Source organism: Lissotriton helveticus, chromosome 8 (assembly GCF_964261635.1).
Source record: "Lissotriton helveticus chromosome 8, aLisHel1.1, whole genome shotgun sequence".
Taxonomy (NCBI): Eukaryota; Metazoa; Chordata; class Amphibia; order Caudata; family Salamandridae; genus Lissotriton; species Lissotriton helveticus.
Genome location: NC_136069.1, coordinates 1,610,279,403 through 1,610,423,581, shown reverse-complemented (window position 1 = coordinate 1,610,423,581; position 144,179 = coordinate 1,610,279,403). Strand labels below are relative to the sequence as shown.

Genomic DNA, 144,179 nt, shown 5'->3' with positions numbered 1-144,179 from the left:
TCTCGGAGAGGCTGGATGATCTTGCCCCGGTGAGGCCTCCTCGCAATATTGGAAAACGGGCGTACGCCCCCTGGTTTACCGAAGCACTGGCGGTTTCACGACGGCAGTGTAAGGTGGCAGAAAGAGCCAGGCGTGCGCAATATGAACCGGTGGCTAAACTCGCCTACAGAGCCTCTGTTAAAGCATACCATCGCGACATTCTCTCTGAGAAGAGAGGCTATTTTTCTAGAAAAATTGAGACTGCCTCCAATTCATGCAAGGAGTTATTTGCCATTGTGAGGGAATTTATGGCCCCTCGTGATTCCTCGACCCAGGCACCTCCCACGGAGGCATGGGTGAGTGCCCTTGCCAACTTCTTCACCTCCAAGATCAAGCAGATTCCGGATTCCTTTCCCTTGAAGGGGCCTGATGTTTTTCACTCTTCGGAGGGTGGCCCTGTTTCCGCTACTAGTGTAGACTCGATTCTGGCAGACTTTCCATCACTCTCAGCCTCCTCATCCTTGGACCGGATGGCCTGCCTTAAATCGGGCTCACCTCGTGACGCATGCCCTGCCAAATTTTTGGCTAAAATGGTCGAAGTCATTAATCCCATTGTGAACCCCCTTTTGAACTGCTCCCTTAGTGGGGGTGTAGTCCCCCAGATCTGGAAGCAGGCGATGATTATACCTCTGCTCAAAAAGCCCGGTCTGGACTTGGAGGTACTGGCTAATTATAGGCCTATTTCGCTTCTGCCCGCCTTTGCCAAAATCCTCGAGAAGCATGTGCACAAGGTGCTCTCCGATTATCTGGAATCACATGATCTACTGCACCCCACTCAATCCGGCTTCCGCACCAATTTAAGCACCGAAACAGCGCTTTTGGAAGTTTCGGAGGCTATTAAGGAGGTGCTGGACTGAGGTGGCAAACCGATGCTGGTGATGCTCGATCTGTCGGCGGCCTTTGACACCGTCCCCCACGAGGGTCTCCTCGCCAGACTTTATGAGATCGGTCTGAGGGGGATGGTGCTCAGCTGGTTTCGATCTTTCCTGGCGGGCCGTCGACAAACGGTCTGGGCCTCCTCCAGTTCCCCCGAGATGCCGTCATTGGGTGTCGGAGTCCCTCAGGGCTCTGTGCTGAGCCCGACTCTTTTTAACATCTTTATGACCCCTCTGGCGGCACTGGCGGAATCTTTCGGGCCAAGATCATTTCCTACACCGATGACACCCAGCTCCTCTTCATGTGAGGGAAAGGTGCGGATTTTGATGGAGAGAGTATCCGGGGTTGCCTTGGGGCCGTTTTTAATTGGTTCCAACTTAACGGCCTCAAGTGCAACTCGGATAAATCGGAGGTACTCTTCTTCGGGTGCAGTTCGGATCCAGAGTGGCAGGAATGGTGGCCGGAGAATATGTTTCCACCTGTAGGTTCGTCCCAGGTGACCAAGAACCTGGGGATTAAGATCGATAATTGCTTGACACTGCGATCCCAGATAATCGGTCTCACTGGCACCTGTTTCGGTTTGCTCCGGATGCTACGCAAGTTTCTTCTCATACTATCGGAAGATCACAGGAAGATAACGGTGCAGGCTATAATCGGATCAAGAATGGATTATTCTAACATTCTGTATCTCGGCCTGCTGGAGTATCTGTTACAACGACTGCAAGTGGTCCAGAATTCGGCAGCACGGGCCATTTTCGGATTATCAGGCCGTGCTAGAACCTCGGGTCTCCTGGACTCACTTCACTGGCTCCCCATCCGGAAGCGGATACTTTTCAAAGCCCTGACTTTGTCTCATAAAGCTCTTCATGCTTCAGGAGCAAAATATTTACAAAAAAGGGTAGTTTTCTACCACCCCACAAGATCCTTGAGGTCCGGGTCTTTGTTCCTTGCCACAGTCCCTCGTATTAAAAGGGCGCGCATAGGAGGCCGATCTTTCAGACTGTTGGCTCCGCAGCTCTGGAACACTCTGCCAGTGACTTTGCGCAGTACTCCAAATTTACTGACGTTCAGGAAGGGCCTTAAAACCTGGCTTTTTACCTCTTAGATATAAGTTTTCTTGGTTAGTCTGGATTTCCCTCCTCTTTTTTGCTTTTTCTTTCCGTTATGTTGTGATACAGGTGTGCATCAAAGCGCCGGGACACTCTTTGAGTAGCCGTGCGCTATACAAGACAAATATAACATAACATACCATAACATAGAGTTGGTCTGGCACGGCGCGCACCCGCCCCCCCGTCGGACATCCTGGCTTATCTACCTGATTTCCCTCTGAAGGAAAGAATTTTGAAGGAAGCCCGGCTGAAACAACCCCTTCACTTCCAGGGCCACCCGGTGGCCCTGTACCAAGATCTCTCTGCGACCACCCAGTTCAGTTTGGTGTGTTCTGGGTGGTTTCAGGGGATGGAGGGGGGAGGGGGGGGGGTGGTAGCAGGGGTTCGATCCTTGAGGGTACACAGCTAGTGGAGGGGTTCCCACACACTAAATGATGCCGCTAACTCTAGGCACATGGAATGTTAAGGGATTGAACTCCCCCCAGAAGCGTCAAAAGGTCTAAAAATATATTATGGACCACCAGCTCGATGTCGTGGGCCTTCAGGAGACCCATTTGACTAAAACGGATGACTCCCGCCTTAAGCGCAACCAATTCCCACTTATTTATAGGTCGTCCGCCTCCAAGAAGCAGAGGGGAGTGGCCCTTATGTTCCGCTCGACCTTACATTTCCAACCCACGGGAGTACAAAGCGATAGAGAAGGGCGCTGGGTCATGGTGAAGGGCCTCCTGCGGGGTAGACTATGCACCTTAGTCGTACTATATGCACCCAACTCTGGTCAGAACGGCTTCCTCCTCACTCTATTGGGTAGGGTCTTGGATTTTGCTGAAGGGCCTCTGCTTATTATGGGGGACTTCAACCTGGTCCGGCAGAGGGACATGGATAGTACTCACGCTCACAGATCCGACACGGGCTCCTTTTCTCCGGAGTCGCAGCAGAAGATCTTGGATATGGGCCTTTTTGACGCATGGCGGTTCCTATACCCCCATTCTAGAGACTACACTTTCTTTTCACACGTTCACCGCTCGTACTCCCGACTGGACCACTGTTTCCTGAGTCAATCACTTTGGGGCGATCTTCGCGAGGCTCAGATCTTCCCTTTATCGGTGTCCGATCATAGTTTGCTTGCGGTGGGCATCCAGTGGGTAGTGAAGAGTAAGACTGGCACTAGGTGGTACTTCCCGGCATCCTTGGTTCGGGACAAAACCTCCTGTAACACCTTGAGGGGAGCTATATCGGAGTTCATTACCCACAATGACACGGGGGATACCTCAGTCTTTACCACATGGGACGCTCTTAAAGCTTGTATCCGGGGGCAATGCATGGCCCTGAATGCTGCGCTTAACAAGCAGCGAGCACCTGAAAGGGAGCAACTGGAGGAGGAACTCTCCACTTTGGAGAACGCACAAAAGGAGAACCCTTCTAGGCGTGCAATACGGCAACTTACGGCTGTCAGGGGGAAGCTGCGGGCGCACTATGATAATAGAACAGAGTACACTCTACAAAAACTACGGCGTCTGTCCTACACCCAGGGCAACAAGGTGGGAAAGCATCTAGCCAGGCAACTTCGGGACAAGAGAGAACGGGAATACATCGGGGGGATTTGGGATGCGCGGGGAGACCTGACACATCAAGACGAAACTAAAGCCGAGCTTTTCGGCTCCTTCTACCGAACTCTCTACTCAGGGGGCTCACTAGATACTGCTGCGCAGAGAGACTACTTGCAAAAACTACCCTTACCCCAGGTCTCAGCGGAGTGGAATGAGGCGCTCTCTGCTCCCATCACTCGTGACGACGTGATGGCAGCTATCAAGGCCTTGAAACCCCATAAGGCCCCGGGGACGGATGGATACACTGCCATTTTTTATAAAACCTTTTCCTCGGAACTCTGCCCGTATCTAGTCCGCGGACGAAGGCGAGACATCGGGTACGATGGCTGAAGCCCTGATTTCGGTCATACCCAAACCCGGGAAGGACCCCAGTGCATGTGCCTCCTATAGGCCGATTGCTCTCCTAAACCTGGACGCAAAACTTTACTCCTCCATCATTGCCCAGCGGCTCAATGACCTGATGACGGCACTCATACACCTGGACCAATCCGGATTCATCAAGGGACGGGTGATACACCTGATCGAAAAGGCCAATAAGTTCAAAATCCCGGCAGTACTGGTGGGGCTTGACGCTGAGAAGGCGTTTGACAGGGTTGACTGGGGGTTTCTCTTTCAAACGCAGGCCGCCTTCGGCTTCTCCTCAAAATTCTTGACGATGATTCGGGTGAACTACCCCTCCCCCAGAACCAGAATATCGGTGAATGGCCACGCGTCCTTCTTCTTCACACACTCACGGGGCACTAGACAGGGCTGTCCTCTATCGCCTCTACTCTTTGCTCTAAGCATAGAACCGCTGGCACTGGCGGTGAGGGCCAACCTCGATATCCACGGCCTACCCTTCACTGGGGAAGCGCACAAGATCACTCTCTTCGGGGACGATGTCCTTCTCTCCCTTTCTGACCCGGCCCGATTTCTCCCCCATGTGCAAACGGAACTGGAGCGTTTTGAAGCATTGTCGGGATTCAAGGTCAACTATGTTAAATCCTACGTCCTTAACCTCACACTTCCCCAGTCGAAGGTCCACCATCTCGCGACACTAATACACCTTTCGTGGGCCAGTTCCTCCATTCTTTATCTGGGAGTCCACCTGACGCCCATGCTGGGGAAACTCTATTCTGCCAACTTCCCCCCTTGTTAGCCAAGATTCAGGCCGACTTGAACCCCTGGAAGCCATTGTTCATATCTTGGCTAGGAAGGATTCATGCGATCAAGATGTCCCTTCTCCCCAGGCTCCTATACTTGTTCCAGGCCCTGCCCATTGAACTCGACGGATAATTTTTCCGGAGGGTGAAATCCATGATGCTACGCTTCATCTGGCAGGGGGGGTCGAGCGCGCTTCTCCTTCGCCATACTACGCAGACTGAAGACAGATGGGGGTGGGGCTACCCGATATTCATCTATACTATAAAGCGGCACAGCTTTGAGTGCTAGTAGAATGGTCGCAGCAAGAGTCAGAAAAACAGTTTCTACATATGGATCGGAGCGTTGCGGGGAGGACTATCTGGGACCTAGTGTAGAGGCCCAAGAGTGACAGGCCCAAAAATGCTTACATCATTACCCCCACCCGCACCACCTTGAAGGTTTGGGACTCCGTCTCCAGGGACGATAGATGGACTACATTTCCCTCTCCCTTTACACCTCTACACTTTAATCCTGCTTTTCGCCCGGCAGCATCTGAGGGGCCCTTTGACGCCTGGAGGGAGGGGGGTTATCTGGCACTCACACTCCTATTCCACAGCTTTGACCCACTCACCTTCGATAACTGTAAGAGGGACTACGGGATTCAGGAAAAGGAACGCTACCACCATGCTCAGCTACTACATTGGGCAATGTCTCCCCCAGTGAGAGATGCAGCCACACTCCCCCTCACAAAGTTTAAAGCCTTTCTGACTAAAAGCTCCTCCATGAAAGGTGCTATCACTTTTATTTATGGTTTCCTGCTTGCCACTGCGATCTCACCTAGACCCCGATACATGTCTATGTGGGAGGGAGTCCTTCAGCGGGACATTACTGAAGCTGAGTGGTCACACTTATGGTCCGACATACCCAAGTTTAACCACTCCATGGAACTCAGGGAAGCACACATGAAAACCATGATGGATTGGTATCTTCATCCAGTCATACTGCGACAGATATTTCCTAACACTTCTAATAAATGCTGGAGGGGGTGCGGGCTGTTAGGAGATTTTCAGCACATCTGGTGGGACTGCCCTATCATTCGACCATACTGGGAAGAAATTCTCGCCCAATAAAGGAGATTCTGGGGTACCCCATTCCTACCTCGATAGCCACTACCCTTCTGGGTCTCCGTGATTCTAGTCTCGAACATCAGACTAGGGCGGACAAGAAGATTATGTGGCTTTGCATTGGGGCGGCCAAGCTCACCCTTGCTGTTGCGTGGAAACGGGGGGAGGCACCGGCCATCTCCCTCTGGCATTCACGGCTGTGGAGGCTATTGAGTTTGGCGAGAATGGCGGACATCTTCTTGGATGATTTCAAGAACTTTGAATTCCGTTGGGGCCCACTGGTTAGGTTTCTGTTCCAGGGCTTGCCATCTGCAGTATGCCCGGCTAGTGTTAAATCACTCCACCTATTTCAATTGTGAATTCCCATCTTCATGTACCTTGTTTCATGTCCTTCAAAGTAGCTACCACCACTGGGGAGGGGGGAGGGACCAGGGGGGGAGGGGGAGGGGATATGGGTTTTGTTGTTCTTTATATGCATCCCGCATGAGCTCTTCCCACGGCAGAGCCCCCCGGGGGTACTTGCATGCAGCAGGGCGCCGCCTGACCTAACGCAAGGTGGCGACTGAAGACCCCTGCCCAGGGCACATAACTCTCCACCCATCTACCCTAGATGCATTTGTCGAACTGTCGTTGACCCCCCGTTGACCACCTGGAGTCCCCACCCATGTCAGACACTGTGCCTGTTGAAGCGTTATTCTACTGGGGGCCTGGGTAAGAGTACTCTTGCTAGCGTCAGGGGTGCATGAAGGCGGACTCAACGCTATCCCCTGTGTGGGACAATGTGCGGGACTGTCGCATTTTCTTCTTGTGTTTAAAACTCAATAAACATACCTTTGACAAAAAAAAGTGAGGCGGCTAGCTATGTTATCATGTTGGCTCCTATTATTATAGCATGTGTCGCCAGAGTCTGGATTGAAAATGCCAGTCCTATTGTTAATGAGTTCTGGGTTTTACTCAGATGGACATATGAGAGGGAAGTTGCATTGGCTAAACCTAGAGGGCCGTGCTTTCGGTTTAAATTCAACCGGTCTCCAATGGGGGTAATGAGGCACTATCACTTTATAATATGCTCTACCATGGGCTCATGTCAGATGCCTCTTTATTACTTCTTGGTTGTTTCTTTTTGGGAAAAGGTTGTTGTTCCTTAAATTGTGACTTGGATTATTTTCTCAACACCTGATTTAATTGTTGCCTCCTTCTCTGGACTACTGTATAAGTAAAAAAAACGACAGTATTTATGTATTGTATGTCTTACTTTTGCTACACAAAAAAAAACATGAGTGGTTGAGTGGAATTGTCCATGTACGACCACGTAACACCCCTTTGATGCCAAGTAATGCAAACCAGCAACTTTTTCTTACAAATCAGTGCAGATAACAATTTGCATTGGTTTGTAAATCCCCAAAAAGATTTTACATCAGGTTTGTGCTAAAAAAGTAATGCAACCCCAATGCAAATCCTTGTTAAATCGTGGTCCTAGACTATTGTGTGCGGAAAAGTACATTTGAAACCCAGCAGAAGTTACTAATGTAAATGTGTTTGTATTTATATAGCGCCTTCTACCCTGAGGTCTCGTAGCGCTGTATTCATAACGCTGTGGAACCCTTCCTGGCTTTCCTATGAAATGTCCACTCCTGAGCACCCCCAAGGTGAAGCCAGGCATCCAAGCGCTGCTGGGGCCGTTGTGGAGATTAAGCAAGCTATTGCCCAGAGTCACAGAGTGGGACCCATGATTAGACAAGGCACCAAGGCGAGAATTATCAGGTCAAGGGAAATTGTGTCCAAGAGCCACCGAGGCGGGAATTGAACCCTGGTCAGACCTCTGCATCAGGGTCTGCCGCTCTAACCATTGAGCCACGCTTCTCCACTTCACCTAAATATACCCCATGCCATATTTCTTTTGTAAAACTAAGTCCTGGTCTATTTATGCATTCTGGGACTATTCTTTACTAGACATTCTTAAACATGGGAGAAATGTTTAGTCTTGGTGATAACACTATGTTGGTTTGCAGCTAGATAATGTGTAAGATTATTCACAGGTTCCTGGTGTGGAAGGCTAATAATGTGGTAATGTCACTTTTCATCACCATCTAGTAATACGATCCGACTGAGAGCTCTACCTCTCATTACCTTTTCTACTAAGAAGGCAGAGACATCTTTGCATCTTTTTTTTAGGTTTAACTTTGTTTTATCGACATTCTGCAGCCATAAAAGAACATACATCTCAAGGGTTAAACAGCACCTCATCACCGCTGCCCTGTTTGGGCCATACATATGGAAATCTGCAGATGGTTTATGGGTGTCATACGGTCCATGTCTGTCAACAGCTATGAGGTAATCTATAAAGTCTCTGTATGTTCCAGTATCATAAAAATCGTACTTATACAGCAATGCCGAAGGGAGAAAAAACAGAAACAGAAGAAAACACAAGAACATAATCCTAACCCACCCCTTCCCACCCACAAACTGGTGTGCTTGAGGCCTATTTGTAGTGGAGCAGAATATTGGGTGAGGTCAAGGGCACTGATCAAGAGGTTGGAGTTGGTGTATCCAGAGATGTGAGGCGGAGGAGCCGGAGGTACCTTGGGCATGTGATTTCAATCATTACAGTGGCTAGCAAAGAGATTATTGGCTGCCAAATTTCATTAAAGTTGGCTTTGGAGTTAGGGAAAGTAGCCTAGTTCCTTACACTCCCACGGCAGATGTACGAGTGTGCCCTCTTCCCCACAGCTCCTCTAGCAGGTTGGACTACGATCCTGGTTCCCCTTGTTAAGGCAAACTGGTGTCAGGCACCAGTATGTGGCTATTTTAATTGTGAACTCCCTGCTGGCTGTGTTACGCACCATATGATTGGCTCGGTCGTAGATATCCTTCCATTCTTTTCCATTGGGGTCCCTTCCTTAGTATTTCGCCTATCTTTTCTGACTAGTCTTGAGCGCCTAAAGTGTTTGGGGGCTTATCATATCATACAGTTCGGAGATCATTTTCTTATCGGTATTCTTTCTTAATAGCCACTGTTTGTCAACTTCCTGCTCACATTTGGCTGCACCTCCATTTGCAGAAGCCAGTGCCAGAACTGCAGATATTGGAATTGCTATGCTTTGGGAAGGCCATACTCTACTCTGAGGTCAGGGAATGAAAGAATCCCATTGAGGTCAAAGAAGTGCCCTGCCGACTTACATTCAGTTCCTCGGCACCCCAGAAATGCTCTTCTGTCCAGCCCCGGTGTAAAGTCTTTGTTCTCCAATAGAGGAGTCATGTGCGAGGGGAAAGAAGTCAGTCCTTTCTTAGTGGCTACACCATCCCAAACCCTGAGCTGGGTGAGTCTAATGGGTGATCCCCGTAACTTTAAGGGCCTATCTGCACTCTTGAAGAAAGGGACCTTCCAAAGGGAAAGTTTTGGTAACGTTCTGTCCTGGAACTGCCATCAATTTTCTGATTCTGACCTATTCCATTCGACAAAGTACCGGAATTGCGCTGCTCTAAAGTATTCCAGTATGCACGGTATCCCCAAGCCTCACTCATCGAGTCGAAGGTAACCAATCTCCCTTCGCATTCGAGGACAGCTCAGACAAACTGTAGTATCCCTTGTGGTAGTTTTTGGAGAGTACCCAGCAGGACCGTAGCAGAATTGTCTGGAAGAGATAAAGTGCCTTAGAAAGGATGGACATCTTTATCACTGCTACACTTCCCAGGAGTGATAGTGGACAGTGATTCCAATGCTGCAGCTCATTAGTGAAACACGCAAGATGATGGACGGAATGTTGCAAATTGGCAAAACATTCACCCCAGTCACAGATCTGGGTTTAATCCATCGTTATTTTGCTCACCACCTCAGTTCAGACATGGCCATATGCAAATCAGTCTTGGCCCTGTGGCTAATGGGAACAGTCCAGCCCGAACTGCCAAGCCCTGTCTTCCCTGGACCGGAATCATACATCCTAGGACTAGTTTCTGGCTATCAGCCATCATCGGCCAGGATATCTTGACTGAGTGGTTAACTTGGAATCATTTAATTTAACCATTATGAAACGGATGGGGTCCACTTTAATTCCAAGGGATGGGATATATGTCATAACTGGTATCCACGCATAGGTGTCCCTTACCAGCGTATTTGTTGTCCCCTGTTGGTGCAACCAAAGAACATTCGATTTCCCAACGTTGACTCGGAACCCAGATACCTGGCTAAAGGATTCCAGTTCCTGTAAAAATGCCAGGACCGAGCGCTGTGGTGATTTGAGGGATGCAATGATGTCATCCGTATAGAGACTGATCGCATGTCTCTCCCTGCCAAACGGAATGCCAAAAATGTTGGGATTATCCCTGATCCTCTAGGCCAAGGGCTTGATGTGCAACACGCAGAGGAGGGGCAATAGCGGGAATCCCTGCCGGGTTGATGGAGCGAGATAGAAAACAAAATTTTGTTTAAACTCGCAAAGTCACATTTCCATAACATGAATAAAATTATTAATGATTTGTGATATGTTGTGCTAATACAACCTAGATTAAACTTTACACGTGGAGGGACTAACATGTGTGCTCATAAACGTGCATAAATGTTGCATCTTTCTGTTTGTGCAAATTAATAAAATAAATTATTGTTTTCGTTTTTGTCATTACTAACTGCTGCAAACTTAAATAAGCATGTGCTTGTTTTGCTTTTCCTTGTCTGTGTAATGTCATTTCTACTATTCTAGGTGCATATGGGTCTCATTGAAAAACGGAGACTGGTAAATATAAACGCTGCTTTATTTGTTTGCAATGGCTAGGTAACATTTTGATTAATAGGGTGGGTTAATTAATTAGTAAACCATGGGGTGGATACAGAAAATACTTTATTTCTTACATTAATACTTTTCTTGTGTTTGTTTTATACTAGAAATCATAAGTTGCCTGCTTTTGAGGCCTAGCTATTTGAGCCGCAAAATAAAAGCTGATCTATAATTCTGCAGAAAGTCACGAGACGCCCATTCTGAATTAAAACGTTTATTGAAGCTGCATTCACAAAGCAAAAACTGATGAGCTGACATCATTCTGTCGGACATGGCCAAGGTCGAAAGTGAACTTTTTGTCAGTCCTTAACTTGGCATCCGCGGAAGTTGCACTGAAAGACTATGGAAGCTGCGAGGATGACTTAATACATAGTTGCAATCGCAGGAAGCTTCTGGCTTCACGTGGAAGAGACAATGGTCTTTGTAAGACATGATTTTGTGGAACTTTTTAAGAATCGGGTGACATGTCACTTGTCACTCTCAGCCAATGGGACGTCGAGGATTTCTGAAAACTTTCCTTTGCTAGTTTAGTTAGCGTAGAAAGGTATAAAAAGTCATGCCCTTAGGGTTGGGCTGGCTGCTGCTTTCTGACTTTCCGATGAGGGTGATGTGCTGCTGGACTTTGCGTGGAGCACGTAAGAATCCTCAAAGAACTTTACTTTAATTTCTGTCTATTTAGCTCAGTTAGGGAAATAGGTTTTAGAAATGCTAAACTTTATATAATTTCTTTAAATTTGATTCAATTGCTTAAATTGTGTTTTTCCATATTTCTTACCATCATGCTTGCTTTATTGCAAATAAATTTCATTTATAAAACTTACAACATATATACCATAATTTAGAAAATAAAATCTTACTTTTGACAAACAAGCTGGTCTTGGTTATTTAGAAGTATAGGTTACCATTAGCTAGATCACGTCACCTATGGTGGTCGTTTAAATGGTTGAGTTTTATTCTAATGACAATATTCTTTCTGCAAATGTATAAATATGTATATAGTGTGTGGATAATGTGTATATAGATTTATTCTGACCACCTGATTCAGTAGGCCCAAAATATATCAGGTTCATAAATGGGTCCATGTTTAGTATAGAATTTTGTTTATAGGTTATGAAGTTGGGTAGCGTAGTTTATGATATATTTTCTATAGCCCGCTGGATCAATTATCTGGTAGCAGAAATTGATGGTTGCTAAGGGGTAACCAAGGTAACATGTTGGTTGCTAAGGGTTGCGTCATGGTATGCAAATAGGATCGATGTTTTAACACATGTTAAGTTCGTTTTTCGTGCCTATCTGTAAGCTATACCGGTATAGATTGTGTGGCGAGAAATTAGTCACGCAAGCCATCTGTTCAGTTTGTAGTGATATCGCCGAGTATCACAAGAGGTATCGCCGTGTACCATAGTGTTGTCGCCGAGCAGCACAGTTTTAGGGCTAGGTCTGAATCTTGTATAGTGAGGGTTTTCTAAGAAATCAAAGCAGCATGAGAATAGGGACAAAGCGCCTTCCATAAAACTCACTGTGATGAGAGTATTAGTTATATTCGAGCTTGAGTGAAGGGTAAAATTAACGTCGGTGCATGATTATCTATAAACAGGTTAGAGTCCTGTACGGGTACATGTTTCATATCTATAAACAGGTGAGAGCCCTGTACGGATAACGTCGTTATTTTGCTAACGGTGCATGAATTCTATAAACAGGTGAGAGTCCTGTACGGATTTCATGTGTGTTTGAATTTAGGGAATTTTCCGTGTAAAAGTGCGAGTTTGAATTGTATTTTATGTTCAAGTGGAACTCTTAGAACTTTCACTTCGCGGTGGGTTCAGAGCAAAGCGAGTTCATAATTATACGTGTTAGAAGGGTGGGGTAAGGTTACTCTACTGACAATTGAATATTATCCTTAATGTGAATAGCGCCGTCTATTCCGAAGTGTGGATACTTGAATGTATGTAAACTATCCTAAATAGTGAAACGAACAGATGTTGTCTTTATAGTCATTGTTAAGAATTAATTAACACTGAAAAGTGTTCTTAAAATGGCGCTGTGAAAGGATTTTGTGAAGGAGGGGTAAGCGCCAGGAGTGAGAAGCGAGAAACCGCAGCTGCTGTGTACGTCACAGAGCCGCGCTGGGATTGGATGAACTACGTCACAAGCTGTATTCTAATTGGCTCTTGAGTCTCTGACGGCCAGTGAGCTGATTGGTAGTTCGGAAAAACTCTAAATTTATTGGTTGAGCAGAAAAGTGACGCAGCTCAACTGCCATTGGCTTGTTGGTGTGTTTCGCGCACGGATTGGTTGTTTTGCGGAACATCCCGGAAATATTTTACGAACGATTTTGTGAATTAAATTTAACTCTTAAAAATGAGTTATCATTTTAAATATGCTGAGAAAAAGACAACATTATTTCAGAAATTTAAGAATTTATTTTCACCTGATAAGAAAATCGAAACGCGAGGTGGTAAACTACTTCATAAGTATAAAACACCTGCAGCGTACATGGAAGGTGAATACGGATATCATACTGTCTTATGGTTCGACAGTTGGAAACGTTATACTAAAAACGATGGTGTTTTGGCTTGGCCTGATGATGGTTCATTTAATGTAAGAGTTTTAAGAAACTTACGAGAAAAAATGAATGCTCTTGTTCCAAAACCGAGACCAACTCAATTTGAAGCTTTAGTTGAGTGGGAAGATGAGATGTATCAGTTACAAAGAGAAGCTAGTGGAATTAAAAGACCTTCTAAAAATCCATCATGGAAAAGAGAAACTCATGAAGATAGATTACGAATGTGGAGACAGGGAAACATGAGTGAAGGATTGTATTTAATTCATGAAATGGTAATGGGTTCTCCTACAGGAAAATCTATGGAAAGTGAATCTGAGGATGCAGTTATGGAAGAAATATATACAACTGCTAGAAAGAAACAGCCTAATCAGCCTTTGAGACCTCCTAGATCATGGTCTACTCCGGTGGTTTCTACTGAAACTTCACCGAGTGCACCTCCAATTAGCGAAGCTCCTAAACTTTACCCAAATAATAGTGAAATCACTGAAACTCCTAGAAGATCAGAATTTGAGAATGCTCGAAATGAAGGTAGACATTTTTCAATGACTCCAAGAGCAAGGGAACCTCCAAAAGATTATGCAAGAGAGACAAGGAATGTTGATGATGTCGATTATAATGAATATTTAAGGTCTAAAGAAGAATTAATTAAAAGAATGACAAAAGGCATGGAAGCTGTTACAGTTCCAGTAACAATAGGTCCTGTTCAGCCTGTATTTGATCAAAGAGATACAAACAAAAATGGATTGACTATTCCTTTAAATACAGAAATTCAAAAGCCTGCTGAAAAATTTTATTCAGACATGACTGAATTAAACACTTCTAGATCGAGAATGCCTGATTTAACCTTTAATGAGGAATTATCTCCAAAAACACCAATGGGTGCTATGTCAGATGTAGGAAGTCCTGAAGTCAGGGTAACCACACCAAAACTTGATGTGGCCAAATTAAAAGCTAATATTGAAGAATTAATAATTGGAACAATTGGCCCAGATAGTTTAAATTACTATCGGGATGATGAACTACTATTCATTTGCAAAAGTATTCAGTGGAAAACGAAAAATAAATATGATCAATTAGAGGATCTAGCTGCAGAACTTGAAATCGATGTAAGTAAACAAAAGAATTTTGCAAAGCATTACAGATTAGATTTTTCAGAAAGTGACATTGAGAGTTTGAACTCAATGGGAAGAATAGTTCACATTAAAGATTTGATTGTCTATATCAAAAAGCTAGGAGAACTGAACAAATGGAGAGTGAAATGGACCAAAAGGAAGGAAGATGAAAGATTAGAAAAATTGTCAAAACAATTTCCAATGAGAGAAGTTGCAGGTGGAGGATATGTTCATGTCCCATGGTCAAGACAGGACATTCTGTTATTCACAAATGACTTTCCAAAATTAAGAGAGAAACCTGTTGAGTGGTACAGGCAAGTCGATAGATTTATCAAAGTGTCAAAAGTTCTGTGGATTGATTTAGATGGATTTTTTGACATTGTAGTTCCATCTGATCTTTGGACAGAATGTAAAATATCTATTAGTTGGCCAAAAGCAGAACCTGAAAGAATTAAAGAAACAGGTGCCCCAAATCCACTTGTAATGGATTTTTACGAGAAAGTAATTGTTTGGATGAAAAACAAAATTCCACCCAAAGAAGTTGATTGGGTTAAAATAGAAAGAACAGAACAGGAAACAAAAGAATCAGTTCATTCTTTTTATGAAAGACTATTGTTAATATTTAAACAATACAGTGGTTATGAAAAATTAGATGAAAAAGACATGAGTCATTTTATCTATAGATTTGTTTATGGACTAAAACCTGAAATTGGAGAAATGATCAGAACTAGTATTGTCGGATGGCAAGCACTATCTGTAGATGATATTCTAAGAAAAGCAAAATATTGTAGCGATGAATTAGAAGTAAAACAAAAGAAGCTGAAGGAGAAAGCCATGTGGGCTCAGGTAAAGGTGGCTGAGCAACAGATTGCCAGTATGGGAAATAAGAACACAAATTTTGTTCAAACTGGAAATACAAACCAGATACAAGGAAAGTTTAAAAGTAATAATTTCCCAAAGAAATTTAGCCCAAAGATAGAAGAGCTGAAACAAAGATTACCTTGTTTTAATTGTGGCGAAATTGGACATTGGAGGGACGAGTGTCCTCATCCTCCTAGAAACTCAAAGAATCCCTTATTGAATCCACAGATGCAGAATGGTGTTAACCTGCAGCAACAGCTACAGATGCAACAGGGGTTAAATGAATTTAATATTCAGCGACAGTTACAACAACAGCAACAACAACAGGTGAATAATCGTCAAGACCAATTGCCACAACCACCTTTTCCGAATTGTGGGGGAGTTCAAAAATATAATCCAAACGTGGGATTTCAGGGATGTGAACAGGTAATAAAACCACAAAAACGGCAAAAACAGCAAAAGGTTCAAATGCAAAATGCTTCACAACAATTTTTATTAACAGAAAGTCAAGACAGTGATTCTGATGATTATTGCTGACGGTGCCCGAGAGAGGAGGAAGAGTGTGTTGTTGGAGCCACTCTTGAGGTTGACCAGTCTGGTCCTTATGTAAACGGGAAAGTTAATGATGTAGACATCACTTTTCTAGTGGACACTGGTGCTACCCGTTCTACTGTTAGATCAGTGGAAATTGAAAACCTACCTCTCTCTGGGGATACCATCCAAGTTGTCGGAGTAAGTAATCAGCAAATTAAAACAGACTTAACTGATCCAGTACCAGTTGAAATTGGAAATTACAGAGATAAACACAGATTTGTGGTTTGTAACAGTAGTCCAGTAAATCTATTAGGCAGAGACATACTATGTAAAATGAATTGCAGAATATATTGTTCTCCTGAAGGAGTTGAATTACAAACAATGGAGGAAGATGGTTTGTACAGAATGACAATGATGATGATAGAAGCAGAAGAAACAAAATTGTTTCCTGCATTTGAAGAAAAGGATTTACCTGAAGAGCTAAAAGAAACAGTGAAATCTGAAATATGGGATTTTACTGGAAATGAGATGGGTCTAATGAAAAATGTAGATCCTGTAAAAATTGCATTGAAACAGGGAATAGAATTTCCAAATACTCCACAGTATAAAATGAAAACAGAAACAATTGAAGGTATTACACCTATAATTGAAAAGTTAATCAAGCAAGGTGTATTAAAAGAAATGAAGAGTAGCTCTTGTAATTCACCAATTATGGGAGTTAAAAAGGCTAACGGAACATTTAGGATCGTACAAGATTTGAGAAAGGTTAATCAAATTGTCATTCCATGTTGTCCTGTGGTTCCAAATCCAGCAGTAATTCTATTTCAGATTCCACATGATGCTGAATGGTACTCAGTCATTGACCTTTGCAATGCATTCTTTACTGTTCCCTTACACCCAGACAGTTATGAAATCTTTGCTTTCAGATTCCAAGGTAAGACCCTTGGATGGACAAGAATCCCTCAGGGCTACACAGAAAGTCCTTCAATCTTTAACGAACTGTTAAAAAGATCACTAGAAGATTTAGACTTACCAGGTAGGTCTACGATGGTGCAGTATATTGATGATTTGTTAATAGCTGCAAAGACAAGAGAAAATTGTGTAACAGACACAATAATTCTGTTGAATCGCCTTGCAGAAGAAGGACATAAAGTGTCCCCAGCAAAACTACAGTTTTGCAAACAAGAAGTAAAATATCTTGGTCACAGAATAGCAAAGGGAAAAAGACAAGTAACAATAGAGAGAATAAAAATGATTCAAGCAATGTTACCGCCAAGAACACAAAGACAGGTTAGAATGTTCTTGGGAATGGTAGGTTACTGTCGACAATGGATAAGTGGATTTTCAGTAATTGCAAAACCACTACAAAGACTGACCAAATCAGATGTAAAAGATCCAATCATTCTCAATGATGCTGAGATGGAATCTTTTGAGAACCTGAAAAAGAGCTTATGCCAAGCTCCTGCTTTGGGTATGCCAAATTATGAGAAAGATTTTGAACTGTATTGCAGTGAGAGAGAAGGATGTGCATTATCTGTATTAATACAGAGACATGGAAATTTAAAGAAACCTATTGCATACTTCTCTGCAGTTCTTGATCCAATCGCAAAAGCATTACCAGGTTGTTTGAAAGCAGTTGCAGCTACAAGTATAAGCCTTGAACAAAGTGAAGGAATCATTATGGGATTTCCTGTGAAAGTTTTTGTGCCTCATTCAGTTGAAATATTACTGACAAGAGGTAAGACTCAACATTTAACAAGTAGCAGATTGACAAAGTATGAGAAAATCATACTGGGAGCAGATAATGTTTCAATTTCAAGATGTCTGAATCTGAATCCTTCTACATTACTGCCTGATTCTGAAATTGTTGATGACATTGAGACAGAACATGAATGTTTAGATGTCATGGAATTCTGCACAAAACCAAGAAAAGACATCAAAGACAGACCTTTGCCTGAATCGGATTTTGTCTACTTTGTAGATGGCTCATGCTTAAGATCCGAAGGAGGTGTCTTGAAAGCTTCATACTCAGTTTGTACAGTCGAAGATGTTGAAGAAGCATCATGTCTTGAAGGAGTTCGTTCAGCACAAGTGGCTGAATTGATTGCTTTAATTCGTGCATGTGAAATATCAAAAGATATAAGAGTTACCATCATTACTGATAGTCAGTATGGGTACGGAGTTGTGCATGATTATGGACAACTCTGGTCACAGAGAGGATACATGACATCAACAGGATCACCAATTAAAAATGCAGTTTTCATTAGAAGATTAATTGAAGCAATACAATTGCCAAAAGAAATTGCCATAGTCAAGTGTGCAGCACACACTAGAGGAACTGATTATATTTCCAAAGGAAATGCCTTCGCAGACGAGACAGCAAAGTACTGCGCAAGAAAAAATTATTCTTACAATCGGAATAGAAGTACAGAAACTGATTCAAATTCATTAATGCTAACAACTGTTGTAGAAACATGGAATGAGATTAGAGATTTACAAAACGAAGCAGAAGATGATGAAAAAGACCTATGGTTAAGATCAGATTGTAGACCACGTGATGAAGATGGAGTGTGGGTTTACAAAGATGGCAGAGTAGTGTTACCAAATTGTTTGATTTCTGATATGGCCAGATTATATCATGGTCCTGCACATTTAGGAAGAGATTCTATGGTCAGACTTTTTAGAGAAACTTGGTTCAATACCAAATTTAGAACCATTGCAGAATCTTTTTGTCAAAGGTGTTTGTCATGCCAACAAATGAATCCAAACAGAAAATCAGTGGTGGGGACAGGAATAATTGGTCGAGAGGGTGGTCCCTTTACCAGGTTACAAATAGATTTCATTGAAATGCCCTTACACAACTGTTTGAAATATGTACTTGTAATTGTATGCTTATTCTCAAGGTGGGTAGAGGCTTTCCCTACACGACATTGTGATTCAATTACAGTAGCAAAACTAATGCTCAGAGAAATCATCCCAAGGTACGGTTTTCCAGTCACTATTGAGAGTGATGGAGGAAGCCATTTTGATAACAAACTGTTGAAATTAATTTGTGAAGCTATGAGCATTGAGCAGAAAATACACTGGAGAGCACTTCAAAATGTTCTGTTTTTAAAAGATGCTGTAAGATGACTCTGGTATGTCTGCTCATTTTAGTTCTGCTCTGGTTGGTACTAGCTGTGATTATACCTTTAGAAATGAATAGAGAATTACACAAAGTTAACATAACAAGCAAAGCTCTGGTTAGCCAAACTAAACATAGTACATCTGCAAAAGTAATTGATCATCAGCCTAACATTCATCAAGATAAATCAATAGGTGATTTTTCAAGCAATACATTCACAAAGCTTTTGAGTGAATATGTAAAGGTAATGGATGCAAAGGACTGTTATGTATGCGTTAAATTACCCGCTTCTGTTTCTGAGGGAGTAACATATAATATGCTTCCTCTCACTTATGCTGTTACATGTAGTGTATTAACTAGTTTATTTTATCAAATTGGTCGTTTAGAATATTACTATTCAAATTATGATGAGATTTTTGCTAATGTTAAAATTGATAATGCTTTAAATAAACATAAGAGAGCTAAACAAATGAGAGAATATTTCCTTGTTACTAACGAACTCACTTATGAGTATGCTTACAAAAATAATCTAACATGTAAATTAAGTGCTGAAGGAAAGAAATTTTTGAATATGGTTGAGGAGAGAAGAGCAATTTATAAGAGAAATGAATTAGTCAAGCAGACTAAGTCATCCTTCTGGCAAAAAGAGGATGAGAAATTAAATGGCAAAATGCTTGAAAATATTGCAATTCACATAGACAAACCTGTTAGTGGAAAGCTTTGCATTAGAAGAGATAATACACTTTTTGATAATTATTTTGTAGGTGCAAGCAACTGTGAAGATACTTATCAGATTATGGGAGGTTGGGGATTTAAAGGTGGAAAAGATCCTATCTTCCCTGGAATTTATTTTGTTTGTGGTGACAAAGCTTACTATAACCTTCCAGACCATTGGTATGGAACTTGTTATGTGGGAATTGTTTTTCCTAAAGTGTTTCATGTTGACAGAGATTCAGAAGGATTGTTTAAAATTCATAATTATGTAAATAGAGCTAAAAGAGAAACTTTTACTGAAGTTCTGGGAGATATTTTCCAAGCTGTAATACCTTTTGTTGGTATAACCCTAAATGCAGGGAGAATCAGAAAATTGTCCACTATAGTTGATAGATTATCAACTGACACTGCTGATGGATTTCAATTAGTGAATGTTGAAGTTATTGCAATTAGATCCATGGTAATTCAAGATCGTCTTGCTTTAGACATACTCCTAGCAAAAGAGGGAGGAGTCTGTGGCATTTTACATGTCCAACATTGCTGTACATATATACCTGATGAAAGTAAGAATATTGAAATGTATATTAAGAATATTACACAAATGCATTCAGAAATAATTCCTTTAGAAGAAGAAGATTTTACTGGGAAACTTTCAAAAAGGTTTCAAGCAATTAAAAACTGGTTTCATAATATCGGAAGTTCAATTCTTGGCAAGATTCTGGCACCTTTGATTATAATAATATTCATTTTTATTTTGACTAAAGTAGGTTGTTTGTTACATAAAAGAAAGAAACACTTAAAGGAAAAGAAGAGAATCTATAAACTCAGAAAAGAAGAGGAAAGGGAGATCGAGTTACAGGAGTTACATAGAGAGCGTCATGTTAATTGCAAAGATTATGCTGAAACAGACTTTTAGGTTTACTAATACAAATGAATTTGAATCGATTTCTTAAAAATTTAATTTACCAAAATTTTGAGTGCTGGTGTGGTGATTTGTTAATCACCAGATGAGGGAGTTGATGGAGCGAGATAGAAAACAAAATTTTGTTTAAACTCGCAAAGTCACATTTCCATAACATGAATAAAATTATTAATGATTTGTGATATGTTGTGCTAATACAACCTAGATTAAACTTTACACGTGGAGGGACTAACATGTGTGCTCATAAACGTGCATAAATGTTGCATCTTTCTGTTTGTGCAAATTAATAAAATAAATTATTGTTTTCGTTTTTGTCATTACTAACTGCTGCAAACTTAAATAAGCATGTGCTTGTTTTGCTTTTCCTTGTCTGTGTAATGTCATTTCTACTATTCTAGGTGCATATGGGTCTCATTGAAAAACGGAGACTGGTAAATATAAACGCTGCTTTATTTGTTTGCAATGGCTAGGTAACATTTTGATTAATAGGGTGGGTTAATTAATTAGTAAACCATGGGGTGGATACAGAAAATACTTTATTTCTTACATTAATACTTTTCTTGTGTTTGTTTTATACTAGAAATCATAAGTTGCCTGCTTTTGAGGCCTAGCTATTTGAGCCGCAAAATAAAAGCTGATCTATAATTCTGCAGAAAGTCACGAGACGCCCATTCTGAATTAAAACGTTTATTGAAGCTGCATTCACAAAGCAAAAACTGATGAGCTGACATCATTCTGTCGGACATGGCCAAGGTCGAAAGTGAACTTTTTGTCAGTCCTTAACTTGGCATCCGCGGAAGTTGCACTGAAAGACTATGGAAGCTGCGAGGATGACTTAATACATAGTTGCAATCGCAGGAAGCTTCTGGCTTCACGTGGAAGAGACAATGGTCTTTGTAAGACATGATTTTGTGGAACTTTTTAAGAATCGGGTGACATGTCACTTGTCACTCTCAGCCAATGGGACGTCGAGGATTTCTGAAAACTTTCCTTTGCTAGTTTAGTTAGCGTAGAAAGGTATAAAAAGTCATGCCCTTAGGGTTGGGCTGGCTGCTGCTTTCTGACTTTCCGATGAGGGTGATGTGCTGCTGGACTTTGCGTGGAGCACGTAAGAATCCTCAAAGAACTTTACTTTAATTTCTGTCTATTTAGCTCAGTTAGGGAAATAGGTTTTAGAAATGCTAAACTTTATATAATTTCTTTAAATTTGATTCAATTGCTTAAATTGTGTTTTTCCATATTTCTTACCATCATGCTTGCTTTATTGCAAATAAATTTCATTTATAAAACTTACAACATATATACCATAATTTAGAAAATAAAATCTTACTTTTGACAAACAAGCTGGTCTTGGTTATTTAGAAGTATAGGTTACCATTAGCTAGATCACGTCACCTATGGTGGTCGTTTAAATGGTTGAGTTTTATTCTAATGACAATATTCTTTCTGCAAATGTATAAATATGTATATAGTGTGTGGATAATGTGTATATAGATTTATTCTGACCACCTGATTCAGTAGGCCCAAAATATATCAGGTTCATAAATGGGTCCATGTTTAGTATAGAATTTTGTTTATAGGTTATGAAGTTGGGTAGCGTAGTTTATGATATATTTTCTATAGCCCGCTGGATCACCGGGTCCCTCTCTGGATCGCAAAGGGGCTGGATGAGACCCAATTGACTTTAATAGTCACAGTGGGTGCTGTGTAGCACCTTGACTCCCTGGCCCTGTACCTGTCTCCCAGACCACAGTGCACTGGCGTCTGGTCTAAAATGTCCCAGCCCACCCAATCAAATGCCTTCTCGGCATCTTCCAACAGGAGGCGAGCATTCATGTTTGTATGGTGGGCTTTGTTGACCCAGTGTAATATGCGTTTTGTATTGTCGCTGCTATGTCTGTTAGGGATGAGGCCGGACTGGTCCAGTTTGATGATACACGGCATGAGAGGGGCTAGACTCTCCATGTCTGCATGTGGCAGCTTCATCATCGGGAGCGATGTGGCTTGGTATGGGGTCCCAGGCACCGAGCGTTTTCTGGCTGATTGCCTAGCTTCGCTGTATTTCATGCCGCTTCTGCACCCTGCTCCACCTCATCTGCTGCGTGCACAGGTCCTGTGCTACTCTCTGGGCCCTTCCCACCACTTCCTCTCAGGCAGCTGCTCTGCTCCCTCCGCTGCAGATCTCTGTGTGGAGCTCCCCACCACTCTACTCACCGCGGTCAGTCGCCTTCAGTGGTTCTCTGCTCACCCCCTGGGGTGGTCGTCATCTCCTCGTCACTGCAGCCGTGTATTTCTGATGGCTGGTTCTCCCTCGTTTGGATCACCCCCCGGTTTTAAGTCCCAGGCGGTTCTCGAGGTGCGGAGCCTCAGGCAGTTTCCTCTTCGGGTAGGCTCTCGGCTCAGAGTGGGCCAGATTGTCCATCAGGCCCCTTGGCACCACTGCTTCGGTTGCACAGTCCCTTCTCTCCAGGGGTTGGCGTGCTCAACTGTACTTGGTGCCGACTCCTGTATTGACTGTCCGCTGCCCTCCGGCACCAGCCGATGAGCCTGGCTGATGCCCCTCTGTGCCATGTGGCTGCTCCATCTTCTGCTCTGTTGCTGCCCCTGCTACCTAGCTGCAGGCCTACGTGTACCTCACTAGGTCTTGCTGGGGTCCCGGGCCCCAGGTGCACTGCTCTATCGCCCCTGTGTAGGGCTGCAGGGAAGCCACAGCTCTGATGTTAGGCCTGCAAGGAAGCACCAGCGATAACTCTGGCTGATGCTTCGTGTCAGCAAGCCTGCACCTCCCAGTGGTTTCATAGTGACTCTCTGTGCAGACTCTTTACAGCCTGTTAGGCCGGTACCCGGCAGCTTCCGCTCTCCCTCCATCTTGGAGCCGTGCGTTTGGCGCTCCAACCGGCTTTTCACCGTGTTCCACAGCCTCCGGGGAGCCCTCGACTACCTCTCCGGCGGCTCTGAGGTCTCAGCTGCTACTCACCAGCCCCCGTTGGAGCAGATAGATCTGGCTGCCATTTTCAGGTCAGTTCCTCACGTTCTGATGCGTGGCGAGTGAGTCGACTCTCGAACCCCCACTCTTAGTCCTTGCTCTGTTGAGGCATCAGACAGACTGAGGGAGAATTTCCCTTGTAAAGTTTGACTTTTAAAGGGTGAAGAGCGTAACTTAGGGCTGAGTTGGGCACCCAGGAGTGGGGAGACGATGCAAGACACGTATTACCCACTCACCATCTTGGCCACACCCTTGCATCTGCTTTTTAGAGGCATTTGAGATCATTTCTATGGGGGTAAGTTGATTGCTTTACAATGTTGAATACCATTTTTGGTGGTTATTAGTTTATTTAGTCGCCCTTGTGAAATGAGTAGATTTAAATCAAAAATGTGTCTTTATATTTGTCTATTGCAATTTGCAATTACACCAGATATTTAGGGGAGAAATATTTATGTCTCACTCAGTCAGGTGTTTCACAGTTTTCCTCTGTGTTCAGTTTTTTGGGCAGATGATTTGGTGTTTTTTTGAACCTATAATATCTATGATCCCTAGCATTGACTTATATCTCTGGGATGTGGGCCACTGAAATTATAGTCTCATAATATGGTTTGAAGGTGTAAGGTACTCCTAGGCTAGTGACAGAGAGACAATATTCCTCAGACCTCTGTCCCACAGTTTGGGCCTTTTAGTTGTGTCTGTGACTACTATTTAAGTTAAATGAAATGAGCAGCAGATGAGAACATGATCAGTCCAATCCACTGAGACTGGAGTATTGGTATTGAGTAATCCTTGTTTCAGAGTGATAAGGTCAAAGTTTGAGGTTTTTGTGTTCATAGTAGCTATACATAAAATAATGAGTTTATTATTGAATCAGTACTTGCATGCCAAGGTATTGTTAATGTATGCATTACAAAACTGAAACAACTGAAATGTCTTCATCTATGCTCAGTAAAGCTGTCAATAAATGAAAATAAATAATTTGTTCGAGTGACTCCTTAAGCCTATCTTTTTTAAATCTCTTTATCAAAGATCTGAGACCAGGAGATCTGAGGAGACAACTATGTATATGAGCTTAGCTTACATTCATGTACTCATGGGAGCAGTGATTTAAATAGAAAAGTGGGCTTAATGTCAATGTAAGGCGTCCTTGGAAGTTCCTGAGTTACACTTCACAATCGACTCAAACAATGAGATTGTCCCTAGTCTTGGAATGCTAAGTCTGCTGACCCTCACAATAATCTAAAACATTAGAGAGTATCTGATGTGGTGCTTTTGTAAGATAGAGGATTGCTGTTTTATGTAAATTTTCTATTCCAGCCTTGAGAGGAATACATAATATACAGTGGCAGTTCCAAGCCTGCATATAAAGGACAGATAACAAGCTTGTGCTTAATCATGCTCTGTCGTGTGCATTAATATGAACTTGTTGCCATTACCAGGTCAAGTACAAGACTGCTTCTCCTTGAAGGATACCACAGGAAGATAGATTGGAGCTAGTGTCTGTGTGCTAAGAGCTCCAAATGAGGATTGGGAAAACACACTATGGCTCATATTCACAAACGTAAACTCGTACTCTTGTGTAAGTTTACGTTTGCTTTGGTATTCACAAAGACAGAGAAGAATAGAATGTTTATAATTGCAGAGACTCCGCAGGCAGTGTAGGGATAGGATATACCTATCTTTTTATGTGCGCTGATAGCAGCAGATGATGTACCCATGTTTTTCAAATGCCTGAAATTGTTGTCATATTGGTGCAAAGTGGGTAAGGCATTGAGTAGAATTTTCAAGTCTGAGATTGAGGTAAGCCTTACTCTAATCTTTTTCAGAACAGTAGAATTGGTCCCAGATGGGAGAGCGATAAATGTAGATGACATAAAACTGGTCTTGTATCTGGTGCTTTTAGCAAGAAGAGAGATTTATAAAATGTGGATAAGAGTTGAGCCGTGGCAAGGTGTTAAGTGATGGGGACTGACTTATGGTCACCATTTGAGAAATTTAGAATGAGCAGAATGAGTTGGTCCAGTGATTAGACCCTGGCGTATTTCTCCAATACAGGTTCAAAAGACTGTGTATGAATAAATTACCATGAAGAGACCGATAAAGTATAGGTCAGTGTGTACAATCGGTGGAAATAAAGGTTGTGTATATGAGGACAAAAAGCTATAATAAAACAATAAGTCTTACACCTAAACTGCAGCATTATTAAATCTTTTTCATTGTAGTAAGGGGGAGACTTAAAAACAGTACTAAAACATTAATAGGACAGGTACGCTTTCCATGACTGCACACAGTAAAATAAAGCACATGCAAATGACAATGTAAGTAATTTTAATTACCATCAAACAATAAGCAGATAATGCATTGTGACGCTGTCCGATGCACATACTCGTAAATGCAGTAACTGGTAGCTTTTTTATAAGCACAAAAATGAAAGATTTTTGCCAAGTTCCATCTGTATTTGTACAATGTAACATGTGGGAGATCCCAGAGTGTTACCAAAGGAACCATTACAAAAACACCCAATACAGGATAAGTCAGATGCTGGCACCACAGCAGCTCACTCAGACTGCTTTGCAAGAATGAGGGCCAGTTATTGAATCACAATTGAGTTTCCAAAATACATTTTTAGAGTAAAATATTCTGTGTAATTATGTATGGCATGCTTTCAAATTGACAATGATTACTAAATAGAACTCCAAAAATCTCTTCCTTTACAGCAACACCATTGCAATAGGGAGTAACATATAACCTTGTTACACTTGTAATATCCTGGGAGTAGGACCTTAAATTGTCTTTCCAGATATGTTAATATTAAAGCCTGAGTTTCAACTATTTCTTGAAAATATTGCCATTTTAGAGTGTTTTTCCCTCAAAGGTTTTGCCTACTCCCTTCATTTCTTTGCTAGGATTTGTTTGGTCAGTCTTAGGACGCTGTGCACTTTAATCTGCTAACCCATACTCATGTGCTTGCACTCATTCTCCTAAACATGGTTTGGTTGGCTTATACCTGGTTGGCATATTTAATATACAAATAAGTCCATTTTAGTATGAAATACCATATACCCAGGGCCTATAAGTGAAATGCTACTTTTAGGACTGCAAACAGACACAATAGGGGCTGGGCCCGATAACACACACAAACAGGGCTTCACCAATAGTTTAATACAAAAAGATGTGAGGGTGTTTGTCTCAAATTGATGTTATTTCAACAGAAACTACTATGGCAACTTAAGTGGTTTGGTGTTTTATTACACCTTCTTAGTTCAATTACTTTTCAGTATACACATATAACATTTATGACACATCAAGACCAAGAAAAACAACAAACAGTTGAGAAATTAACCATAACATGAATCACACTCATACATTTGACAGTAAACAGTTGCTCAAAAGGCACATAAGGTTGTAGAAAAATGACTACTCCTTCAGTTGGATATAAAGCAATGGCGGTACATAATATGTAAAATTCATCATATATCACCCTGCCAGCAAAAGCTAGTCAAATGTGATATAATACAGTTACAACAGGCAAAATGCCATGTTTGAACACCACATTTCTCAATAAATCAAACACAAATTACGGCTAGCTGAATATTCACATATTTTTGCATTAAACTTTTAGGACTTCAGCACTCATTTTGCCACCTAGTTCAGTACCACTTTAAACATTTCCCAGGCCTGTCATTGCAGTCCAAGTGCAGTTTTAAACTGCCAATTCGACTTGCTAATATAATTCCCTGCCAAGCCTTAAACTCCCCTTTTATTACATAAAGGTCATGCCTACGGTAGGCCCTAGGTAGCTCACAGGGCAGCGTGAATTGTAATTAAAATGTTGAAAGGTGTACTTTTAAGTTTTACACACTATACCTCTGTGTGTGAGTCTTGCCTATCCCACAGGTAACGTTGTTTTTTTTAATTCCTTCCACACAGTCACAAATAGAGGGATTAGGTGAGCCCGAATGGACCATTTGCTGGCAGGATGGGGGGGCAAAGCTGAGCACAGACCCTCTTGCAACTGAATAGGCTGTGCTCTGACTTCACACAAGGACTTATCACCTCCCCTTTGTCACTGCTGCCAGCTTGTAGTCAGGGAAAAACGACACAGGGTCGTTACTCTGAAACAGCAAGGCTGAGCCCAAACTATCTAAAGAACAACACAACTGCCAGTACTGGACGTCACTTAAATATATGTATGCCGACCTTTATGAAAAAAGCATAACGGTCTGTTTTTTACTTACATCACTTGTTTATTCATTCATTTTTTCACTAGTGGAACATTCTTTTCATAAACAAGTCAACAATTATATGTGCATGTACAAATATACAAAATTACATTACATCAAGGTTTCAATAAACAATACAATTTACAAATTTACAACACATCCAACTCACACACTGGCCAATACATTCACCCTTTTCCTAACATACCAAAAATATACACTTAGGTCTTAATGTCAATAGTGGATTCTCTGCCCATATAAATGGTTTTGCATCCAAGGATTTAATTCAGTACGATGAAAGCAGTTTAGAAATGTAATCCTGCTTAATGAACACTATTTACACTATATTTCCAGTTGACAAAAGGAACCAAAACAGCTCGACACGTTTCGAACCCCCAATTGCGGGGTTCTCCTCAGGACCAACAATCTATAAAAAACAAACAAACACTAATTTAAATATGATGTCCAAAAACCGAATATAATCACTAACAGTGGCACCAACTGTCAATACCAAGCGTCCCTACCTTATTAATGTGAAAAACACTTCTACAGAAGGTGGTGTTCAGATGAAGAGATACTCTGAATAGAAGAGACATAACAGACATCTTAGAGACCAACACAGTCACAGCCATTTTTACACTTAATCTACTACATACATCTGTGCATCATTTCAGGGCACTTACCCATAAGGTAGTGTGGAAGCTTTGTCTGGGGAAGAAAGGAGGAGGAATTATAAGCCTCGCTTCAAACGCCGTGCTGCTTCGTAATTTAAGAACGAGAAGAGCGAGCACCATTCAAGGTTGCTTACCGCGTGTGGATGCTTTGGTATTCCAACCTGTAATTGAATTTTCCAGGCACCGCGTATTTCTTTTGACTCGCGTCCTACAAGCAGAGACATACTGAAAATTAGATGGGGAAGCGCCGGCGAGTTACTAGAACTCGTATCTAAGGGAATGGATTTGCCTATTACCTTCGTGTCGGCTTCCTCGCACCTCTCACAGTATTCCGGAAATCTGATTCAAACTCCATTGAGTCTCGCGTTGTATTATTGGTCCAAGGAACAATCACATGATCTAATGACGCGTTGTGAAGAACAGCACTTAAAGCAACAGTGTTTCAATGCGTCATGTTTGCGAAGCTTTATTAAATACTCGCGATCATTAACAATAGAACTGTGGAAAGCGGGTCCCAATGGAATTGTACATAGAGCCTAATGCGAACATATACCGCTATCGTGCTGCTAAATATTCAAGCACCTACAGTGCACTAAATCCAGTTATTATTTTGGAGTTGTTACTACACCAAATCCTTATATTTGTGTGGTTCCATTTAACGATTCAATCTCCTCTCCATAATTTGCAGTCCAACATATATGTGCCTATAAGTTTAGTTATAGTTGGCTTGGTGCCTGCTAGGTACAACAACAGTCAGGGGTATGAGCCCAAAGCACTTTAGACTGTAGAATTATGAGTACATTTTTCTTTTTTTTTTTTTTTTTTTTTCTCTCCGAACAAACACTGCCCTCTCGGCCACCATCGCATCATCCATGTCGTTGCACCGTTCTCTCAGTTTGGGTACTACAGGTGATCCCCACAGTTTAGCCACATTACGCTTCGCTACCATCAGGCCCAACATCACCCAATCCCGCTGTCGATGTGTTAAGTCCGTAGCGTCCCATATGTGCAGTAAGCAGCATCGCGGGTCAGGCAGCAGCGAGGCATTCACAGTCTGAGAGATAGTTCGCATCACCGCTGTCCAGTACCCTGTCAACCTCCCGCAATCCCAAATGGTATGATAGAACGTCCCCCTCTCTCCGCACCCACGGAGACAGTAATCTTGTGCAGCCTTTCCTATCTTGTACAGGACCGTCCTGGTATAGTATGTGCGATGTAGTACTTTCAGCTGCACCAGTTTAAGCCTGGAGGGAATCGCAGACTCGCGCGGTGATGAGAGAGCCTCCTGCCACTCCGAGTCATCAAGGTCACCTATATCTGCCACCCAACTGGAGCGTAATTTGGACAACATGTCGGGGAGGTTGTTAACTAGTTTCCGGTATGTGTAGGAGGTGGCTTTTTGGGGCATGTGCTCCGTTAACAGTCTGTCTTCTAGAGGGGTAGATTCCTGCAAATTCGTGCCCACCGGAATGGCAGCTCTCAGTGCATGCCGTATCTGCATGAATCTGTACTGTTCTGACCCAGCCATACCATACTTGGTCTGTAGAAATCCAAAATCCACGACTTTGTGATTTTTCCAGAGGTCCCCCACCACCGAAATTCCTATGTCGTCCCATGCCTTGAACCCCTTAGTATTGCCCATGTAACCCAACCTGTGTGAGTCCCACAGGGGTGTCATCTGTGTAACTGTGTTCGCGCATTGAAGACGTCTGTGTGCTTTATACCAGATTTGGATCGTGTGACGGGTCGGGCCAAGTAGCTCAGACGGGACGGCGCGGCTATAGAGGTTCCTCAGCAGACCCCGGGATTCGACATTCTGCCTGTCCGCCATGTAGGCCGGTTCCGTTTGTGGGCGTGCAGCCAGTAGTTGATCTGTTTAAGGTGGGCAGCCCAATAATACAATTCAATATTAGGGAGCGCTATACCCCCATCGTACCAGTCTTTCACCAGCTTGTCCTGAGCAATACGGGCCGGTGTCCCAAAGCAGATTAGAAACTGCCGCTGCGATGGCTTTAAAATAGGAGGGGGGCACTGGAAACGGTGAGTTCTCAAGGAGGTACAAAAAACGGGGCAATGCCATCATTTTAAACAGGGCGGCTTTGCCCAACAGAGTGAGTGGAAGGGAGCGCCACACCCTGACATCTCTAATAAACCATTCCAGGGGGGGTTTCAGGTTCAAAACGTGAAATTCGTCCGGGCTAGGAGTGACGTAAACTCCCAAATATTTAAAGGGGGCAGTAGTGTAATTTAACGGACAGTCCCTCGGTGGGGGGGGGGGGCGACCAGCAAGAATGAATAGAACGGACTTTGACCAGTTAATGCTATAGCCTGACACCCTCCCAAACTTCTCGCAAACATTGAGTAGTTCCGGGACCGATTTCCTCGGAGAGGTGAGATAGAGCAGGACATCATCAGCGTATAGTGATATCCGATCCTCCCATGTCGGTGACCATCGGATACCCCTAATGGACGGCTCCCATCTGACCCAAATCGCCAGCGGCTCCAGGACCAAGGTAAACAGCAGAGGAGATAACGGGCATCCCTGCCGCGTCCCACGCCCAAGCGGAAAGTCCCTGGAGATGTGACCATTCGCCGCCACCTGAGCCAAGGGGCCGTTGTAAAGCAGTCGGACCCACGCACAAAATTGGGGTCCGAAGCCCATGTGGCGAAGCACAGCAAATAGATATGGCCACTCCACAGTGTCGAACGCCATAGTGGCGTCCAGGGAAAGCAATACCGCTGGCTCCTGTATACATTCTCGGCGAGCCAGCACCGATTGGAGACGTCGCAAATTATGCGAGGTATTACGATTCTGCATAAAGCCGGACTGATCCGGGTGTACCAGAGTGGCAAGGTGGGGGGCCAACCGCAGCGCCAATAACTTGGAGAGGATCTTTGGCTCCGCATTGAGCAGGGAAATAGGTCGGTAAGAGGTACATTCCTCTGTTGCCTTACCAGGCTTACGGATCGGGATGATCGTGGCCAGACGTTGATCATGCGGTAGCATACCCTCTGCTAGGCTGTCCCTGAGCATGTTAAGGAGATGGGGGGCTGTCATCTGGGCTGTTTGTTTGTACAGTTCCACCGGGAGACCGTTGGGTCCCAGTGCTTTCCCTGACGCCAGTGCCTCCGTCGCGTCCCTCACCTCCTCCACTGTAATATCGGCCTCTAATAATAGCGCAGTCTCAGGTGGGAGACAGGGAATCGCCAGATCCTTAATGTAGTCATATGCCTCCTCTGCCGAGAACCCCGCCCGGGGAGCGTAGATCGCTTCATAGTGATCAGCCAACAGGTCAACTATGACACCGGGGTCAGAGGTCGCGCTTCCGTCAGGCAACTTCAATTGTCCAATAACTCTACCCGCCCTTTCTTTTTTATCGAGCCAAGCCAGCATTTTTCCCGCTTTATCGCCCAGCTCGTAAACCCGATGTCGGGTGGCCTGAATCGAGGACCGAACCATTTATTTCTGATATGCCATCCATTCTATTCGGCACAACCGGACCGCCTGGGCGGCCCCCAGAGATAGATCTGAGTCCTGTCTGGAGATGGCCGTTGCAAGGGCCTCCTCCAGGGCGCTAAGTTCTTGCTGTTGCGTTCTCCTGTGGGCCGCTACCGACGCAATGGCCTGCCCCCGCAAGACTGTTTTAAACGCTTCCACAGGGTACTCAGGGAGTCTACTGAGCCCGCATTCTCCCGAAAAAAGTGCTCAGCAGTAGTGGTGAGGGATTTTTTCAATGGGGCGTGTTGCAGATAATTTGCATGAACCGGAAACATACGAGACCTATGAGAGCGATGGTTCGTGTATGTGAGTAGTAGCGGGGAGTGGTCGGAGATCCCTCTGGGGCAGATTACTACCTCCCCCACCCCACGAAGCCCCTCACCCGATATTAAAACGTGGTCAATCCGTGAGAGGCAATTATGTGTAGCTGAGTAGTAGGTGTAGTGTCTGTCATAGGGGTGTTTGTATCGCCAGCAGTCCGTCAGTCCCAAGGCGTCTAACAGACCGGAGAGTCGCCCGCCTCCCCGCGCCGTCCCAGCCTGCGGGTGTCTATCAAGTGTATGGTCCACAACGTCATTGAAGTCGCCCCCTAAAACCAGTGTCGCCGTCGGTAGGGCCAGGAGGAAGGAAGCTAGGTCAGTGTGAGCTGCGGCTTGCAGGCCAGGCGGGATGTAGACAGATACAAAGTTGAAGAGCTGGCCCTCCCACTGCACCGTTACTGCTGCGAAGCGGCCCTGAGTATCTATCTTAGTTTGTTGGCAGAGCAAAGGAAAGGTCTTCCGTATAAGGATCCCAGTTCCCCTGGAGCCGGATGAGAAGTCCGCATGAGAGATGAATTTATACCCCCATCTGTCCATTGCTTTAGATGCCGTGCCCACTAGATGGGTCTCTTGCAGCATGACTATCGCCGGTTTACAGCGTTTCAAATATTGCAACACTAGGCCTCGCTTCACTCTATCGCCCAATCCCCGAACATTCCATGTGAGTGCCGTAAGTGTTGGTGAGCGGGAAGGACGTGTCACGTGGCGCTCAGGTGTAGCCTTCGAGTGTGTCGCCATCGAGCAGGGTGTCGTATGTGTCCAGGAGGGACGATCCCAGTGGAGCCCCGTCACCAATTAATGTGTCACCCTCACGCAGTGCATTGTCACCTGTGCTATGCCATAAAATACAACAAGAGAACAAGAAAACTAGAACCAAAACAACCAGCAAAACCCCCCCACCCCCCTTCCTGCCTCCCTGCTGCACGGGTCTGAAACCGCCCGCCTCCCCCAACTTAGCAGAGCGCTTTGTCCCATCCCAAACCATTGTACTTGCTTGTCGGGGTTATGAAGCTCTGCAATCCGACGGCAGCTCCATGAGTCCTCAGCCGCCCGACTCAGAGCGGGGCCCCAGTGTCCAAAGTCAGTGTATGGCCCATGATCGCCGGCCCCTATTCCTCCGGATACTCTCTCTCCTCCAGACCCGGTTCTTCAAATAGATCTTGGCTATGTCCTTGCGATGGCACCTGGTCCGATTGATGTAGTGTTCCTCTATCGCGTTGACTTCTGCCTCCTCGCCTAGGTGCCTCCACACGTCGCCACCCGTCCAAGCCAGTCCCTCGCAGCTTCTGGCGTGTCGAAGAACCATGCCTTGTGATTGTCCACGACTCTCAGTCTTGCTGGAAACAACATGGAGTATGGTATGTCCTTGTCCCGCAGGCTTTTCTTGACGTCGATAAAAGTCTTACGTCGTCGGGCCACCTCAGCTGTGTAATCAGGGAAGAACGCTATCGTAGAGTTTAACACTTTGATGGGGGCGGAATTCCTGGCAGTCTGAAGTATGGCATCTCTATCTCTGAAATTAAAGAGTTTAGCCAGCACCGGTCGTGGCGCCGCCCCTGGCTTCGGTGTCCCCCCGGGGACCCTGTGCGCTCTTTCAACAGAAAAGAAACGGGAGAGACCCTTCGGCTGCAGCTTCGTCGTAATGAGCTCCTCCACGTATAAATCCATCGAACGTTTGCCCTCCGACTCCGGTATGCCCAGGATGCGGACGTTGTTTCTTCGTGACCTCCCTTCTTGATCGTCCAGTCGTTCTTGCAGCTTCTTGGCAACCGCTTCCAGTCGTTCAGTGGCTAACTGCAGCTCAGAGGTGTCCTCCACCAAGGATTTAGTTACCACTTCCACCTGGGCTACACGCTCCGTCATCTTGTGGAAGTCCGCCCTCAGCAGCCCAACATCAGTAGAGATTGCTCCCACCGTCGCCTGCACACTCGTGAGCATCTTCATCAGATCCTCCAATGTCACCCGTTTGGCGCCCTCACCTTCCGGACTCTTGCCCACGGAGGGGCGACCCTCTGAATGATTTGCGGCAGACTTGTCGAAGGCAAATTTTTCCAGCTTCGCCTGTGCTGCGGCGGCCCTGGGACCTCTGTTCGCCATAGTTCTAGGTAGCCAGCACGTGGGGGGGGCTGCTTCACAGTGCAGCCTCAGCAACAAGATGGCGCCGATCGCCAAAGTTCCACCACTTCACCAGGTGCGCAGGTCAGTAGCGCTGTAGGACCCCCAAAGCTGACGTCTCTGTGCAGCACTAGGTGACCCTCCTTCAGTCGTTATCGCCACTGCCCCTCGCTGTATGCTACGTGGCTCAGAGTTGCGAAGCAGCGGGCGCTGAGGCCTCAGACGTGTCTCTGGTTATGGGCGCCCACCGGCTCTCGTGGTTCAGCCGTCTGCGCACCCCCGCACCCAGGGGCCCCGGCACAATACTCGGGAAAGCAGCCACTGTCGGACTCAAGGGCCGGTGGCACTCCTCGCTCCTACCTCCCAGCCAGTCAAGCGCGTCCTTCAGGGCGCTCCACCCGGAGCCCAGCAGACTTTCACTCTTGTGCCCTGAAGAGCAATGTCACAGGTCAGCCCACCGTCTTTTATACAGGCATCAGTGCCAGGCAAAGTGAGCGCTCAACTCACACTCTCCCCCTCCCGGCTTCGTACCGACTGTGAAGCCGGTCACGGGTCACTCGCAAGGTATCCGCACCTCAGGGCTGCACGGGCGAGGATCGAGGCTGCACAGGGGGAGAACCCCCGTCTGGAACGGCGCGTCGCCTCTGGGGAACACAAACTACCCTCGGCGGACCTCCGTCACCAGCGGCTCTTTCCGGTCCGGCCGCCCGCCTCAAGGCTACTTCCGGTCGGGCTGTGGTGCTGCGGCAGGTCGGCGCTTACACAAGCGGCAGGGCCCCTTCTGGACCGTCGGAGTTCCACCGGTTCTCTCTGCTCGATTTTGGCCGGGGAAGCGTTAACCGGCGTCGCTTGGTCTCCTCTCCCAGAGCCCGCGTCTGATGGTACACTAGCTGCGGAGTAATAGTCGGATCAATGGAAATGGAGCCGCCTCGGTGTCAGAGCACCCGCGCTACACAGCCATCATGGTCGGCTCGTAGCCACGCCCCCCTATGAGTACATTTTTAACGATGTTAATTCATGTATTCATTTTCACGATCTCTGAAATTTCATTAAGCCCGGTAGTTGCTGTATTGAATTTCATTATCAATAGCGCCTCGCGCTGATTCAATTTGCCTTTAATGTCGCCTCCACGTGGATCCTTCTCGATCTTAGAAATAATGGTCCACCGTAAGTCTTCCTCTTTATGTTGGTTTGAAATCCAGTGTTGTACCAGAGGGGCATTCGGTGTATCTTTTCTTATTCTAGACTTATGTTGCGTGATCCGGTGTCGTGCCTCCTGAGTGGTCTTCCCTATATATAATTTCGGACACGTGATCCCATATACCACATTCTTGGTCAGACAGTTTGTAAAAGCGTCATGTTTCCAGTGTATTCCGTAGAATGTAAAGACTGACCCTTCATTTGTCTGTGCACAGCAGGAACAATTGCCGCATTTGTGGTGGCCTACTACTGGAGGGAGTCCCATCATGCCTCTGAGAGTTGTTTTGGGGGCTGATGGCAATGCTGCTCTGACAATATGTTGCGCCACGCTTTTTTGTTTTTTAAAAGCGAAGAGCGGCGGTTCATTGAAATCGCTGTGTAAGTCCTCTGGGACATGAACAGATACAAACAAGAAGTTAAACGCCAACTGAATGATCTGAGATGTTACAGGTTGATCAAGTTCCAAATGGACCTTAGCAGACTGTATGAAAAAGATGTGTATTTTATAATTGCCACCACCAGGCTTGGCAGGGGAACTGACTAAGTCATTCTTGGAAATTGAATATAACAAAAGTCCTAAGGTCGTAACTGCAAAATACAGGCAAAGAACAACTACTGAACATGTAATAAACTAATTAATCTAGTTTGCGTTTTGAGATTCCAGCAGGTACTGAAGTGAAAATTGGAAGAGGGTGATAGAACTGAAATGGTGGAGCCAATGAGTCCTAGGGCCAGATGTACAAAGTTTGTTTTAGTTCGCAAAGAGCCTGCTTCACAGAATAGGGCCTTTGCGGATGGAAAAATATTTTTTCTAATGTTAAAAGGCCCAATTTGCGACTCAGTAACCTATTACCAAATCGCAAATTGGTTTTGCAACTCGGTATTAGGAAGGGGCATGTTTAGGTTGTCCCTTCCTAATACCGAATCTCAGTGGTATGAGTGATGTTTTTTCACCTTCTTCAAGTAGGTGGTAACCCATTCGCAAATGGAAAGGGGTCCCCACTGTTTAAAAATGAATAGACATTTTTTATAATTTTTTAAATGCTCACATTATCATTTAAGGTTACAAAAAAACTTTACTTTTATTCAAAAGCAGTCACAGACATGGTGGGTTGCCTACCTCAGCAGATCACCATTCCTGTTATTTTTTACAATTCCTAAAAAGTTGCAAACTGAGACCTATCTCATGAATATTAATGAGGTAGGTATATTTGTGACTCACTGGGAATCACAAAATGTGTTAAACACAGACATTTTTACATAGGTATTCGCAATCACCAAATAGGGAATCAAAAAAATTAGCTTTTTGGTAATTGTAAAACCATTCCATATGTATACCCTACCCTTAGTGCCATGAAAATGGAGAGCTCATACACTACAAGAATATGGTGAAGCACTGAGATTGCCTAGTCTGGAGTCTGAAGAGCTGGAGTCTGTAGAGATCCTGCTTCCTCCTATTCATAAGTCTCAGAGGCAAGGTGAAAGATTCATACTGAAACACATCCAAGAGCTGGGGCAGGCTCAATAGCTGGAATCAGAATTAGTGCCTGATTTAGACCTCAGTGGACAGGTTACTCCATCACAATGGTGTCAGATATCTCACCAAGGCAAAATATAAATCCTCTAGGATATAATGAGATTTATATTTCAGGGGACAGGATATCCATCACCGTTGGACAGAATATCCGTGATGGAGTAACCTGATCGCCAAGATCTAAATCAGGCCCCAAGCCTCAAAAACAATGAAGGAGTTCTAGATCAGGTGTGGCTTTCAAACTTAGCTGCACCAGAGGTCCACAAGGACAGAATCATGACAATAAGTGATCATATGTTACACTGTGGCGTGGAATCAAATGTAGGTATGGTAAAGTGCATGGTAATTGGAGTAGGATGCAGTGCAATGTAGTGAATTAGTGTCCAAATGAAACAGCATACCGTGATGGGTAGGGTGTCTGTGGTCAGAGCAATGTGATGTATTTAAGAGTTAGTGTCCTCCTGAATATAATGCAATATAATGTGTTGCCATCTCTTGAGTATAGTTCAGTGTTGGAAGTTAGTCTTGCTTTGCAAGCAATGCAGTATGTTAATTTCCCCATGATGCAGGGCACAGTAGCATAGTAATTTAGGGGCCTGAAGTACAAAAGATTTAAGGGGCTGAATCACAAGTTTGGCTAGTTAAGAATGCAAAACAGTCTTTTCATATGTCCACAGGCCAAAATCTGCGATTTCTACCCCAATAGAAATCGCAAATTGTGAGCGCAATTTGGGAAACGCAAATAGGGATTACCTATTTGCAATTCCTAAAGCACATGTACAAGCATTTCCTAAATGCAAAATGGGCTTTTAGGAAATGCTATTACCATCGACCCCAAGTAGATGGTAACCATGTGCACAATTAAAAACTGCATATGTGAACTTACATGTGCATTACGATTTTTGGGGTGCCTCCAGGGGCCCTTAGCTTTTGATTTCCTAAATTGTGAATTCCTATTAGGAAATCACAGTTTAGGAAATGCAAACAATTTCCTATTTCACCCATAGGTGGGAATACAATAACAACTCCTATTGCAATATTCTAATACCAACATCTAATCTGTAGGAATCACTATTAGGAAATCTCTAATTTTGTACATACCATTTTGCATTTCCTAAATATACCTTCCTACGTAACTGCTATTTAGGGCATACAAAATAAGAATTTCGTACATCTAACCCTTAATGCCCCTATAATGAACTGCTGGGTCACATGTGAAAGGAAAGGAATCATTACAGTATGATGACTAGTTTTCTTAGGATGCACCACAATGTGGTGACAGCACCCTGGGTGCAAGCTGATGCATATTGCTTCTGGAATGCTGAGGTAAATTTGTTTAGGTAATTTTGTTCTAATAAGACTTAATGTAGCGTGATGATTTTATGCCTGATTTTGACTTTAGTGGGTGGCCGGCCCGAATACTGCCTACCATATTTTGATATCGCCAGAGGCCCTGCTGAGGTCTCTGAGCCTTCATACTAGCCACGGCCATGGAAGCTACTCTGACATTGGAATTTTCTTAGTGGCCACCATGTATCCTGGCAGTTCCAAGCTGAAAAAAGTACATTAGACCTTTCATTCTAAATAAGTTGGAGACTCAAATACACCTACACCATTAACTTCAAATGTGTCACTTGCAGAGCCAGATGGAGATCACTGTTGGAGAAATAATTGTCAACCCAAAACATAATGGAGCTGGTGGATTGTCATTGTGGCAGATAGGGCACTCACCAACATTTGTGTTTGAGACATACCCAGTTCAACAAACACAACATCAAGATCTAAGTTTTCTAAAGTTGGACTGCAGGTTGGATTGAGTGTGTTAAGTCACAAAGGACATAGCATTTTGAGGTGTGATGTGAAGCATTATGGTTAACCCCTTGGCTGCGGGCCGATTCCCCTGCTGTGCTGGGGGGAGGGGGGCGCGCACAGCGCCCCGGTGCTCATCACGAGCTCAGCTTGTCATGAGCCACGTTTCTCGTGTGCTCATGGCGAGCTGAGCTCGTCATGACTACTCCCATTCGTTAGAATGCCCAGCACAGCAGGGAAATTAGCCGAGCAGAGCGTTCTAATGGTCATGATGAGCTCAGCTCGTCATGAGCACACGAGAACCGTGGCTCATGATGAGCTCAGCTCGTCATGCGCGTCGGAGGGGTTAATCAGCACTGTAAGGCGCAGGTAATGCTCATAGAGTGAAGCTCAGCCTGCTGTTTTCTAACTTTATTATGCAGCACAGTGTTGTGCATTGATGTGCCTGGGACATAATAAAGAATGGTGAACTAGTGTCCCAAGAGCTCAAAATGCAGTATAAAGCACTTCCGTTTTGGGGGATTAGTGTACATTATTATGCTATGTGATAGAGTTTTTACTCAACTGCAACAATTCATTGTGGTAAATTTAAAGCTGAAAGAGCAAAGTGAAATATGGTTGGCTAGTGTTCCGAGAATACTTTCAGTGTGTGTACTTAGTTTTCCTCTGATGCTATGCTGGGTTAATGTCCTTATGATGTACATTTTTATCAGAATTCACAAGTTACATGAAGTTGCCATGTTTTAAAAATGAGCAACTTTGGACTCTAAGAAGAATGAAATAGTCTTGAGATTTGAAACATCAATGGTAAATATCTGTATATACCATGCATGATGCTCAGTACCTGCTAATGTCACAGGATCTGATTCGGTTGATAATGTTTTAGCCATGGACCTAGGATACCAAAGATCTAATCTCAGTGTTACAATTTGACACAAATATGCTGAAAATAAACTCTATATTTTAAAGCTGTATATGGCCTACAGCACAACTTCTTAGAAAGGCAACCCCACAAACTTGCCATCAAAGTCACTGCCACTAGTGAACTACATGAAAATGTGGAACTAGTAAATACAGTTTTAAATAACAGCTTCCAATTTGTCAAACTGTGGTTTTGCGCAGGCAGAAAATCATCACTTTTCTAACTTATTCCTTAGACACAATTATGAGCTTTTAGAATCGATATGATAACTGCAGTAAGTGTGTGGTTAAAAATGGCCAGGCTGTTCTTTGGGGGAGGAGAAAGCGCCTATTCTCATGGTATATTCACCAAAATGCAAAATGGTGGCAATGTGTAGCCTTTTCAGAAAGTAGCAGTGTTGCAGTCTTGTGTCTACTTCTTTAAGTAATTGTTTAAATTCTGGGAAATTGATGCTCTCCTTGTGCCTCTGTCCACTAATCTAACAATATGTGTACATATGTGGCAGAAGTGTTTGGAAGGTCTATAAAGAGGTATTGAGAGTCAAGACCAGTAGAGTTGTCTATGTGACTCCCAAAACGTTGTGCTGATATTCCATGTATGTATGAAATTCAGTGAGGTCTTTGTTAGCAAAGGGCTGTAATTAGTTCTTTATAAGTAATGACATAGGGTAGATGGTATGTATGAGGGTTCGCCTATTTAATTTTCAAAGTAGGATCTGCTACTGTATCAGTGACAAAGGATGATAAACTATAACCATTTGTGTTGTTAGAGATTGTGTGGTCACTGTACTACTGAATTGTTTTTGCTATACGTTTTTCCAGTATTGCATTACCTGGTAAGTCCCTTGTCTGACAGGGCCTGCTTTGAAATGTGACAGAGGGACCAACATTACCCCACTTTCAACAAATTCCAGGTTCTTCATGACCAAGGAAAGGAGTTCTCTGCAGAGTGCTTGAAAAGCTGTTGTGTGCTCAGGGCTGGTATTTGCATGACAGACAATCTCCCAGCGATGACAGCCATCAGTTGAAGTGTGCACTTCTTGCTGGGGGACCTGATGGAGTGCCTGCCACCTAGAAACTTGGCTACCTGTCTTCTCAGAGATAGAAGGAGATAGACTGTCCAGTTAGAGAAGCCTAGCATGAGAAAAAACAGAAGGGAACAGTCAGGAGGTAATCCATGTCATGAAGGGTCTCTGAGTTTCCCTCAGCAGTTCCCATACAGAACTGAGGCAAGACATTCAACTGAAGAGCAGCATCTTGTGGCATCAATGACATATGCTTAGAGACTGGTGCACCACTTCCAGATGCTGTGACTTTAGTAGAAGAGGAGCCATTGTCACCACCAATGCAAATGCCATGATCCATATAGAGGAGTCTCAACAGCTGAAGCTGTACACACACTGGAGATCCGGGCAGGGAGCTGCGACTCCTGAACTTAAGTTCAAAAGCCTTTACAAAGAGAAGGAAAGAGGCAGTTGGCAAAACAGGAACAGCTTGTTTAAATACATTTTCCGGCCAAGCGAACAGTTATAGGCACCAGGTCTGGGGACTCTCGTTATTTACAATCAGGATATTTCCTTATGTTATACAAAACATGATGGGTTACAAAAGCTTCCAACGTATCATATGTGGTGAGAAATGTTGGTTGCTGCCTTCAAAATTGTAAATCAATTGTCTAATGGTTACCACATGTGGCTCTCTACCTCATGTGGACACAATGTGACAGTGGATAACATGTGCAGGTGTCTGGCATGGGAAGCACGTGATCACTGCATATGCTACTTCCTCATTGGCTATGCGTTCCTAACTCATGTAGCATCTGACTTTTTATATCTTTTTAAAAACATTCATATCCATACCGGTCATGTGTGCTTTACCGGGGCAATCTCCCTTGACCCTTGTAATGTTGCTGCACCTATCCATGGGATGGATCAAGAGTTTCCTGCCCGAGCATTTGACTGACAGCTACACATCCTTCCTCCTGTCACCTATCAATTAACAATCCCGGGCCCTGGTCTCAGGGCCTACTTGACTACATATTTGTGAGTCACGGTTGATGTGGAGTTCACAATTGGCAAATATGTTAATTAGGACAAGATTTAATTTTCATCAATTAATGCATCGATTTCCATGTTAACAGAACCAAGCACCCGTCTGCTTCCCTTCTGGAAGGCTGCACATGTGGAAGATGAGCACTATCTACACAGGCCTGCCACTCTAATCCATGCACAGAAGTCCTTTGAATGCCCAATTTGTTTCTGAGTGTACAAAAATGGTACTAATGATCACAATAAAAGATACATCATTTAATGCAACTTTACCAGTTCTGGCCTTTGCTTTTACAAATTATTGTTCAAATGTTTTAGTCTAATTTGTTCAAGTGAAATGAACCAGAATGTATTATTTCAAAATGTAGAAAAAGCTCTAGTCTAATAACACTAATTATTTTGGTAATTCTGTATCTAGCCCTGGTACATAATCATAACATTTGTTAGTTGTAGCTGTCCCTTGAAGGCCACTGTCCCTGCAAGTACAACATATTGCATACAATTAAAAATTGACACCTGCCTAATGAATATCAATTAGGCGGCTGATCTTTAACCCGTTGTGATTCAGTATTTTGTGAACCTACCTAATATTACATAGCTCAGTTTGCAAAATTCTATCACATTCACAAAAAGTCTGTGTGCATTTTTTGAAAATGGAATATTTATACAGGGGGACTCCAATAATCAGATGGATGACAATTGTGTTCACTCCTTATTTGCATTTATGCTTGGTGATAAGTGCCAGTTGAAATCTGCAAAACATACAATAATATGAAATCTAATCTGCTTAGCCAGCAGGCAGGTAAATAATACCAATAAGGCAACTTTCATCAGTATTTCAATCAGATTATGTTCAGAATGATGGACGCTGAAGAAAGCCTCTGCATTAGAGTTGTGGAAAACCGGAAATAATCAATATGTGAAAGTGTACCATAAACATAGGAAGTGTAGTCCCTACTCCCTAAGATTTACCAGATGTCAGGGATCGATCAGTGTATAGCCGGCTAAAACATCTCCCTTTCTTTGTCTGTCCTTCATGTGTCTAAGGTCAGGCCTTCCAGTTCTGTCTAAGTTCATATCAATGATTGAATTCCAAAGTCCGCCTTTCAATAACCTTTGCTTTCCAAAAGAAGGTGATGAGAAAGTATGCTTTATCTAAAACCAGTGCATAGACAGAAGAGTTTTCTAGATAAAATGTTGCTTAACCAAAATGCTCCAATGTGTTAGACTAGATTTTAAGCATTCACTTGGATACAGATTTTTGGAGAAGTACCACAAAATTCCCTTTTCTTTGATTTTACCAAGACCTCTTGTTAAGATTGGTGGACTGAGACCAATACACACAAATCACCTTACCTGTCAGCCTTAGGGTGGTCTTCCCCGAAACATTTAGCACTCCTTCTTTTCTCTGAACTATATTTTATTGGATTTAGGACCCTGTGCACTTTGCTTCTGCTAACCAGTGTTAAGTGCTTGTGCTTAGCCCTAACACATGCTCAAACTGGCTTACACCTTATTGGCGTATTTAATTTATTTTTTAGTCCCTTTTAAAGTCCAATGCCTTATAAACATTAATTGCTACTTGTGAGCCTGCAACACTTATTGTGGCACCCACTTAAGTAGCCCTTCCAAACTTGTCTCAAGCCTGCCATTTGCAGCCTCTTGGACTTTTTAAACTGCCAATTTGACTTGCTAAAAAAAAATTATTCAAGCCTAAAACATCCTTTTTAATACATATATCATCATTACGATAGGCCCTAAACAAGTCATAAGGCAGGGTGCAGTATATTTAAAACATTGGATATATACTTTTAAGTTTTTACGGTCCTGGTATGAACAAAAACCACACATTTGTTTTTCTCTACTGGGAGGCCTACCTCTCCCATAAGATAACATTAGGGTTACCTTATTACATTTAAGTGAAATTATTTGTTTGGGAACAGGTAGAGATGTCATGTTTGGTGAGTTTGAATGTTCTGACTTATAAGTCACTTTAATTATGAAGTCAGGTTTTAAATCACAATTTTGAAAATGCCACTTTTAGAAAGCTATAATTGCAAACACAACAGTGATGGACAGAATGTGGATCAATGTCACACATTCACCCCAGTCCAAAGATCTGGGCCCAAATCCATTGTTTTTCCACTCCACACCACCCTGGGTTAGACAATGGCGATATGCAAATCAGCACTGACCCTGTGCCCCATGGGAACAGTCCAGTCCGAACTACAAAAGCCATGTCCTTCCCAGAACGGAATCAAGCATCCGAGGGCCGGCCCGGTTTCGAGGTAACACCTCTCATCAGCCCGGCTAGCTTGACTCCAGTGGTGTGGAGTGCCTGGGACTCACGTCTGAGCATCCCCAGTACACTTAGAGCGGTAATTGCAAGCACAACAGTGATGGACAGAATGTGGATCAATGTCACACATTCACCCCAGTCCAAAGATCTGGGCCCAAATCCATCGTTTTTCCACTCCACACCACCCTGGGTTAGACAATGGCGATATGCAAATCAGAACTGACCCTGTGCCCCATGGGAACAGTCCAGTCCGAACTACAAAAGCCATGTCCTTCCCAGAACGGAATCAAGCATCCGAGGACCGGCCCGGTTTCGAGGTAACACCTCTCATCAGCCCGGCTAGCTTGACTCCAGTGGTGTGGAGTTGTGTTTGCAATAACTTTTAGAAAGCTGGCATTTTCTTGTCCTAACCATTTGGTGCCGTCAGCCTGTTTCATGGGAACATGACTAGGTCTAGTTGACAGTTGACCTGTGTGTATTCCTGCGAGACAGCCACACGGTAGGGGGCAGGGTGTTGGCAGGGTGGGTCATTTCAGCACAATGGAGGGACTGAGACAGAGATAGCCCATCTTGCACTTCAAAAACAATGGCTCACAATGCATCTGCACGCACACATACAAAGAACTTCATACTAACTTTTGTGACACCAGATCCAGTGGCACTTGGGCAAGGATGCAGAAAATCCAAGTCACTTATGTGGGTGAAAAACTCCTGACGTTTCTACCACGTCAAAGCTGGCACCAGATATAAATATAGGACTCTCATACAGACTTATCAGTTGACTTCTTGACCTGCGGAGGAGTCTCCGAGGACTTCCCTGCTTCACGTGACCTACTGTGTATTTCAGAGGACTGCCTGGCTGCCATTTGTGCAGCTCCTGCCTTGTGCCCTCAGTCAGGGGAGTTTCAGAAAAGAACAAGGAGAACCCTGCTCTCATAGGAACCAGGGCATTAAATTATATCATAGAACAACGGCTCCTGTGGTATAGTACTATATAATAAATATTCAATGTATAGCTTAATAGCAGAATCTAAAGACACAAAAGGGCTAGCAGGGATGTCAAAAAGAAATACACCAACAATTTGGGAGAAATCTCAACACTGTTTATATACTTCAAAACATTAGTTGCATAATTATGCAAATTTATTCAGTTTGTCACATAGTCATGTAAACACAAAAACAGGGGGGTGCACAGTGTCCCAAGTGTACATGTGAAACCAAAAATTAACTATACAAACAACATAAAATAAATACAGGCACAATGGTTTCTCATAGAATGACAAAGAAGAAGGAAAATGACCAAGATATTGATAAATAATTGTTTTAGTGTCTATACATAATCCTAGGCACTAATTGTTGGTTCAATTCCTTGTGGCGTCAACGGCGTTTCGACCCTCAGGGATACGGGTCTCATCAGGACAAGGCATTGAGGGACATCTACAATTAAAAGGACGGAGTGGGAGTGAGTATGGTATGTGACATTTTAATATACTATGTATATGGACAAGAGACCAAGGTACCTGAATATTAACTTGTTCTCACCCATGTGTGGTAAAGAATTAAGATTGACTTACAGGTAGCCCAGCCGGGTACTGTTGTCATATGTAGAAAAATTGAAATATAAGTTGGGGAACAACAGATTGGCTCATTTTCACACTGGCACTTAGTGTACAAAAATAGGAAAATAGGAAATGGGCAGGTAAATTACTCACCACTGTAGTGGTCAGAGAATCAAGGTGTGATGCTCACATGTGATGGTGTTTTCAATGGATGTATGACGTTACAACGCATACTTTTACAACGCATGCCATTACAACGAATTTTTTACAACGCAAAAACTTTTACAACGCATGTATTTACAACGCATGTTTTTACAACACAGGTACCTTTACAACGCATACCATTACAACGTAAGTATTGGTAAGTATATATTAATTTTTTTAAATTTAAAATAATTGAAAATAATTTAATTTAATTTAATTTAATTTAATTTAATTTTATTTAATTGATTTCATTTAAATTTAATTTAATTTTATTTTTATCTTATACCCCTGTACCCCAAAAACCCAAAACTGACCCTGAACCCTAAAAATACCCATGTACCCCAAAAACCCAAAACTGACCCTGAACCCTAAAAATACCCCTGTACCCCAAAAACCCAAAACTTACCCTGAACCCTAAAAATAACCCTTTATCCAAAAACTCAAAACTGACCCTGAACCCTAAAAATACCCCTCTACCCCAAAAACCCAAAACTGACCCTGAACCCTAAAAATACCCCTGTACCCCAAAAACCCAAAACTGACCCTGAACCCTAAAAATAACCCTTTACCCAAAAACTCAAAACTGACCCTGAACCCTAAAAATACCCCTGTACCCCCAAAACCCAAAACTGACCCTGAACCCTAAAAATACCCCTTTACCCAAAAACTGAAAACTGACCCTGAACCCTAAAAATGCCCCTTTACCCAAAAACTAAAAACTGACCCTGAAACCTAAAAATACCCCTTTACCCAAAAACTGAAAACTGACCCTGAACCCTAAAAATACCCCTTTACCCAAAAACTGAAAACTGACCCTGAACCCTAAAAATGCCCCTTTACCCAAAAACTAAAAACTGACCCTCAACCCTAAAAATACCCCTTTACCCAAAAACTGAAAACTAACCCTGAACCCTAAAAATACCCCTTTACCCAAAAACTAAAAACTGACCCTCAACCCTAAAAATACCCCTTAAAAAACCCCAAACATATAAAATGTAAAATATAATTATATACTTACCAATACTTACGTTGTAATGGTATGCGTTGTAAAGGTACCTGCGTTGTAAAAACATGCGTTGTAAATACATGCGTTGCAATGGTTTTTGCGTTGTAAAAGTTTCGTTGTAATGGTAGTGCGTTGTAAAAGTTGCGTTGTAATGGTTGTTTCCCGTTTTCAATATATACAGGACGAAGCCTGTAGAGGACACAAATCAAGGGGATACGTCATTAGTAATTGCATCCACGTACATATGGTGTCCGGAGCTAATGTAATGATGAGGTTTACCTTCAACCATGGGAGTGGCGACTAATAGCGCATGATGCACCCATGTCGTAGTTTGACTTTAGAGGGATGAATTCGATATTATTTACAGGACGATGCCTGTGAAAGAAAAAGTAAGGAAAGCGCGTCGTTAATAATTTAACCACATGCGCGTTTCAAGCTATGTCTACCAATAGCTTTGATGTGGAAGTTTACCTGAAAAATGATATGCGTGCCGCTTGATAGCGTTCAGCAGTGACTCTCAGCCAATCTGTTTGGAGGAGTCTGGCTGCCCTTCCGGTTAAAACCATTGGCAGACCCGACGGGGAGAGTTACGAGAACTCGATCCTCGTAAGGACCACCAATGGATTGCCGAGTGAGTGAGCACAAGTTGCCGGCTCTACGTAAAGGAGTGAGGTAGTGCCAAACCACAAGGAAACAGATTAGAAACACATATTGATGTTCAAAAGACAATATGAAGTTACAGGAAAGTTACACAAATTTCGAATATCTTGAAAACTCGAAATTTACATTCTATTTACAATTTATGAAAAAACAATGGTAATACATAGTTATGCATTGAATTTGAATCAACCAGAAATACTTTCAAGCACATATATTAGATTGCCCCATTATCCTGTATATCTGTGGCAATTTATGAGTGTGTACCTCTATACTGATGTTTAGCAGCAGCACATTATTCCAGGACCCATGTCAGGGAGGCTAATTTGTAATGTTAGGCACATATCCTCTCCATTCATCAGCAGAATTTAGCCCATGGCTAATGGAATCAAGTCTATCGATCCAGTGGCATTCCCTACGTTGTAGAATCTGGGAGATGTCCCCTCCTCCATCAGGTATGGTTATGTTGTCAATAACCTGCCTTTTTATTTGGTCCGCAGTATGGTTGTGGTCTTAATAATGTGCCAGTAGTGGTGCTGTCAGGACTAGTTTTCTGATCCGGCTACGATGTTGGCCTATCCTCGCTTTAATGGACTGTTGCGTCTGACCAATGTAGGGCAGCCCGCAGGGACACCATATGCAATACACAACATTGCGTGTGTTGCAATTTGAAAATGCTCTCAGTGTATGTGTGATTTCCCCATGCTGGAACAAGGTAGTCTTAGACGTAAAGGGGCAGGCCACACAATTGCCACATGGGTGATGACCTACTACAGGTGGCAGGCCCCATATCGACTCCAATGTCCCTGTTGTATCTCTTGTCTTTTCATTCGAGGAATTCCCCAAATGGTCTTTCAGATTCTTGGCTTGTTTGTAAGGAAACAATGGGACCTCAAAAGATGAATCAATACTCCTAATGATGTGCCAGTTTCTGATTATTAGACTGCGGATCTTGTTTGTATGTGTGCCAAAAGTGGTAACACATACAATTTTCTGCATCTCTTTTTTCGGTCATGTCACTAAAAGTTCTTCTCGCGGACAATACCAAGCGCGTTTTAGTGATCACTTTACTAATTTATTAGGATAGCCTCTACTAAGTAGCTTTGATTTCAAAATTCCCGCTTCCCTCATATAGTCATCCCTTCGGGCACAGTTGCGACGAATGCGCAAAAACTGCCAGAAGGGAAGGCCATCTCTTAGAGCTCTTGGATGGTGTCTTTTATACGAAAGTAATGTATTTCTTTCTGTTTCCTTTCTGTGTAGCGAGGTGATCAACTTATCACCCTCATTCATGATGTTAAGATCCAGAAAGGCAATGGTGTCCTTTTGAATTGTGGATGTAAATGTAAGATGTTGTTGAATACCATTCAGATATAACACAAAAGCATTGAAATTTTCCTTAGTGCCGCTCCAAACAAAAAAAATATCATCGATGTACCGATACCAACATTTAATGTTGGCACGATACGGATTCGAATCATTAATGGCAAAGGTTCGTTCTATATGGTCCATATAAATATTCGCCAGGTTGGGAGCAAAAATTGCTCCCATACTTGTCCCGCAGCATTGTTGATAATATACACCATTATGCACAAAATAGTTCTTTTGGAGGGCAACACGTAGTAGAGAGATTATAAATGAGGTAGGAACAGTCATGGGCCTAACCCTAGTATCAAGGAGATATTCAATACTTTTGATACTATCATCTTGTGGGATGTTTGTATATAAAGCTGAAATATCTAGAGTAGCCAACCAGTCAGTATCCTCATTAAATAACACAATGTCAACCAAATTAATCATATGCATAGTGTCTCGAACATAACTAGGTTGACTTGGTACATATTCATGAATGAAAAAATCCACATATTTACCAATGGGCTCTAAAATTGAGCCACATCCCGATAAGATTGGTCTACCGGGAGGATGTGTAATGCTTTTGTGGATTTTCGGTAAGGTGTAAAGGACAGGAGTCCTGGGGTTTTCTGAATTCAAAAATGCAAATTCGTGTTTACTTAAGAAGCCACGATCTAAACCAACCTTGGTAATACCAAGGATTTCTTCTCTAATGTCACCAAGTGGATTGTGTGTCAGTTTTCTATAATGTTTCTGTTCAGAAATGTGCTTATTTATTGCTGTTTCATAGTCAGAGCGATTTTGAACAACAATACCCCCACCCTTATCAGCTGGTTTCAGTATTATTGAGGGATCACGTTTTAGATTGTTCAGGGCCTGACGCTTCAAGAGTGTGATGTTATAAGGAGTGTATTGTCTGTTAGTCTTCATCGTCTCTACATTTTGTAGAATTACTTTCTCAAAAGCGATAATTTCTGGGGGCATCATGCTGTTATTTGGGTAAAAGACAGAAGGGGGTCTGAGGCCTGTTACCGATTCCTTAGCGGAATATGCCCTGTCCTTAAAGAATATTCTTAGACAAATCTTTCTAAAGAACTGAAACAACTCAGACTTTAGATTAAAAAAATGTGTCCTCTCTGTAACCACAAATGATAGACCTTTACTTAGTACAGATATTTCAGAGGTAGACAATTTGTGGTCTGATAAATTAAAGATAGGTATGGTTTCAATATTTTGTGAGGCCAAAGATTGTTCTAGTATGGTTGTGGTCCCCACTGATAGTGCTTGTTGCGGGTCTGCTGCTCCCCGGCATATTGATACCATACTTTCCTCTTGGTCTTCCCTCCTCTCTCTAAAAAAGGTTGTCCTTGATGTGTATTGAAGTTACTAGGGCCTGCTGAATTATTTGAGTCACTCGAATCTCCGGATGATTCTGAGAACGTTACAGGCTGGTTTCGTTTAAAACGGCCCCAGGTTTGTTGTCTGTTCTGAGTTAGAAAATGTGTATAGTAGTCTTCCTTTAAATAGGGAAACGCTCTTAGGCGCCACTCCCATGGTTGAAGGTAAACCTCATCATTACATTAGCTCCAGATACCATATGTACGTGGATGCAATTACTAACAACGTATCCCCTTGATTTGTGTCCTCTACAGGCTTCGTCATGTATATATTGAAAACACCATCACGTGTGAGCATCACACCTTGATTCTCTGACCACTACAGTGGTGAGTAATTTACCTGCCCATTTCCTATTTTCCTATTTTTGTACACTAAGTGCCAGTGTGAAAATGAGCCAATCTGTTGTTCCCTAACTTATATTTCATTTTTTCTACATATAACAACAGTACCCGGCTGGGCTACCGGTAAGTCAATCCTAATTCTTTACCACACATGGGGGAGAACAAGTTAATATTCAGGTACCTTGGTCCCTTGTCCATATACATAGTATATTAAAATGTCACATACCATACTCACTCCCACTCCGTCCTTTTTAATTGTAGATGTCCCTCAATGCCTTGTCCTGATGAGACCCGTATCCCTGAGGGTCGAAACGCCGTCGACGCCACAAGGAATTGAACCAACAATTAGTGCCTAGGATTATGTATAGACACTAAAACAATTATTTATCCATATCTTGGTCATTTTCCTTCTTCTTTGTCATTCTATGAGAAACCATTGTGCCTGTATTTATTTTATGTCGTTTGTATAGTTAATTTTTGGTTTCAAATGTACACTTGGGACACTGTGCACCCCCCTGTTTTTGTGTTTACATGACTATGTGACAAACTGAATACATTTGCATAATTATGCAACTAATGTTTTGAAGTATATAAACAGTGTTGAGATTTCTCCCAAATTGTTGGTGTATTTCTTTTTGACATCCCCGCTAGCCCTTTTGTGTCTATAACCTCAGTCAGAGGAGTGTCCTGCAGCTTGAGAACTGCTTTTCTGCTTACAAGACTACCTGAGCAACACAAAGAGCTAATTGACTGCCCTCTTGTTTAGAGCCTCAGGGGTGTAAAAGGCTCCAACCATTTTGAACCCATACCTGGACCTAGCCTGAGTGAGTCTGGACCCTGAAAGTAGTGCCCCTCCAGTCCTTGGCCAAAATGTACTTTAAGAACTGAGAGGAGACCAGGACCTACCTTTTCGCCGATCCACCCAAGGTGCATCGCTGTCAGCCTTACTTCACGTAGAACCCACTCTGTTCTTGTTTGCAGCAGCAAATCAGTGGCTCCTCTCTGGAAGGGAATCTGGCCATGTACATACCACATTGGCTACAGCCTTTAGCCTCATCTCTCTAGAAATTTTCCGCTATCAAAATGGAGGCTACGTCTAAATGTGTAAATCTCCACTGTGAATCCGCTTTCTCCTTGGACACTGCAGGCTGCCTTGCCCAACTGAACTTTGCCTTCTTATATATTTTTCTCTGAAATTTCATTTAAGTCCAAAGATAATCCGAGACTGGGCCAACCCACTTTGGGTTACTGAACCTCATTCCATCATGGTCGGCCATAATGATTGACTTTGTCCCAGTCTCATGGGACTAAATGTTTGTGGTTGGCACTAACTTTCACTAGTACTGACTGGATCTTTGTCTTTTTTGTGTAATTTCTTGCATTGTCATTTATTTTTTCTAAATTAGTGTGTGATTTTTCTTTTGTGGTGTTTTCACTTTATTACTGTTTGAGTGCCGGCTAAATACTTTACACATAGCCTTGAATTTAAGTCTGACTGCTTTTGTGCCAAGCCACCAGAGGGATAAGCACAGGTTAATTTATTGACTGTTTGTAGTTCACCCTGACAAGGATTGTGGCATTTGCTTGAGAAGGGATCACACATCCCTCAAACAACAACCACATTTCTCAAAATAACTATATCAGAGTGTCTGGCACCTGGAAAAATGTGGACCTCCTTTTTAGGTCTTGCTCCTGGAGATGCAGCGCAAAGCGCTGTCGCCAGCGAGACTTATTGTCTGCGGCTTGCCTCTCAAGTGGTACCGACAGGGGCACGCGCAGGCGATTGGGGTCTGTGGACACGCACGTACAGGCACGCGCACATCTCCTGTCCCTCTTCCCAGGCAAACCAGCATGCAGTTTCACTTTCGCCCCTCACTTTCGCCCTATCGTTGGAGTGGCCTGCAATGGCGGGTCCGCTCAGAAAATAAACATTGATACTGTGCCTTAATCGGCACAAATTGAGAATCCCCCACTTACCCGGTCTGGGGGGGATACTCTTGAACGTTGGCTGGCTGTGGCCAGAGCACTCCAGCTCCTCTAGACTTCTGGCTGCATGACGCGTGGCTCTCTCCTTAGGCATGGGAGCCCCACACTGCTATGTGCCGGTCTTCCTCTCTGGCGCCGGGGCTCGCTCTTCACCACGGGAGCGCCGCCACTGGGCAGGAACCACAGGGCACGCAAAAGTTGCAGGTACCACGCATGTGCAGGCAGCCTTCGCCCTCCCAGGTCTCCTCCCCGGCCATATGTAAAGTTGCTTTCTGTTTTGCTTGTTTTTGTTCATTCACGCAATGGCATGGCAACAGCTTGTTCCAATTTGGCAACTTCGTGAGGCTTCATCTGTAGGTATTTAAGTGTCTCTGCATCATTGCGCTACACTGGACTGCTAATATCTCTCATTGTGGGATTATTTACCAATGTATGCTGCAGCATAAGAAGCACTACACTTTTATGCCATTAGTAAACGTTACTGCTTTACTATATTTAAACTTTTGATGATTTCACAGTTGTAGTGCTACACTGCACTGTAGCGCATTAGTGATTAACTGTGTGCTACCAGTCGTACTTCTCTGCGCTGCACAGCTAATATTTAACTCTTTCAGGAGGACACTGCTGCTGCACTGCACTGCAGTGGTTAACCGTGCACTACTAGTCGTGCTTCTCGGCGCTGAACTGATGATATTTAACCCTTTGGTTACACAGTTATACTGCTGCACTGCACTGCAGCGCTGCAGTGGTTAACCTTGTGTTGTCACGCTTCTCTGCGCTGTACTGCTATGTTGTTTACCTATTGATGGTTACAGAGTTATACTTCTGCACGGCAGCGCTGCTAACTGTGTCCTACCAGCCGTGCTTCCCTGCGCTGCACAACTGATGTTTAACTTTCAGGAAGACAGTTCTACTGCTGCACTGCAGCGGTTAACCTTGTGCTACTAGTTGTATTTCTCGGTGCTGCACTGCCTATATTTATCCCTTTGATAGTTACGCACCGCAGCACTATAACAGTTAACCTTGCGCTACCAGTCATGTTTATCGGCGCTGCACTGATGATATTTAAAATTAACCCTTTGATTGTTACACAGTTATACTGCTGCAGTGCAGCACTGCAGTAGGGCATCTCATGCACTGCTGTGATGTGATGTTTACTGTTTAATGGTTACACAGTTATACTACAGCACTACATTGCAGCAGTGCACTGATTAATCTTGCGCTACCAGTCGTGCTTCTCAGTGCTGCACTGATGTATTATTTACCCTTTGATGGTTACAGACTCATACAGCTGTGGTGCCCAGCAGCACTACAACAGTTAACCTTGTGCTACCTGTCCTGCTTCTCGGCGCTGCACTGCTGTGACGCGTACCTATTGTGAGTGTATTTCTTGCTCTGCTCTTTAAGGCACACCTCACTGGACAGAAACAAAGCGCTGTCCATGGCAGTAAGGGCCCGTAGGAACTTTACTCCTCCTTAAGCGCTTCTGGCAGCAGGAGTACCATTACCACCAGCATTACTGCAGAATGCAGCGGTGTTAAGCGAGTTACCGCTGGTGCATTCCATGCCTGGTGTTAATAAATATCATAGGTTACCAGTAGCGCGGCAAAGATGACCTGGGCCCTGCAAGGAAGGAAAGTGTCTCCTTTGACTGCTGAAGGGGTAGAAAAATTGCAGCATTAATCAGGGTTTCCAGTGCCCTGGTGGCACTGCACCTGCTGCATCAATGGTAGCTGCGCCCTTGGAGTTACCCTGAAGTGTCACTCTGGCAGTGTTTACCTGATCCCCAAGCCTCGTGCTCCCTGCTCTCTAGATCCAAATGCTTTCGGTTCAGTTCCCGGATCTCGTACCAATTTAATAAATATAAACACAAAAGATTGGATATACTTTCTAGGTTACGGAGATCCTATGATGCGAGGGCAGCAATCTGACGGACTCAGCACTATTTAAAGTATTGTTATAAGAAAGTAACATTAATGGTTGCACTTTCTCTCGTCTTCTCACACCAACATTTGTCAATTAGTCGCCAGGGAGGCCTAATAATCTATACCTACTGCCGATTACACAACCCTGGCCCAAGTCCCCTTCTCCAGCCCAGAAGCCGGCGCTGCTAATACCCAGGGGGTGATAAATGCATTCACCGAGGGCGGAAACCCACTTACATTAGCATTTCTTGTGAACTCCCCCTCTCCTTGTGTGTACACGTGTAATTAAGTGTTGAACGTGGAGGTGAAACTGAGGTATTATTTACACTTCTGTCTGATGTTACCGCATAAATGCAATGTTTGACGTTACCGCAGGAATGCAAACTGTGACTCAATCGTGCGTGACTGTTTTGAGGCATTTTCTTTTCCTCCTCATCCTCTATCCTTGTGCCTCAAGCTGCTCTTCTCCTCACTCTCCGTCCTTGAGCCTCACTCTGCTCTTTTCACACTCCTTCCTTGTTACCTTTGTATTTGGAGTAACTTGTAACAAATAGAGCAGAGGCTTGGGCCAGAGCAAAGAAAGCAACCAAAAGCGATGGCTGTGTTTTAATGCAAAGTGTATTTTTAATTTTTTTTCTTGCCAAATGGTTTTGTGTGTGTTTGGCCGAAAGTAGTCTGCCGGGCTCTACCTAACCTCTTAAAGTGACAGAACTACTGCTCTGCACTTTAACAGTTAGGGAGTTGTAGTGATTGGATCAGAATTACAGGATCCGTGTCTGAAGTACTAAACCCCAGGTGTTAAGCCGGTCCCAAGGTTGATTCCCAATCCCCCAATACTCCTTTACATGTCTTGGGCTCTCTCTCTCGGCTCCTCACTACCACCCTTTCCTCTTTCCCCTGTGCTTGCTTATTTAAATCACATTACCAGAACCCAAGCCTGCAAATGTTACTACACTACACCCACAGCGTTCCCCATACACCTCAGCAAGGACTGTAGCTTTATGTTATTAAGGCAACTTCCATGCTCACTGATGCCTCGGTGTTAGACTCAGGGACTAAAAAAACAAGCCTTTGCAGTGCAATAGGTCTCTCATTTGCAAACATTTGAGCGATTGGCATTGTTAATGACAGTGCCTTTTATTTATGTTTTGAAAAGTGCAAGCGGTGCCTGAACACGCACTTTGTACTATAAGTTGTAATTGTTGCTTATGAGAAGCAAGGCTGGCAGTAAAAGAAGCACAGTTACTGCCAGCCTTGCTTCTATTAAGCAATGTTTATAAGTACAAAGTGGGTGTTTAAGCACCGCTTTCAGGTTTCAAAACATAAATAAAAGGCACTGTCATTTACAATGCCAATCACTCCAACTGTCGCAAATGCGATACCTATTGCATTGCAAATGCTTGTTCATTATACAGTGTGTAAGGGCATTAACATTTAAGGGAAGAAAGGACAAATGGTTGGTGACTGCAAAGGATTTAATCAAATCCATACTACAAGCACTACACTGCCATATCAATAATCAGTATTATCAGATGCAGTGTGTTATCACCGAATCACCAACTGGTTGCAGCATTCAGTGTCAGGTAGCCCCAGAGGTTTCAGGCTATTCAAAACACCACAGACAAAGTAGTCTATACATCCAGTTAGACATCACCATTGATGCATGCAAGTGTTGTGCACATGTTGAAGGACTGTGCTAGATGTTCAGTTATCTTATTCAGTGTTTCATCCTGAAGTATGATAAACAGTGAGTGCCATTAAGTGAGAAATGATTGAAGCAAGACTCAGCATCAAGAAAAACAGTTCTATTTGATTTGTAAATAATGAAGTGCCTTTGGTTCTTTACTGTCCAAAATGTACATTCTGAATGTTGTCAAGTGATGGCTATGGTGCGGTGCTTTTTTATTGGGTTTATTGATTTTTCTAGTTGCTGTTTGTGAAAATGGACAGCATCAGGGCACCACATTCTGAATTACTAGCTATAGGCATCCATCAGGTATAGCTGTGACAAGAACAGACTATATATGTTCCTCCCCTATAACATATGAATGTGTGCCTCAACACACCCCTGGAAGAATGTCATCCACACTAACCCACATGCTGCACTGTGAATACTCAAGATATTCCCCAAAGAAGCTTTAAACAGAATGAAAATCAATGTACATTTTTAATAGGGGAGTGAGGGTTATGTATGCATGAACATGGCTTTTGATTTACTTTCTAAGCAAATAGTGATTTTATTTTTTAACTTTCATTACTTTGGAGCCTGTCTGGTACAGTGATTCATTTTCCACATCACATGGGTCTGAAAGCGGATGTGTTCTGAACAGTGGTGTCTGAGCAAATAATGTAGAAAGTATTGTTAATATTGAAGATAGACCTGTCACATGACTGAGGGAGGAAGGTAGGCTGCTAGGTTCTATATAAATATAGGAGCTCTGTATGAATACATTCACCTGAGACTGAGCTGAGTATTGCAGAAACAGGCTCAAACATCTCTTTCATCATGAAGCTATTTGTTGTCCTCATGGTTCTGACGCTTATCTCCTGCACTGGTAAGTTTATATTCAGTTACCTTTATACATGAGGTAGATTAATAAACATCTTTTCATAGGGTAGGAGAGGAAGTTTCAGTTCTTTTGTAGGAAAATGTCTGTATGATGCTTTTACAAAAATGTGTTCATTGCAAATGTATTTACAAATGAATGTGGGTTTAGTCGGTGTTCTAATTGTGTATATTTTCCTTGCATTTCTAAGTGTATTTACAACAACATTCTAAGAAAATTAAGCCATAACAGTAAGCTGTAAAGCAACAACCCTCCACATTAAAGCACATTAACTGCATTTCTAACCTACCCATTTCCTCAGGCTTTTAAGACTCAGAGCAGACAGATTTGTGGATTTTCTTTAGTTGGAGGTTATCACGATCATCTGTTATTTAAATTTTCCCTCCTCCTTGCGGAGCAATCAGGTGAAGGGCAGAAGATTGAGAGTGTTTTTTTCAGTGGTATCTTTCCTGCTTGGGTCTAATAGGGCCTGCGATGGGCCTTGGGCCAGAGACTTAACTAGAGTAAAAAGTATTTTATTAAAATACCAAGAGATCACTCTGTACAGCATCAGTAGGTTTGTAAATTTGCACTGGAAATATCATTACAATACAATATAACATAGCACAAGAAGAGATACCACACAACCTTGACATGAACGAAATTGTCATTAGTAAAATGATAACAACAAAAGAAATTGTAAAATATTTCCAAGATGAACTAAAATAGATTCTTTGCAGGCAGATGTCTTTTGTGTTGCTTACCATTTCTAATCTCTCCAGAATCCAATCTATTCATGGGTTTTTCTATATGAGGGCAACAATTGGTGGTTACATTTATTTGTGGAATGTATCTATAAACAAGCCGCCAGCATGTGGCAGGGAACCAGACTTTAGCTCTGAATGTCGCTTAATAGTAGTTAGGCATGAAGGATTACGAAGGTTGAGAGGACATACCTTTGAGATGGTGTGATTAATTCTGCTGATGATAGTGTTATCAATAAGGAATCCATATATTAATAACTGCAATATTGATTAACTTTCCTTTTTTCTGCTTCCTATTTTTTGTTTTGTAGAATCTTTCGAGGTACATCCAGAGGTAAAAAGATGTCATAAATATACGTTTTGCTTTGTGAAGTTCTTTAGAATGTGATTTCCAAAAGAGGTAGATTGGGTGAAGTAAATTTAATTTTAGAAGAGACAGAACCAGATACTTTTGCAGAAAGGCACCTGCCCCTATCTTTTATATGGAATTGTTTTATACATTTTATTTAGATTTCTTTGTATATAAAGGAAGACACATACTGGCACATGCATCAATATTGCATGTTGCGATTCCTTAATTGCGAAAAATAAGGAATCGTAACTAAGGAATTGCAAACTGCAATGCATCAAGAAATTGCTGAAAAAATAGCGATTTCTTAAAATTCCTTAATTGCGATTATCTAATTGAGAATCGCAATTAAGGAATACCTCCCCATCCATTCCTATGGGCCTAGAGGCCCATAGGAATAAATGGAAAGAGATTCTTAATTTGCAATTCACAATTAGAAATTCGCAAATCAAGAATGCAATTTCAAGGGTGCTGGGGTGTCCAAAAGACACCCTGTTGCACCCCTGAAATCTGCTTAGAAGTACATTTTGCACACTGTAAAATGGAACTTTGAAAAATGCACTTTAGTGCATTTTTCAAAGTTTTCGCAAATTACCATGAAGGTCAACTTTATGGTAATTTGCTCCTCTTATTTGCGAATTCGCAAATTTTTAAAGTTTGATGCATTGCATTTAAGGTATCTCAATTTGAGATTCCTTAAATGCAATCGCAATTTAAGAAATCCCAATTTTGCAATTTCTTAAATTTCGAAAATAACAAAAATGATAATGCATCTCAAAAACACTTTTTGTGAAGCTCCAGGGGTGCAGACTACAAAATCATATCTATGAAGCCACACAAAGCCCCTATGCTTAGCTGTGAATTACCTCATAGATATGAAGAAAGGCAAATCAGAGCAAATTACTGCATTGCCTTACTCTGGGCCCTGGAGGCATGTCATGGGCAGTGCTGTGGGTGTTCACATGCAACACCCATGGATTTTGATACTTCCCCAGATTTACAAGACCTTGCAAACCAGGGGAAGTGCCAAATCCTTATGCCTCCCAATGTGAAGAGTAATGAGGGGAAATTACTCTATTTCTCCTTGTTTTGTCCTCCTTTTATGTTTGCTGCATTATGCAGCACACATAGAAAGAGGATACTGCCTATTAGGATTGTTTCTCTGCATTAAAGGGCCACTTCCTGTGCAAAAACAATCCTGCCGACAACACAGGCCCGCTTGCACTAAGGTACACGGGTGCCTGCATAGGGTGCTAAGCTGCAGAAATTGCAACAGCACAGGTGGGAATTACATGGATACAACATATTGCATAAATATGGTGCAGTCTTGCCCTTTTACTTTGGTATGGGGCAGCACACCAAATCCACATAAATGAGGGCCTACATATATATTGTATTGTGTGTAGAGGTAAGTGAGTGGGTGTGAGTTACTATATTGCACAATCGCTACTAGTATAATCAGATGAAATACAAAATTGGCAATTTATGTGAAATACTGATCCTGGGGTCTCATGCACAAAAATGGCACAAATAAGCATTTCATACTAAAATAAATAATAGCATGCAAACCAGCATGATGGTTGGAACAGGTGCACATCGTTTTTGAACAGTAAGCTGTTCTCAGAATCCACCATGCTCTTTTGTAGCTGTCTTCTCTAATCAAACCATATTCATTCTATTCCTGTCCACTTCACATTTTTTAACTTTCTTTTCACTTTTTCGTCTCCTTAATGCACCCCTATGCTTCTATTTGTCATCCCTCCTTTGCATGGTACATGTGGCTCCTCAATAATAGCAACATTTCTCCTTATTGCACCAGGAAAAAAACTGGTTTACCCAGGTCTTAATTTTGGAGCTGCCCCAAAAAGTATGCCACCCTTGTAAATATGGGCAGCGTCAAAATAAATGGGTGTTGCGGTGGAACGTCCACCGCAACACCCATTGCCCTCCACTTTCACAATAAGTATAGCATGAAAGGGAGCCGTATTTAGAAGGCAGCGTTAGGCCACAATAAGTGGCTTAACACTCCTTGTAAATAAAGTGAAGCCCTTATCACTACCACAATGTCGCGGAAAATGATGTTTTGGGGGATATAGGGGCTTGTAAATATGCCCATGGGTGTTTCACCAAAACACAAGTAAAATGTGTAATTATTAATAACTTCAGGCATCCAAAACCCCAAAATGTCCATCGTACCTTAATTTCACTCAGTCCTGCCGGGAAGCATCCTTTACCCAACAGGAAAAATCACAAACTGCCTTTTCTCCCCAGTCACTACCCTGACTGCAATGTTATCACACATTCCTTTACCACAAAACTCTTTACAATGACTTGCTTTAGCTGTTCCATTGCTGAACTAGTGTTGGATTTTATGTACAACACCTTCCCTACTGATACACTGACTGGAGTTGAAATAGTAATTTATACTATTCAAAAGTCCAGTGCCCCCTAATGTAAGTTGTTGTAACAACTTTTGTGGTAAAGAAATGCGTGGTAACATCACAGTTAGAGTAGTGACTGTGGAGTAAAGGCATGTATGGGAAATACATGCAGGGTTCCATCATAAATCATCACTCTCCCTGTTCAAATCCTAGGCCAGCAGTAACAAATAAATGCAATACAAATTAAAAACTAGTGTTGGATGATACAGAGACAACTGCAGATGCAAACAAAGGGTGTGAAATGCTTTCCCTCCAGAACCTAAATCCAAAATGACCATGGGCTGTGAAAACACAAAGGAGAGTGTTAAGGACAGGAAGAGGAAGTTGCATTTATGTGTACAGTAGCCTCACATTTTTATGGAATTCCCTCGGTGTAAACACAGAAATAAAATAAAATGCATTTGACGCTCAAAATTTACCCACACGGTTCACTCTGGTAAAAATATTAACGCAAAATTGCTTTCACTGGCGCTTGAATTAAAGAAATATTGCTGGTGGTTGGATTGATTGTGCAGTGGCTATGTTCCTGGAATACTTTTTTTCCCACTGAGTGATAATATCATGCATGCAAAGGGGCATAATGGCATAACTTCCAGCATTATGTATTATTTTCCCCTGTGCAAAATTTATGAGATTATGTTAAATTACACTGGTGTAAAATAGTTACACTGAGGCCAAGTATTTAGAGGGGTAGAAGAAAACTAAGATTAGCATCTTTACATGGTAGAATACAGATCTTAATACTGGATGACACCCGTAACTATGTGAAAAAGTGAGGCTTCAGTCTATCTGGTGGAGCGTGTGGCAATACAGCCTACTTTGAAAGTACATTCCCAATTTCTGATCTCCGATAACTTGCGACGTATTTTGAAGTTCCTGAGCCATTATATATCCAATGAAACATCCAATGAAACATCCTTTCATGAAAGAGTCGTACACAAAGATTGCTGGTCTTAATGCATTATCAGATGCCAACTCTGGTTTCTGTCTTGTTGCTCCCTGGTTTCTGGTGCTGCTGCTCTGTGTGTGAGAGGTTCTGTGGCTCTGTATTACATGGATTTCCCTGTATACAGGGAGAAAATTGCCGCAGGCAGACTGCAACTGCCCTACTGGTCGAATGTATGCAGGGCCTCTTTGGTCAGAAGCTTTCTAGTACCACCACACCTTTCTCTGGTGTGTGTCCAGTGGCATTGCTAGAAAAGGTGTTCATGACACATATGGTGCCAAAGGAAAACTGGTGGTGTCACCAATAATAGGCAGTGGTAAAGAACATTGGCACATGCATGTGTGTATGTAACCAGAAGTATAATGTGAAAAATCAATCTACAGTCTACAAATTCAGGAATACATGATAAGCAATAGGCAGCATTATGACCAATTTTTTGTCAAGCCTCTAGCCTCCACCTCTCTCTTTGCTCATGTACTTTAAAGATGCTGGCTCCAGAGTATCTGTAGTAATCGACTCCAGACTGGTTGAGGTATTTCATGTAGATTTATTGTAAGTTGTTAAGTAGCCTGGAACAAGCCCCACCAGGAGCAGCCAGCAGGCAGCTCAGCTCCATCATAACTGTGGCTTATCTTCAACCAGCACCCAACATTCCAGGGTGCATCACAGTGCAGAGGCATTCCACTAGAAGGCATGAAGTGGGTAAAGGCATACATAGGAATATGCATTAAGTAGAATACAACATACCTCCCCTTCTTCCACAACAGAACTATGAAGATAGGAGCATAGAACATAAAAGAAAGCGAACACATACAGATAATTACCTTCTGATACACCCGCTGGCCAGACAGATGTGACAGGAGACACTGCACAGCATGAGAGATAGAAAATACAGAAAAGGACACAAGGCAATGCAAAGTGCATAAAGAAACAGTAAGACTTGAGGAGTAAAACAGAAAAGGTATGAACACAAAACTAGATACCTTACGTCCCTTCTCCATAAAACAACGAGAAAAAGAGAATAAACCTATAAACCCAAGAACTACACCAGACACACCAACCAACCGAACAGTATGAAAGCAGTCAGGCATTGAGTAAATTAAAATAGTAAACAGAGAAGCAGAGGAAAGGACAGGAGATTTTTCATACTACCCTGTAAACATAGCAATTAAAAATATAATGTAGACACTTTGAATATCAAGCAATACAATTCAGCAAGAATGTACTGAGTAATTGAGAGTGTAAAACTCCTATAGACACGACCTCATAAAAGGTCACACATTGAAAAATTGATGAGTGGAACCTCACAAAACAGTGAAGGTTATACAGAAAAAGCATTGAAAACATTGAAATTGATGAAAGGCAGTAACAACATTTTACAACCTCATGAAGGTCACACATTGAAAAACTTGAAGAATTGAACTATTGAGTGTGACCATTTGAATCTGTGAGTACAGTGACAAGTACAACACAATGTAATCCCAACAAGGGAATACTACTAGTATTCATGCAAATTGATACGCATCCCCTACAAAGAAATAATGCACGCATGCATGAGATAATTGTACATATGCATGTACATTGATAATGAACAAAAAGAGATACATGAGTAATTGAATTACGCAATCATTGCCAGGCAATCCTGCATAAATTGAAATTGAGTAATGTTGCTCAAATAGAAAATGTTGAGAAAATAGAGTAATAGAACTTTTGAAAATGTGCAACTTTGAAAATGTGCACCCTGGTCAATCTCGAGCAGAGGTCACATGAGGAATGTATAACTAATGTCAAATATGTACACCATTGAGAGAGACACTGAGTAAGTTGACTAAAGTAATTAGAGTAAGCCCTCAGATAGAGTTACCCCATGAAAGGAATAGAGTCCTGTGTAGGAGCCATGTGAAATTCAGCTAATCCACTGTGAAGAAAATTAAAAATGGGGACACTAGTATGAAATGTGGAAGCTGAACATTAAAAGAAGTAAAAGAAATTAGACATTCAATGCAAAACGTGAAGTTTAGACACTAGGTGGCAGCATAACACAGAAAAGAGATTGCATGTAAACTAGATTGTACAATTTTTACAATATTACACTCCACTCGAGCAAAGAATGTCACCTTAAAAAAAATGAGTCCCTGTTGATGATGGACGTAAAGTGTGGTAATAGAAATGTGACTCCAATGTCCAAATAACTTGCAGCACAGAACTGTAACCAATCTTCATCTTGACAAGATTGTGATAATGCAGAGTTGATTCCAGTCTATGTGCAATTATATTTAACTATAATGCACAGCAACACAAACCCGACGTGAGACTGAAAATGGCACTCCGGAGATAATTGTGGATGAAGTGAAGAAATGGTGGCACGCAGAGACGCCTGTGCAGAGTGGCTCACGGCAAAAGCGTGCACCCCAACATTGCACAGCAGGGAACTGTGGTGCGCCATAGAGAAGCACATTGCAGTGAGGACAGAACATGAAATTAGAAGAGTTCGAATGCAGCCAGACGAAGGCATAGCAGGTGAGGAGATACTGCAGACGTTGCATGAATGCTTGCGCTGGGTCTCGGGCAACGCTCGTGCAGTAATGTTCAAATGGCACCAGTCAAACTGCCATGTTGCAGTGCCAACCCCACAAGGCCTCCAAATAAAAATGTGAGTGCTCATCTGAAAGAGTAGTTTCCCAGTCACTCCCACATTAACACACACCATTTCATAAATGATGTTGTATAGACTCTTGTGTGGTGCAGCTTCCTCCAAATGAACTGTGTCAAGACGAAAAGTTAGTTGTCGTTTGATGACACCATAACTATTAGACATTAAACACCAGTTGTCGCGTGACATCATTCTCCCAGAAAATTCTCCCTAAGAGATGATGGTTAAGGGAAACATCCTTTACAACGAAAGGTTTACAACAGAGTGCTTTCCCAACGCAGGTTTTACAACGAAAACCATTACAACGCATTGCGCTGGGGGGGCGCTCTAGGATAGGGAATCGATTTAATTTACTATCCAACACCTTCCCTAGTGTCCACGGGGACTGGAGTTGGAATAGTAAATTAAACTATACACTATCCAGCACCCCAAAGCGCTATGCGTTGTAAAGGTTTGCGTTGTAAAAACTGCGTTGTAACAGCATGCGTGGTAAAAGCATGCGTTGTAATGTCATACATCCAATGGTTAATCTTGTTCTGATTGTCTTGGTAGCAGCTTGATAGCAGAGATTCTGTGAGGACACCAGAACCTAATATCTTGGGACACAGTAGAGACAACTGGAACTGACCTTTGGAGATACTGTAGGCACAGCAGGTAGTAACTTGAGGTGTGTAAGAAAACTTGAACTGGCAAACACATTAGAAAACACACTTCTTCACAAGACAGTGTGTAGGCATGTACATGGCAGGCTTCTTACACAAGACGCAGGCGTAGGCAGGCTAACCCTCACTTGAACTGTCACTACAGCATATAGAGGCTTAAGCTGCAGTAGAGGCAGAAAACGCTTGAGGTGCTGCATGCGTTGAAAGATTAGTCCTTTACACACACTGTAGGAACAGAAGGCAAAGACTTTGAGGTGCAAGGAGATTGTAACTGGCATGAGAAGACACCCTCCTTCAACAGACTGTGGCGCAGGCAGGAATAACTGGCCAATTTCGAATCTGTTTGAGGTTGAAATGCACAGAACTTGGACACTACACTACGCAGGCAGACACAATCAGACAAGCACCAGTTACCTTTCTTATTGAGATGCTGTAGTTGTAGTGAGTTCTTTTGAGGTTAAAGTAGATGATTTCCCTTGACATTTGATGATGTTGAAAACAAACTTGAATTGATGAGTGTAGAAAATAGATCTGGCATGTGGAGGTTAGGGGCGACCGGTGTAGAGGTCACTGGTGGGGCTTAGATGCCAGAGTCTTTCCTTGAAGATTGAAATTGATGAAGATTTTGATTATCTTGCCTTCTAGAAGCTTGACTTCTTGAGTTGAGCACATAGGTAAGATCAAATTGTCGCCATCAAAATGTAGTTATCGACTCCAGACTGGTTGAGGTATTTCATGTAGATTTATTGTAAGTTGTTAAGTAGCCTGGAACAAGCCCCACCAGGAGCAGCCAGCAGGCAGCTCAGCTCCATCATAACTGTGGCTTATCTTCAACCAGCACCCAACATTCCATGGTGCATCACAGTGCAGAGGCATTCCACTAGAAGGCATGAAGTGGGTAAAGGCATACATAGGAATATGCATTAAGTAGAATACAACAGTATCCCTGACAGGGAACATACTACTCTAGGTTATTGTGAGGAGACTAGAGTTTCTGGGTCCTTGATACCTTGGTATGAAAATACCAGACCTGGTAATGCCAGGCTCAGGAAGCACTGTACCCAGACTTAGATCTGGGGCAGGGGTAGAGTGATGGGAAAATAGGAATTATCTAACACAAAATGTGAGGGATTTACAAAAAAGTAAGGATAAGTTTAGGAAGAGACAGGCTTCTACAGTCAACCACCCACAAAAGACTAACCCCATTGCTCTTAACGAACTACACATCTAAGGTTACCATAACCCTAAAAGTGGCAAAACAGTAATAAATGTAGTCCAATCCAGCCCTAAGGTCATTAAAGAAATACACAAGGCAGCTCACAAGTACTAAAACAATCTCACAAAGAAAATAATGACATGAATTTTAAATAATACTTCATGATAAATAATTAAATATTCATATAGATATTCACAGAAAAGAAACAAAGGTTATAGGGAGTTTATAGTTATGTTAAAATATCAGTTAAAAATATACAGTTTTAAACAACCAAAACGACTGAGATTTCACAAGCATGGGCAGGGAAAAAAGATAGATTGTGCTGACCTAGGGTTGGAATCCACCAGCAAATTAAATTTGCATTGAGTCATAGGGGATGAGGTCTCTGGGGCGAATGGTTGGTTTGGAGAGAAGACTCTGTACATCCCCCTTACCCACTTAAATCTTATTTAAAAATGTGACAGCCTTCAGAATTCCAACCCACCCGAGGAAAATGTAAACAAAAACAGGGCTGACCTTTACTTTGGTGGTTCTGTGGGGTTCCTACAGGACTTCCATTGGACACCAAAATAGAAAAAGGATTTATTTTTATTTTAGTCCCCGGGTCCCTCTCGGAGCTCCCCACTAAGGCCAAGGGGTCGGGATATCCCTACCCAGCCCCTTTATGTTCTTTGTTAATCAAACATTTCAGGACAACAGGCTCCTGTAATGCCTGTTACAACATTTCTTTTCATGCATGTTGCAGCCAGTCAATCAGTGTGATCGCCCTGAAAAAACCCTCTCTGCCAATCAGAAGGCTTGAAGTTTTGAATTTCAGCCGAACGGTTCAGATATTTATACATTATGAACTTAAGTTTTCAAAAACTATTAAACAGAATCATACCAAATTACCAAAGCATCCTTTTTGGAAGAATATCTAACTTTCTGCCAAATTTGGTGCAATCCCATTCAGCTGTTTTGGTTGTGGTACTGTTAAAAAGCCCTTTGGAAATTGCATAGCTAAATTGCATTTTGGGACACAATTTGTTTCTCATTCCCCAAAATGTTATGCTTAGTAGCTGAACTTTCTTTTGCAAAGTTTCATCAAAAGGTGCCAAAGTTATTGGTGAAACAAAAAAAATGCATTTCCTATAATACTAGCTGCAAACTATAAGTGCATATTCACTGGAAAAAAGGTTAAAGGGATGTTATAAATAGGAAATAGAAATAAAAAACCTTAGAAATTCACTGAAAGAACCAAGGGTTGCAGGGAGGTTATAGTTAGGCTCAGATTTCATTCGTACAAAACCATAGAGATTCAGCGGCTATAGTTACCTGAGCTAACTATAGCTTGCGTTCCCATAATACACTTCATAATGACCACACATATTACATAACTCATAACATGGTCAGTGACATCATTGATTACATCTCAAATGACATCACTGATGACTTAACAGATGAAATCACTCTGTGAGTGCAAGTGTTTCATAAATGTTTTTGAGACTTAAGGATATACACAAAACTACAACATAAGTTAAAATACTATTCTTCTATACTAGTAATCAGCCATACTATTTCTATATCTCATCTGAGTGGCTGGTTGACTGTCTGTAAAAGAGTGTGAGTTGATGTCTGAGTTGCTGTATGGGTTTCTGAGTGGCTGTATGGATGTGTTAGTGGGTATGAGAATAGCTGTAAGGATGACTGAATAGCTGTATTGGAGAGTGAGTGGCTGTGGAAGAGACTGTATGGGTGAGTTAGAGGCTGTATGAGTGGCTGCAACGGTGTGTGAGTGGTCGTATAGGTATCTGAATGGCTGTGTAAGTGGTTATATGGGTGACAGAGTGGATGTGTGAGTGGTTGTATGGGCGAGTTAGTAGCCGTCAGTGGTTGTATGGATAAGTGAGTAGTTGTGTTAGTAGCTGTATTGATAAGTAAGCAGAAGTGTGAGTGCCTTTATGAGTGATTGAGTGACTGTATGATGAACTGTATGTGTGATTGAATTTTTGTTTGAGTGGCTGCAAGAGCATATGTATGGGTGTGTAAATGTCTGAATGTCTGGATATGTATGTAGCTGTATTGGTGAATGAATGGGTGCATTAGTGGCTGTAAGAGTATGTTAGTGGTTATATGAGGGGCAGTATGAGTGTGTGGTTATATGAGGGGCTCTAGGGTTGAGGTATTGGTTGTGTGAGTACTGGAATGGGTCTGTGAATTGGTATGTGAGCAGTTGTGAGATTGTGAGAGTAGGTTTATGAGAGGTTCCATGGGGCGTGAGTGGGTGTGAGAGAGGCTCTTTGGAAGATGTCATCAGTGATATAATTTGAGATGTCATCAGTGATTTCATCAATGATGTCACTGACCATGTCAGTAGGGAAGTAATATGTGAGGCCATTAGCAGTGCATTGTGGGGTGTAAGGTATAGTTAGCTGAGGTAAGCATAGCTGTTGAATTTTACTGGATTGAACTAATGAAATCTGAACCTTACTATAACATGCCTGTAATTCGTTCTTTTCAGTAAATTTCTATGGTGTGTTAAAAATGATATTTCCTAACCCTAACGTCCCTGTAACCTTTGTTTTTTCAGTACATTTCTAGTATTTAAAAAAATAAATTCTAAATGTAACCTGTAACATTTCAAAATGAATGTGTGAGTGAGTGAGTGTAAGAGTGTCTCAGTGGGTTTGTGACTAAGCGTGTGGGTGTCACAATAGGTATGTGATCATGGTCCACCATGCTTGTCTATGACACTGCCCAGGCAGGTGAAGGCCTCATTGTCGTCCAGTGTCCAGAGTGACTGCAGTTGGTGTTGGCTGTGTTAGCCTTTATGAACTTGGTGTTCCCCTGTGGATGTGGAGATCAAGTTGTGCTGATGTGGCTGCCACATTGTCGGTCTTCTCTTGCATCTGCAGATAGGTATGGGAGAGGAGGGGCATGTTGTCCACTAAGTCCAAGTCGTTGAGCTGCATCCAAGGTTTCCACTGGATTCTGTTTTTTCTCCTTGCTGTGAATGTCATCATGATCTAGCCTATGGCTATCAGGAAGAGAAAAGACAAGAAAAACAACACTGGCAGACTCCAATTCTCACTAGTAAGACGTCTGTGAGTTGTCCTCCATGAACTATCTTTAAGGTCATTCCATTATAAGAGGTGCTGGCGATTCTTATACGTTTATCTGGCAGACAATAGTGGTAGAGGATTTTCCAGAGGGTCAGTCCGCCCAAGCTGTCAAATGCATTCTTATAGTCAAAACAATTCACATGGGAGAGTGTTCCATTCCATCGACTGCTCAATGAGTAGGCACAATGTTGCAATCTGTTATTTATTTGCATGATCTATGTCTGTGGAAGCTGGCTTGCTGGTCTCACAACTGAGCATCAATTTGCTCCCTCATCTGTTTGCCTGGGATTTATAGAAAAGTTATCCTCTGTAGTTTGCGCAGTTACTCGGGTTACCTTTTTGGGGGATCTTGATGAGATGTTCCTCCTTCTAGTCGACTGGCACTTTTCCCTCTTACCAGATCCTTCCCAACATGGGGGTGAGCATGCCTGCTGATGTTTCAATGTCTGCCTTTAGTGCCTTGTAGTGATTGTTGTCAGGTCCAGCTGTCTTCCCATTTGTTCCTTGATTGGCCTGTTGCAGTCAATTTGCAAGTCCTTGTCAACTGGATGTATGTCTGGCAGAAAATGCAGTACAGCTGGTTCAGCAATTCTTCAAAGTGCTCCACCCATCTTTGTTGTTGGCCTTCCTCAGCCTCGATTGTCTTCACAGCTTTGTCTTTAACAGGCCTTTATGGCTTTCAGTAGCTGCTGGACAGTTTCCTTGTTATTTCCCCAACAAACTTGGTCTGGGTACCTAGTTTTCAAAAGTTAAAATAAGGAGGGAGGTGATTCAAGTGAAAGCAGCCCAGATTTGGAATAAACTCCCAAATTCTCCAAGACTAAACTCAAATGTGCTGAGTTTCATAAACAGCCTGAAAACATGGCTCTTCTCCAAAATTAGCATGATATAATACAGTCTTTCTACCAATAACCTTTGCTGCAAGTAAGACCTTCTGAGTAAAATGACATTGCTACCATCCCAAAATGTCAGTTGGGTGAATGTTACTCTCCCTAAATCTTAAATATAAATATATATATGTCATCAAGTTCTTTCATAATTCCATGGTTTGCTGCTTCCTAGGCTTCTGTGGCAAGACCCTAGATGAATCTTTGCTTGTCTGCTGTTAAGCTACTCTTTGCTTCCTTTATGGTTTTGATGTACTCGCCTTGAGTACTTATGGCTTATGTTCAGCTGGTGCAGATTTGTAGCTTTCTTTTCCTTTCACACTTCGATTTTGTGGAGAGTCTTAGTGGATATCCATTTGTTATGGTGGTATTTCTTGGGACGCAGTACCTCCTGGCAGGTAATCCTGACCAGTCACTGATTCTTTGATCTTCGATCTACTGGGTCTCTGTGGTCCGCTAGTTCTTGCAGGACCTGAAACTTGTTACTGAGGGTAACTGAGTATTAACTGGTGTTGTGTGCATCCTTTAGGATTCTCATGTTACATCACTGGTGTTGGCTTGCTGGTTCAAACCATCAATGCTTTCTTCAGCTTGAGCTTTAGCCTGGCCATTACATGGTGATGGTCTGATACCATATCTGCTCCTCTCAGTATTCTCACATCATACAGGAACCTCTGGAGCTTCTTGGCATTACACACATGGTCAATCTTATTCTCACTTAAATGGTCTGGTGACACTTACATTTCCTTGTGTATTCTCTTGTGTTGGAATACACTACCGCCTATCACCAGACTGTTCAGGGAACCTTGATCTGTGAGCCTTTCACCAATCTCCTTCATGTTGCCAAGTCTATGGTTGCTCATGACTTTTTTTACCCAACGTTGCTGCTTCCAATCTTCGCATTGAGGTCTCTCATCAGTATGGTGAAGTCTCTCTCAAGGCATTACTCCAGAATGGACTATAATTTCTTCTCCTTTGCTGTCATTTATGGCTGCATAGCAATAGTTTACATTCAGAGCTCTGTCTGATGCTGGTATCATCATCAGTGCTACTCCCTGAGTGTGCTGGGTCTTCTCTTGCGCATGTCCAGAATAAAGCAGCATTCTGCCTGGAGCCAGTCTTTTCTGTCTGGGCTGTGTCCACCTGGTCTCGCTGATGCCAAGTAGGACCAGTTTTAATTTTTTCATCTTCACTGCCACTTGGGCTGTCTTACATGTCTGGTACATAGTCCTCATATTCTATGTTCCCATGGTGATGCTCTTAGTCATCTTTGTGGCTTCTAAGGATGTCTGGCTTTCACCTCAAGGCATCATAGCTCTCTGTGAAGGACATTCCTCTTTCCCCAAGGCTGGGATGTCTTTTGGTTGACATTTCTGTAGCTAAAATTTTTTTTTACATGTTGGGGTAGCTAACCTCTCACATAACCCTCCTCCTTTTACACCTGGAATTTGGACCGGCCATGGCAGAGTTTCATCCCCAATAAAAGCATCAGTATATTGCAGGTCAAGCTGGCTAAGTGGCATCATTGTTACAGAAGGAACAACTTTTACACATGTGATTTCTTAACCGCTCCTGCCAAGAAGTATTAAAGGCATGATGCAGAGGAGAGCAGTTTTAGTCCTTCCTTCAACTATCTGACTAAAGGAGTGCACTGAAGTCCCACAAAGCAACCAACATGTAACATCAAGTTGATCTTGTTTTTGAATATGACAGGAATTCATACAAGAGAGAACATGTGCATGATGGAATTTGAAACTTAGCAATCAAAGTATTATAAGAATAAGTACAATTCTCCCTTCCAATGGGTAGACTCAAGGAAGGCATACAAGTATCATAATGCATTAGGAGTTAAATCAACAAGAGGGCAAAACAAAAATTCAGAGTCAAAAATTGATTGGACCTTGTTTCAGAATATGGCAAGAATTCAAGTTTGTGAATGCGCATTGAAATGCAGCACAGATTTCAAAGTAGTGTTCACAATGGAAGAATGTCTTTAAGTAGTACCACCTGATGGTAGCATCATGTTTGACATGTTAGTACTGTAACACCATAACTTCATTCATGTGTAACACAATTGGAAGGGTAAAAGTCAACTGACAGTTGTCCTATCTTCTGAAAAGTAAATAAGCTCCTTTTTTTTTTTATAATTCTTCCTGCTATGATCTGAGCAATCTACAAATGCATTAAATTAGCCCATCTATGAAAACCTTAGACTTATAATGTGAATTGGATGCCAGAATACCACACATAGTGACAACATGTTTCACCAAAGGTATTTCCTGACAACATTACATACGCACAGAGGAGCTCATTCCACTGATGCTGCAGGCCTACCTCTCTCTCCAGGAATATATCCCATTTAGGGAGTCATGGGTGGGAGTTGCAGCACCCTAGGGCATCCTACATTCACCACTGCCTACATAGCATCATGGGTACATATAGCATGTAAACTTGCAAGCTCTACCATCCCATCCATGTATGGCAGATCTTCATGGGGCAAATGGATGCAGGCCACCCTCACTGTCAGGGAAGCCTGATGGTGTGAAGAATGCAGCCTTGAGGGCAGAGGGCAGCCACACTCTTTGGCAGCACAACATGGATAGGGTGGGGAGAGACAGTATCCAGTGCAGCAGGTAAAGGCCCGCTATAGCAAGGTGAGGGCACGCATGATAACTGTTAGACAGAAGAAGTGCAGAAATCGAACATTTAGGAGGCTGTCTGCCCTCAGGAGCCTGAGAACACAGCTGATAGGGACCTAGGTGCCCGAGATATTCAGGGCGCTCGTAACTTAGATCATATGCAAGCTCCACTCCACTCCATATATTCTTCAAAAAACTCATAATTGCAAAAGTATAGAACTAATGTTTCAACTTTAAACTGAAGAATATTACAATACCATTGTAATAACATATTTTACAATAATTAAATTATGTAACACTTTTCTTCCATATATGAACAATTTAAATTCGAATTAAATGAAAATAACTACAATTTTCATTCTCATTACAAAATATATTTAATTAAATCAAGAAATACATGTATGTGGTTTAAACAGCACATACATAATTAACAACTAAATGCCTGATTAGGATGTTGGTCGGTAAGCATTCGACTGTTAGTCGGAGGCTTACCGACTGACATTCTTTGTTTAAAGTCCAACCGCCATTTTTCAATGACAGTGGTTGTAGTCCAAACTGGCCAGTCAATCCAAATGGCTTCCAATTGGATCAAGGAGTCCTTCGGCTAGCTGTACCCACCACATATTCCCTTACCGATGGTGTTTCCGCTGTGGAGATTATGAGGTCGAAACTGGAAAGTGGAGGGAGTTTGCAAAATCAAATCCAATATTACAACAATTTCTGTATTAGTATTGATAGGTCAACAGTTCACATAAATACGCCTCTAAACAAATGAAAATTGACGTTGGTTTTTCTTAATTGTGAAGCATATATTCATTTCAGTCAGCTTCCAGAAGACACATCACTTTTTTTCCATGTACAACCAAAATTAACAGATTAACAGTCAACGGGTTTCGTCCCCTTCCGGGACATCATCAGGGCGGTAAACAAGGAAAAAAAGAATGAATTTATAAAAAAATTATATATATAAAAATGTCATCACCATACATTCAAAAACATGGTAATTTTTCACAATCTCATAGTACAATTAAACATGACACAATTCCATTGTATAATCAGAACACTGCAAAGATACCATCCTACCTATCAAAATATTTGCCACCTGTCACAGTGATCTCAAATGTAAGCAGTAAGTCATTGTACCACTCTTACCCTCAAATCCGACATGGAGAACGATTATTACTCGCCAAAAATACCATCTATCCCCTGTGTATAATGTAGAGACATGAACATTCCGAACTTCACCCCAAGGGTCCATTGTACCTCTCTGTATTGGCGTGTTAGTCACTAGCTAAACTTAAGCTCACCTTGTAGATATGGCCGTCACTATCATCAAGATTAATTATCTTTGTGTCCAAACAAAAATAGAGAGAGCTCCACGCATTTGGTAATATCCCGGGTAGTTCAATACTACAAGAAATGTTGGAAGCAATTGTAAGACCTCTCACTATTTCAGGTAAAAAACCTATCCAAATTATCCAACTAACATGCCCCTTCATATTCTTACCAATTGATCCCTGCAAATTCCTATCAGTTTCTTCCGATATCTCTTTCAATGATTTCTTATTCAAACATCAAATGCCACTATAATAAAAAAGTGTATGATTCAAATACAGCGCAACACCTTTAATCAATACACCCCTTTATAAAACTGTCTGTAATGTCCTACCCATACTCATGTAGTGAGAATGATATCTTACCTGAACAAATCTTTCTTTCTGGCCCGAAACACTACGTTCCTCGACGTTCAGTGAAGTAAAGTAATGCGTGTGCTGATGCCAAGCTCAAAAAACGTTCTGATGCAGCATTTCCTGGTCCATCAAGTCGCCTGACGAATATGCCACTATACCAGATTATAACTAAAGGGAAAGAATAAATATATATATGTGTCCCGTAATTCTTCACATCCCTTGATCTCCATTATCACTATTGTCCCCCGCAAGCCTTGGGGATGCTACCTACCAATATTCCTAATGCCCGTCGTCTCAGCAGCAATCCTGGCTACCGACCTAATGAATCCGGAATGCACAGGTACCTCGAACAGCCCTCTTATTTCTACTCTAACCAAGCCAATCGAAATCTACGTTACAAAAAAGGCGCATGCCTATCTATCAAAGTTGCGGGCTGTTCCCAATCAGGTCCGCCAGATCAATTGTTTCCGGTAATTCCTTCGACACTTCCTGTATATACCTATTCAATTCCCCTAAGCACACAAGCCTCGATGGTCAAAAGTTCTTCTGTACTGTGGATCTAAGTGAATCATGCTTCTGTTTATTAGGCAAATCAAAATTCTACCTTTCATTTCGACCATCAGGCCTACTTAAACAATCCCATTCCAACATGATTTCACCTCTGCGATGACCCATGAATAGTTGGAACGTCCGCCTAACATTTAGGGTTCCTTGCAACATCCTTGATTCCATATGTCTGTCTGCACCAGCAGAACTTACCACTCAACGTCTTGACGCAATAAGCAAGTTCAACCCGATTCCGAGTGTAACCACAATCAACTTTCTGCCCCTTTTCCTTTTGATATCCTATGTCCATCTGTTTACCCAAGAAGCAAATTCGTCTGTCTCATAATCCTGCCAATATTGATACACTAAGAAAATTCATCCTTCAACAGTGTACATAAACTACCTGACAAAATCCCTATGTTCATAATTCCTCCCTATAGACTGAATATGTAACGAGCTTCAGCTAGAGCATGCTAAGCACAAAATCGTCTTTACATCTATTACATCACTATGTGTGCTAGAACCAAATTTGGTGGCAGCTGCCACTATTATCATTCAAAAGCTGAGCCGTTGTATTCGCTTAGATTCACCTGGGCAGGTGGCAAGGGCAGCCGCTAGCTCTTTGGTATTAACATGGATTTTTTACGGGCTGATTGGTATATACATATATTTAATGTGGCCGGTAGTGTTGGGAGGCAGTTCGCGATTGGTTGTTGCCCGGCCAATTGACATCATGGCAGCGATGGTGTTTTAAAAGGTGAATGTGGTATTTACTGACATTTAGCGCGGAATAGGAGAATAGGCATTGGTAACTGGATTGTCTTGGTGATCCATTAAACTAGATGATAATATCAGTGTGTGATTTAATACGGGACATTGGAATTGTATTCTTTCTTTTGCTTAGTAAGACGAGGTCGAATGAAGGAAGGCGGACCGGAAAGGGAACAGCACGTTATCAGGTGGTCTGAATAGCAGGCCAATAGAAAGACAGCTTTTGAAATAGAGGAGCAGTACAGAAGAACTTTTGACCGTCGAGGCTTGTGTGCTATGGGGAATTGAATAGGTATATACAGGAAGGGACGAAGGAATTACCGGAAACAATTGAACTGGCAGACCTGATTGGGAACAACCCGCAACTTTGATAGATGCGCCTGTTTTGTAACATAGATTTTGATTGGCGTGGTTAGAGTAGAAAAAGGAGGGCTGTATTAGGTATCCGTGCATTCTGGATTTATCGGGCCGGGAGCCAGGATTGCTGCTGAGACGACGGGCATTAGGAATATTGGTAGGTAGCATCACCAAGGCTTGCGGGGGACAATAGTGATAATGGCACAAGGGATGTGTAGAATTACGGGACACATATATATATTTATTCTTTCCCTTTAGTTATAATCTGGTACAGTGGCATATTCGTCAAGCGACTTGATGGACCAGGAAATGCTGCCTCAGAACGTTTTTTCGAGCTTGGCATCAGCACACGCATTACTTTACTTCACTGAAGGTCGGGGAACATAGTGTTTCGGGCCAGAAAGAAAAATGTGTTTAGGTAAGATATCATTCTCATTACATGAGTATGGGTAGGACGTTACAGGCAGTTTTATACAGGGGTGTATTGATTAAAGGTGTTGCGCTGTATTTGAATCATACGCTTTTTTATTATAGTGGCATTTGATGTTTGAATAAGAAATCATTGAAAGAGATATCGGAAGAAACTGATTGGAATTCGCAGGGATGAATTGGTAAGAATATGAAGGGGCATGTTAGGTGGATAATTTGGAAATGTTTTTGACCCTAAATAGTGAGAGGTCTTACAATTGCTTCCAACATTTCTTGCAGTATTGAACTACCGGGATATTACCAAATGCGCGGAGCTCTCTCTATTTTTGTTTGGACACAAAGATAATTAATCTTGATGATAGTGACGGCTGTATCTAGCAAGGTGAGCTTAAGTTTAGCTAGTGACTAACACACCAATACAGAGGGGTACAGTGGACCCTTGGGGTGGATTTCGGAATGTTCATGTCTCTACATTATACACAGGGGATAGATGCTATTTTTGGCGAGTAATAATAGTTCTCCATGTCGGATTTGAGGGTAAGAGTGGTACACTGACTTACTGCTTACATTTGAGATCACCGTGACAGGTGGCAAATATTTTGATGAACAGATAGTTCAATAGGTAGAATGGTATCTTTGCAGTGTTCTGATTATACAATGGAATTGTGTCATGTTTAATTGTACTATGAGATTGTGACAAATTACCATGTTTTTGAATGTATGGTGACGACATTTTTATATATATAATTTTTTGACATATTTATTCATATTTTCCTTGTTTACAGCCCTGATGACGTCCCGGATTGGTACGAAACGCATTGGCTGTTAAGCTGGTAATTTTGGTTGTACATTTAAAAAAAGTGATGTGTCTTCTGGAAGCTGACTGAAATGAATATATGCTTCAGAATAAAGAAAAAACAACGTCAATTTTCACTTGTTTGGAGGCGTATTTATGTGAACTTTTGACCTAGCAATACTAATACAGAAATTGTTGTAATATTGGATTTGATTTTGCATACTCCCTCCACTTTCCAGTTTTTACCCAGTATTTTTGAGGTTAGGATGGTGTACCTTGGGGAGGTTGAGAGTGTGCATAGATTCTGATTAGTGATTCATATTACTTTTGTGGGAATTACCCCTTGGGTGCACATTAGGAGACCCTACACCATTGTCTATAGATTATGAGATCTGTTTCCCATAGGCTTTCCATGGCAGGTTTTCTGACATGGAAAACTTGTCTGGAATATTCTGACATGGAAGGCTGGTTGGAAAGTGACTTTGCGGGGCCCCTAGCAGGGCCCCCCTCCTTCCGCGGCCTCCAGTTTTGGGCAGGGGGCACCTATTGTGCCCCCTGTAAATCCCTGCACTGTGTGGCAGGCACCATCAGGGTAAGGATTACAGTAACTCCCATTTCTCTATGGTAGCCTGTGCTGCACAAACTCTATTGAGAAAAGTGCAGTGTCATGGAGATGGGCTTTGCCTTTACACTGTGTTAAGTTAGCATGAGCTTATTAGAAGTTTAAACGCCATTTTTCCTTTCTGCTGCTTTGCACACGGCACATATTATTATAAATGTTTAGAGTCAAGCAGAATATTTTCCTTCACACGAGAATAATATGTTTTTCCTACTGTATCGGCTTTGAAGCTATGTCTGAACAGTGAGTGCCGAGGCCTTCAAGGTTATTTCAACACAGTGGTTGTTGTTCGGTCTGCTCAACGCACGTCCGAGACATAACACATATGCAGCAGTGGGCAACTCTGGTTTTGGCGCGTTTAATAATGCACTGCGCAGAGCATGCAAACGCACTTTGGAGAACATTTGCATGCAGAGAGCTGGTGTAGAAAATGATGTGCTCCCTTTCTATTAGAACCAGAGGTATGGGGCCACCATTCTAAGCCCAAAGAGACCTTCTGTAGATATAATACAATATACTAGCAAGGGAGGGTAAGACTGAGGTTCCATTTAGCCGTCTTCCCTTTAGCATTTTTAACATGCTTTCTCCCTTTGTATTTTATGGAATAGTAACTATGCTGATAACCTTGTTGCTTATAATATGTTTGCTTGTATTAGCTAAGATACTGCGCTTGAGAACACAGCATTAGGAATAAATATTTCAAACTTGCACGTGTCTTAATTTGCTCCTAGTTTTGGAATGGAATGATAGTATAACGAAAGAGTGTTCATGTGTTCCACGTTACCTGAGGTGTTTTAAGTCCATGTTCTTGGTTGTCTAATCATTGGCGTATGGAAGAACCAATGAGACACTGATTGCTAGTCTGATCGGGGATTTTGGATACTAAGGTGAGTTTTGGTACATCCTAATTTACTGAGGTTCCAAGTCTCCATGCACAGTTCTGTGTAGGAGAAGAATCCCTGCGACAGCAATGGCATAGTAATTGCAGTTTCGGACCACCCACCGAAGGGCAGTTTGTTCTGAAACCGCAGAGACGTTGGTTGGAGCCAACTGCGACTAAAATCATAGACAGGCCCTAAATAAAAAAACATAATTTATTTTATTTTATTTATAAATTCTGATATAGCGTGTACGTGACCCACGAGGGTATCAGAGCACTTTACAATAGAAGGATAACAGTCAAAGAGGTAGTCAACACAAACAAAATGTCAATTTGTCATAATAGAGATATAAATGAAAAGTATATACATAGAAAAGGTAAAGGACCAGCAATAGCATCTGCAGAACAATGTAAATTAGACATTATGATGTCAGCCAATCAAATTCCTAGATCGATTAAAGGTAGATATATAAAAGTGAAAGAGCTAAAACAGCTCTCCATCCATCGAAAACATTAATCAGCAACAATTGCGGGGGATGTGATTAAAAGACATCAAATAAAACCAATACTTAAATGTAGGATATGAAATTGTTCATTAGTAGACTTTTTACTACCTTTTTGAATACAGTAAGGGAGGTGATTCCACACACTAAGGGTGGTAGAGAGTTCCAAATCTTTGGAGCAATCCCTGAGAAAGCTCTACAGCCTGTTCTCTTCTTCCGGAATGATTGGGGTTTCAGAAGTAGAGTGCTCGCACTTCATAGTTGTCTACAGTCTCCAGATTTTTCCAACTTTAGTGCCAAGTAGCTGGGTGTGTTGTGAATTGCTTTGTGCTTCATTCACACCACTTTAAGGTGTATTCTTGCTTCATACGGCAACCAGTTCAGTGCTTTCAAGGTTGGTGAGATGTGGCTGTTTCTTTTGGTTCCTGATACCAGTCTGACAGCAGCATTCAGAGCTGATTTCAGGGGTGCAAGCCTGTATTTAGGGAGACCAGAGTGGGTGGTGCTTCCGTAGTCTAATCTAGGTAGTACAAGAGCTTGTACAGCAACTTTTATGTCAGCCTGAGGGAGGAAGGGTTTAAGTTTCCTTAGTATACTCATTTTGTGATTAGCTCCCTTGGTGGCCGTAGAGATGTGCAACTGCATATTCAAATGTTTGTCAATGGTGACACCTAGGGATTTCGCCAAGTCTATGATGAGGGGGACACAGTCAAAGGAGGATAGGTGTTTTAACTAGAGGTCTATCTTTGGAGTGTAGTTTGGTGGTGAGATGAGAATGATTTCTGTTTTTTTTGGTGTTCAACATCAGATGGTTGTTGGTGAGCGAGCTTTGCGTGTTCAGAAGCGTAGTATTAAGAGCAATGAGGTCATCTGGCGAGGTGATTTTAAGGTATTGCTGGGTGTCATCCTCATATAGGTGATATAGAATGTTCGCAGACTTCAGGGCATTCGCCAGGGGCTTCATTAACAAATTGAAGAGAATGGGTGAGAGGGCAGATCTCTAGGGCACACCAAGAGTGACCATGGAGGGTTGCAAGAGTGAGTTCTTCATTTTGAATCATTGAGATCTGTTATTCAGGAAGGAGGAGAACCACTGTAGCATAATGCCCGAGAGGCCCATCCTTCTTTCCAATTGGGCTAGGAACTTGTCGTACTTGACCATATCGAAGGCGGATGTCAGATCGAGAAGTATCAAAAGGCATGACTCATTTCGATCAAGCATGATTAGTATTTCATCCATAATATGCATGAGTGCAGAATCTGTGCTGTGTCCACTTCGGAAGCCCATTTGGTGACTGTTTAAGAGGTTGAAGTTCTCAATGTGATTACATAATTGTATTTGAACACATTTCTCCAATAGTTTAGCCAAGGTGGGGATATTGGTTATAGGACGGCAGTTGTTAGGATCAGATGGAGAAGGATGTATGACATTACAACGCATGCTTTTACATCGCATGCTTTTACAACGCGGTTTATACAATGCATACCATTACAACGCATAGTGCTTTGGGGCACTGGATAGTGAACAGTTTAATTTACTATTCCAACTCCAGTCCCCGTGGATAGTAGGGAAGGTGTTGGACAGTAAATTAAACCTGTTCCCTATCCTAGAGCGCCCCCCAGCGCAATGCGTTGTAATGGTTTGCGTTGTAAAAGTTGCATCGTAAAGGCACTGCGTGGTAAAAGTTGTGTTGTAAAGGATGTTTCCCGATGGAGAAGCGTCAGCCTTCTTTAGAATAGGAGTGACCTGTCCTATTTTAAGACAGTCTGGAATGACACCTTGAGCCAGGGAGGCGTTTACAATTTTAGACCATAATGGTAGTATAGAAGTATTTAAGATCGTGAAAAGGGCAGGTGGCAAGGGATCCGAGAAATGATTGGAAGGGTTGATTACCTGGAGAGTGTTGTAGATAGTTTGTTGAGAGATTGGCGTGAAGGTGTGCCAGGAGGCGTTGTTTTTTGCAACTTCCCTTGGGTTGATAAAATTAGAATAAGCTTCGGATAAACTGTCCAGTTTGGGGTCTAGTGCCATAGGTTGGCGGGGGGTCAACTTTGATTGGATGTCTAGCTCAATAGCTCTAGTCTTTTCATGAACAAATTGGCAAGCTCGTCACCTGAAAAGTGGCCAGGTCATTTAATTCACTGTAGTTAGTTGTATTGCAAGATTGTTGCTTGATAATTTCAAAGAGTTTTTTGGGTCGGTTCCTTGCTAGGTTCAACTGAGTTCGGATAAAGTCTGCCTTCGCCTTAAGGATCTTCCTATTGTACGAATTCCTTAATTTTCTGAGATGTTTCAGGTTGAGAGAGGTAGGAGCCGATTTCCAAAGACTTTCAGCAGCTCTAAGCTGTCTACATTCCAAGTTCAGATCTTCATTGAACAAAGGCTTGGAAATCTTAGTGGATTTTTTTTTTCCTGCAGCGGCGCTGTGGAGTCCAGAGTTTCAAGTATCTTGTCATTGTAGAGGTTGTAAGCTCATGTACATCAGTTTTGTCCGTCGTGAGGGTCAGAGCGGAGTTGCACTCTCCTAAGAGAACATAGAAAGATGAATCTCTATTATTTCTACACCATGGGACTCTCTCTTTTCCTTGGCAGATACAATGTGGGCAAGTTAATATCATGTTATAAACTTGGGAGATAAAGGCTTTAAGCAGGACTGACAGAGAGAAAGAGGCACTGCGTTTTTTTGTTTAGGATTTAGACAGATAGCACAGTTCAGATGACCTGAACATTTAGGGATAATTTTACTAAGAAATCAAGCAATGCAGATCAGCAACCAACCTTGCTGCACTGCATTGCATAAAAAGGTAGATAGTGGGATATTGATCTATCTCCTAAGGTATTGCACTTTTGCTCTTTCCGTTTTGCTGGCACATGTTAGGTCCTGTATCTATGCTCTTACACAATGTGTGATATTTACCATAGTTTTTGTCCTGAAAGTGCACCCTTCACACAAAGTTATTTTTGTGACACTGCACCTGTGCAAAGTGTAGCTAAATCTGGCCCCAAGCATGTGATTGTTGTGATGCTTTTGGCTGAACACACATGTGAATCTAACAAGTGATATGAGTAGTATTCCACCAGAATATCGACTACATAATATCATGAGCCTAAATCTCAAGCCCTAAATTCTAAGTACCAAATATAATGAAGGTACGTACTGACGTAAAAATAGTTTATTCTGCCTAACTTTATATATATACATATATGTACCTTAACCATTATTAATATCTGTGTGTTGTGGGTGCGTGCATGTGTATATAGATACAAAACGAATTTCAAAACATGTTATTAGAGGAAAACACACACATACAATAGAGGAGCAAAGGATATGTATTCTTCATTACCCATGACGTGTTCACATGACGACAATAGTGAAGTACAGATTTTAAATAAAACCAAATTCAACAACACAGAAAGCAGACCCACGTAGATGCTACAGCCAGTGCCATCTTATGAGAGGCAAAGTTCTAAGTGTTGCACAAAGTGAAATCAAAACTAGTAAAGCAATAACTACATAAAGTGCAAGAGAAAAACAATGCAATCTACACAATATTAAACAAACCTCCCAAATGAAGTGGAGGATAAAGACAATTCAATCTACAACATATTAAATCAATGAAATCTTAATAAAATAATGTTCAGAGTCTCCTTTCCCAAACAAAAGTCTGCTTTTGTCATTCTGGACTTAACCATGTAAAAATTGTTTAACAAATATAGTTAGTGGGAAATTGATATCTATCCAATAATCTTTGTTGTGTTCATCAAAAATCAGATACCATCCTCTCCATTCTGTACATAGGGGTCGATTAGGATGGCGGACGGAAACGGGATCCGTCCGCCACTGACGCGGCCAAGATACTCCCGACCGCGCCGCGGAGAAACCGCCATTGCGATTAGGATAAAAATGCCATTAAACTCCGTCCGCGGCGGACGGAGTACATCAAACCCCGTCCGCGGCGGACGGAGTACACCTGAGACCGCCGCAAGCAGACGGAACCTAAGAAACACCGTCCGCCGCGGACGAACATGACCGCGGGAACAGGCACAGCCACCGCAATACCTGCGGATGCTTCGTTCCCGCGATAAGGATAACGCCGCCAGTCCCACGGAACTCACCTCCATCCACGACCGCTGCGGAAACAATGCAACGTGAAACCCAGCATCCCAGCGAAAGGACAACACGGACACCATCCCTACCGTCAAACCAATTCACAAATGGCTGACGGAAGTAAATACAAAACACACTTCACAGGACACCCACCCACCTGAAACACCCACACCAATCACAACCCCCCAAGCACCTACTAATCCACTGATGTCAACACATCCACCTAGCACCTGACTGCCATCAACCATTGGGACACAACCACGACACAGACTATAAAATTACTCCCACCCACTACCACAATCCTTTGCATCACAGCATAGCTGCTAGCAAGAGGCCCGAGACGACGAACAGCAGAGACAAATTGCACACATACAACCACCACCCAAACACACCCACCATACAAACACTCACCACACCATTCCTACACACCACACACCTGCACCTCCCAAAACAATCAACCCACACCTTGAGGACCACACACCATGGCACCCAAAAAAAAAAAAATTCACGGAGACAGAGTTGAAGGTCATGGTGGATGAAATAATCCATGTTGAACCCCACTTATTCGGGACACTAGTCCAGCAGACCACCATGGCCCAGAAAAATCACATGTGGGACAGGATAGTAACTCGGGTGAATGCGTCAGGGACCGTGCCAAGGATAAAGCACGAGATCCAGAGGCGGTGGCATGACCTAAAAACCAGGGTCAGAGGCATCCGTGCGAAAAAGCATCTGCGAGCACATCACACTGGCGGAGGCACACCCCCGGAGCCCATACCCTATACCGATTGGGAGGAAAAGGTGCTGGGCATACTGCACCCAGAGAGCCTGGAGGAATTGAGGAAGGAGAAGAGGCTGGTAAGTAAAAACCAAGCACCACAAGCACATAGACATGGCCTGCCTCACACAACTGAGATGAAAAAGCTCCCAGGCCCTAACCTATGCATGTGGGCTACATACTCACCAAAATGTAAACGACTCCCAACAGGCCCCCATGTCCACAGGGAGGGTGTTGGTGGGTCGGGTGTGTGTGAGAGGTGGGTGGGGTGTGTGTTAGACCAGCACTACAACTCCCAACAGGCCCCCATGTCCACAGGGAGGGTGGTGGAGGGCGGGGTGTGTGAGAGAGGTCACAACTACAACTCCCAACAGGCCCCCATGTCCACAGGGAGGGTGGTGGAGGGTGGGGTGTGTGAGAGAGGTCACAACTACAACTCCCAACAGGCCCCCATGTCCACAGGGAGGGTGGTGGAGGGTGGGGAGTGTGAGAGAGGTCACAACTACAACTCCCAACAGGCCCCCATGTCCACCGGGAGGGTGTTGGTGGGTCGGGTGTGTGTGAGAGGTGGGTGGGGTGTGTGTTAGACCAGCACTACAACTCCCACAGGCCCCCATGTCCACAGGGAGGGTGGTGGGTTGCGGGGTATGTGAGAGAGGTCACAACTACAACTCCCAACAGGCCCCCATTTCCACAGGGAGGGTGGGGTGTGTGAGAGAGGACACTGAAAAGTAATGTATGGCAATCAAAACATGTCATGTCCAATGTATTGATCATCAAAATCTTTTCCCACAGGTGATCACAATTTGACTGGTGGAACCAGCAACCCGCCGCAACATTCTCCTCACTCACATCCAGGACTCTCTGGGGACGATGCCACAGCCAGCTCCGGTGCGGAGGAGGAAGCGGGCCAATGCACCCTGCCAGGGCCATCTGGCACACTGGAAATCCCTGCCTCAACAACCATGGCCTGTGTCACTCCTGCAACACCTGCCACAGTGAGCTGTAGACCACCACCACCACCATTACCACCACTCCAGCCTGTGCCACCCTGCCTGACCCACCGCTAGACGCAGGGACATCAACATCCCAGGCAAGCAGGGAGTGGACGGGAAAGGAGAGAGCCGAGGCAACATCCGTCAAGCAGGAGTACCTCACACCCCGCGAGCTGGGGAAGGACACCCACCCCATCCTTGCGCTGAGGCACTGGAAGCCCTAGGCAGAGTCCAGGCTTCCTATGATCGTGGGCAGGGACATGCTGATCGTGCACACCAGGACTCAGTTAACAACACCAACGTGTTGCGGTCCATTGACAGCCGCATTGGCCAAATAGTGGACCTCCTGGCCCAGCACACATCATTGTGGAGGGTATGGTTAGAACGCAACACCCCCCCCCCTGAACCAAGTGTCCAGCCGCCACGGTCAGCAACACCACCGCCACCGCCACCGCCACCTGTGCCCCTGGAGACGGATGTGGCCCCTGAGCAACCTGCCCCACAAGCTGACTCCGCACCGCCTCCAAGACGGAGGGGCCGTCCGAGGCTGGATGGAGGGGAGAGCAGTGGGGATGCTCCATCTACACGTTCAAAGAGGGGCCGACAATGACTGTTACCCTGCCTGAGGCTCCCATCCACCCGCAAACTATCCTGTCCCACCACGCCAAGTATTGGCACAGGTCTGCTGGACTAGCCGGACATCACGCAATGTGGTGTCAGCACGGACATTTCATCTACCATGACCTTCAACTCACACTCCCCCACCCAACACTTACTTGTATATATATCCACCAGCACCAATGCACAACCTGTAAATAAATTTCACTTACACACTCAATGATGTGTTGACTCCATGTTTATTCACATGATTGTCTCAGAAACAGACCTGACCTGGTGCAGGGAACCATGTCGTACAGAATCCTGCCGCTGGTGGGAGTGACCTAGGGAAAATCAGAGACAGCAAACACACGTCAGGTAAGTGAATCACAACCATCACAACACACAGCAGTGTAAAATTCCACAAATCACACCCATCACAAAATCAGTGGATGAGAGGACACACATCATGGAGACTTGCATGTCCAGAGAAATAAATACACACACATGCAAACATAACATACCAGAACAGGCAGCTGATGAACACCACATCCACACACCACCAGCAAACATACATAACGCATTGTCAACCGGCACAAGAGGTAGTCACTCACATTCAAGGGAAATAGCGATCAATGAGCTGACGCCTCTGGTCCACACCTTCCTCCTCACCACTATCCTCATCAGTCGACATGGGTGGGATGGGGGGCCGAGGAACTTCTTGGTCTTCAGGGTCCAAGATCAGTTCAATGTTATTGCGCACTGCCAGGTTGTGGAGCATGCAGCAGGCAATCACGATCCTTCATACTTTGCCTGGTGAGTAAGGCGGGCCCCTCCGGTCTTATCCAGGCACCGAAACCTGGACTTTAGCAGTCCAAAAGTACGTTCCACCACTCTACGTGTCCTTCCATGGGCATCACTGTAGCGCATTTCACCCGCTGTAGTAGGATTACGTATGGGACTCAGGAGCCAGGGCCGGTTTGGGTACGCCGAGTCGCCTATGTAGGTGGATGACAGACACAAATATCACAACCAGAATAGGTGGGTACCCCATGCCACACAGAAATCACAAATGTCCCCACAGCATACTCACCAACAAGCCACGTGTGTCCTGGACGCAGATTAGCCATCAGTTGGGGGACAATGCTGCTCCGCATGATGTGGGAGTCATGTGCGGAGCCTGGGAATCTTGCACACACATGGGAGATGATGTTGTCGGCCAGGCACACCACCTGCACGTTGAGCGAATGAAAGTGCTTCCTATTCCTATATACCGGCTCACGTGCCCGAGGTGGAATGAGATCGATATGTGTGCCATCAATGGAACCCACTACGTGTGGTATCTGGCCCAGTGCATAGAAGTCTGCTTTGACTGCTGCCAACTCTGCTGGCCGTGGGAAATGTATGTAGTCATCCTTGTACAGCATCATGGCTTTTAGAACATCCCGAAGTACCATGCTGAACATGGACTGTGACATCCCCCCGGCATGTCCAACTGTGTACTGAATGGTGCCAGTAGCAAAAAAGTGTAGTGCCGCCATCACCTTAGCTGTGGGTGTAATGGAACCAGGATACATCCTTCGTGGCTGCAGATGAGGAGACAATTGGTCTACAAGCTCCATCAATCTACGTCGATCTAGCCGGAATTTCCTGATCACCTCCTCGTCAACCATATCCTCCAGCACAGTGTATGGGCGATGGACATTTGGAGCCCTCCTGTGTGGGAGTAGACGTGATATAAGTCAACTTACAAACAACGCATGGCTGTGCAACTCCATCACATGTAAGCCAACACTAGCAAGAAGATAAATGTTGTGGACAATAGTCATATGTGTGACATATCAGAAAGTTATGACAATACGGAGTGCCCTATGAACAATGTGCTGCCACTAGCAACATGAAGTGCGTCAACATGTACAATACAACTTAGTCTCATGTCAACATTACTGCCAACAAGACATGTGTTAGGACCCAATTTTCACAGTCACACATGCACGTGCAAACACAAAAGAATAATGCTACACACACTCCATGTCATCATGCACCAATGACAAGACTGACAATGGTGAGCATCCGCTCATTACATGCATGGTCAAACAGGCAACACACATACGCATACACAGAATGCATGTGGACCCCCACCATTGTTATTAGTACACATTAACTACACACTGACAACAGATTCAGAATGTGGCGAGACAGGCCTGATGTACTGTGTAGATGTGAAGTATTTGAAACGTATGTAGGGAAATACAAGACGTCAACACGTCGACATGCACATGTGTAGCACATTGTGTGCACATCAATGGGCATAGTATGAACACACATGATACAGTGCATGACAGATGCAGTTTCGGCAGCACGGTCACAACCCTCATAACGCAAGAGCGGACTATACAGCACGGTGCAGCGGTCCAAATATTAACAACATTGGCGCCGCCATGGCGGTGCACTGCTTCCGCGATTTCCAAATGGGCATACGCGCCCCGCGTTCCCTCATCCCATTGGCTGCATGTCCACGGACCGTCACGGTCACACATCATCAACCGCATGTGCAAGCTTCCGGGACGGATGCTTCTCTTGCAACAATGTTCAATCAGTGGCGCCACCATGGCGGTGGACGCATTCCGCGGGGGCGGTGCCGGCCTACACATCCTTCTGATGATGTCAATGGAGATGGCAGTTCATGACCCCCCTTACAGTCACGTTGCATCATCCACCGTACACCGTCCGTGCCAGGCCCGGTCACCCACCGCCGGGCCAGGCCGGTCACCCACCGCAGTGCCTGGCCGTTCACACACCGCCGGGCCGGCCCGGTGTTGTAAATAGCGTTATCCATTTAGTCTGTTTCATCTGTTTCTTATGTGGAACTTTAGTGTGTTCCTAAAGTCATGATTCTACTTAAGAATTGTTATGCTGGCAGTTGGTGCCTGGCCAGATGTTGATCTGCTTGTTTATTTCTGTGCTGCGAATAAACCTAATATTTACAAGTTCCACCTGCGTGCTTCATCTATAGAAGCTAACTACACCCGGTCACCCACCGCCGTGCCAGGCCGGTCACCCACCGCCGTGCCAGGCCGGTCGCCCACCGCCGTGCCAGGCCGGTCACTCACCGCCGTGCCAGGCTGGTCACCCACCGCCGTGCCAGGCCGGTCACCCACCGCCGTGCCAGGCCAGTCACCCACCGCCGGGCCAGGCCGGTCACCCACCGCCGGGCCAGGCCCGGTGCATAACCGCCGTGCCAGGCCGGTCACCCACTGCCGTGCCAGGCCGGTCACCCACCAGTGTCCGGCCCGGCGGTGGGTGACCGGCCTGGCACGGCGGTGGGTGACCGGCCTGGCCCGGTGGTGGGTGACCGGCCTGGCACGGCGGTGGGTGACCGGCCTGGCACGGCAGTGGGTGACCGGCCTGGCCCAGTGGTGGGTGACCGGCCTGGCACGGCGGTTGTGCACCGGGCCGGGCAGGGACTGTATACGGTGGATGATGCAAATTGACATCATCAGAAGGATGTTTAGGCCTGCACCTCCCCCGCGGAATGCGTGCACCGCCATGGTGGCGCCACTGATTGAACATTGTTGCAAAAGATGCAACCGTCGCGGAAGTGCGCACTTGCGGTTGCCGATGTGTGTCCGTGACGGCACGTGCACAGGCAGCCAATGGGAAGGGGTCACGCGGGGCGCGTATGCGCCATCGAAAATGGCGGAAACAGTGCACCGCCACACCAGGGCCTGTCATTGGGCCTTTTCGAATGAGGCTTCCAGGGGGAACCAATAGCTGGCCACGTGTGCCACTGACATGGGCTCTGGTCCCTATATATGTGTGACTTTCACAAGCACACATTCACTGCTTTGATCCAGTGCTGCCTGTGGCCATCACCTCGACCTGCTGCTGCTGAGCTCACCAACGGCTGCTGCCTGTGACCATCACTTCGACCTGCTGCTGCTGAGCTGACGACCTGCTGCTGCTGAGCTGACCAACGGCTGCTGCCTGTGACCATCACCTCGACCTGCTGCTGCTGAGCTGACCACCGGCTGCTGCCTGTGACCATCACCTCGACCTGCTGCTGCTGAGCTGACCAACGGCTGCTGCCTGTGACCATCACCTCGACCTGCTGCTGCTGAGCTGACCAACGGCTGCTGCTGTTGTGCCACAGTCCAGGACCTTGCCATGGAGGGAGTGCGAGAGAGCCGGTCGCGTCCCTTCACCGCAGCGGAGCTGGATGTCCTTGTGGACGGTGTGCTCAGCCACTACCAACGGCTCTACGGTGCACCCAGACAGGTGGTAAATACAGTGGTGTACATGTTGTTGGTCATGAGGTGTTCAGTGTCTCCTGTCTTCTGCAGGCCTGCCGGTGTGCTGTGGGATCTTTACATGTGTAGTGCTGAGCATGGCTGCATGTTGAATCGTGTTCCTGCGATGTTTGTGCATATCATACTGTCCACTTACTTTACCCTCTTGTCTCCCATCAAGGCAGGTAAAGCTGCACGTTCGCAAGGCCGTGTGGAGGACGATAGCACGTGATGTACGGGCAGTGGAGGGGTTCAATAGACGACACACACACTGCCACAAGCGCTGGGACGACATCTCCAGGCTTAGCAAGATTGTGGCGGAGATGACACTGGGGATGATTCCAAGATCTACACGTCTGGCCCACCGCACCATGACCCCTCTTATGCACCGTATCATTGCTGTGACGCATCCTGACCTGTCCGCCCAGCTGAGTGGGGAACCACAGCAAAGTAGCGGTAAGCAGATTGTATGTGTATGTTACTTGGGCCTGCAATGCATGTATTGCTGCTCGGACACAGTAGTGGCTTCCGTGGTGCGTATGTTTATGTGAAATACCATGCTGGTGCCATTAGCGGAGTAGGCGTTGGCATCCATGTCCGCCAGGTGGACAGCCCACTTGCTTGGTAGTGGAGGGTTCCAGGGCATGCCGTTGAGGTCTGTGGTCCTATGGCATGACATGTTTGCAGATAGTAGGGCTGGGACGTGTGCAGGATGTGTGCTACATGTACAATGTATGTAATTGAATCCTAGATCCGTTGTCCTTCAGTACGTGTGTGCGGCACTTACTCACACCGCGTTTCTCTCTATTTCAGCTTTGGCAGAGGGCACTAACCCGCAGACGACGGCGATGAGTGGTGGCAATGCTTCCGAATCAGAGGTCACACACACGCAGACTGACACTGAAGAGGGCAGCCCCGGAGAGGGGGACAGGACCGTCCCTGAGGACTCGCATATGGAAACACCATCGCCTTCCTCCTCAGAAAATGTTGGTGAGTCCCCACTGTTGGCACAGACAGGGAGTGGGCAATCGACACCTTCAGTCGGGACACAGCACACAGGGCCCACACTGCCACCCACAGCAACATGTACTGCTCGTGCTCGCCAGAGGAGGGGAGCAGAGTTGCCTTCGGTGCAGGAACCGCCGCCCCTGCCCCAGTGACACAAAGTGCACTTTGTGCAGAGGCTGTTGATCTGCTGCGACAGCTGTGTGTAGGGCAGACCAACATGATCAATGCATTCCAAGACCACGATAGGAAGTTGGGGCAGGTGGTGGCATTCATGGAGGGGATGCATGGCGATATTGCTGGTCTCCACACAACAGTTCAGTCATTGGCAAACACTGTGTCCTCAGCCATTGTACAGTCGCATAGACAGGGTGCTACTTCTGTACAACCATCCACACCACTTCATGTTACAGGGGAGAGTGAGTCTTCAGACCAGGCCTCTTATTCTGGTTATTACACTAGGAGCAGCCACAGGCAGCAAGGCAGGGCACGGAGGGCACAGACACCATCCCCTAAGCCTGTGATCTATTTATCCGAAGACGGCGTGTCCAACACTGGAGTTGACAGACATGATCATGGAGGGTTGTGTATGGAAATGGATTCACATGCTACACAGCCATCCCCCACCAACGTGACTCCCAAGCCAAGGCCACCTCCCAAGAGCAGGGACACTCAAAAGAGCAGGGACACTCCCAAGGACAAGGACAGTACCAAGGAAAGGGCACCTCCCAAGAGCAGGGACACTCCCAAGGACAAGGACAGTACCAAGGAAAGGCCACCTCCCAAGAGCAGGGACACTCCCAAGGACAGTACCAAGGAAAGGCCACCTCCCAAGAGCAGGGACACTCCCAGGGACAAGGACAGTACCAAGGAAAGGCCACCTCCCAAGAGCAGGGACACTCCCAAGGACAAGGACAGTACCAAGGCGAGGGCACCTCCCAAGATCAGGGTAGCTTCAAAGGAGAGGGACACTACAATGGACATGTCTGCACCCAGGGACAGGGCACCGGGAAGGGATCAGGGCCATTCCAGGGACAGGACACCTCCGACGTCCAAGGCACATCCCATGGCCAGGGGTTCTCCCATGGACACGAGCACCATCAAGGACAGGCATATTTCACCCCTGGCTGCACTGAGGATGATGTTTAAGGAACGTACAACACATGTATCAGCGGTGGAGTCCCCCCATACCTCTACTCCCATCCACGGCCCACTGAAGCAGAGGAAGGAGTACACTGTTGTTGCTTCACCCATTACACATGATGCAGAGGGCAGAAGGCAGGCACACAGCAAACGGCAGGCAGGGTTCAGCACGTCCCCAGAGAGCAGACCACCACAAGCACATGATACACCTTTGATGTCTGGTGATGCCACTCCACTTACCAGTCCAGGCATGTCCGGGGTACCCCTACGTTTCACAAAGAAATAGAGACACACACCAGTGAGACCTGAACACCCCAATGTCGCTACAGTACAGCTGTCCCCAGCTCCCAGAGCCACCCTGCCTCCTGGCCCATACAGCCCTGTGGCTCACCATTTCAGTGGTCCTAGTGGCTCAGCTGCTGTTCACTCACATGTGTCAGGTGCAGGCGTGGTATTTGTTGGTTAGTGTACAGGGACATGTCCGGCAAGTGTGTCTGGGTCTAGGGCTCATGTGTCAGTCACTACAGCTGTGACTGTGTCTCACACTCCTGGTGCTGGTGCTGGCGCTGTGTCTGGGTCTATGGCACATGTGTCAGTGAGTAGATCGGTGGCTGTGTCTCACACTCCTGTTTCTGGTGCTGGCGGTGTGTCTGGGTCTATGGCACATGTGTCAGTGAGTAGATCAGTGGCTGTGTCTCACACTCCTGTTTCTGGTGCTGGCGGTGTGTCTGGGTCTATGGCACATGTGTCAGTGAGTAGATCGGTGGCTGTGTCTCACACTCCTGTTTCTGGTGCTGGCGGTGTGTCTGGGTCTATGGCACATGTGTCAGTCACCACAGCTGTGGCTGTGTCTCACACTCCTGTTTCTAGTGCTGGCGGCGTGTCTGGGTCTATGGCTCATGTGTCAGTCAGTAGATCGGTGGCTGTGTCTCACATTCCTGTTGCTGGTGCTGGCGGTGTGTCTGGGTCTATGGCTCATGTGTCAGTCAGTAGATCGGCGGCTGTGTCTCACCTTCCTGTTGCTGGTGCTGGCGGTGTGTCCGAGGCGAGTTGTTCAAGCAGTCCACCAGATTCTGTGGTGTGAGGTCTAGTTGCCATCAGTCACATGTCATTTAAGTTTGTGTGTAGATTGTCGAATGTAACCACCTATGTTTTGTTAATCTCCTTGTGAGGGGTCGCTTGAAACATGTTCTTGGCTAGCCAATAATGTACCTGCTCTGTTGTCCACACTGCCCTGTTGCTGTTCTGATACTGCATTCTGCCCTCTCACGTGATGCCAATGATGTACCTGCTCTGTTGTCCAAAATGCCCTGTTGCTGTTCTGATACTGCATTCTGCCCTCTCGTTTACTGCCTCTGATGTACCTGCTCTGTTGGGCACACTGCCCTGATGCTGTTCTGATACTGCATTCTGCCCTCTCACGTGCTGCCAATGATGTACCTGCTCTGTTGGGCACACTGCCCTGTTGCTGTTCTGATACTGCATTCTGCCCTCTCACGTGATGCCAATCATTTACCTGCTGTGTTGGGCACACTGCCCTGTTGCTGTTCTGATACTGCATTCTGCCCTCTCGTTTACTGCCTCTGATGTACCTGCTGTGTTGGGCACACTGCCCTGTTGCTGTTCTGATACTGCATTCTGCCCTCTCGCTTACTGCCTCTGATGTACCTGCTCTGTTGGGCACACTGCACTGTTGCTGTTCTGATACTGCATTCTGCCCTCTCATGTGCTTCCTCTGATGGACCTGTCCAGTGCAATGGACTGTTGATGCACTTAGCCCCTTTCACGTCCTGCCTCTAATGGACCTGTCCAGTGCAATGGACTGTTGATGCACTTAGCCCCTCTCACGTGCTGCCTCTGATGGACCTGTCCAGTGCAATGGACTGTTGATGCACTTTGCCCTTCTCACGTGTTGCCTCTGATGGACCTGTCCAGTGCAATAGACTGTTGATGCACTTAGCCCCTCTCACGTGCTGCCTCTGATGGACCTGTCCAGTGCAATGGACTGTTGATGCACTTAGCCCCTCTCACGTGCTGCCTCTAATGGACCTGTCCAGTGCAATGGACTGTTGATGCACTTAGCCCCTCTCTCGTGCTGCCTCTGATATACCTGCTCTGTTGGGCACAATGCCCTGTTGCTATTCTGATACTGCATTCTGCCCTCTCACGTGCTGCCAATGATGTACCTGCTCTGTTGTCCAAAATGCCCTGTTGCTGTTCTGATAGTGCATTCTGCCCTCTCACGTGCTGCCAATGATGTACCTGCTGTGTTGGGCACACTGCCCTGTTGCTGTTCTGATACTGCATTCTGCCCTCTCACGTGCTGCCAATGATGTACCTGCTGTGTTGGGCACACTGCCCTGTTGCTGTTCTGATACTGAATTATGCCCTCTCACGTGCTGCCAATGATATACCTGCTCTGTTGGGCACAATGCCCATGCTCTTGGATTTTCTGATATTATGCACCTATTATGTTGAATAAAGCTAATGAATCATGTTTTAAGGTTTGTCGCTGTCATTCCTGGTTGTGTACTTCCATTGTGTATATTTTGGTGCGTTCGTCAATGTATTTCCTGTGACATGACACTCCCCCTCCCAACGTCACGGCCCTGCCAGGTTATCCCCTTCCGGAAGTAAATGGTGTGTAGCGTACCTGCGTCGTCGTCGATGATGGTCCATGACTTGCTGGTGGAGGATCGCGAAGAGTATCGGAAAAGCGTGTAGCGCTGGGTCCATGTGGGCGAGCTGCTTGTGGTGGGTATCTTCGCAATGTGTGGTTTGTTAGCTGTGGGGAATCCGCCGTGTTCAGGCAGGTTGTTTTTCCGCAGCGGTTTTATGTGTGTTTTCCGCCATCGTGATTTGGGGCACGGTTGGAGACGTCATTCCGTACAGCGGTGTCTCTGGATTGGTTACGTCTGCCGCGGGGTTGGGTATAATTCCGCGGCGGTGCGTTCTCGTCCACCGCGTACGGAGTTTTGACAGTTTTTCCCATCCTAATATGGCGGTCGGACTGTCCGCGGCAGGCCGACGGAAATAAGGCTTTTTCTGCCTACTCCAGGACAGCGGTCGTCCTTCCCTCCGCCATCCTAATGAGCCCCTTAGTGTATATCACATGTGATAGCCCAGTAAATAAGCCCAAAATTGGCAACTCCGTGAGATAACATAGCATAACTTTGCAATTGACGAGGCCGCGCCCCACTAACGAAAACTGCGGCTGATCGTCGGACGAGCCGCCAGGCAGGTGTGGCATGTGTGAGGAGGGCGGAGGCTGACGGTGGCTGTGGCAGGATTGCAGGATTGCAGCGAGCTGTGCGGGCCTGGCCGGGAAGCCGCGCAGGGTCCCGTGAGCTTCGGTTCGGGCCAAGTCGGGTTTCCGGTGAGAGCGGTGGTGTGCCGGTAAGTCGGCTAATCCGTGTGGGAGGGAGTGAGGGTGCGGTGAGGTGCCCCACCACTGTCAGGCTGCCGGTTGTTGTCGGATTGTCGGCTGTGGCGGGGTAGGGCGGGCCAGCAAGAACTGCTCGACAAAAACGCAGTGTAAGTCCTCCCCCCTCTCCCCTGAAATGCACGCAGTCGCGTAGAGCCGCTACCTGCCCGCGGAGAGACCCCCTACCTCGGAGAATCGCTGGGTGTCTCCCAGGTATCCTTTGTGTTGCTCCTGCCTGCCTAGAAGGCTGCCTGGTGTGCTCTGCCCTGCATCCCTGCATCGCCTTGCCTTGCATCAGCACTCTTGCGCAATTCACCCGCCAGCCTGGCTGGTCGGGCGTGTGAGGTATCCAGCCATTCTTTTTAGCTCTGGGGCTGCTCCCCCTGCCCCCCCTCCCCAGAGTCTGCCCTGTGACAGCCGGCCTAACCGCGCTCAGCAAGTTCAGGACATCAACTGGTTGAGTCGGCCAGACCTGGTTACACACACTAACCCCTTACCTGTGTGGCCCTACCCAAGGCTTAGACTCTCCCTGAGACCTGTCTTGGGGGGTGCGGTGTGTGCCAGCAGTCGAGGGTTAGGCGGAAGGGGCTGGGAAACAAAGGAGCAGGGGGGTGCTACACCCTAAGGTACCGTCAAGCACCTTAGGGCGCCGTCAAGCACAGACAGCGCACAGGTGCACGCCATAGCGTCACTTAAATAATCACCCATTATCCAACTGGGCTGCCTCCGACGACAGGGTCAGTCAAACTATAGCGGACCCGATCGGGGTGATCCAACCAGCTGCAGTGCCCTCGGAGGGAATATACTGACCTGATCCATCAGTGCTTCAAGACTACAGAATTTCTTCCAACCCCTCAACAGCAGAGCCATTGCATAGCTATCGGAGACCTAAGGCTATAGCAACCCTCTCCTTTGGACTACTTTCGGGTTCCTAATAGCCTTTGTAGCTCACCTTAGCCCCACCGAATTGAGGCAATGAGATCGGGGAAGGTACGAAAGATCACAGCGGCGCCCAAATGGAGGAATACAAAGCAGCGGGCAGCCAAAAGGGAATCCCGCCTGGGTAGCCATTCATCCCTCCCGGGTCCCGAGGAAACAGCGACCGCAGCAAAATCATCTCCAACCTGCTACACCCACCCAAGTCAGAAAGACAAGAGCTCAGATATGCCAAAAACCATGAAGCATTCAAACTTATTGGCCTATTTTAAAAAAACACCAACTCTGATTGATACTCATCCACAGCCCCAGTCTCAGGAGGCAGTAAGGCCCGGAGCCCTGGACCAACTGGCCGAAATAAGCGCGCCCCCTCCACACCTACTATCCCCATTACAGCGGTCAATGAAATCCAAAAAGTCTGCTCAACCCCCGGGAATGTATATTTTCGGATCAACTTTCAACAACTCGATCTCGGCTTGGCCCGGGGATGCAAGCCCCAAGCAAAACCTCCCAGTTATTTTTCAACCACAGCTCCAATCAGGTCAGCAACTTTTAACCGGAGGTGCGGACAAGCAAGGAGTATGCCTGCTCCAATCCTCTCCGGTGGACCTGCAATCCACCCGAAGTTCTTTCTCAGATCAAAAACAGAGACCTGACTCCCTTGTACTTACCCCCCAACAAGAGCATGCTACTCCAAAGGAACGTACAATGGGTCTCCAGTGACAACCAACTTTTGCACAAATACACGTGCAAAATTCCGAAGTGTGCGATATCACTGCCCAAATGCCCCATTCACCGCAAGCCATAAACACATTTAATCAGTGTCTGGTCACGTCAAATCTCCAGTCCATCGACAAAGTCGTGTCAAGTCCTAAGTACAACATACTTTCACCACCAGCATCAAAAATAACACCCCCTCAAAAAACAACTAAGAAAACCGATCCGAATGACCAGTTTTTAGCGGATCTTTCATTTTTCTTCAAAAACACCGAAAATTCCATCAATCATAGGCCAGACATTAATTCTAAAAAAGAAGACTCAACAGCAACTGGAGTTTGGTCACAACTCCTTCTAACGTTTCAACAAACAGTCAATGCATTAAATTATCACTCGGATAAACTGGACGTGCAGGTTGACCTCCTGAACACCCTGGCCCTATTCACGGCAGGGATAGATAACAAACTTGACAAACTGAACAACCTAATACTAGGAGCACAAGCTTCGACTAAGCTCGTACAATCGGTCTGCTGTTGCTCCCCAATCATTAACTCACTTTCTTCGCTCCCAGTCTTTCTATCCAGTGTTATAAAGGAAGTCAAGTCGCTGAAGGGGGGTAACTTATCCACAAATCTCGCTCTGCAACAGCAAAAACCATCAAAAACGGACCAAGATTCTGCTGACCCGTGGCCCATTATAAAAAAAGGCACAAAGTCAAGTGGAGGAACAGAACCATGTACAAACCAGCTAAACGATCAGCCAAAAAGCGGCCACTTTCAACCAGCAACAAGGGGCTCTGACCCGACCGAAGTGACGACTGAAAACGTCGGGGTCCCCTCCAGACACACAATCTGCATGGATAACCTAGCGACCAGGCCAATGGCCAGCCCAGTGACCCTGGTACCCTCCAAACTGGAAGCGTCGACAGCCCCTCCGCTACCATGCATCAAGAGAGACCGCAAACGTCAGCGCAAACGCAGAAACAAAATAAGCACAAAAGCGAATGCCGCACACCAGGAATTCTTTCCCCTCTTTGTGAAGGCAGTTGATAAGAAAGCCTCAAGTGAGACGGACACACCAACAACTTCAGCAACTCCAAGCGCCTGCAAATCAAAAGGGGATTTACCAACAAGTGTCACCCAGCCATCTTCTGGGGGTCCCCAAGACCCAACCGAGCCAGTTATGGGAGCAGCAATTGAAGAATCAAGCACAGCTACGGAAAATCCAACGACCAAACTCATCGAGTGAAACCCAATAGGGCCCACAGTTACATTAATAAAATCTAACCTAGTGTCGGCCACAACTCCTCTCTGTGTGGATACCGCAAAAACAAGATTGAATCTCACAAAAACAATCCACAACCAAAAAATAACCGTTCCAAAAACCGGTCATCTCCCATTGAAGGTGTCCAACTATTCAACGCAACAGGAGCAGAAACCAGATACAAGCCTGTTCAGCAATAAAATTAACAAGTCGCCGCAAAGCGCTCCCAAAAAAGAGAATAAAAATGATTCCTTACTCTTCCACATCATACTGGCACCAGAATACAAATCAAAGGGTCGACAAGATATTCTCAATAGATCTAACATAATAAAATTAGTGGAAGGCATTCCGGGGCTTGCAGGCCTGGCATCGGAGGATATAGAATCCATCGAATTCCTCCCACCAAGAGGTACTCAACCGTCTGAGGTAACGCTGGTATCATTTAAATCGGCAAGCTGGGCAGGGGCCTTTTTGAACCACAAGACCACTCTGCGGGATTGGGGCATTAGTGTGTATTCATACTCCACTCCAGGCTACCCCATCTCCCTATTAACCCAGCCAACACCCCCGCGAAACACTGGCATTACCTGTCCAGTGCTTCATTCAAGACCATATTCGATTCTAAAAAACGGGGAGGACCCGAGGAACTGTACAAAACTCCTCCAACAGTGGCCTCCAATGTTGAAACAAGTCAAGGCTGGGAATGGCTCCCAGCAATTTTGTCAACCACAAGCACAGATTGACCTTCTGAAGTAGAGCCCTCTTCCCATAATTACAAACTCCAAGCAGTGCCAACTCTTCTAGTAGTGGAATCTACAACCGCTCCCACTCCAGAAGCCGATTCCACCTTTTTTATGTGTTCATGGAATATTAGCGGCCTTCAACAGAAAATCACGCACCCTGATACTTTATCTTTCCTATGCGAACATGCTGTAATAGCCCTACAGGAAACCTGGGCTACAGATGGATTTCCCGTCATCGGCTATATTGAATTATGGAAACCTGCTCTCAGGGATAGCCGCTACGGCCATGCCAAAGGCGGCCTTTCACTATACATATCAAACAATTTAAAAGGCCCAATCTCACGGCTAAGCTTTGAGGAAGACTGGCTACTCGGGGTCAAAATTACCTCATGGCGAAAACAGCGCCCACTTTTCCTTTTAAATGTATACATCAATCCAAATACACGTACAAAAAAAGGACACCTGGCACGCCTAACGGAAATAATGTGCGACATAGCTGCGGAACATCCCAACTCAGATTGCATTGCCACGGGGGATTTTAATACCAACCTATTTCAGGGGGAACTAGCAGACATCAACGGGCCCTTCTTATTCCCCATCACTGAGGCCGTGACACAAACCAAACCAACTAACCTAGCCCACTGTGGTCTGGGTGAGATCTGTGTGACGAAACTTTACAGCGCCGGCTACCTGGTACTGAATGGCAGGTCGGCGGGGGATACTCCCCCGAACTGGTCCTGGACAAATGGTAGCAAACACTCCTATCTGGACTACACCATTTGCAACGCTGATCTGCTTCACTGTTTGTCCGACTTTCGTATTCATCCACGTCCTGAAAGCGACCACAGGTCTCAGGTGATATCTCTTAACACAAACCCAGTGAAGCACAAACCCGCACCTCCAACGTGTCGGGGAACATATACGGAAAATCTTAAGCGCCTCAAGTGGAGCGAAGACATCAGCCCGTCCATCTTACAGGTATGCATGGAACGTATAAAAAGCGGAAACGAACATGATGCCTCCCCCATTGTAACATGGACGACGCTGTGCACCTACCTGACTAGTTGTTTTCCAGTAAAACAGCAGGCCCAAAGGACAAACCAGTGCTACAAATTTAAACTCTCATTACAGTCAAAGGTACTTAAGAAAGCCAGGAATAATGCCCTGCGGTCACTTGCAAAACACCCTGGGAACAGTGAATGTTTAAATCTCTATCATGCTGCCCAAAAGTCATTCAGGCTGGCGATCATCAAAGACAAACAAAAACACGAAAATCAATTTTGGTGCAAATTGGTGTGGGAGAGTAAGAGCAAAAACCCCAAAAAATTCTGGGCCCTGGTTAACCGCACGAACCCGAGTACCTCAAGCTTTGGATCAGCAAATATACAAGGGTCTGAATGGGCATCATACCTCACAGAACATTTCAGGTCCTCAGAACATCTAGATCCCACAGGAGGTGGCCCGCCAGGAGAGACTGATACCGAGGCCAGCAGTAAGTGGAGTGCACCCACTGAGCTGCCAAGTCCTCTTAATATGGGCTTTCAGGTGTCCCAGGACAGAGTAGCGTCGACTATGACTAAAGCAAGATCAGACGGAGCACCAGGCCCAAATGGCCTACCACAGAACCTCTTTAAATATGATATTCCTTTTTGGTCAGGAACCCTAACAAACCTATTCAACTATGCCCTGAGAACCGCAACTATCCCAGAATCATGGCGGGGTGCAATAATACACCCAATTTATAATTCAGGAACCCGCGCAGCCCCTAACAACTACAGACTCATTGCTCTTTTGGACATTGAGGCTAAGCACTATGCAGGCCTCCTTCTGGAGGACTTAAAGCTATGGGCAAAGGAACACAACCGGATTCCGATGAATCAAACGGGGTTTGTTGCCAATTCAGGGACCATGACAAATCTTCTAGCAGTGTCAACCATTGTCGATAAAGCTCTCTTAACATCTAGGACAGTGCTATGCTGCTTTGTCGATTTCAAAGCAGCATTTGACAGGGTCCCCAGGGCGGCTTTATGGGAAAAACTTAGGAATTGGGGGATCCCTGACAAACTATTGGAGGCAATTATCCAACTTCACTCTCGTACCTGGGTCCGAGTGAAGCTAGGGTCCGGCACGCATCTCTCGCGCAAATTTATGACAACGAGAGGTGTCAAGCAGGGATGCGTCTGGCCCCCCAGCTCTTTAATCTGTTCATAGCAGACTTGTCGTCGACCCTGGATGAAACCAATAGTCATCCTCCAAAGGTGGGAGGCACGGCACTTAGCAATCTGTTATACGCCGATGACCTTGTTCTCTTCAGTCTTACCAGGGTCGGGCTGCAAAGGCTTCTTGACACACTGCTTCGTTATACATTGGTGAACCAATTAGAAGTCAATTTAAAGAAAACTCAAGTAGTTCCCTTTGGGAAGAAACGATATGTTGGAGGTGGGTGGTCCTTTAACAACATAAGCCTCGTGATAGGTCAATCGTATAAATATCTTGGCGTCCACCTGGATTCAAGGGGCAACCTTATAAAACAGCGCCATGAGATAGCAGTTAAAGCCACGACTCTTGCAGTATCTCTAACTAAGCTTTCGAAAAATCTCTCAGGTCCAACTTTTTTGCCCCTCTTGGAAGTCCTGAGAGCGAAAATCGGCCCCACCCTATCATACGGGATAGAGACATTCAAGGGTAAACTGAATACGGCCCTAAACCAACATACCACCAAAATCTATAAAAAGGTCCTCCAGTTGCCAACCTCTGCATCTGCCGCACAGATAAGATTGGAGATGGGGCTACCAAACTATGAGGTTTCCCATATTGGTGTATACCTTAACCTGTGTCACAGGCTGAGGCAGGCTGACCCAGACTCACTAGAATCCTTAGTCTGGCTAGAAATCTCCCAGAAAAACCCAGGAGGAACGTTTGGTCGCCTCTTCAAGGACTATATCCAACAAATGTCAGCAGGAGACCTATGGGCTCTTAACCCTAGTCAGACAGCGTTTAAAACTGCTATCAAAAATGTGTAAGAATGAGATCACTTATTACAGACAAAGGACTCTTTTCAAAACGGAGCCATTCTTGGGCCCTTGTAAACTCCTATAGCCGGCTAGTTCCTGCCGCTTATCTCTCCTGCACATACCCACTGTTTCTAAAACGTAGCTTTATAGCCATTAGAATGGGTGACTGGCGGTTCCTGCAAGACTTACCACCCTGGAGACGCACGGCGGAAGATCTAACATGCAGAGGGTGCGGTACAACAGCCGAAACACTGTTACACGTGGTTTGCCTTTGCCCAGCCTTCAACTCCCAACGCAGGTGCAAACTAAAAGCAGAATGGAACAGGCTGGGCGCTCGAACCAGCAGGCAAGCCATTATTGTGGCCTTGAACCCTGAAAACACTGACTTAAACATAAGACTAACAAAGTTCATTCGGCAAGCATATTGCAATTTTAAGTTAAAGAGGTCCTGTTAAATCCTCCCTCTTATTTTCTCTCTCTTTTATCACTTAACGATCGTTATGATACACGCCAAATTTCTAGAGGGATGAACTGAAAAGAATACGAGCAGTACCCCTAGGAAACTTGGGTCGTCTTTTAAATGTATGATATACAAATCAGTTAGAGTAAAGAAAAAGGAGTGAAGTTCCTTGTATACCAGGTTTTAACTTTTGTATTATATTATTATTATTTTTTTTTCTCCTCTCTTTTTTCTTGGTTTTTATCTTTCTTTTATTACTCTTACTACGGCTGGCTTACCGACTGTTTTGTTGTCTTCATTTTTAACAAGTTGCATATGAAGTTAATTATGTAACCCTCTTTTAAAGATATCTATGTTATATCTAAATAAAGAATTTTTCTACTTTCTACTACATAGCACTGACATTTAGTGAAATGCGACCCAACTATGCGGACACTCATGACCAGGACATCACTGATTACATATAGGGAGGCTTGCGTGAGGAGAGATCAACTTGTATAGAGTGACATCTCAAAGGAAAGGGAGTCAGGGGAAAACCAAAAGCAGCTTTTACTAAATGCAAAAAATGTGAGTCAATATGAAAACATAATGAGTTTTATTCACCTTGTAGGAAAAACATCAATGTTAAAAGGAGCATTGCATATAGGAGTGAATAAGTGCCAAATGTATAAATTGGCGGTATATGCAATCCATCACAATGATGACAGGTTAAATGTATCACCAATACGAAGGTCCGCCTGCCCCATTCAAATAACAGCAGACCTTCAGCTTGGCCACAGTGGTGAGTACGGTCTCCACTGTGGCCAAACGTTTCTGACAGCCCATACTTCGCAGGGCCATCAGAGAAATAGCTACATGTCCTCCTGACCTATTTAGGCAGACATGTAGCAAGTTTTTTACTGTAAATCCTGGTAGTAAAGAACATTAAAAGTATTGTGCTCCCTCTGCCCTGGGAGAAGACTCACATGATGAGGGAAGCATTATATCTCTTCTTTTCAGAAAGAAAATCCTGTCTTGGAATTTTCGTTTTGAAAAGAATGCTGTTTGCTACAAGTCTGCACCCTTCCGATGCAGCCCTGAAGCAAACAGTAAAATGATTTGGCAAGAACCACTGCAGCTGCAGTTCCTTTAAATACCTTTATAAATGACTAGCAGCCCGTCCCGACGTTGTCCGGGTATGAATTGCTGCCGGCCAGTAGTATATTGTTTTGTAGGATTTCGATTTGATAGCATTTCCTATCTGTGACAGGCCTGTGAAACGCTCCGATTCACAGTGCTCTGCTGATGCACTTAAGAGTGCGCGTTCAGTAGTGTATGAACTCGAGTTTCCCTACTTTATTACTTTATTTTTCCTTGCAATATTATATAGCACGAACTCGACAACATGGCATGAGCACACTTTACATTACAGAAGAACACATTCATTTGTGGTAGGCACGGGGAGACAAAGCGATTTGCCTGGAATCACAGGATGTTGAGCTGATACCGAGATTCGCACGTAGCTCCCCAGCTCTAAAGTTCGCAAATTGTAGGACTTGTGGTGGGAGGTGTGTCTAAAAGTGTATGTCGGTGCTGGCCATCAATGAGAGAGACCTGTGCATTTTTCAAATCGGTGGTGAAAAAATATGAGTATGTTGCTGGAGATGTGGGCCGCCGTGCCACCAATGTACTTACCGGGGGAGGGTAAACACCCATTATTCCGCAACTTTCTTTCCGCATACCATCATTCCGCATACTTTAATTACGAAGGTACCATAACTCCGCAATGCCATTATAGCGCATGGCATTACATTTTATATGCTTTTACCACGCATACATTTACAACGAAGTTCGTTGTAAATGCATGAATGGTAAAAACATGTTTTTTTTTAAATGTTTGGATAAGGTAAGTATGGGTATAAGGGTATATGTTTTGGGGTACTGAGGTATATGTTTTGGGGTGTTTGGGTATTTTAAGGGTTCAGATATAGTTTTGGGTTATGGGGTACAGGGGTAGTTTTAGGGTTTAGGGATAGATATGGGTTTTGGGGTACAGGGGTATTTTCAGGGTTCAGGGCTAGGTTTGGGTTTTGGGGTATAGGGGTATTTTTAGGGTTCAGGGGTAGGTTTGGGTTTTGGGGTACAGGGGTATTTTAACCCCTTCCATGCTCATGACGAGCTCAGCTCATCATGAGGCACACTGGAGCTGTGCTTATGACGAGCTGACCTTGTCATGAACAATGGGATTATCAATCAATCAGCACAGGAGGGGAAAAGTCATAGCAGCCAAGGTGTTAAGGGTTCAGGGCTAGGGTTGTGTTTTGGGGTACAGGGGTATTTTTAGGGTTCAGGGCTAGGTTTGGGTTTTGGGGTACAGGGGTATTTTAGGGTTCAGGGGTAGGTTTGCGTTTTGGGGTACAGGGGTATTTTTAGGGTTCAGGGGTAGGTTTGGGTTTTGAGGTACAGGGGTATTTATAGGGTTCAGGGCTAGGTTTGGGTTTTGGGGTACAGGGGTATTTTTAGGGTTTAGTGATAGGTTTGGGTTTTGGGGTACAGGGTATATTTATAGGGTTAAGATGGGTTAGTGTGTAAGGGTGTTAGGGTATTTTAAGGGGTACGGGTGGGTTATGATTATGGGGTGCAGGGGTATTTAAAGGGAGCAGGGTGGACACCCGGAGATGGAATGTACAGAACCTGGGAAGAAAAAACAATAAAATATTGGGCACAACGCTCGCTTTTTTTTCCCGTAATCCCACGCCCCACACACGCCCACACCCCCAGCACACGCCCACAGCACACGATATGAGACATGGCATGAAGGGCGGAACGTACCACACGCCCCCAGCGTTTGTCACGCCCCCAGCACACGCCCACAGCACAACGCCGACAAGGGACTACTTTGCTGGCATGGTTCTTTTACCTTTTAAATGTATATGGTGGGCGTCTGCATAGCCTATATCCTTCTGCTGCAACTGCCCTTTCCAACGCTGTATTGGGTGTTGTGATTTGTGCTGTGGTTCCTGAGATTACCCGCCTCAAAGGTTTGGGCTCTCTCTTTATTATATTAGTATAGATTGCCATCTTTGGGGTCATTTAGAAATTAAGTTATTTGCCTCTCCACCACGGGGACAGAGTAATGAAATCTGAGCCTATGTTATTTATATGCTGCAATGTTCTTGCTCCAAAGTATTTATAGTGGGTACAACATTAGCCGTGTACAAGAGAAGTATGCATTATCAAAGAGCTATAAGATGGAAATATTTATTTCATTTTATTTATTTTTGAAGCTTTTAGAGCGCGCGGCTACCCTCAATGAGGGTGTCCAGGCACTACAGGAGACAATGGGCCACGGGAGAGGTCTCGCGCAACTAAAGATTGGAAAACAGCCAGGTTTTCAGTTTGCCTCGAAACAATGGTTCCGATGTAATGAGCCGAAGGCCCAATGGGAGGCTGTTCCAGACTTCTGCGGTCACCACAGCAAAGGCTCTGCCCCCCGTTCTAGAACGGCAAAAACGAGGGGTACAGAGAAGCTGGAGATGATTAGATCTGAGGGCTCGGGTTGTGTGGACAGGTTTAAGCCATTTTCTCAGATAGACCAGACCAAGGTCATTAAGGGCCCTGAAGGCAAAGACCAGCGCTTTGAATTGAAGGCGACAGGTAACTGGCAGCCAGTGTAACTTCACCAAGTACAGAGTAATAGAATGACGATAAGGGATGTTACAAATCAATCTGGCTGCTGCATTCTGCACAATCTGCAGCCGCTTGATCAGGTAAGCTGGAGCTCCAACATACATGCTGTTAGAATAATCAAGGTGAGAGGTGATTAAGGCATGTATGACGGTCCTACGGGAATCAAGGGGGAGAAACTTTAGAATATTCCTGATCATGCAGAGTTTACAAAAGCATGCTGGGGTAACTTTATTGATTTGGCTTTTGCAAGACAGGTCGCTGTCGGATTGAAAACCCAAATTACGAGCTGTTTGGACTGGAACTGGAGGGGGGTTTAACTCCGATGGCCACCACAATATAGAGGGGAGTGGAGAACTTTGTTTGAAGAATTAGACCTCTGTCTTATCCGTATTAAGTTTGAGGGTGTTAGTATTCATCCAACGGGAGATGTTAGTAAGGCAGCCTCGAAATTTAGACAGGCTGCCGTCAGAGTGATCTCTAAAGGAGAAAACGAGCTGAGTGTCATCAGCATAAGAGATCACTACGACCCCCAGGATTCAACCACTTCCGCTAAAGGAGTAAGGTAGATATTGAAGAAAAGAGGACTAAGTGCGGAGCCCTGGGAGACCCCGCAAAGCAGAGGTTTTTCTTCAGAAACAAAAGGCCGGAGGAGGACCTGCTGCAATCTACCCATCAGATAACATCTGAACCAGGCCAGAGGAGTATCTAATAGAATGTCATGGGAATCGGTATCAAAAGATTCCAGCTAAGATTGCCAAATAATCCCCCCCCCCAAAAAAGTCCATGGGGGATGAGAAAATAAGTAAATAAATATATTCTGCCTCTATGAGATTGATTCAGATTGACAGGGAAAAGGAGCAAAGTAGATCAGAGTACAGGTATATGATACAATATAATACACTATGATAACATTTATAAAGCATGCAGCTGCTACCAAAGAAGTATCCAGCGCTAGCCGCCAAATTGTATAAGAGAAGAAGACTAGTTAAACCTCAACAGAAAGTTTATGCATCAAAAAGAGAAGTCTTTAGCAGTTTGTGAAGAAATTATTCGGAAGGAGCAAAGCGTAGGGTCATGGGCAATGGGTTCCAGAGTTTGGTGGCAAAAAAGGAGCAACCTCCTCTTCTTTCTTTGTGGACCCTGGGAACGCAAAGATGGTTTTGCGCATTGGAGCACAATAATATTTTATCATCTATTATCATATTAAAGTATACCAAGGAGTGTAAACATTGGTGAAGAGATGTATGTATCATTCATAACAGAAATGTGTTTGATTGTCTTTTCTGAGCAGAAAATCATATTTTGGAAAAGTATTTTTATATGTGGTATAAAATATATTTTAAATTTGTGTTCGTCTACTGAATTGCTTTTCTAGACTACAGGATCCTATGGAACAGTACCCGAGGTGGGACATCTTTACAATCTTTAAAGGATTATGAAAGACTGTATATCTTTTGTACATTATTTGCTCAAAAAGTGTTTGATGAAAGGATTTTAGGAATGCAAAATGTAAAATGAATGTAGTAGCCAAGATAGTTTTGTTTTTGTTAGATATGTAAATGTGTCTTTGTGTGTATATACACGAGATATGTATGTGTGTGTATGTATGTCTAAACATGTGAGTGTATACGTAGGTGTGTGTGTGTGTGTGTGTGTATATATGTACATTATATATATATATATATGTGTGTGTGTATGTGTGCTTACCTAAATACATATATGATATATATATATATATATTGAGAGAGACGTGTGTGCGTGTATGTGTGTGGGTGTGTGTGTGTGACTATATAGCCCCAAAGTCTTACCAGATCCCATGCTCAATTAGCAGCAGTGCACTGTCGATGTGAGATTTAAATCAACATTGCAAGTTTCAATCTGATAAGTAAAAGGTGCACCCGAAGTTGCTTACCACAGATTTACACAGCTGATAGATCCTTGGAAAATGTGCGCAGGTGGCCTGGACAACACTTACACATTTTGGTGATCTGGTCACTTATAGTGTGCATTTTCCTTGCAGGATGGAAACTTGCAATGTTGATTATATATTTAATCAACATTGGAAGTTTCCATCCAGCAAGTAAAACGCTAGAACATTCACAAACTGACAGCCACATCTCGACTCAATGGTTCAGCCAAGACGCAGATGTCTGTTCATGACTAGGACAATATTTATTACATATAGATAGGATTGCTTGAGGACAGAACAACTTGTATGGAGTGACTTCACAAAGGAAAAGGAGGCAGAGTAAAACCAAAAGCAGGTTCTACTAGATGCAATAAATGTAAGGCGTGCTGTCAATATGAAAACATAATGAGTTTTCTTCACCTTTTTGGAAAAATATCAATGCTAAAAGGAGCATTTCATATAGGAGTGATTAAATGACAAATGTAGTAAGTGATCGTAGATGCATTCCATCACAATTATGATATGTTATAAATACCACCAATACAAGGGCCGCATGCCCCATTTAAATAACAGCAGACATTCAGCTTGGCTACAGCGGAGAGTACTGTCTCCACTGTGGCCAAACTCCTCTGACAGCCCTTACTTCCCTGGGCCATCCAAGAAATAGCTTAATGTCTTCCAGACCTATTTAGGCAGACGTGTAGTATTATTTTACTGTAAATTATTATAGTAAAGAACATTAAAAGTATTGTGCTCCCTCTGCCCTGGGAGAAAACTCACATGATGAGGGAAGAATTATATTTCTTCTTTTAAAAAAGAAAATCCTGTTTTGCGATTTTTGTTTTGAAAAGAATACTGTTTGCTACAAGGCTGCATTCTTCTGATGCATCCCTGTAGCAAAAAGTCAAATGCTTTGGCAGGAATCACTGCGGCGGCAGTTCCTTTCAATACCTTTATAAATGACTAGCAGCCCATCCCGACGTTGTCCGGGTATGAATTGCTGCCGGCCAGTAGTATATTGTTTTGTAGGATTTTGTTTTGATAGCATTTCTTATATGTGACAGGCCTGTGAAACGCTCCTATTCACAGTGCACTGCTGATGCACTTAAGAGTGCGCGTTCAGTAGTGTGTGTACTCGAGTTTCCCTACTTTATAACTTTATTTTTCCTTGCAATATTATATAGCGCGAACTCGACAACATGTCATGAGCACAATTTACATTACAGAAGAACACATTCATGTGTGGTAGGCACGGGGAGACAAAGCGATTTGCCTGGAATCACAGGATGTTGAGCTGATACCGAGATTCGCACGTAGCTCCCCAGCTCTAAAGTTCGCAATTGTAGAACTTGTGGCGGGAGGTGTGTCTAAAAGTGTATGTCGGTGCTGGCCATCAATGAGAGAGACCTGTGCATTTTTCAAATCGGTGGTGAAAAAATATGAGTATGTTGCTGGAGATGTGGACCGCCGTGCCACAAATGTACTTACCGGGGGAGGGTAAACACCCATTATTCCGTAACTTTCTTTCCGCATACCATCACTCCGCATACTTTAATTACGAAAGTACCATGACTCCGCAATGCCATTATAGCGCATGGCATTACATTTTATATGCTTTTACCACGCATACATTTACAACGAAATTCGTTGTAAATGCATGAATGGTAAAAGCATGTTTTTTTAAATGTTTGGATAAGGTAAGTATGGGTATAGGGGTATATGTTTTGGGGTACTGAGGTATATGTTTTGGGGTGTTTGGGTATTTTAAGGGTTTGGATATAGTTTTGGGTTAAGGGATACAGGGGTAGTTTTAGGGTTTAGGGATAGCTATGGGTTTTGGGGTACAGGGGTATTTTTAGGGTTCAGGGCTAGGTTTGGGTTTTGTGGTATAGGGGTATTTTTAGGGTTCAGGGGTAGGTTTGGGTTTTGGGGTACAGGTGTATTTTAAGGGTTCAGGGCTAGGTTTGGGTTTTGGGGTACAGGGGTATTTTTAGGGTTCAGGGCTAGGTTTGGGTTTTGGGGTACAGGGGTATTTTAGGATTCAGGGGTAGGTTTGGGTTTTGGGGTACAGGGTTATTTTTATGGTTCAGGGCTAGATTTGGGTTTTGGGGTACAGGGGTATTTTTAGGGTGCAGGGGTAGGTTTGGGTTTTGGGGTGCAGGGGTATTTTAGGGTTCAGGGCTAGGTTTGGGTTTTGGGGTACAGGGGTGTTTTAAGGGTTTAGGGATTGGATGGGTTTTGGGGTACAGGGTATATTTATAGGGTTAAGATGGGTTAGTGTTTAAGGGTGTTGGGGTATTTTAAGGAGTACGGGTGGGTTATGATTATGGGGTGCAGGGGTATTTAAAGGGAGCAGGGTGGACACCCAGAGCTGGAATGTACAGAACCTGGGAAGAAAAAACAATGAAATATTGGGCACAACGCTCGCTTTGTTTTCCTGTAATCCCATGCCCCACACACGCCCACGCCCCCAGCACACACCCACAGCACACGATATGAGACATGGCATGAAGGGCGGGATGTATCACACAACCCCAGCGTTTGTCACGCCCCAGCACACGCCCACAGCACAACGCCGACACGCCCACAAGGGACTACTTTGCTGGCATGGTTCTTATACCTTTTGAATGTATATGGTGGGCGTCTGTATAGCCTATGTCCTTCTGCTGCAGCTGCCCTTTCCAACGCTGTATTGGGTGTTGTGATTTGTGCTGTGGTTCCTGAGATTACCCGCCGCAAAGATTTGGGCTCTCTCTTTATTATATTAGTATAGATATAGATTGCCAGCATGGTGGTCATTTATACATTAGGTTGTTGGCCTATTCACCATGGGGACAGAGTAATTACATCTGAGCCTATGTTATTTATAGGATGCAATGTTCTTGCTCCAAAGTATATATAGGGAGTACAACATTATCGGTGTACAGGAGAATATTGTAGTGTCAAAGAGCTATTAGAAAGAAAGCCTCCATCTACCAGGCTGCCAGATAATCCCTGCCCCCCAAAAAATGTCAGTGGGAGATGAGAAAATAAGTAAATAAATATATTCTGCCCCTGGGAGATTGATACAGAGTGACAGGGAAAAGGAGCTAAGTAGATTAGAGTCCAGGTCTATCAGACAATATAATACAATATGATAAAATATATAAACCATGCAGCTGCTGCCAAAGAAGTGTCCAGCACTAGCTGCCCAATTGTATAAGAGTAGAAGATTATTTAAACCTCAATAGAAAGTCTATGCATCAAAAAGAGAAGTCTTCAGCAGTTTGAAGAAATGATTCGGAAGGAGCGAAATGCAGGGTCCTAGGCAATGGGTTCCAGAGTTTGGTGGTCAGAAAAGAAAAGGACCAACCTCCTCTTCTTGCCTTGTGGACCCTTCGAATGCAAAGATGTTTTTTGCGCATTGGAGCGCAATGATCTTTTATCATCTATTATCATATGAATGAATACCAAGGAGTTTATACATTGGTGAAGAGATGAATGTTTCATTCATAACAGATATGTGTTTGGTTTTCTTTTTCGAGTAGAGAATCATATTTTGGAGAAGTATTTTTACACGTGATTTTAAATATACTTAAAATTCCTGTTTGTCTACTGAATTGCTTTTCTAGACTCCAGGATCCTATGGAGAAGTAGCTGAGGTGGGACATCTTTACAATCTTTAAAGGATTATGAAAGACTGTATATCTTTTGTACATTATTTGCTCAAAATGTGTTTAATGATAGGGTTATGGGAATGCAAAATGTAAAATGAATGTATTATCCCATGGTGGTTTTGTTTTTGTTAGATATGTAAATATGTCTGTGTGTGTATATACATAGATATGTGTGTGTATATGTGTAAAAATGTGAGTGTATATATGTGTGTGTGTGTGTATACATATATATGTGTGTGTGTGTGTGTGTGCTCATCTAAATACATATATATATATATATATATATATATATAGAGATATATATATATATATATAGAGAGATAGATGTATGTGTGTGTGCATGTGTGTAGATGTGTGTGTGTGTGTGTGTAACTACATAGCCCCAAAGTCTTACCAGGTCCCATGCTCAATTGGCAGCGGTGCACTGTCGGTGTGATATTTAAATCAACATTGTAAGTTTCAATCTGATAAGGAAAACATGCACCCCAAGTTGCTTTCCACACATTTATGCATCTGATAGACCCATGGAAAATGTGATCTGGTGGCACCGAAAACACTTACTCATTTTGGTGATCTGGTCACCCTGGTCACAGATAGAAGTGTGCATGTTCCTTGCTGGATGGAAACTTGCAATGTTCATTATATATTTAATCAACATTGCAAGTTTCCATCCAGCACAGAAAATGCTATAACGTTCACAGACAGCCCCATCTCGAATCAATAGTTGAGCCAAGATGCAGATGTCTGTTTGTGAAAAAAGACTCTCCATAAAAAAGTCTGCATGAGGTAAAGGATCTGGCTAAAAGGGGATTGGCCAGAAAAGTACAAAGTAGGGATGGAGCTTGGCTGTATTGGAGTATTGAGATCTTGGTGAAGACGCCCCTATAAGCTAAAAAGCTGAGAACGGCTGCTGCTTGGCCACTTAATGGGATTGAGTATCTGGAGGTAAAGGGTGTGCATAGTATGGGCATGACCACCTAATAGGGCTTGGATGTCTGAAGGGAGAGGACTGTCTGTGATGATTTATTTGCAAGGTGTGAGGTGTGTATAGTAGTGGTTTTGACACAAAATGGGGTTTGTGTATCTGTAGAGGACGTTTGTGCACAGTAGCTTTGACACCAAATGGGGTTTGGTATTTGGAGGGAGTGGGTTCTCAGGCAAAAAATTCAGTACAAGTCAAAGGCTGTGCCTAGAAGGGTTTGTTCACTTAATTGAGCTTAGGGTATAAGTAGGAGAGGCAATACTGACTAATTGGGCTTGGCTGTCTGGATGGAGTTGGTTCTCCTTGAAGACTGTTGCGCAATGCAAAAGATGTGCATAGTATAAGCTTGGCCATCTAATGGAACTAGTGTGTCTTGAGATGATGGATATACGTAGTAGGGAATTGGCCACCAAAAAAGGGGGCTGTGAGAGGCAGGGGCTTGATCACATAATGGAGCTAAGTTGTCTGGTGGAAGTGGGTACTCCATAAAGGTTTCTGGACAAGAGGAAGCCAGTGTTTAATGGGGGTTTCACCGCTTAATGGGGCTTGAGTATCTGGAAGTATAAACGTACGGTCATAGACAATGGGTTCCAGAGTTTTGTGGCAAAAAAGGAACAAACTCCTCTTCATGCCTTGTGGAGCCCGGGAACGCAAAGATGTTTTTGCGCATTGGAGCACAATGATCTTTCATCATCTATTATCTTATTAATGTATACCAAGGAATGTAAACTTTGGTGAAGAAATGTATGTATATTTCATAACAGAAATGTGTTTGGTTGTCTTTTCTGAGGAGAGAATCATATATTATATGTGGTTTGAAATATATTTTAAATGTGTGTTTGTCTCCTGAATTGCTTTTCTAGACTCAAGGATCATATGGAAAAGCACCTGAGGTGGGACATCTTTACAATCTTTAAAGGATTATCAAAGACTTTATATCTTTTGTTCATTATTTGCTCAAAAAGGGTTTGATGAAAGGATTATGGGAATTCAAAATGTAAAATGAACATAGGCACCCAAAATGGTTTTGTTTTTGTTAGAAACGTAAATGTGTCTTTGTATGTATATACATAGTTATGAATGTGTCTGTATGTATGTGTAAACATGTGAGTGTATATGTATGTGTGTGTGTATATATATATATATATATGTGTGTGTGTGTATGTGTGTGTGCTTATCTAAGTACATATATATATATTGAGAGAGACTTGTGTGCGTGTATGTGTGTGGGTAACTATATAGCCCAAAGTCTTACCAGGTCCCATGCTCAATTGGCAGCAGTGTACAGTCGGTGTGAGATTTAAATCAACATTGCAAGTTTCAATTTGATAAGTAAAACGTGCACCCCAAGTTGCTTATTACAGATTTATACAGCTGATAGACAAATGGTAAATGTGTGCGGGTGGCACGAACAACACTTGACACATTTTGGGGATCTGGTCACCCTGGTCACAGATAGAAGTATGCATTTTCCTTGCTGAATGGAAACTTGCAATGTTGATTGTATATTTAATCAACATTGCAAGTTTCCATCCACCAAGGAAAACGCTAGAACGTTCACAAACAGACAGCCGCATCTCAACTCAACGGTTGCGCCAAGACGCAGATGTCTGTTTGTGAAAAAAGACTCTCTATAAAAAGCATCTGCAAAAGGTAAAGGATGTGCCTACAAGGGGATTGACCAGAGAATTACAAAGTAGGGCTGGAGCTTGGCTGTATTGGAGTAGTGAAATCTCGGTGAAGACGTCTGTACAAGGTAAAACACTGAGAATGGCTGCTGCTTGGCCTCTTAATGGGATTTGATATCTGGATGCAAAGGGTGTGCATAGTATGGGCATGACCACCTAATGGGGCTTGGATGTCTGAAGGCAGTGGGCTTTCTGTGACAATTTCTTTGCAAGGTGCAAGATGTGTGTATTAATGGTTTCAACACATAATGGGGTTTGTGTATCTGTAGAGGAAGTTAGTGCCTAGTAGCTTTACCACCAAATGTTGTTTAGTATTTTGAGGGGGTGGGTTCTCCAGGAATAAATTCAGTACAAGTCAGAGGTTGTGCCTAGTAAGGGTATGTTCACTTAATTGAGCTTAGGGTATAAGTAGGAGGAGCTTGGCCGACTAATGGGGCTTGGCTGTCTGGACAGAGTGAGCTCTCCTTGAAGACTGTTGCGCACTAAAGTTGTGCATAGTATAAACTTGGCCACCTAATGGAACAAGTGTGTCTTGAGGTGATGGATCTGCATAGTAGGGAATCGGCCACCAAAAGATGGCCTTCCATGAAGACTTCTGTATAAAGGAAAGGCTCTGAGTGGCAGGGGCTTGATCACATAATGGAGCTTAGTTGTCTGGTGGGATTGGGTACTCCATGAAGTTTTCTGTACAAGAGGAAGCCAGTGCTTAATGGGGGTTTCTCCACTTAATGAGGCTTAGGTATCTGAAGGTAAAAGTATGTTGTGCATGCTAATGGGACTTGGCCGTCTGGAGTGAGTGGGCTCTCAATGATGATTTATGCATGAGGGGAATGATGTGCATAGTAAGGGCATGGCCACCTAATGGGGTCTAGCTGTCTTGATGGGGTGTGCTCTCCTGGAAGACATTTGTAACAGGTGAAGTCTCTGCACAGTAGCAGGTTGGCTGGGTGATGGGTTTGGGTGTTTTTGAGGATTGGTCTCTCCAGAAAGTCTTCTGAACACATTCAAGGCTATGCGCAGATCAAGCTTTGCCACCCAATGAGGCTTGGGTGTCCGGTGGAGCTCATCTCTCTGTAAAGATTTCTCACAAGATGATGGCCATGATAAAAAGAGTGTTCACAGTGGGATTTGGGTGACTGGATGAGTAGGCTCTTCATAAAAACGTCTGTACAAGATGAAGTCGGGTCTGGTGGCTCAGTGGACTAATGCGCCCATTGGACCTCATGGTCACAGGTTCAAATCCTGTGTTTGACCTCATGGTCACAGGTTCAAATCCCTGTGGGTCCACTCAGCGTTTCATTGATCTGAGGTCGATAAAATTAGTACCGTTGGGTAACAATAAACATCTGTTATTCAGCGCCAAGACACCTACGGGTAATCATGCGCTTTACAAATAATTATGTTATGTAAGTCTGTGTTTAGTAAGGGCATGACCTCCTAATGGGATTGAGTGCCTTGATGTGTAGGGTATCTATATTTGAGACCAAGCCAAGTGGTCATTCACCTTAAAGACTTCTGCACAAGGTGGAAGCTGTATGTAGTAGGGAATTGAGTGTCTATCTAAGGACCCGATGCTACTTATACCTATTCAAACGGCAAGGAAAATACCATTGTAAATAACAAATCAGTTAATATTCTAATTTTCATTATATGACATAATTGCAACATGATACTGAAAAAGGCTAATTAATCACTCATGAATAATGAAAAAAATACTTTTATTAGTACAAATTATCTAAAACGGTATGATGCATCCTGCCTGTAATATTTAGGCCTGGGCAGCGAACTCCGCTTGCTGAGTTTGAGGAGTTTTCTACACTCGGCGCTTCGCGAAACTTGCGGAGTGCAGAAAACTCATGAACAGTTATTGCGCTAGCTACAGCCCGGGTAGAAACGGCAGTTTGAATTGAACTCCGCCATTTGCGAAACTCTGCAGAGTTTTTTTGCCAAGGCTTGGTAATGTTACATGGCAAAACTTAGAAACACAAAGAAAGACAAGACATATGCACCATTGAATAAATGTCTCTCAATGAACAACTATAAACAAACTATTGTTTCATGTATATTGCTTCGACAATAGAACTAATGTAGGAATAGTATTGCAGAATAAGTCAAATTAGTCATACAATGAAAACCGTGAATGTCTAAATATTTATCAAAAATCAATAATATATGAAAAAACCAAGAGAAAAGTTATGAAGTAACACATGTGTCCAAAGTGAGAGACAGTCAAGTGGCTTTGATCATGGATGGATCCAGTTGTGTTGTGTCTAGGCGTGTTTCAGTAACTCAAGCGTCTTCATCAGGCAAGCCACAGATAGCATGTCTAAAAACAAATGTGAACACTCCTTTCTCAAATTAAACTCTGCACTTGTCATTCTGGACTTAACCCTTTCAAATTATATTACAAATATAGTTGGTGCGAAATCGATATCTATTGAATAATCTTTATTTTGTTCATCTAAAGTCAGATACCATCCTCTAAATTCTGTACATAGTATATATCACATGTGACTTCCCAGTAAAAAGACAACACATGCCACCTCTAAGTGATAACATAGTGATGTGTTTCTATCTAGGACCCTAATTCGATATTCCCGATTTATGCCCTTATATGGTTATAATAAATAATATCCTTATAAAGGCATAAGAATCATATCCATATTTAGTAATAGCCCATGCAGTCCAAATACGGCAAGGCTACTCCCCTAGACTCCTAGAAAGTACAACGCGTTCTTTAAACAAACCAAACCTCCAGCAACCTGGGAATTCCCCATGCTTTTGTTTTGATTTGTCCTAGAACTCCTGCGAGCACTGAAAGAACGTCCAGTTCTTAGTGACATCTTTTATGGACGTCTTATGTCCAACCTTACGTCAAACCCGGCACCTTTCAGGTATAAATATACCAACGTTGCCTTAAGCAAACACACGGTGGTTTGGAGCAGAGCGACTATCTACTTGCCCGAGAGCCCAGCTGATGCGCGAGCCCACGGACGCAGCCCCTCCCTTTTGACGCACTGAGAAAGACGCTGTCTTTTTCTCCAGCCGAGAAAATCCAGCTCCGGTGTTTTCAGTCACCCTTGCGGGTTTCTGGGATATCGAGTCCTGAGAGAGAGATGCCAGACCTCCTCCATTCTATTACCAAGGTACGGAGCTGACTAAACCCTTAAGAGAATTCTTGATTCAGATCCTTGGCAAAACCAACTTAACTTAAACTGCAACTTACTTACTCCTTCGCACGTATTAGGCTTAGGTCAGGTACACCGGGGTAGGCGTAGAATAGAAGCACCAGTTGAGTACGTCAGTCAAAGTTTTTATGTATGTATATATTTTATCCATTTTAAAGTATCACATGGCTGAGAAACCATATCCATGCTTTTACAGTATTATTTCATAATACTACTTTTACTGTACGCACTTTACTTCATGTTAAGTATTGCAATTGTGGCAATTCATTTCTCTTGCATGAGAAAGAAGACTGCTCAATAAATAACACCTTTTATTGAAAACGCTCGTCTCTCTATTTCTCTGCACTGTGGTGAAACTAAGTATGCACGATTGACTGAGTAAAATAGCTGTCTATTGTTTTCAAACGAGTCTAGAGATACACTCTTATTCTGAGGGAGCAAAGTTGTCATGTTATATGGTTGTCAGAAGCTAATCCCTTCTTGTCTATCCAGGTAAGTTAAACTCCTCCTTGTTTATTCGAGAACGTTTCTAGTGACCTCTGAGCTAGCTGGCAAAACTAATTAAGTCTACTATAGTCAGTAGAGACCTAGTCGACCTCAGTCCTATGTCTACACTGCTGTTTATATTATTCCAATGCGCAGAGCCTATTGGGAATATAGGAACTACACTACATGGCGCCCAACGTTTGGTAAGGCGATAATCTAACGCAAGACATTAGAGTAACTCAGTCGTGCTTTTTCACACAGACCCCTTTTTTCCCGTAAAAACTCCAAAAGACGTCTGGAGTGGGTAAAAGGTTAAAATCCGCCGGAGCTTAGTAGTAAGAGATTCCTATGTATAGTTTTTGGTTTAGTCAACGTTGAAGGATACAGTGATTCAAAATATTGTGCACCTAATCTTTGTTTCCTTGAAACTTGCTCTGCAACAAAAAAAATTCTGGGCCTCATTATGATGGAGGATTTTCCGCCTCCTCCGGGCCGGCGGAAGCCACCTCCGGCCCGGAGGAGGCGGAAAATCCTCTGCGGACTCACCAAAGACCCACCGCCGCATTACGATGGCTGGTGGGTCTTGGTTTCTGTCCGCCGCTTTTCCACCGCGGTCGGATTACAACCGCAGCGGAAAAGCTCTCATTTGGCTGGCAGTGTCTATCAGACACCGCCAGCCGAATTAGGATGCATTTCTAAACATGCTTTTCCGCGGTGGTTTTTCCGCCATGGAAAAGCATGTGTACTTTTGATTCTGGGGGCCCGTTGCGGGCCCCCAGGGTGTTGGCGGGTGGGGGGTGCACATGGGGGGTACCTATGGTACCCCCCAGCATTTACATGCACAAAGCGGCAGGCACCGCGCGGTGCCTGCCGCTTTGTGCATGTAAATGTTAAACATGCACTTTTAACATTGCGGCGGGTGCTGCTTGAAGCAGCACCCTCCACAATGTTAAATATCCAGGATGTGACCGCCAGGGTGGCGGTCACATCCTAATCGCACATGAGGGAACGCCGCAGCCCATGCGGATGTTCCCTCATCCTCTGGGGTCGCGATCCTAATGAGGCCCTAAGTCAGTAAAATGCCGGACGGTGATGAAGAAAGAGATGCTACAGCGTATCAACTGTTGGTAGATGACACAACTATCCAAAAGAATGACCCGGATGCAATTATCATCCCGGCAAATATAAGAAGAACTATAACTATTAAACTTATAGAAAATGGACCATCATCACGAGGTGGTACAGTCATATTCGTGGTAGAGGCCCATGAATATCGGCAGACAGAGGTATTCTATTCATGGATACACTTTCCAGCAGCAAACGCTGTAACAAAAGAATTCCACTATTACAAAATAGAGGAACCTCCGGATGAATACACTCCTTTCGAGGAGGTTGAAATCCCACTAAATTACCAAGAGCACCTGCTCTGGTTTAAAGGTGCACTTAAACATCAAAATCACATCACCAGGATCGGTCCACTAGGTAGACCAGGAGCCACGTGGCCGGTTCTAGCCAGTTACACACCACATCCAGACATTGAAAAAATGTCAGACCGAGAACTTTTAGCCCAGCTGAAACAACTAATCAAAATAAATAGACAATTGGTCCAAATGTCATGCAGACTTCAACAGTCCAACCAGCAATAATAATTCCACAGACCACCCCTCACCAGGGGAACACAAATAAAATCACACCACAGAATATACAATCAGCCATAGGCAAAACACCCGCAAAACGGGAACAAATTCCAATCTGGTTAGCACAAAAAATCACTCAGATAGAGGCAGTATTTCCAAATACTACGCCTACTGAGAAACACAGGATTCTGACTATCTGTCTTCCAATGGGGATTGCATCACATGTGGAGGACTGTGACACTTGGGGCACAGTCTTTGCTTCGATATACACAAAAACACATGGTGTTCCGTCTATGGCGGTAATACCAGATGTGCTAAGACAGATTCAAAATGAATACGGTCCAGAACCTGCTTTAACTCTGGGTATGAAATTACTGAAAGACTTCAAGCAGGTCTCGGCTATATTATTAGCCAACATAAAAGGAGAAGCAGCATCTGTGGCGATCTGTCAGAAATTGAAAGAAACAGATATAGCAGAACAACCATTTGAGCTTGCCAGAATCATGAAAAAATCCTATGAAGAACTAGGTAGAGCTAGTTTGGGTGGGAAACCAGTAAAACCCCAACTAACTGAAAATCCTGAAAAAACTTTTTTTTAAATAATCTAAATACTCCAAAAAAGAGTTGGGATGGTAATAAACAATCCACTCCCAAAGAAAAACGATTCCAGTCCAGAGGAAGGTCTCCTCAATGGAGAGAAAGATCTCCGGACCAAGGACACATGTCTCCCCAGAGGGAGCCCTCTTAGAAAAGATACAACCTTAGAGATAGGGATAAATTGAGAAAACCTGATAGATATCAAGATATTGATACACGTCCCTCTCGATCTTTTCAGACTTCCTCACGGAAGTCGGAAAGAAGAGGACGGTCAGAACACAAGGAAGAGCACGTCAAGTCCAAAGACAAAGAACCTGCTCATCAAAGTAAAAAATTGCAATTTCCAAGAAAGAAGGTAGCCAGTATTAAAATAATTAAACATGCCGAGGATACTGAGGACACAACTGAAAAACGGAGAGTAGGCCCAGACAATGCTAGACAGCGCAGCAGAAGTGACAACAGCTCGCAAGATCTTGATGAATCTTCTGAAGACAGTGGACACGAATGAATACATTCAGGTGGAAACTGCAGATACCAGAGTTAGCAAACCTCATAAAATATACGGAATAACACTGCGTATAGAGGGGGACAAGACTAGGAAAGTAAGGGGTCTCTTTTGGGATAACCTTTCGAAAGGCTATGACATTCTGTTAGCTGAGAAAGACTGACCACCAGAGTTTGTCAGGGAGTGCCCTCACGGCGAAGAAATGATTATGCCTGCCTTCTCAAATAATATTACAATTCATAAAAAATACACATTAGCAAGAAAATGGGCAGTGGTCCAAGCTCCTGCATTATATAAAAATCATGTAGGATGGGATGAGGATTCTCCTCCCCACAAAATCCAGTTAAAAATAAACCCACTGCACAAAGGCAGTACCCAGTTCAACAAGAAGCTAAAAAGCAAGTCAGGGAGATCTTAGATCAACTTGAATATCAGGGGGAGATTGAGACATGCACCTCAAAAATGAACAATCCTTTGTTTCCTGTCTCCAAGCCAGACGATTCATATCGTCTTGTTTTGGACTACAGACACTTAAACTCCTGTTGCAAAACATTTGCAGTACAAAACTCACACAGTGCAGCACTAATGAATCGTGCGCAAAAAATATAAAACGACATTAGACAGCTCTAATAGATTCTTTTGTCAAAACATTGCACCCAAAAGCAGGTATTTGACCGCTTTCTTAATAATGGGGTCGCAAAAACACTTCTGTCGACTCCCACAGGGATTCAAGAATAGCCCAGGATTATTCTCAGCAAGAGTAACAGAGTTACTACAAATATATGATGATGAGGCATTATCTTATGTCGATGACATCTATCTTATGGATGATGACCTGGAGACACACTTGAAAAGAGTGAACACCATGATACTTGGTTTCGCAGAGGAGGGTTACAAATTCAACTTTAAAAAGTCAAGAATTTCCCATCTAACTGTCCTGTTTTTAGGATATGAATTATCAAGTGAAGGCAAAAGCCTAGCAGACAACTTCTTAGAGAAGTGTGCTGTACTGCAAGCACCTAAAACGCTGAAGAACTTACAATCAATACTAGTTTTCCTGAATTTCGGAAGAACATACATTCTAAATTATGAAGAGAGGTTTGAACCTCTCTATGAATTAATAAAAACTGATATCATACCAATAAATTGGACTCAGAAACATACAGAAATTTTAAGATCATTGCAAACAGACATGTTAGCTAAAACAAAATTACAAACTCGCGAAAACGTACGCAACCTTGTAATCCGAGTCATCCCAGGAAGATGCGGATCCACGTACCTGACCTCTAATGAGGGAGAAACGGTACCAATAGCTTACAAATCACATTTGTACACACAAGCTGAAATGAAATTCAGTTCTACAGAAAAAATTCTAACTGCGGTTCAAACTGCTGTAGCAAAAGAAAGAGCCCTAGCACATGGTAAACGAATAATAATCGTTACACCAGTACCTGCCCTAGAAGCAGTAACAAAAGCAAGCATTCCAAATGCTAAAGCACTACATCCGAGATGGATACAATGGGTCAATTATCTTGCTGCAACAGACGTAATATACGAATTTGATCCTAATTTAAAAACACAAGAATTTCTCCAATATGAATATGAATGTACTCTGCCGACCGAAATCCTTCCTCTGGAACATTACGGCTGTATAATATATACAGACGGATCAGCACAACCCGCAGTTGGGGGTAAACAAGCTTACAGTGCTGCGTGCGTGATTGTTAAAGGTCGTCGGCACGAAGGAAAATTTAGACCACTGGTCACTAAAACCCAATCTCTAGGAGATTGTACAGCTCAGCGAGCTGAACTACTAGCATTTAAGATGGCGCTTGAAAATACCGATCGCAAATTCCCCACACTAATAGTGTGCGATTCATATTATTGCGTCCAGTCTTATTATGAATACTTGCAGAACTGGGTTCAAAACGGCTTCAAAGATGCAAAAGGTGGCACAATCAAGCATAAAACGCTTTGGGAACAAGTAGTTCTTTTACAGAAAGAACTATAAAAGACTCACGTGATACACACACTGAAGTCATCAACGTGATGGCGTTCATGTTGCAGGGAATTCATTGGCTGATGAGGCCGCGAAGGCAGCTGTGCAAACGGCTTCCGTAGCTGCTATCACCCGGTCAAAAACAAAAATAGACAGCGATGTAATGCAAGCTGTCAGTGCTCCAGTAAAAGATGATAGAATATCACTCCCGAAAGGTTTTCCAGTAAAGTACTCATACATAACTGATGCGAATAATGTTCCTTTTGCTCGAAACCCTGGAGTGGGGGATAGGGCAATTCCAAACATGGAACACAGGTTAGGACTAATTACAGCGGCACACGAAGGGCTGGCTTCTGCACACGCTGGTGTTTCTGCCACAATATCGTTATTAAAACAGAGATATTGGTGGCCGCGCATGAGAAAACAAACTAGGAACTATGTTCTAGAATGTGAAATATGCCAAAGAATGAAAGTATCAACAGTGAAACGACCAGCACAGACGCCCCTTCTAATCTCTGATAAACCATTAGTATGTGTTTACCTGGACCACTGTGGTCCCTTACAAAGGGATGGCAACTATAAATATATCATGGTCGCAGTGAATTCCTGCACGAGATTCATTTGGATGTGGCCCCAGCGCTCGGCTGATGCCAGAACTGTTATAAAAGATTTGCGAGTCTTTATCGGCATGTATGCAATTGGCATGCTACATTCTGACCAGGGTCCTACGTTTAGCTCTCGAGCTTACAAAGAGGCCATGACCAGCATGGGCATTGCATTGCGGTACTCTTCTCCATTCCATCCTGAGGGAAATGCGGTAGTGGAAAGAAAAAACCGTGACATAAAGCAATCTATAACGGCGAGGGTATTAGGTTCGGGTGATGGGTGGGTCAAACATTTAACAAGTGTCCAACGTAGTCTTAATAATCTGCCAAGAAATTCTCTAAAAGGTCTCACTCCGTACTAACTATTATTCGGTACTAGAATGTACATTCAGGATCTTGATAGTCACACTTCAGTGGTAGAAGAAAAATGCTTTGATATCAAAGACCGTTTGGCTGTTTTACATGACTTAAATGAAACAAGAAGAAACCTGAGTAACATAAAGTTAAAACAAAAGCCAACAGCCACTGAAGAAAAACCACCTGTCCCAGCAAGACCTGTCTGGATTCCAAAGATTGGGGATCTGGTCAGAGAGAAGATCGCGGTGAAGAAGGAATTTGGGCCTTCTTACAGAAAAGCAGTACCTGTCTTAGCTGTCAGCGGAACAAGATCAGTTGTACTACCGCCCCTTGCTGGTAAAAAGGAGAACCGAGTTGTATCCATCGACCTGGTAAAACCACAATCATGTGGCCAATAATAAGTAGTAGGCCCAGTGGACTCCAAAGAAATAGCAGAATACCAAAATTTGCTACAGTCCAAGAGGTTCAAACTGAGAGACTAATCACATTTGATAAACCTGCAGTGAATAAAAAAGGACTATGCAACAAAGCCATGGAACTTGTGCCTCTTGAAACCCAAATTGCAACAGTTTGTCAAGAAACACCTGTCTACAATGATGTAGCATCGGACTATACTAATGTCATAAAGAAAGAACCAAAGACTAAAGAAAATCCAGAAGCAATTCCAACAATTGACAGAACTGCATCTGGCTACTTCATCAATTTCGATGACTTTTCTGATGATCCAAGTGAACATGAAGAAACGCCAGCAACAAAAACTTGCAAAGACAAAGTAACTGAACTCTTTCATCAACTCAAAGAAACCTATCTGATTTCTCCATGGATTGAATTTTGGATTGTGTTAGGTGTACTTTTCCTCCTGCTTTGGCTCATCATGGTTCTTTGTTTGGGAAAATTCATTGAAGGAAAATACAGTAAAATGGACACAGCAAGTCAGAACATCAACTTGGTCCTAAAGCCTCACAAGTCATCTCACATCGAGAAAAGAGAGCTATCATCAGTGAACATCACAGCCAATCCAATACCCGGTGGGGTAGCATGGGACAAAACGGATTATGAAATTTATGGCCCGATTGAGCTCTTAAATTATCTACACCAGTTTAAAGTTTCATTAAGTGACTTTGTAAAACCAAGTACTTTTTCTGATGATTGGGACTTTGAAAATATTAATATTATGATGTCAGATTTAATAATGTCAGCAAAATTTACAGAACATGATTATTTACAGGGTTCATCAAATTATGAAGAATTGTATTGCTAAAATCATTTTGGCCATCACTATTTGCATACATCTGCTCAACCTAGAAATGTTTTTAATTATAACCAATGGGAACATTGTGCAACACCGCCTAAAAGCTGCTCGAAAACATTTTATGAGAAATTCCCATACTTCTCAGGGTTTAACACAAGTGATGCAGAAATACTAAATTGATGTATTCTGAAACATTTTATGAAAAAATGACTACATTTGCTTTTGAATTTTGGAAAAACAACATTGAAACAAAAACCATCTGGGGTACAAAAGAATGGCAGGTAGAAGGCCTAGAAGCAGTATTTAGAACCTGCATGATCCCAGAACAAATAATATTCTTGAATGACACCAGTCAACAGACAACCTGTCTTGGCCTAGCCAAGATTAAAGACTTAAACAAACCGTCTATTCCGAAGCCCATACCTGATAGTAATAGCACTACAGATGTGGAGATAGACGTATCCCATATTTTACACCAAAACAGAACACATCCTGATTGGAAAAAATGGTTGATCTGGCCCACAGACACAATTAACTGTCAAGATAGATTCCTGAACAAAACACAGGGGTTAAAACTGAACAGGCCAGACCCTAGATACTCCCAGAGACAACATCCATGGATAGTTACAACATACAGTGTAGGGAAACTATGCCTCGAATGGCTACAGAAATCCACACTGGCTGAAATTAAGCAACACTTGACTTTACTCAAAGACGGTGCTGACTTGCGTGATTTCATACTGGGACCACCAAACAGCGTCAAAAACGTTTCATAGCGGCCTGTATATACGCTGCATACAACGAGGCTTGGAAAGAAACACAAATTGAAACAGCAGAAATAATACGAGAAATTGATCGTATAAATTTGGAAAAGTCACTTTCTGTTGGGGACAATGGGTTAACGACTCTGTCCTCCAGAATATATTCACTGGACAGCATTGTATCATCTGCTATTGATATAATAGAGCAGGACTTACTAATGTTACAACATGGTCAGTCCCAATCACGTTCTATTGTACAGCTTGGCTGGACGTTGCAAAATCTGCGTTCAGGCAACGTGCCATGGCGTTTAATCAACGTAACGTCATTATTCTCTATCTTTAACCTTACTGATAAATACACCTGTTTGGCACAAAAAGGAGCAGACTATACGATTCTGAGCATTGAATAACTTGAGAAATTACCATTGACATTGTCAGAAAGACCTGTCGTTGAATGGATAATACACGGAATTATTACAATTCCGATAACAACTTTCCAGTTTAAATATTGCCAAGTGTATATACCAGCGGGCCAGTATGAAAGGTTGGGTAAAGGATACATCAAGTCGACATGGGAATTACCTTATATACATAAATGTTATAGTGAAGGGAAAAAGGAGGTATTTCTTAGTGGTAATAATTGTAAAAAATCACTAAGTGGTACACTTCTGTGTCAAGGTATTAACTTACATGGAGCCTGCGAAGGGTCTTCAAATAACATTTCATGTCACCTGCACGGCACTCCTACAACTCAGATAGAGCCATTTTTCAGACAGCTTTCCAACGGCAGTTATGTTCTAATAAGTGACCACAGCTGTTGTGGCATGGTGCCAGGAAAAGCCTATCTCGTGAGCGTTAGTTCCCTGGTCACTTGCTGTATGCAAGTATTGTATCCAAACAGCAATCCAGACATGGAGGCGGCAATATGGCCATATTTGAATATCTCTTCTTTTTGAATTGATACTTTAAGCAGAATGAAATCCATTCTTTTACAAACAACTGTGCCTTTGACCTCGTCCAAAGAAACGTATGATCTGCAAGTTGCAAGGACAGTGGCAGAGATACATTCCCTATTATCAACAAATTGCCCCGTGCATTTCGTAGAAATGTTAAGTCAAATCGTAAACATGTCTGATACCAGTGGCATCGCACATGTATTTAAGACAATTTTTTCGGGACTGTTAGCACCCTTTGAAACAGTTCTGGGCATTATCCCGAATTTTGTGCATTCATTATTTGGCGGTCTGCCTCTTCTTTTGGGACTCGTAGCAGGAATTTTATTTTTGATTCTTCTGCTCTGATATGGCAAGCCAAGCCACAGACAAGACTCCAGCAACAATGGGAGAAACGATCCTAGCTATACGCTACCGGGACCGCATCACTAAAGTCCACGGATTTGCCCGGCTAAGAGATCTAAGTACAACTTGGTTTCTTGCATTCAGACCAATCTGGCAAGATTGCATCTTACCTGTGCATCGATGTATGCTATGCGGAGAAGAATGTGTGTTTGACGTCTGTCTTACACTACCATCAGCAGTACCAATGGATACAGATACCTTGCTAGGTCCGGTAACGGCTCATGCATCGTGTTGTCACCAGCGGCTACCTTTTCTGATGACGGCATTCGTTGAGACTTCCCCACTGCGAGTAGGTGGCGGTGGAGTACGAGATGAAAGCAGCACCACACAGGTACAACCTTCTGTGAGCATTGCTGATCCTGACATCGATGATAGCAATCATTCTCACACATGCACTGTTACAGCATTTTTGAACTTGGTCGAACTTTCACCTGATGTCGTAGACCAATTTTTTGCAAGTCTGTCTGATATGATGTTCTCCCCTGAACAACGAGAATAACTTTTGAAAACAATGAGCACACAGCGTTCCCTGAACTCTGAATTCGGCCATCAGTTTTTGATAAACACAGCTACTGAAAACATGTGGAACTATTTTTTCCCCTAATTTACCCTTTTTTCTGGCACAAAGTACTCTGCTTAAAGTAGAACTATTCTTAGAGAACAGAGTTTCTATTTTAGGAACTCTAGAGACAATATTTTACCTCAACCTCTAGCACATGTACAGCATTTGTATAAATATGTGATGGAATGGTCTCGACCTTCTTTTCTGTATTTAGAGCCATTTCATGTGTAATTTTCGCAATTCATTCAGCTGATATATATATGCATTTAACTGAATGATGACACTGCTTAATAAGCGTACAGTACCAATACTCATTTTCGTGCATTTACCATATACCATTTCAAATGCGATTTATGTATTTTGGGGTGGGTTGGAAAACACACATGCATCGATATGTTTACTATTGCTTAGTTTTTAGTAATGATGGACATTAATTCGTGGAGTGGGTGTTGTGTTTCTATCTAGGACCCTAATTCGATATTCCTGATTTATGCCCTTATATGGTTATAATAAATAATATCCTTATAAAGGCATAAGAATCATATCCATATTTAGTAATAGCCCATGCAGTCTAAATATGGCAAGGCTACTCCCCTAGACTCCTAGAAAGTACAACGCGTTCTTTAAACAAACCAAACCTCCAGCAACCTGGGAATTCCCCATGCTATTGTTTTGATTTGTCCTAGAACTCCTGCGAGCACTGAAAGAATGGCCAGTTCTTAGTGACATCTTTTATTGACGTCTTATGTCCAACCTTACGTCAAACCCGGCACCTTTCAGGTATAAATATACCAACGTTGCCTTAAGCAAACACACGGTGGTTTGGAGCAGAGCGGCTATCTACTTGCCCGAGAGCCCAGCTGATGCGAGAGCCCACGGACGCTGCCCCTCCCTTTTGACGCACTGAGAAAGACGCTGTCTTTTTCTCCAGCCAAGAAAATCCAGCTCCGGTGTTTCCAGCCACCCTTGCGGGTTTCTGGGATATCGAGTCCTGAGAGAGAGATACCAGACCTCCTCCATTCTATTACCATGGTACGGAGCTGACTAAACCCTTAAGAGAATTCTTGATTCAGACCCTTGGCAAAAACCAACTTAACTTAAACTGCAACTTACTTACTCCTTCCTACGTATTAGGCTTAGGTCAGATACACCGGGGTAGGCATAGATTAGAAGCACCAGTTGAGTATGTTAGTCAAGGTTTTATATATGTATATATTTTATCCATTTTAAAGTATCATATGGCTAAGAAACCATATCCATGCTTTTACAGTATTATTTCATAATACTACTTTTACTGTACGCACTTTACTTCATGTTAAGTATTGCAATTGTGGCAATTCATTTCTGTTGCATGAGAAAGAAGACTGCTCAATAAATAACACCTTTTATTGAAAACGCCCGTCTCTCTCTATTTCTCTGCACTCTGGTGAAACTAAGTATGCACGATTGACTGAGTAAAATAGCTGTCTATTGTTTTCACACGACTCTAAAGATACACTCTTATTCTGAGGGAGCAAAGTTGTCATGTTATACGGTTGTCAGAAGCTAATCCCTTCTTGTCTATCCAGGGAAGTTAAACTCCTCCTTGTTTATTCGAGAACGTTTCTAGTGACCTCTGAGCTAGCTGGCAAAACTAATTAAGTCTAATATAGTCAGTAGAGACCTAGTCGACCTCAGTCCTACGTCTACACTACTGTTTATATTATTCCAATGCGCAGAGCCTATTGGGAATATAGGAACTACACTACAATAGCAATGGCATTTAGTGAAGTGCACACCTGCTGGAACACTCATGACCAGGACACCGCTTATTACATATAGATAGCATTGCATGAGGAAAGATCACCTTCTATGGAGTGACATCACAAAGGAAAAGGAGTCAGGGTAGAACCAAAAGCAGGTTTTACGAAATGCAATGAATGTAAGGCATGCTGTCAATATGAAAACATAATGAGTTTTATTCACCTTTTAGGAAGATTATCAATGCTAAAAGGAGCATTGCACTTAGGAATGACTAGGGGCCGGATTTCTAAAGTGACTGTATAGACAATCCATCACAATGATGACTGGTTATATATACCACCAATACGAAGGTCTGGCTGCCCCATATCAATAACATCGGACGTTCAGCTTGGGCACAGTGGAGAGTACTGTCTCCACTGTGGCCAAACTTCTCTGACAGGCCTTACTTACCAGGGCCATCCGATAAATAGCTTCCTGTTTTCCTGATCTATTTAGGCAGACATGTAGTAATTGTTTACTGTAAATTCTGGTAGTAAAGAACATTAAAACTATTGTGCTCCCCCTGCCCTGGGAGAAGACTCACATGGTGAGGGAAGCATTATAATTCTTATTTTCAAATAGAAAATCCTGTTTTGGGATTTTTGTTTTGAAAAGAATGCTGTTTGCTACAAGACTGCATCCTTCCGATGCAGCCCTGAAACAATCAGTAAAATGCTTTGCCAGGAACCACTGCAGTCGTGGTTCCTTTCAATACCTTCATGAATGATTGCCATCTTGGGGGTCATTTATAAATTAAGTTATTGGCCTCTCCACCATTGGCCTCTCCACCACTCTTCATCATTGATAATAAATTAACCCATATAGAGCACATTAACTCAGTGGTGGCCACAACATCATACATCCTCAAATCTTGCAGGAAAATATTGGACTTTCTTCCTACTACGAGTCAAAAAACGGTGGTCACAGCATTCACAATGTCCAGTCTGGACTATTGTAATGGTCTATACATCAATGTACAAGAGGGTCTAATTAGGAAACTGCTACTCCTACAAAATGCTGCTGCAAGACTGCTATCGGGCACGCCAAAACATAAATCAATCTCGGCAGAAATAAAAAAAAACGACACTGGCTCCCGGTAAGGAAGCGGGTGTTGTTTAAAGCCCTGTGCATAACCCATAAAGCTTTGCATTGTATGGGTCTTAGACACATGATCCAAAATACAAAATGGTATGTGCCTTCTAGATCCCTACGGTCCTCTGATGCTAAACTGATTCGGACTCAGTTGGCAAAGAAAGCCAACTGGGGTGGGAGAAGTTTCTTTGTGGGCGCAGCCAAGGCCTGGAATGCCCTCCCAATCTCACTTATTGGCACAAAGGAATTGCTCACCTTCAGAAAAGCATTAAAAACGTGGCTATTCAACACATAAAATCTAAGCACATTATTTCACCTGCAGGGGATCATCATGTATAGCGCCAGGACGCCATTGGGCAACAGTGTGCTTTATAAATATCACTAACATTAACATTAACATTAACATTAACATTAACCATGGGGACAGAGTAATTCAATATGAGCCTATGTTATTTATATGCTGCAATGTTCTTGCTCCAAAGTATTTATAGGGAGGTCAACATTATTGGTGCGCAAGAGAGTGACAGGGAAAAGGAGCTAGGTAGATCAGAGTCCAGGTATATCATACAATATAATACACTATGATAAAATGTATAAAGCATGCAGCTGCTACCAAAGAAGTATCCAGCGCTAGCCTCCCAATTGTATAAGAGAAGAAGACTAGTTAAACATCAACAGAAAGTTTATGCATCAAAAAGAGAAGTCTTTAGCAGTTTGTTAAGAAATTATTTGGAAGGAGCAAAACGTAGGGTCATAGGCAATGGGTTCCAGAGTTTGGTGGCAAAAAAGGAGCAACCTCCTCTGCTTGCCCTGTGGACGCTGGGAACGGAAAGATGTTTTTGTGCATTAGAGCACAATGATCTTTTATCATCTATTATCATATTTGTGAGAAGTTGGCCTGGTATATGATGCTCACTAGTTCTAGTGATCACCTTGTACCATGCCAAGCAACCCTTATGATGATTGGTTGTAAGTCAACCTGATAGACCAGCTATCCTAGTAGCGTGGACAAAGCAGTCTTAGGCTAAACTCTGTATAGGCATGTGAAGCAAGCTGTTTTACCATACACAATCCCCTTGAATACCAAATGAAAGGACACCACACAGATATATATTGAAAATATATATATATTTATTTACTACAAAATCCCCTATACTCTTTATGAGCACAGAAGCAAATGCGTTAAAACAAAACACAGTTTAAATACACAAAAGTTGCACAATATGGATGAGCCCTAGGGGCCACCTAAACCATATATTAAAATAGTGGTATAAGAACCACCAATCTGAAAGGAAATAGGCCTAGGGCCTGGGAAATCGCTGGAGCTGTTCAGGACTAACAGTGAAGAAGTCGGGAAAGGCCCGCGGACTCGGGTGCAGCGCTTAAAGCACTCGCATGCACCAATGCAATGTCAATGGTGCGTAAAAGTTACAAAGTTAGTGTTTTAGGAACATTCCGACTGACCTAGGAGGACAAAACTTTAGATCTAGGCACTAGAGGTGTGTACCAGTGTAGGAACACCGGCGTTGCTGAGTTACCTCACCCACAGGAACGGGTGCACAGGTGCGAAGATGTGTCGGGTTTCGTCACGCAGGTCGATGGTGCCTGGAGATGAAGATGCTGCAGGCGGGTCATCGAGGAGAGTTCCGGTGGATCCAAGGATGTATCTGAAGATGTGAAGACCTGAAAGCAGAGGGGACAATGTTCAAAGTCACTAGCCAGTGACTACTGTGGAACCAGGATGGAACCAGGCGATGTCGGGTGCAAACAGGTGATGAGGTGCAGATTGTCTCCACAGCCACGTGGACACGAAGAGGTCATGGACGTCCAGGAGTCAATCATGAGCTCTCCCACGAAGGTTCTAGCTGATGGCGGTGTCGGCAACTTGATTGGAGCAAACAGGCCTTGGCTAATGCAGGCCACGCAGGAAGGGGAAAAGGCTTGTTACTCGGACCAGCAAGGTCAGAGCGGGTGCTCCTTCTCAGGGGAGCAAGGGCAAGTCTGGAGCAACCAGACCAGCAGTGTAGACTGTAGGTTTTGTTGCCAAGATGGCCGCTAGCCACGTGGCAATTGGCCGGGATGGCGCGTCAAGTGGCAAAGTGCAAAAGGGCCCCACACAGATCGTGGAGATGCTGCGGGGCTGATCTTCGGTGCAGATGCTGCTCGGTGGTGGGGCTTCCCAAACCCCAAAGCACAGCATCGGGGGTGCCTCGGGAGCTGCGCAGTCAGCTTCTCGGGGGTCTTTCGAGATGGCCGGTCCCACGTCTCTCGTGCCTCCACGGGTCTCTTCTTTGCACGGACTGTGGATCGGGCTCTGAGATGTCTGGGAGTCTGGGTCTCGTCGGGCCCTGGGCTCGGGCTCCGGCAGGAGGCGGCGGCAAAGCAGATGTCGAATTGCTGGTTGGTGCCTGTATTCACAGGGTGGTCACAAGGGAGATTCTCTTCAGTCTTCTGTGCAGCAGAATGTCGAAGTCCAGTTTTCTTCTTAGTTTTAAGTCGAGTTCAGGATGATCTGAAGTCTTGGGACACAGCTCCTACTCTTATTCTAAATCTAGGGGCCGGATTACCTGCTAGGTCCCTCCTCTGGGTGGGACCAGGAAGGGGGGTGGTTACACCCCCTTTCCTTTGTCCAGCTTCGTGCCAAGACTGGGGCTGGAGAGCCCCAGCACCGGTTTGAACTGGCATATGCACAGGGACACCTTGTGTGCCCCAGGCATGTCTGATTCTATTCAGCCCTGTCCTACCCAATACACAAAACCCTGTCTGGGGTGGTGCTAGCACCTCCCAAGGCAGGAAACCCATTGTCCAAGCCTCCCTCGCTGGAAGGACTCCCAGCAGCAGGAGGTCAGACTTGTGTCTGTGGTGGCAGCATCCATTTTGTGATGCTGAGGCTCATGTTTAACTTTACCCGGGTTTCAGGTTATGTACATGTCGTGTCCCTCTAGAAGGGTGGAATGCTACCCCCGTCGCCAGAACTGGTGAGGGGGTAGTATTCCAATTCGTATGACACCTTACTCGACATGTTTTGATAAAGCCAAACTAAAGATAGCATTCAACCGCGAGGTTCGTAATGCACTTAAGAGTATATGGTATGGCAGTATCATGGAACAGCTAAAGGACGTGGTTCCGAAAGCTGCAGACAGGCTCAGCTCATGCCAGAGCACCATCTCACATATTTCCAAGCACCCTGCCTCCAGGATTGATGAGGTCTTCCATAGGAGTGGCTGATAGGAACATATGTGTCCATTTTAAATTAGATATAGACATACTATACCTAAGTAAGGGGTGATTACACCGACTCACCCCAGCTGAGTGATCAGCCAGTTGTGTCAAATATGGAGGCCAGGCCAGGGGTGGCACAATACGTGCTGCAGCCCCTGGTAGGCCTTGGAAGTACCTATGCCCTGGGTACCTGGGGTACACTGTTACAGGGGCCAATAAGGTGAACCAGTTCCAATTTCGTAATGCACCTAATGTGCATTGGCATTAATTTAGAGAGAGAACAGCAGGCTGTGGGTCTGATTAGCAGGCCCACAGCCACATTAAGTCATAAACCAGTGAAGCAAAAAGCAAAAATTTGGGGTGACCATAGGATAGCAGACCCTACTCTCCTACAATATTAATGTATACCAAGGAGTGTAAACATTGGTGAAGAGATGTATGTATCATTCATAACAGAAATGTGTTTGGTTGTCTTTTCTGATAAGAGAATCATATTTTTGAGAAGTATTTTTATATGTGGTTTGAAATATACTTTAAATTTGTGTTTGTTTACTGAATTGCTTTTCTAGACTCCAGGATCCTGTGGAAAATCACCCGAGGTGGGCCATCTTTACAATCTTTAAAGCATTAGGAAAGACTCTATATCTTTTGTACATTATTTGCTCAAAAAGGGTTTGATGAAAGGATTATGGGAATGAAATATGTAAAATGAATGTAGTGGCACGAGATGGTTTTGTTTTTGTTAGATATGTAAATGTTTCTTTGTATGTATATACATAGATATGTATGTGTGTGTAGGTATGTGTGTGTGCTTATCTAAATACATATATATTGAGAGAGACGTGTCTGCGTGTATGTGTGTTGATGTGTGTGTGTAACTATATAGCCCCAAAGTCTTACCAGGTCCCAAGCTCAAATGGCAGCAGTGCACTGTCGGTGTGAGGTTTAAATCAACATTGCAAGTTTCAATCTGATAAGTAAAACATGCACCCAAGTTGATTACCACAGATTTCTAAAGCTGATAGACAAATGGTAAATGTAAGCGGGTGGCACGTACAACACCTGACACATTTTGCGGATCTGGTCACCCTGGTCACAGATAAAAGTATGCATTTTCCTTGCTGGATGGGAATTTGCAATGTTGATTGTATATTTAATCAACATTAAGCATGGGCGGATTTTGCGGATCCACGATTCGCGGATTCAGCGGATTCACGGATCGTGGATCCGCAAAATCCGCGGATTCTGCGGATTTGCGGATTTGGGGGCGGGGCTTCCTCGAGCGTGTGGGCGGGGCCAAACGGACGGGGCTTCCACGCGAGCGCACATGCCTCTTGTGTGTCTAAAAGGTCAGAGACCGATCAGAGCAGCAGATTAAGAGACAGAAGCCCCTGGTCACAGGAACAGCACGGGGGTTGCGCTCGTAAAAGTCAAAGATGCCCAGCCTCCCAACGCTCACGTTTTTTTTTGGGCTGCTGAATGAGTCACTGCATTTGCGCTTCAACTAGTTCCAGCGACCAAGTGTGTGTCACTATGCAATCGCGCCGAAGTGCGCGGGGGTCCCTTGAGTGAAATGTCCATCATAGTGGGTAAATGGCGGGAAGACGGTGCACACCTCGAGTGTGTGGGCGGGGCCAAACGGACGGGGCGTCCATGCGAGCATGCCTCTTGTGTGTATAAAAGGTCAGAGACCGATCAGAGCAGCAGATTAATTATTTAATTGTGCCAGGACCGTCGTGCCCGAATGAACCCTGCCCTTCATATTTATTCAAGAAGACACCACTGTTGAAGTAATTTACGATGGCGCCGGCAAGCTGCCAGCGCCATCCTGCAAAAGTTACTTAATTAGCTTCAACAGGAAGCTCCAACTGCTAAAATAAAGCAGGCGCTCGAGCCCCTGCTGTATCTTATCTGTTAGAGCTTCCTGTTGAAGCTAATTAAGTAACTATTGCAGGATGGGCGCTGGCAGCTTGCCGGCGCCATCGTTAATTAGGCGCGCGCGCTTGAACTTTTGACCGCAAAATCCGCTCCGATCGCGGATTGCGGATTTTCGGCAAATCCGCGAGAGTTCGCGGATCGCGGATTTGCCGAAAATCCGCAAAATCCGCGATCGGAGCGGATTTTGCGCTCATGCTTAATCAACATTGCAAGTTTTCATCCACCAAGGAAAAAACTAGAATGTTCACAAACAGACAGCCGCATCTGAACTCAACGCTTGAGCCAGGACGGAGATCTATGTATGTGAAAAAAGACTCTTCATAAAAAACGTCTGCACAAGGTAAAGGCTGTGCCTACAAGGGGATTGACCAGAGAAGTTCATAGTAGGGGTGGAGCTTGGCTGTATTAGAGTAGTGAGATCCCGGTGAAGACATCTGTACAAGGTAAAAAGCTGAGAATGGCTGCTGCTTGGCCACTTAGTGGGATTTGATATCTGGAGGCAAAGGTTGTGCATAGTATGATCATGGCCACCTAATGAGGCTTGGATGTCTGGAGGGAGTGGGCTTTCTGTGACAATTTCTTTGCAGGGTGCAAGATGTGTGTAGTAATGGTTTCAACACATAATGGGGTTTGTGTATCTGTAGAGGACGTTTGTGCATAGTTGCTTTGCTACCAAATGTGGGTTGGTATTTGGTGGGGGTGGGTTCTTAGGAAAAAATTCAATACAAGTCGAAATCTGTGCCTATTAAGGGTTTGTTCACTTAATTGAGCTTAGGGTATAAGTAGGAGGGGCTTGGCCGACTAATGGGGTTTGGCTGTGTGTACAGAGTACGCTCTCCTTGACGACTGTTGCGCATTGCGAAAGTTGTGCATGGAATAAGCTTGGCCACCTACTGGAACTAGTGTGTCTTGAGGTGATGGATCTGCATCGTAGGGAATTGGCCACCATAAAAGGGGGCTTTCCATGAAGACTTCTGTATAAATGAAAGGCTGTGTGTGGCAGGGGCTGGAACGCATAATGGAGCTTATTTGTCTGGTAGGAGTGGGTACTCCATAAATGTTTCTGTACAAGAGGAAGCCAGTGCTTAATGGGGGTTTAACCACTTAATCGGGCATGGGTATCTGGATGTAAAAGTATGTTTTGCATGCTAATGGGACTTGGTTGTCTGGAGTGAGTGGGCTCTAAATGATGATTTATGCACAAGGGGAATGGTGTGCATAGTAAGGGCATGGCCACCTAATGGGGTCTGGCTGTCTTGATTGTGTGGGCTCTCCTGGAAGACATTTGTAACAGGTGAAGTCTCTGCACAGTCGCAGGTTGGCTGTGTAATGGGATTAGGTGTTTTTTTTAGGATTGGACTCTCCACAAAGTCTTCTGAACACATTGAAGGCTATGCGTAAATCAAGCTTTGCCACCCAATGAGGCTTGGGTGTCTGGTGGAGGTCAATTCTCTGTAAAGATTACTCACAAGATGAAGGCCATGATAAAAAGTGTGTTCAAAGTGAGATTGGGGTGACTGGATGAGTAGGCTTTTCATAAATACTTCTATACAAGATGAAGTCTGTGTTTAGTAGGGGCATGACCACCTAATGGGATTGAGTGCCCTGAGGTTTAGGGTGTTTATATTTGAGACCAATGCCAATTGGCTGCTTTGAAGGATTGATCACTCACCTTAAAGACTTCTGCACATGGAGGAAGCTGTATGTAGTAGGGACTGGCCTATTCGAAATGTAGGGAACATACCATTGTAAAGAACAACTTTCTAGTCAATTATTGTTCTAATTTACATTATATGACATAATTGCAATATGATACTGAAAAACGCTAATTAACCACTTATAAAGAATGTAAACAATATTTATATTAGTACAAATTATCTAAAAAGGTATGATGCATCCTGCCTGTAATGTTTATGCCTGGGCACAGAACTCTGCTTGCAGAATTTGAGGAGTTTTACACTTGGCGCTCCGCAAAACTAGTGGAGTGCAGAAAACTCATGCCGGGTTATTGCCCAAGTTGCTGCTCGGTTAGAAACGGCAGTACGAATTGAACTCCACCAATTGCGGAACTCCGCAGAGTTTTTATGCCCAGACTTGGTAATGTTACATGGCAAAACTTAGAAAAACAAAGAAAGACAAGACATATGCTCCATTGAATAAATACGTCTTAATGAACAACTATAATCAAACAATTATTTCATGTATATTGCTTCGACAATAGAACTAATGTAGGAATAGTATTGCAGAATAAGTCAAATTAGTCATACAATGAAAACCACGAATGTCTAAATATTTATCAAAAATCAATAATATATGAAAAAACCAAGAGAAAAACTATGAAGTAACACATATGTCCAAATTAAGAGACAGTCAAGTGGCTTAGATCATGGATGGATCCTGTTGTGTCGTGTCTACGCGTGTTTCGGTAACCCAAGTGCCTTCATCATGCAAGCCACAGATAGCATGGCTAAAAACAAATGTGAACACTCCTTTCCAAAACAAAACTCTGCATTTGTCATTCTGCATTTAACCCCTTCAAATTTATATAACAAATATAGTTGGTGGAACATCAATATCTACCCAATAATCTTTATTGTGTTCATCAAAAATCAGATACCATCCTCTCCATTCTGTATATGCCCACATGCATCAAAGGAAATTGCATTCGCAAACGGTGAGAATCGCAAAATTCGGCCGTTTGCGAATGCAATTTCCATTTTTGGGATGCATTAACCTTTTTTGCATTTTCGCAATTTAAGAAATCGCAAAATTGCGATTTCTTAAATTGCGATTGCATTTAAGGAATCTCAAATTGAGATTCCTTAAATGCAATTCATCAAACTTTAAAAATTTGCCAATTCGCAAATAAGGGGAGCAAATTACCATGAAGTTGATCTTCATGGAAATTTGAGAAAACTTAGAAAAATGCTCTAAAGTGCATTTTTCTAAGTTCCATTTTACACACACACATGCCCTTGGGGCATGTGTGTGTGTAAAATGTACTCCTAAGCAGATTTCAGGGGTGCAACAGGGTGTCCTTTGGACACCCCTGCACCCTTGAAATTGCATTCTTAATTTGCAAATTTCCAATGATGAATTGCAAATTAAGAATGTCTTTCCATTCATTCCTATGGGCCTCTAGGCCCATAGGAATGAATGGATAGGTATTCCTTAATTGCGATTCTCAATTTGAGAATCGCAATTAAGGAATTTTAGGAAATCGCTATTTAAATAGCGATTTCTTGATGCATTGCAGTTTGGGATTCCTTAATTGCGATTCCTTAATGTTCGCAATTAGGGAATCACAAAATGCAATATTGATGCATGTGGGTGATAGTGTATATCACATGTGGCTGCACAGTAAAAAAGCCCACAATTGCCATCTCCAAGTGACAACAAAGCAATGGCATTTAGTGAAATGCAACCCTGCTGGGACACTCATGACCAGGACACCACTTATTACATATAGTTAGGACTGCTTGATGAAAGATCACCTTGTATGGAGTGACATCACGAAGGAAAAGGAGTCAGGGTAAAACCAAAAGCAGGTATTACGAAATGCAATAAATTTAAGGCATGTAGTCAATATGAAAATATAATGAGTTTTATTCACCTTTTAGGAAAAACATCAATGCTAAAAGGAGCATTGCATACAGGAGGGAATAAGGGCCAAATTTATGAAGTGACTGTATGGAACTGCCCTCTATGAAGAGTCTAAGTACCAGAAATACAAACCACCGAAAAAGAGACATTTTATCACATGCAGTACTTACTATTTTACAGCAATATCTTTAGCTTAACTCAATGATACATATTACAAAATGTAGTTCTGGAATTACTTTAAAAATAAACCTCCACAAGCCACAACTAGCTGACGCAAATGGGCCTGTTCCATGTTTGTTCAAACAAATATATGTTTGTTTGCAATGTACAGGGTCAATCATGGTTAAGCTACATGCATATTCCATTTTCAATCCCTCATTCTGGGTTCCCCTTATTGTAAGACAGTATTTTGCTGAAAGTAAAATAACAAAACTATCAGGAATTTCTTGTAGAAACACTGTAGCATCTACAAATGTCAAAGACCACTACATTGTGCAGCTTATTGTCTCCCTTCATTCCCACTACTTTTAGTGCTAAACGTATACAGTTTGTTAGTGAATAAGGGTTGAATGATAAACTACAAGGCTTGCACTAAATAGTATCCCACTCTTCTTTTTTCAGTTCAAAATCAAGTTTATTAAAGAAGAGCATGGTAAGAATACAATTAGGAACAATACTAATAGGGGAACATTGGTGGAAAAAATAATAAGAAGGGAGTAGGGGGAAGGGGAAATAAAAACTTACAATGATGAAGTAATAAAAAGAAGAGCAATGCAATGCAAAACATTCAATAAAAAATACAAAATATAAAAGTGAATCATAATTGAGAAAGCACAAGAAATGAAGGGTACAATAAATAAGCAATGTAATAGAATGCAAATATGGCTATGCAGTAAAATATAATGGTTGAATAGAAAGAAATGTGAAGGGTATCAAGGAGGTTTAGGGACTTCCTGCTGCGCAGGTCGAGGGCGAAAAGAACGGAGTGCACATTTATCTAAATACAATGTAATAGGGAGCCATAAATCAGCACGTTTAGTTGCCATCTGCGGAGGAAAAACAAAAGCAGTATCGAGTCTGTGGTTGTGACATACATTATACCACCAAGCTTTAAAAGTAATACTGGACGTGGACTTCCAATTGATCGTGATCTGTTGAAAGGCAACCGCTAATAATAGATCAACAATTCGAACATTAAGGTCAGTACAGTCCCAACAAGGAGATAGGCTACCCAGGAAAACATGAGCATTGGAAAACGGAATATTAGTGGAAAAAATGACATTGATTTGTGCCCATATTTGTAACCAGAAGGTATGAACATTCTTGCAAAGGAACAACATGTGAAACAAGGTAGCATGCGGAGAAGTACATGACCAACAAGTATCGGGTGTGTTGGGGAAACGTTTGTGAAGGGTGGAAGGAGTATGTAATAGACGGTTATAAATGAAGAATAGAGATTGTGTTAAGGAAGCAGCCCTGGAGGATTTACGAATCTTTAACCAGATCCTATCCCAAAGGGAAGTCGGCCAGGAGAGGGAAAGATCAATCTCCCACTGCTCCTCAACTTTGCTTTTAAGTCTGGGAAGAGTGTGTACATGAAGCTGTTTATAAAGAACAGAAGCTGTTGGAAAGGTGAGTAAAGTGGAATGAAGGTGAGCAACAGGGTCTGGAGTAGGTTGAGGAGGAGGAGTGGCGGGAAGTGTGACATACACGTTCATGACTGACGCCTTAAGGAGAAGATACTGGGGAAGACAAGAGAGGGGTAAATGAAAGGCGAGACGAAGAGTGGAAAAGGGTAAGAAAGTGGATTGTGAAAACAATTGGGAAACCCAGAGCAGTCCTTTGGATCTCCAAGACTTCCATAGAATGGGTTTACCCCGAATCAGAAGGTACTTATTATGCCATATAGTAGAGGAGAGGAAGTCCGCAATACAAGTAGGGGCCGGAGGGTGAGAGGAAATGAGGAGTTTAAGGGTAAATTTATGAATAGGGGTAAGAAGGGAGGCAGGCTTACGGGAAAAGGAGATGCATTCAGCGAAAGAGAAGGGTGAGAGAAAAAGGCGCTCTACCTTCGTCCACAAAGGGCAGGGAGAATCAGGGTCCTGTAACCAGAAGGATGACTGACGTAGCAGAAAGGCCTTGTGATAAGCGGAGAAATTTGGAAAGTTGACCCCACCTTCGGAGGCAGGACGACTGAGCCGAGCTAAAGACATTCTGGGTTTGCTTTTATGCCAAAGAAAGGAGGATAACACTGAATTTATTTTTTTTATGAATTTAGCCGGAATGGGAACGGGAATATTGGATAAGGTGTAAAGAATAACAGGGGAAAGCATCATCTTGATTGTATCAAGGCGACCCCACCAGGATAGGTAGAGGGGATGCCACCTAGCTGTGAGATCAGATATTTTCTGGATGCACTTGGTTAAACAAAGGGAGACAGTATCACGGATTGAGGGGGTAATATGTAAACCTAGGTATTTAATACTGGAAGGACTCCAGGTGAAGTTCGAGGCAGTGAAATCATTCTTAAAAGTAAACTTTGTTAAAGGTAAAATTTCGCATTTATCGTTATTAAGTTTATAACCAGAAACTGAAGAATAATGATGTACTTCCGCTAAAAAAGCGGGGATGGAAACAGTAGGATTCGAAATAAATAATAAAATGTCGTCCGCGTAAGCAGCCAGTTTTACGGAGAGGTCTGTAGTACGGAAACCAGTAATATTAGGATTTTGACGGAGTTTGGATAAAAAAGGTTCGAGGGCCAGGTTGAAGAGGAAGGGTGAGAGGGGACAACCTTGACGGACACCTCTACCGAGATCGAAATAAGAAGAGATTTGGCCATTAGCGAAAACTGCAGCACGGGGATGAGAGTATAACAATGAGACTAGGGAGATAAATTTAGGACCAAACCCAAACCAATTAAGGGTGTGGAAAAGGTACGACCATTCGACCCTGTCGAATGCCTTTTCAGCATCTAAGGCTATGGCTGCAAGGGGAGATTGGAGATGAGAAGATTTTGTTAAGATGTTGAATAAGAGCCGTGTGTTATCTGTAATGTAACGGCCTTTAACAAAGCCTGATTGTTCATCTCCAAGCAGGTCAGGGAGTAAATGATCTAATCTCATTGCCAATAATTTTGCGAAAATTTTGTAATCTATATTAACTAGTGAAATAGGTCTGTAATTTTTACAATATTGGACATCTTTTCCAGGTTTGGGAATTAGACAGATATGGGCGTCTGAAAAAGTACCAGAAGAAGTGCCTAATTCAGTAAAAGAGGATATAAGGGAGTGAAGTTTTGGAATAAGAAGCTTTGAAAAGTGAAGATAAAACTCAACAGTGAACCCGTCAGGGCCAGGGGCTTTGTTAACTTTCAATCGATGAAGGGCAGCAAGCAATTCTTTCTGTGAGGCATCAGATTCTAAGGAGGAAAGGTCAAGAGGGAAGGAAGGGGGGGTCTGAATGGTAGAGAAAAAGTGAGTAAGAGTCTGAGGAGAAGAGGGTGTATCTGAAGTGTATAAGGACTCATAGAAATGTGAGAAAGTAGCAAGAATGTCGGCATCTTTACGCTGTAGATGGGCATTATCATCATAAATCGAATCAATATTTACTCTATTTTGTTTGATCTTTAAGTAATTAGCAAGAATCTTCCCGGCCTTGTTCCTACCACCATAAAACTTGGCACTAGATTTAAGCAAGTACAGAGAGGCATCTTCAGTAGACCGTTCATTAAATTTAATTTTGGCAGCAACTAGAGATGTCAGACTGTCTGAGGAATGAGAAGTGAAATAGGCGTGTTCCAATCTTTTAATGTCGTGAAGAAGGGTTTTGGTAAATTGGCGGGCAGATTTACGTTTTTTAGCAACAAAATTAATGATAAAATCACGAGCAGCTGCCTTGAAGGTATCCCAAAGGGTATGTTTTGAAATGGGTGGGATATCATTAAAGAGGAAAAACTCATCAAAAAAGGCAGAAAAAGAAGCAGAAAAGTTGGGATCCAAAAGAAGGGCATTGTTGAAACGCCATCGTTTAGGACCATCAGTTTTGGGTAAAACTTCGAGACTGACCAGTACAGGAGCATGGTCAGAAAGTAAAATCGGGCCAATTTCTGCTGCCTGGAGAGTTTGAGTAAGTGCGTGGGAGACAAAAATGTAATCAAGCCGTGATTGGGACCGATGGTGGGGGGAGTAAAAAGTGAATTCTTGTAAAGTTGGGTTAACTAAACGCCAGGAGTCCACAAGCTTATGTTGCGAAATAGCTTGAGTAAACAATTTGTGCGATTTCGGTGGAATATAAGTGGCATCAGACTTTCTGTCCAGAAAAGGATCATAAGGGTGATTACAATCTCCCGCAAGGATGAAGTTATCATCCATGAATTGGGTGATGCGGGGAGAAAGATCAGCCCAAAAAAGGGGTTCACCGGCTGTGGGACCATAAACATTAAGGAGAGAGATTGGAACACCTCTAAGTGACAGTCTGACATGAATCCATCTGCCATTAGTATCCGATTCTTGAGAAAGAAC

At 43.7% G+C, this 144,179-nt stretch overlaps 1 long non-coding RNA gene across 1 annotated transcript; it reads left to right on the top strand.

Annotated features, from left to right (window-relative positions):
* Positions 1-57,001: 57,001 nt before the first annotated feature.
* Positions 57,002-134,715, top strand: LOC144772086 (uncharacterized). Its single transcript, XR_013599640.1, has 6 exons — positions 57,002-57,094; positions 58,161-58,183; positions 107,853-107,882; positions 111,998-112,027; positions 113,888-113,917; positions 134,685-134,715. It is a non-coding gene; the product is annotated as an uncharacterized LOC144772086 (long non-coding RNA).
* The last annotated feature ends 9,464 nt before the right edge of the window (positions 134,716-144,179 follow it).